General features: G+C 39.4%; 1 protein-coding gene across 1 annotated transcript; it reads right to left on the bottom strand.

Annotated features, from left to right (window-relative positions):
- Nucleotides 1–72,054: 72,054 nt before the first annotated feature.
- LHFPL1 (LHFPL tetraspan subfamily member 1) lies at nucleotides 72,055–121,318 on the bottom strand. The gene is made up of 4 exons (XM_053579831.1): nucleotides 121,225–121,318; nucleotides 112,971–113,609; nucleotides 102,717–102,815; nucleotides 72,055–77,223 (listed from the first exon to the last, which is right to left on the bottom strand). The coding sequence occupies exons 2-4, from the start codon at nucleotides 113,419–113,421 to the stop codon at nucleotides 77,042–77,044; spliced, it is 732 nt and encodes a 243-aa protein (XP_053435806.1). The 5' UTR covers nucleotides 113,422–113,609; nucleotides 121,225–121,318; the 3' UTR covers nucleotides 72,055–77,041.
- Nucleotides 121,319–144,179: the final 22,861 nt, after the last annotated feature.

The following is a 144,179-nucleotide window of genomic DNA, read 5'->3' as shown; positions in this document are numbered from 1 at the left end:
ACAAAAGACGGGAAATCACCATCTTTTCATGGCTGAATAGTATTCCATGGTGTGCATGTACCACAATTTATTTGAGGATGTAGAAAGAGGGGAACACTCTTACACTGTTGGTTGGACTGAAAACTGATACAGCCTCTTTGGAAAGAAGTAGGGAGAATCCTCAAAGATCTGAAATTAGAGCTCCCATTTGACCCTGCAATCCTACTACTAGGCATCTACCCCGAAGGAATAAAAAAAAAACAAAAAAACATAGCACCCTCTCAGTCTACTATTTTATATACCAGGATTGACTTTATAACATAGTCTCTAGTTTACAGAATAGCAGATGGAATTGTGATAGAACTAGAAGATAAATGCATGTCATTTGAAGATCTTTTTTATGTTTTTGTTTATATTGGGAAAAGTTGTATTATGTTATGTGGAGGCATTTGTTCTTGTATAGTTAAAGCATGAAAAAAACATGTTAGATACCAATCAATCATCCAAAGGCATGGACTAAATAACATATTAGACATTTTTTTTGGCCACTGTTTTAGGATTGGTTCACCAGAAGGGATTCATTTATTTTTAATTACTAATTAGTTTAATTAACAAATACAAATTATATATATTTATTGTGTACAACATGTTTTGAAATATGTATACATTGTGGAATGGCTAAATCAAGCTAATTAACATATGTGTTATGACACAGTAATAATAGTTATTTGTGGTGAGAATATTTTAAATATCTACTCTCCGTAGAGTGCAAGCTGTGAGGTGGCAGGGCCCATGCAGCTTGAGAGAATGTCCAGGGGATGAACCCCGCTCAACTGACCTTCCTTAGCAGATAACAAATTTTATGTAAGCTTCAACTTTTAACCCAGCAGAAGAAAAACATGTTTTCCTTAAAACTGTAGCTTTTGACTTCACAGCTGTACTTCAAAGCAGTTACGTACATTTTCCAGCTAATCCTCTAGATATGTAGTATTCCCCATATTTTAGAGATCAAACAGTAATAATAGATTGTGTTTGCCTGGGAATTTGTGCCTGTTCCTCTTCTCATAATTAAATTAAAAATGTGTCTTACTTCCTTGAAAAATAACTTTGTACTGCCTCCTTAAAAATAAAGCTGTTCGTGCACTCAGGTGCCGGTGAGAGAGAAAACTATCCCAGACCTCCCAATCCCATCTCTGTCTCTCATGTCTTTTGTGTTTTATTTTGCCACTTCCCACCCTCCCCACTCTAGTTCTTTTATTTTGCACGTGGGTTTGTGAGAACTCTCTTAGCAATTTTTTTTTCCAGTTTTTTTGGCAGGGGCTGGGTTTGAACCCGCCACCTCTGGTGTATGGGGCTGGCGCCCTACTCCTTTAAGCCACAGGGGCCTCCCCTCTCTTAGCAACTCAAGTGTATGGTGCCCCATGAGCATATTAATGTACACAGCTATGATTTAATAAAAGAAAAGAATACATGTACCAAAAATTGTTAGAGGAAAAGCTACTATGTTATACCATAGAATGCTTGAACCTACACCTCTTATCTAACTGAAATTTTGTATCCTTTGACCAACATCTTCCCCAACCCACTCATGACTATCATTCCACTTTCTACTTCTGTAAGTTCAACTTTTTAAGATTCTATCTATAGGGAATATAATGTAGTATTTGTCTTTCTGTGCCTGTCTTATTTTACTTAACATAATGTCCAACAGGTTCATCCATGTTGTCACAAATAGGAGGAGTTCCTTCTTTCCTTTTTTTTTTTTTTTTTTTTGAGACAAAGTCTAACTCAGTTGCCCTTAGGTTGAGTGTGTGGCATCATTGCTCAGAGAAACCTCAAACTCTTGGGCTCAAGTGATTGTCTTGTCTCAGCCTCCTGAGTAGCTGGGATGATAAGCACCTGCCACAACTCCTGGCTAGTTTTTCTATTTTAAGTAGAGACAGGTCTCACTCTTGCTCAGGCTAGTCTCAAACTCCTGAACTCAGGTGATTCACCCACCTTGGCCTCCCAGAGTGCTAGGATTACAGGCATGTTCCACTGGGCCCAGCCCAGGAGTTCCTTCTTTTTAAAGGCTGAATAATATTCCACTGTGTATATGTAGCACATTTGCCTTAGATAGATTCCATATCTTAGCTATTGTGAATAGTGCTGCAATAAATATGGGAGTGCTGATAACTCTTTGATATACTGACTTGATTTCCTTTGGACATATACCAAGTACTGGGATTTCTGGATCAGTAGTAGTCCTATTTTTAATTTTTTGAGGAACTTCCATGTTTTCCATAACCAGCATGCAAGGGCTCCCTTTTCTCCACATCCTCTCAAAAACTTACCTTTCAGTTTATGACAATGGCAATAGCCATTATAACAAGTGTGAATAGATATCTCATTGTGATTTTAATTTGCATTTTTCTGATGATTAGTGATTTTGAGCATTTTTTCATATGCCTATTGGCTATTTTTGTGTCTTCTTTTGAGAAATGTATATTTAGAACTTCTGCTCATTTTTTCCCCCAGTACATCAGTTCCTTTATTTCTATTAGCATTCATTGTTTCAATTTCTTTCTTTTTTTTATTAAGTGATAGCTCTGTACATTAATGCAATCATGGGGAACCATACACTGGCTTTATAGACCGTTTGACACATTTTCATCACACTGGTTAACACAGCCTTCTGCTAATTTTTAATTGGGTTGTTTTCTTACTATTGAGCTGTTTTATTTTCTTATTTATTTTGGATATTAATCCCTTATCTGATATGTATTTTTCAAATACTTTTTCTCATTCTGTAAGTTGTCTTTTCAATACTTTGATTGGTTCCTTAACTATACGGAAGCTTTTTAGTTTGATGTAATCTCACTCGTCCATTTTTGCTTTTGTTATCTATGCTCTGAAGTTCATATCCAAAAAAATAATTGCCGAGACTAATGTAATGGAGCTTTCTCTCTCTGTTTTCTGCTAGTAATTTTATAGTTTCAAGTCTTACATTTATCTTGAATGTAGATTTGATTTTTACATAGTATGAAATAGGCTCTAATTTCATTATTCTACATGTCAATATTCAGTTTTACCAACATCATTTATTGAAAATGCCATCATTTCCCCATCGTGTGTCTTTGTCACCTTTGTAAAAATCAATTGGCCATAAATACATGAATTTGTTCCCGAGCTCTTCATTCTATTCTATTGATCTGTGTGTCTGTTTTTATGTCAGTACTGTGCTGTTTTCATTATTATAGATTTGTAGTATATTTTGAAGTCAGGGAAGGTGAGGCCTCTAGCTTTAGTCTACTGTGGTTCTATACAAATTTTAGGATGGCTTTTTCTATTTCTGTAAAAAACATCACTGAAATGTTGATAGGGATTACATTGAATCTGTAGATTTGGAGAGGACAGTATGAATATTTTAATAATATTAATTATTTAATCCATGAATACAAGATAGCTTGTCATTTATTTGTGTTGTCTTTAATTTCTTTCATCAATGTTTTATAGTTTTCAGGGTACAGGTCTCCACTAGGAGAGATTCTTGTGTGATTTATTAGGAGAATAATCTCAGGAAAATCCTGTGAGTGAATAAGGAAAACAGAATAGAGAAGTAGGATAACAAAGGCAAAGAAGCTAAGTAAGAAAATATTTCATTGGTGGGATTACACCAACGGTGCATCTTACAAGGGTATATGTGAAACTTGGTAAATGGTCTGTGAAGCTAGTGAATGATGCCCCATGAATATATCAATGTACACAGCTATGATTTAATAAAAAAAAAAACAAAATTTAAAAAAAAAAAAGAAAAGAAAGTATTTCAGATGAAGTCTTGCCTTAACCTGATCCCACAGGTATCATTTTGTGTATAAATTGCTCTGAAGAGTCTGATTTACCTTGAGACAAAGGATTGGGGATTGGTACCTCTGCCCTAATTAGTCATTGGCTATGGACCATTTCAGGGGATAGCCATAACTCCCAAACACCTTCAAGTGAGGTAGTTTCAGTTTCCCAAAGATAGTCAGATAGAAAATATTATGAATGTGAGTCTTTAGCAACAGCACCCATATCATACCAATGGAAGGATGGGCACACAAGACCATTAAAGCGCTCCCTGGGAATGTGGATGGAGAACGTACCTACAGTGCCTGCTAGAACTGCTCAGGCCTTTTGAACACTTGTCCTACATTTGAAAACTCCTCAACATAGAAGTCCCAGATTCTTCAGCAAAACCAGACAATTGCTTTACAAGGCTTGTACCTACATACTTACTCAGAGCTTGAATTGCAAGTTAATGATATAGAGGAGCAGATTCTATGTGGACTCTAGTCTGTCCAAGGCAGAATGGAATGATAGTTCCATTTAATTTGCAGAGGCAGCAGTTTCATATATTCTAGTGGCAGCATCTGGTGCTCACAGTAAGAGATATTGGCAGTTGTCAATGCCCTCTAGCCAAAGAATACCAAGAAGACATCTGAGTGATTGAACTAGTCATTGAACACTCATTGCTGGAAGGGAAAATGTACACTGCAGAGAGAATGTTAGAGGGGACTTATTACAGGACTTGAGCCTGTGCTAAGTGACTTGGGGGAGGACTGAAAGAAACAGGGATTTGCTCTAGATTGTATGCTGTCAGGAAGTAGGGATAATTCTATGATTGAGTATCTCAATGAATCTTACTTGGGAGTGAAAAAGCCTTATCCTGGTTAAGATGAAGTCTATAGTTAGTAAAGAAGCAACAGTCACTTATATCAGCCAGGGTTGGGAGATGTCTGGCCATTTTTATGGTTTGAGGCAATGTTTATGCTTTTGCATTAATCCATCACCCTCACAAGAGTACCCCTGTCCGATGATGGTAACCTGAGAAATTTTTATATGTTCAAAAAAGAACGAGACCTACCTATGAGTTCTAGACCAGTTCCTAAGAACACCAAGGCCTAGGTCATAGCTCTATCAAGACCACCGCCCTCAAGACAGGATCTGCCTTTCTATTTCTCACAGTTCGAACTGTGGCCTAGCTGTACTATCAGTGGTATCTCCATTTCTGGCTTGTGATTTTAAGTGCTATTTTTCATTGCACTATCTCTATGTTTGGCATGCTGGCTTTCTCAGAGATTGTATAAGCTTCTAAAGAGCCTCAAATAATTTATTTTCAATAACTTATTTTCTCTTTAAAGTAGTCATGTTTGGGTTTTGGTTCTTTACAGCTAAGAACCCTGATGGATAAACATCATCTCATCCCCTAATCCCCAGCTCCCAGGACAACGTAGATTAACACTTCCCATTAGGATATAAAAACATGAGATTGGTTAAGGAATTCCTGGATCTTTTGGAAGGGTGAATTGTCTTTGGGACTCCTTGGATGTGCACTGCCATATTCAAGATGTCAGGATGGGTTAGTATCTGCAAGGAGTGTGGTAGAGTCAGATCCTGAGGGATCTTAGATCCGTATGGGTAAGAATCAGATTTATTCTGTCTTTATTTTAACAGCTACAACTCCCCCCCACCAACAATGTAAGAATATATGTTAAAAAAGGGTGGAAAAAATGACTGAGAAATGAAACCTTTGCAAAATCAAGTACAAGACTACAGACTTGGAAAGTAGGAGAAAGAGATTCTATTGCACTCTGTCATCATACAGAAGGCTTTATGGAGTAATTGCAGTAGAAGGTAGACTTTGAGAGACAAGTAGGCTTTGACCCAGAAGCAAACAAGGGAGACGAACATCCAAATGAGGATTGTTAGCTCAGCCACCTAGCTTTGACCTTAGAGCAACCTTAGGACACTAGTGATCCTAGGCTTATTGCTTGTGATGACCTCAATTGATTGATAAACCATGATCCTCATCTATGTTACTGACTCCAAATCACCAGATTCTACTCCAAATATTCCTGGATAGAATTCTAGCTCCATAAAAGCCAGAACTTCTTTTTCATGTTTATATCACTAGCTCCTTAAATAGTGGTCAATGGGCAAAAAGCAAGCACTTAAGATCTTCAGCTCCAGTCTTCTCTTTGTTTCTTATTACTGGAATTTCATATTCATTTGTTCTTGTTGGATGACTAAACTAGAGTGTGCTAGAGATGGTAAGCGGCATTTACTCAACTCTGCCCTGCTCAGCTTTGGGAGCAGACAAATTCTTAGCTGGTGGATTGGCTGTTTTTGTCTCTGCCACCTTGAGGTTTAGGGTTTTCTGGGCATTTGCGTTGGTGGATAAAGTTGCGAGGGTACTGACGTTGAGGCGGCTGCTGACCTTGGGTCTCATCTCCTTGATTTCACTTTATTGTTTTCTTTGCCATCCTCTCTGGGCTGTCTTTGGCAAGGAGGCCCTCTGCAGAATTGTGGTCTATAAGCCGAATGCATATCCCCTCTTACTGGGGATGCATCCTCCCTCACTCTCCCTGCACAGGAGGGTCGGAATCTTGTGGTCGATGCCCAGAGGGTCTCCTCTTGTAGTCTGTTGGGAAACTTTGCCTGCGGTAGGGCCAGCTGTTGTCCTGGCCTTCAGAGCACTCTGCAATCCCGTGTTCTTCTTCACTATCGTAATTCCGGTGGTAATTGCATGGAGGATCGCTGCGACTCTGATAGCGCCTATCATGGTTTCGGTCTGCCGCGTATTTACAGCCTTGAGCCGGAATCCCACCAGGACCTGTAACATTTGCTGCCTCCGCACCCTTTTCTCCTTCAGCAACATCAAACTCCACAGACTCTCCATCTCCTACGCTGCAAAGGGACTTCCTGGGGTTGTTCTCCTTTATGGCAGTTTGGTAGACAATCTTCCTTGGTTGTCATTCCTGTAGATAAAATCATAGCCATTTCTTACGCTGAACCACTTTACGGTTCCCAAAACCTTTGATGCAATGATCGTCTTGTCCCCGCCAGCAGGCGGCGCCGCTGCCTCCGGTGGTACCGGGCTTGGGGGTGGCAGCGCGGAGGGCGAGCGTGGCGTGAGGGCGACAGAGGTGGCTGGATCTCGGCCTCCCTGCTCAGGGTTGCGGTAAGGGTGACTGGGGCCAGCTGTGGCAGCTGCGGCTCCTACCAAGGTATGACAGTAACTAGGCCAGCGGTGGCGGTCCTGCTGCTCTGGGCTCCCTGAGGTCTGCTCTCCACGCCTGCAACCCGTCAAACTATTGTTTGTTGCCACCATCCTGAGAACAAGAAGGACCTTATTACTAACTGGCCGTGGGGTTTGTAGTGACGATTGGAGAAGCTAGAGAACTGAGTTAGATTTGGAGACATGAGGAAATTAGAGAATATAGAAAAATGATTGGGAACTGGAGGAGGGTGGCTAGTAGGGAGGTGGAGGCTTCTAAGAAAAACAAACTTCCCATTTTACAATTCTATATAGGGCCATTACTGGATCCTGCCCTCCAAGGATTTGATTTAAGGTCAATGTAAATAGATCAAATTGCCCGGATATGCCACTCACTTGCCGTGTGACCTCCGGCAAGTAACTTAAAATCTCTGTACTTTAGTTTCTTCATCTTCAAAGGGGGATAATAATAGCATCTGCCTTACTGGGTTGTTGTGAGGATTAAAGGAGATAACGTGTAAAACACAACAGTGCCTCGCACAAAGTTAGTGCTGTACAAGTCATAGCTATCTATCATCGTCATCATGATCATCCATTAGTTGAGAGTATTTTATTTTATTTTATTTATTAAATCATAGCTGTGCACATTAATGCCTTTATGGGGTACAATGTGCTGGTTTTATATACAATTTGAAATACTTTCATCAAACTGGTAAACATAGCCTTCACCGCACTTTCTTAACTATTGCGTTAAGACATTTATACTCTACATTTAGTAGATTTGACATGAACCCTTGTAAAATGCACCATAGGTGTGGTCCCACCAATTACCCTCTCTCTACCCATCTTCCGTCTCCTTTCCCCTCCCCCTCCTCAAATCATTCATCCTATTTCCCTTTACTCCCTGGAGCTATGAGGCTTGGGAAACAACTTTTCTGTACTGAATTATTTCCTTGTGTAGACAGACAGGAGCTTCGAATTGGAGCACAGTCCAGGCACAAGGCTGTGATTCTAAGAAAGGACTCCAGCTCCTAGAAATAGCAGGGAACAGGGGCTGCAAATAGATTTCTGTAAAGTGTATTCTTCAGCTATCTGTCTCAATGTACCTGTTAACAATTCTCTACATGTACATTCAACATGTACATTAAAATTCTGGGAGTGGGACCCAGAAATGTGCATTTTTCACAAAGTGTCAAGGTTGGGTTGCCAGATTTAGAAATCAAAATACATGATGTCCAATTAAATTTGATGTTCAGATGAACAATAAATCATATTTTATTATACATAAATTCCAACTGTTGAAAGTGACATATTTACACTAAAAATTATTATTCTTGTCTGAAATTCAAAGTTAACTGGGTGTGCTATAGTTTATCTAGCAGTGTACACCTGGTTTCAATAGATTGTGAAGTCAGAGGACAGCTTCTTTACAGGAACTGAAGTTCTGGGCAGACTGTCTTTCCAAGAACTTGTGTCAGGGAAATTAGAGATGGATGCAGTTATTAAAACAGGAGTGGGTAGGGAAACTTGGTCAAAGGGAAAGAACAGAGTGCCTCAATCAGTAGCCCTGGACAGAATCAAGGTAGTACATGAGGCAACCAAGATCCTTTCAGGGGTCCTTCAAACTGCAGCCCATGGGCCACATGAGGCGGTGTGATTATATTTGTTTCCATTTTGTTTTTTTACTTCAAAATAAGATATGTGCAGTGTGCATAGGAATTTGTTCATAGTTTTTTTTTTTTTTTTAAACTATAGTCTGGCCCTCCAACTGTCTGAGGGACAGTGAATTGGCCCCATGTTTAAAAAGTTTGAAGACGCCTGCTTTAAATTGACCCCAAGATCTGAATTTTTTCCAGGCCTAGAGCAAGGATTCTCAATGCATAAATACACATTAGAGGGCCTCACCTATTGAATCATAAAATGAGGGTTTAGGAGTCAGTTTTTCAAAAAGCATCTCATAGATTTCTGATACTGCTCCCCTGTCCCCTTTTTGAGAACCACTATTGTTAAGCTTTAGTTAGATACCTATACAATGTGCCTATTGTCTCTACCCTGATTTAGCAGGGATTGGTTTCGTTAATACAACCCAGACAGCCTTCTTCTACCCCTACCCCACAGATTCTTCTCTTTGTTTGTACTAATAACAAGCTACTCTATGAGCCCTACAGCCCTGTGGCAATTCCCTTTCCTCCTGGCTACTGCCAAGGCCTTAGCAGGCACTAGTCAGTGTTCCTGCTTACTAGCTTGAGGAGACTGGCTAGAAAGCTGGATCCATTTTCCTGACGGGGTTACATTCTGAAAGTTCCCCTGCTGTCATCATGTCAAATGTGGGCTGTATTTCCATAGGTCTTATTTTCCAGAGCCACTCACCATCTATTATGTGGCTCTGTTATCAACCCGGCACAGCCAGTTGTGCCTCCTGCCTGCTGTCTTATCACCTTTTCATTATTACCCAAAAGTCAGCACAGAAGAGTCCACCTTCTGATGGATTAAGAAACTACTTACTCGGATGAGACTTCAATTCTCAGTCCTGCAAGGATGAAAGAAACGCCTTTGCATGGGAAGACCCACAAAACACTGGTGCCAATGGACCAGTTTAATTGATGTTTCCCACCAATTGGGCTCCCCATCAATCCCAGGCATGAAGGAAAGCTTTGTCTTAGCTGCTGTCCAACCCCAGCACCACCAGAGCCCTTTGGAGAATGGTCTAGAGTCTATGGCATAAGTTTGTTATGAAATGACATTCTCAGGCATTTCAGAGACTAATTAGCTACTGATAGGAGATAAGGGGAGCCATGCAATATAGCCAGGCAGGGAAAACACACACAGATGGACAGACAGATACAAACACGGACAATTTTTTTTTTTTATTACAAAACAGGTGGCAGAATGCCAAACACCCAACTGAGGAACATTTCTCAGTGTTTTAGCATCTCCTGTAGCTCTGGTCAGTTTGTCTTGTATGACAGCTATTGGTGTCATCTTATCTGTTCCCGTCCTCTTCTGGACTATAGATTCCTTGAGGGTAGGTAAGAAAGCAACAATGGAGAAGCATGAATCCTATGTACTCAATTTTGATATGAGGACAATTAATGATAATTATGGTTATGGGGGGGAAGCAGAAAGAGGGACGGAGGGAGGGGGGTGGGGCCTTGGTGTGTGTCACACTTTATGGGGGCAAGACATGATTGCAAGAGGGACTTTACCTAACAATTGCAATCAGTGTAACCAGGCTTATTGTACCCTCAGTGAATCCCCAACAATAAAAAAAAAAAAAAACAATGGAGATGCTATTATCATCCCCCTTTTAAGGTGAAGAAACTAAAGTACTCATAGCACTTAGCATTAGGCTTTGTTTAGAGTAAGTACTTTATAAATATTTATAAAATAAATACAGAAAGGCAGGCAATAGAAGAGAAAGTTGGGGGCAACTTTAAAATCAAGACCAAGTGTCCGCAGTTGAATCCAGAGCAGACAAAGACAGTTCTAGACCAGAGGAAATAGCAACTGCATACTATGGGCAGACCTCACTTTGGGCAGTATTTGAGCTGTAAGTGGTATTTCCTAGCCAGTAAGACTCACAGAAAAATTTAAGCTGTTTATGTGATCTGTTGCTGAGAAGATTTTTGAAAATGAGGAGACATTACTGAAGGTAAAGAAAGTGAAAAGGCAAATACACGTATCATCTCACGCCTTGCTTGGTTCCACACTTGCACTTGTGTTATTCTGCTCTCCTTCTTCCCCCTACCTATGGAATCCTCTCTATATTTTAAGGCACAGTTCCACAGAACCAGAGTCTCCACAAAGTTGCAATTCATGTCTTACATCTGATCTCGATCCAAATAACCCCTACCTTGGGGGATCCGTAGACTTTTAGGTCTGTGATGACAATCACCGTGTCTTGTATTTCTTTCTGGATACTCCAAGCACCTAACATAGTAGCACCTAAAATGAGCCCACTATAAGGGCTTCATAAGTGTTTGTTGATTGCTTGATTTATGGTGAATAAAAAAATTCATCTTTCAGAATGCTGGAGGTGATCCCTGTCCTGTGGAAATACTTTCTTTTTTTCTTATTATTGTTTGGGATTCATTGAGGGTATGAAGAATTAGGTCAAACGGATTGCATTTGTTAGATAAAGTCCCTCTTGTAATTGTGTCCCACCCCCAAGAAGTGTGCCATACACCGTGACCCCCAAACCCTCTTCCTCCTCCCTTCCTCACTTGCTCATCCCCTTATCCCCCCTTGTATTAGCTAATCCACTGCCTTCATATTAGAATTGAGTACATTGGATTCTTGCTTCTCCATTCTTGTGATGCTTTACTAAGAAGAATGTGTTCCAGCTCCATCCAGGTTAATGCAAAAGATATGAAGTCTCCATCTTTTTACTGTGGAAATAGTTTTAATTTGACTTAATTAAATATAAATCTAGGCCTATCTCATAGGCTAAATAGGCCTGTAATTCTTTGGGGATTATTTTTCCTTGCCTAGTGGAACAGCAAGTCTGTTATGATTAAAGAATACAAATATATCTACCTCTGGTGCAGCTGGTACAGGAAGTTGGAATGAGTGACATAAAACCTTTCAGTGAGATGAATGATGGTTTATGTTTTCTTTTTAATCAAGAAGAAAGGACTAGAAACTATGGTAGAAACTTTAGATCCTATGCTCCTTGATTGTTAAACAACAGGAATCTGGCTTATTTCAAAGAACAGTCAGAGGCCACATAGGGATGACCTCCTAAGAGATGGCAAGAGAAGTAAAGGGAATAGGAAATACTCAGTGCACAACAGATCAAAAGCTGGGATAAAGAATCCTGCAAGGAAATCAGAACCCAAAAGATAAAAATTGTAGGGAGAAGGATAAGAAATCCTGCCAGGATAAGAACCTGGAATACCTGGGGATAAGAAGAATTAAGTTGTCACATTATTAATCTAAATTTCTGGTGAAAGAAATAAGAGTCTTTGAGCAGAAATTACCCTGAATTTGAGATGTTTCAGGAAAAAGAGCTCAAATCCCAGAATTTTCCACATAATGCAGAAGTGTAGTAGATAGCCGTCTAAGATTCCCCACACCCTGCAATGATATCTGTCTTCCAGGATTCACATCTTTGTGTAATCCTCTTCTGTTGTATAGACCACTCCCCTAGTGTATAGAATGGATCCAGTGACTTGCTTCTAACTAATAGAAAACAATAAAAATGAAGGGATGTCATTCCTGTGATTTGGTTATAAGAGATAAAATATTGTGACTTTCATTGTTTTTGCATGTGCCTTTTCTCTTGTTCTCTTTCGCTCGCTCACATTAATGAAGCCAGCATCCATATTGCAAACTGCTCTTGGGAGAAGTTCATGTGGCAAGAACACAGGGCATCCTCTAGCCAATAGCCAATGAGGAACTAAGGCCTCCCTCCATCAGCCTTCGAGGAGCTGAATCCTGCCAACATCCACTAAATATGCTTAAAAGTGCATCCTGTCCCAGTACAACCTGGAGGTGATTGTGGCCCTGGCCATCACCTTATGTATGGACATGAGAGACTACGAACCAGAGAACAAAGCTAAGATATCCTCAGATTCCTTACTCACATACAACAATAAATGCATGATGCTATACACCAGTAACATTTCGGGTACTTTGTTATGCACGATGGATAACTAATATAATAGTGAATGTAGCCTCTGCATTCAGGCAAAGCGAGGGTAAAAGTGATGTGGGCTATATAACTTTGTAAGGATACACGTGACAGCAAATATTAGATTTGAGTGCTGACGATTACAAGGCATCAGGGAAGTGGACTATTTTAGAGACAAGATCCTTACAAAGGCCCTTGTCCTGTTCCTAGCAAGGACACATAATGAAACGGAATCAAGGACACAGAGAAAGAAGTTTCAACGAAGGACTTGAGGTCAGAAACTAAAAAGAATTGGCAGTCTCAGTCTAGTCAACGCAGACATCTATCTTTACCAGAAACAGGGAGGAATGAAATTTTCAATATTCTAGGGTTGTGAGGCTGCATTCGTTGCTCTAACACTGGTCTGTCTCTCGGTTTAAATATTCTGTATGACCTCCTTTTCAAATCTTCACTAGAACAGTGAGGACTTGGATGAGAAGGAAAAATAGAAGTTCCCAGTTCTGTTTGTAGCTTCCTAGTGTAAATCATAGAGGTGGTCAATCGGGATGAATGGGGAATATTAACCTAAGCAGGGTGATGACAGGAAGGCACAGTGCCTATAAATAGCCACTGAACCTACTTGTTGTTTTCTGGGGCAGGGGTTGAGGGGTGATATGGGACTTGAAGGTCAGAGCTCAGGCAATATGCATGCCCTTCACGTTTTCCAGTTTTCCTTAGCCCTGAGTTTTTTGGTGTATCAAAGTGGGAGGGGGTGAAAGAGACACAGTAATCAAGTAAATGAGGCGAAAGCTATATTAATTAGTTTGATATAAGCACTCCAAATTGTATTAAAAAATCAACACATTGTACCCCACATATGCACAAATGTGTTCATGATCTATGTGTACACGACTTAATAAAAAAATAAATAAATAAAATTGGGATCTAAGTGACTGATTTCTTCAGCTTTGTTTTCGATTCTCCATCTTTTTAGAGCCCTGATGACACAGCCTTGTATGTCCATCATCACAGATACTGCTACTTCTTTCCTGGTCCCAGGTCTCACCTAAGAAGCCCTGCTCTGCTGTCATTTGTGCCTTTTCACGATGCCAGAAAATGATTACCTGCATATTTCACTGTTTGAGTTTCACAACAATCCTGTGGAATGGATAAGGCAGGCATTGTTATTTCGACTTTACGGATCAAGAAAACTGATATCTAGGGAAGTTGATCAACTGGTCTAAAGGCACATAGCTGGTTAGTGCTAGAGCTGGTGCAGAAGCCAGATCCTGGGACTCCTAATGCAGCACCCTTTAAAAAAATTATCCCATGCTGCTTAAGAAATACCTTGGAAGAAGGTATTATTGGCCCTTTCAAAAATGGATGGTTTGTTTTTACTTTCTGACCTGGGTAATTACAGAAAGAGTTTCACATACGCAATACAAACAAGCCCTAAATGCATGTTTTATGTAGCATTGGATAACTTCCAGAAGCTCCTTCACTAATGTCTCTTAGTCTTTAAAAGCCTTTCCCAATAGTGATCCGCAGTATACCAAAATGTGCTCCTTCAAGGAAGGGTACCATGCTGATGTGATGGGGACCTGATGAGTGTAACAAAGATAAATGGGTTTCATTATTATAGGCCTGCTCAGAGCCTTTAATACATAGTACTATGTAAGGTTATATGCAAAGTAAATCTACATGATTGAATTTAAAATATGCAGCTTAACCAAATTTATTTTACAATAGAATTCATTTTTCTCAGAACATCTTGAGGAACTGGCATACACCAGAATATAGTTTGGGAAATGTTGGTCTATAAACTATATAAAATGTGCTTTATAAGTTTATTATATTAATACATATATCTTCAGTCCTGGAAATCATGAATGAAAAAGATTTCACTAAACACACTTAAAAATATCCTAAGATGCTTCTTTCTGTGACTGGTGGAAGGAATTGAACACTGGAACTGTGTTAGAAACTTGTTTTCCTTCCAATAAAAAGGCAAAGCCCTTCTCCCCTCACTACCGATGACATGGAGTGGAGATTGGGAAAGTGAGCCAAACACTTAAACTCTCCACTGAGCTGGCTCTAACCCAGCATGTGTTCTAAGCCCTCTGTGCAGCCCTTAAACAATTATTGGTTATGTTCCATTATTCAGCCAAATAGCCCAGGAAATTTCAGAGCACGGCTAAGGTTCTGAACTTGATGTGTTTGAAAAGACACAGCCCTGAAGGGGGAAAAAGGGAGAGACAGACAGACAGACAAATACTAGACCAATACATGTAGCCTTACAACTCTAGAATCATAGAGTTAATTTTGTCATATTGAGATAAACGCACACATAAACTGTCTTGGTAGACTTCTGAAGGGGCTCTGTGTGATTTTCTGGAACCCTCGGCTCATCTGAGATTGGAAACAAACATAATCACTCAGAGTTTTCCAACACAGCCTGCTTTATCGCTGCTCTTAGTCCCATCATTTTGAGACGATAGTGTATTAATAATTCCTGAGAGTAATTGCCCCAGTTGTTTTCCTTAACTTGGGAGTGAAGCTGGGGCTTAAAAGTGTAAGCTGCCAGAATATTAGAGCTCAAGAAGACCAAAAAGCATCTGGTCTTATTAGGACTCAATTTAATTAAAGAGGGAATTCTTTGAGAACTTTAAGTAGGACTACCTATTTTATTTAAAAGCATGCTGTGTGATAGAAATATAATGTGAGTCACATATATAAAAGGTATTCTGGTTGCTCTTGGCAGAATAAAAAGACTATAGCAGGACAAGACTGATCACAGTACATCAAGGTTAAGTAATCCAGGCACTCAGATCAAGAAAAGATGGTAGGTCAAGAGTAAGAATGTTTTCTCTTTGCAGAAGATAGGCGTGGCCCTTTATCCCCTCTATCTACACCCCAAAACTAACTAAATTCCTCCTCTGAATTGTTTTCTAGGGCATAAACACTACTCCAAATGTAAAAATGAAAGGTTTAGTATAGAATAGTGATTTTAAAATGCCTGTCTATAGGCCAAAGCAATAACTAAATGGCCATATCAAAATCACAGGAGGGGCTTGTTTAAAAATACACATAACGCCTACGGTGCATCTTATAAGGGTACATGTGAAATTTACTAAATGTAGAAAATAAAGGTCTTAACACAATAACTAAGAGGAAGTCATGAAGGCTATTTAACCAGTTTGATGAAAATATTTCAGATTGTATATAAAACCAGCACATTGTATCCCATGATTGTATTAATGTACGCAGCTAGGATTTAACAACAAAAAAAAAATACACATTACACATTCATAGTTTCTTCTGTCAAATGTATTGAATCAGGATCTAAAGTGGACATTAAGAATATGAATTTTTAACAGTTTTTCAAGGGATTCTGATGTATAGCCAAGGTTGAGAACCATTAGATTTAGAGAATCTACAAGATCCCTTCTAGACCTAATATTTATAGTTTTCTTTATTACAAAAAGGAAAAACAAGAGAGAGACATATATAGATCCACCACCTACCATGTGTTAGGAACTCTTCTAGACTAGCACCCTTGCTCAACCAAGTTTCTACATCTAACCACAGAGTACAGAAAATGATTCATGTAACTATTAGGATGGTCTATAATGATTACTATTAGAGATGCATGGGAAAGAAGCAAATGTGCTATATGTAACAGTTACCTTAGGGCATTAGGGCTTAGTTTTCTCAGGATAGATAAAAGCTACTAGCAGAGAAATAGTTTGTGAAGAACAGAGGGAAGAAGTCTCTGAAATACAAACTGTCTACACTGCAGATGGTTCATCTACAAAATAGTCCCGTAAGTGATTCCCTTCTTTTGATCCTTCACCTACATCAGAAGCATACAGTGTCCAATAAATAAATCACTGTTGATATTTGAGGGTTGATTTGTTACTACAACGCAACTTAGTCTATCCTGAGGAAAACAGTTATATTAAGAAATCTGAACTTTGTTCAAACATAAAGCTATGAAGGGTTTGTAGCAGGATGATTCACAGGATCAACTATACATTTTTCAAAAATCACTCTGCAGAGTTACTAATGGATTGGAGGAGGGCAAGAGTTGATGTAGGGAGATTGACTTATTAATGAAATAATAATTTCATTATTTTTTGAGTTAATGTGTTCAGTCAACACATAATTATTTTCAAACTCCTGTATGACAGACACGGTGCTAAGTGTTGGACATAGAAGAACAAATGATATAATTATAGGTGGTATTAAATACTAGGAATAAAAAAGCCTGGGTGCTATGAAAGAGAAAAAGGAGGGACTATTTATTCTATATAAAATCATGCTGTCTGATAGTAATAAAATGTGAACCGCATATATAATTTTTTAAAAGCATTCTGGTTGCTATGGGCAGAATAAAAAGACTGTAGCAGACAGGCACACAGCCTACAGACATATGAAAAAATGCTCATCATCCTTAATCATCAGAGAAATGGAAATCAAAACTACTTTGAGATATCATCTAACTCCAGTAAGATTAGCCCATATCACAAAATTCCAAGACCAGAGATGTTGGCATGGATGTGGAGAAAAGGGAACACTTCTATACTGCTGGTGGGAATGCAAATTAATACATTCCTTTTGGAAAGATGTTTGGTGAACACTTAGAGATCTAAAAATAGATCTGCCATTCAATCCTATAATTCCTCTACTAGGTATATCCCCAGAAGACCAAAAATCACATTATAACAAAGATATTTGTACCAGAATGTTTATTGCAGCCAAATTCATAATCGCTAAGTCATGGAAGAAGCCCAAGTGCCCATCGATCCACGAATGGATTAATAAATTGTGGTATATGTACACCATGGAATATTATGCAGCCTTAAAGAAAGATGGAGACTTTACCTCTTTCATGTTTACATGGATGGAGCTGGAACATATTCTTCTTAGTAAAGTATCTCAAGAATGGAAGAAAAAGTATCCAGTGTACTCAGCCCTACTATGAAACTAATTTATAGTTTTCATATGAAAATTATAACCCAGTTATAACCTAAGAATATGGGGAAAGGGGAAAGGGAGGGGAGGGGGGAGAATGGGTGGAGGGAGGGTAATTGGTGGGACCACACCTACAGTGCATCTTAGAAGGGTACATGTGAAAGTTACTAAGTATAGAATATAAATGTCTTAACGCAATAACTAAGAAAATGCCACAAAGGCTATGTTAACCAGTGTGATGAAAATATTTCAAATTATATATAAAACCAGTACATTGTATCCCATGATTGAATTAATGTACATATCTATGATTTAATAAAATTAAAAAAAGACTGTAGCAGAAAAAGACTGATGACACCCCATCAAGTTAGGTAATCCAGGCACACCAATCAAGAAAAGAAGGTGGGTCAAGTAACAGGCGTACCCTGACTTAGGCATTTTGGAAAGTTGATTGAAAGCCTTGAGTCATAAGAATGGTCTTGGGAGCCCTGTGCAAAGATACCCAGAGAAAATGGGAGCAGCTGATAAACTTGATTCAACTTGGGTGAACACAATTTTCAAAACGTTATGTAACTGCACACTTAAGGGTCTGCATTTTATTGTGTATGAATTATATTGTAACACATTAAAACAACTGCATTCAGACTATTTGTGCTCACAGGATGTGAACACTAACATGTTCTACTGAAATTATGGTGGAAAAAAATTTGACTTGGATAAGGCCCAAGTTTGCTAGAGATATCAATTATTCAGAGAAAGAATGGTAATGCATGAAATGCGTGATGTGATTCTATCATATTTGATTGTTTACATGTTCACTAAAGGTTTTGCAAGTAAAACCTATGTAATGAAGCCTGCAGATGATTCAAATGTTTTTCCTCTATGCATCCAGATGGTTGCCATGCTGTCAATCCCTTAATAAAGAATAGGCAAGATCTCCAACTGATGTTCAGAAAGAGAAATAGCCTTTTCAAATGTGCCCTAAACATATAGCGACACACACACACACACACACACACACACACACACGAGAGGCCTATGTTCTTTTTCTTTCTTTCTTTCTTTTTTTTTTTTTTGAGACAGAGTCTCAAGCTGTCACCCTGGGTAGACTTCTGTGGCATCACAGCTCACAGCAACCTCAAACCCTTGGGCTTAAGCGATTCTCTTGCCTCAGCCTCCCAAGTAGCCCAACCGTAGGCACCCACCGCAACACCTGGATATTTTTTTGGTTGCAGTTGTCATTGTTGCTTAGCAGGCCCGGGCTGGGTTCAAACCTGCCACCCTAGGTGTATGTGGCCAGCGCCCTGAGCTACGGGCACCACCGAGAGGCCTACATTCTAACACACATGAAAAGAAAGCTACACTTTTGGTTGTGACCACAAGGCCACTTGATCTATATGCCAAGTCATTTGTGCTTGAACCTCCCACCCACCTCCATCTCTCTTCCACCATACTCATGGTTTCCTTTTCACATCATCACTCTTGGAGATTTCTTTTCCAACGGGAAACAACATTTGTGTCAGAAAAAAAATCATCAGAAGACTGCTTGGTGCTGATCCCTCAGTTCAAGGAGTCTCCCCATGATAGTCATGCATACTGAAGACTCACAGTCAACAATGGCAGACCTATGAGGTAGGAGTGAAGTATCTGGGTATAGTCACACACAACCAGCAGGCTGAATCCCAAGTTGAACAGAGTCACTGGCTCCCATAAAGTACTATAATATCTCTTTCTCCAGAGGGAAAGAATAGTTTTTGTAAAGAGGGTCACATATGGAGGTCTTACTTAGAGTGTTTCACTGCTTCGCCCTTTTGTTTTCTTTAGCATTTATTTATTGCTATTTCCTCAAGTTTTCTCCTCATGCTACATAAGCTCCTTGGGTTGTTATCTGATCCACTCCTCCTGCTTTAACTATTGCAGGGAACCTAAAGATTCCGGAATCCTTATCCCTAGCTCAGATGTTATCTCTATTGCCACAGATACTGCAAACCTTAGCATCAGACTCAAATATCTAAAAGCTTATTGAATATCTGTGCCTACATTTCTTAGAAAAACATCAAACTCAACATAATTGAACCCTTAATATTATCTTAACTCCTGTTCCCAATTTGCTTTTCCTTTTGAAGTCTTGCTCTGTATGTTAAGGACAGTATCTAATCACCAAAATTAGAAACCTATGATTCATTCATCCTCAACTTTCAGTTTTCCTTTTCACTGTCCCCTCCCACTACTCTAATTACTACATACTATTAATTCTGTGTTTGAACTACCCAGATGATCTTTCCCTTATACTCATTCTTGCTGTTACTGCCTCAGTTTAGGACATTTAGGATCTTTCATCTGTTGCAATCATCCCCAGGGTTACCCCTACAATTCATCATCCACGATGCTGCCTCATGGATCTGTCTAAATGTTTATTTGTTCATTCTTTTTCCTTCCTCATTATACTACGAGCTCTTCAAAGGCAGACATATTATCTTATTTGATTTTGTATCACCAGCACTTTACATAGTGTTCATCACAGAATAGACCAGCTGGATGGATGAATGAACGAATTAAAAGAAAAAAAGGAGAGGAGTGATCCTCTTTTCAATTTTATTTCTGAAAGATTCTAGAGGTAAAATGGCAAATAAAACCGAATGGGACTTCTTCCTTTACCTGGCAGAGCCAAATTGCCACAACACTTGGTCAGTTAATTTTCCCAATATTTCTTATCTTTATGCTCTTTCCCCCACTCCTATTGCCACTGTACCTTGAACTTTTGGTACATTGTATTGCAATGATGTGTTTAAGTGACTGTCTCCCCAGGTTCGTCTGCAATTTTCACAAGGATAGGTACCATGTCTTATTTTGTTACTGTAGCACCTAGAGCAGGGGTTGGCATATTAAGAGATGATCAATTGATGTGGAATGAATGAATAAAGTAATATAGCTCAGCTGCAACCCTCTTGTGGCTAGGTAGGGCCATGGACATTCCTTTTGCTGTCACCACTCTTACTTCCACAGATACTGCAAACCTTAGGAGAGCTCCATCCCCTCAGCAGTAGTTAGAGTCATTCATCTGGTGGAATCCTGCAGAGAGGATCTTGGTGTGGACACCCATGTATACTGACAATCCTTCTGAAATGTTATAGTACATTTCCCACATCCAGCTGACTGGATGCATGTTAACTGTGGGGATATGGCAAACAGTAGCTTCCGACTGACCTATCGAGAGTTTGTATTGTCAAGCATAGATCACAAATAGGAACCTTCCAAATGAACCTTGCATACAGTCTGTCTGTACTGCAGATGAGTCAACTACAAGATGGCCTCCTAAGTGACTCCCTTCTTTTGATCCTCCACCTACATCAGAACCACACAGTGGCCAATAAATCAATCACTGTTGATATTTGAGGGTTGATTTGTTACCCCAATGCTACTTAGTCTATCCCGAGGAAAACAGTTACATTTGTTACTGTCAATAACAAATGTAACTATTTACAAATGTAACTGGGATGATTGCATGGATTGAAGGGGTAACTCTGGGGATGATTACAACAGATGAAAGATACTAAAGTTCTGTTTGAACTTTGTTCTAACATAAAGCTATGAAGGGCGCAAATGATGTGTCGCTTTTTATTTAGCTACATTAATCACTTGCTAGTACCACTTTTCTCTCTCAATAAGTAAATGTTTCTTCTGCTGATACAAATCCCATCTGCCTTTTGCAAGATGAAGACCCCAGAGCATGGGGTCAATGAAGGTTTGAGGGGGAGGGAATGTTCAGAAGGAATTTGCACCTCTACCTCATCATTTGCTGTCTCGTTTCTTCTCAAAAACATAAAGGATTGAGAAGGGGCTAGCATGGAGCCTCCTCTTCCACAAACTCCCTTTTACCTCCTTTTTTCTACCTTCCCCCCATACGGCAACAGCAAACCACAAATACCACATTTTTGGATTCCTATTTTGGGAGCACAGCTAACAGATTGCAATTCAAGTGAAGGCCTTTGTAAGTTGGAAGAACTCCTGAATTTTAAAGCAAGAGCTTTTTTTCTTTCTTTCTTCTTCTTCTTCTTCTTTTTTTTTTAGAAGTACCTATGTGTAAATGACAACATGGAGAAATGTGTCGGCATCTCATTTCCAGGTTAACGGAAAATTCGGTGTTTTCCTTCAAATAGGGTTTAGAAAATAGCCCTAGCCAGAGATATAAAAAAAGAGTTAAAGCTGCAATTTAGAAGACGACATAGCTTCGGCTGCGCCTGAGAAACTGCATAATCCATTTTCTAATTTCATGTAGGCATCAGCTAAGAGCTATGGCAGGGAACTGGCCTACCTGTTTCCCTGTGTCCTAACCAGAACTGAATTTCCCTGCATCGAGGGAAACGGTGCCTTTTCTGGATTATTTGCAAGGTCTTACCTGTGCTTAATGTACTTTTTCAAGGGACTGACTCTAAGGGGCCCCTGCCAATTGGGCTACTCAAACTAGTGGGACAGTGTTCAAACCTGTTATCCCAGGACAACCCAACCCTGCTCACTAGTTCTATGCTCTGCCTTAAATGCTTCCCTTGATATTTTTAAAATTACTACATTCTTTCTTGTGTGACGATGGCAATGGCTGCTTCTTAACAATCAAAAAGCCAATGATAGTTTGTCTTTATCAAAGACTTTTATTTTTAATGATCTTGACCTCAGCCTAAGAGCAAAAGAGAATCCACAAGAGATATGATATCCTGGCTGGGGGGAGCTTCGGAAGACTCAAGAGAAGGGAGGCCATGATATAAAAATCAACTGCAAAGTAGCTTCCTCACAGATAAGAGCCAAATTAAATTACTGGAAGCTTTTCTTGCTCAAAGATGTTGCAATAATTGAAAACACAGCTCTAGATTAACCTCCACACACACAGATAGGGGCTCTGAGTTAGAGAGAGAAACAAGACATCATCCTACTCTTAAGAAGTTTGCAGACAAGTGGACTTCTTATGGTTGATATGGCTCTACATTAGCTGGGCTGCCTTTTCCAACACCTTCTGGACCACTCCTCTCATTGTGCACCAGACACTCCTATCATCCTTCTGTTCACTGAACACACTAAACTAGCTCTTTCCTTAGTGCCTTTGTGTTTTCTCTTTCCTTTGCCTGGAATGCCATTGCCCCCAATCTTTCCCTAAAAGGCTCTTCTTTATTATCACCAGCTCATCCTACCCCAAGCAACCTATGTAAAGCAAGGTTTTCTCATTATTTTTTCCTCAACATCCTATTGTTTTCTTCAAAACCCTTATTATAACAAGTCATTTTATTTATTAACTCTTTTTGTTTATCTTCTCCACTATAATATATATACTATAAAGGAGGGTACTGAGTCTGGCTCACTATGAATCCTCAATAATTAGCACTATGCCTGGCACACAGTAGTTGCTTAAAAGTATATGTTGAATGGGGCGTCACCTGTGGCTCAAAGGGGTAGGGCGCCAGCCCCATATGCTGGAGGTGGCAGGTTCAAACCCAGCCCCAGCCAGAAACTGAAAAAAAAGAAAGCATATGTTGAATGAATGATATCATAAGGCACACGGACACAGTATACAATGCAGTATGGACCAAATATAATTGGACGATGCTGTGGACATTTGCCTCGCCAGGATCTGCCCCCCTTTCTTTTGGCAGTGGTCCTGATTTTCCCTTTTCAAATAGTTCATGCCTAGCTTTGTGAGGAGAAATATGTAATCCAGACCTAAGTTAAGCAGTGTAGCACATTCCTTTGGCCATAGTTATTTAGTAGTTGATATAATCAGAGCAAATCTCAGGACTTTACAATGAATACTGAGACTTAAGACTTTACTTTTTTTCCTTTGGCAGAGTAAATGAGACTGGAGCTAAATCAGCTATCTTGTAATCGTGAGGGTGTGTGTGTGTGTGTGTGTGTGTGTGTGTGTATAGATGTAAATATGTGTATATGAACAGAGGCTATTACAGTAAGTCCCCAAGTTCCATATATCCAGCTAAAGTTTGACTCCATTTACCTCCATTTACAAATGGAAGCTATTACAGATAATGGATAAATGCACCTGTTCCAACTTATATACAAATTCAACTTCAGAAAAAACCTACAGAACCTATCTCATTTATAACCTGATGACTGCCTGTACATATACGAGGTTGGACAATTAAGTTCATGAACTCATCTTAGAAAAGGTACTACATACCTCATTGCTGAACATCACTAAGGTCCCCTCTGAGATACTCCTTTTGGGAAGCTATGCACTGATACCAGTGCCTAGTCCACCCTTCAATGCACTTTTTCTAGGATGATTTCACAAACTTAATTCTCAAACCCTGTATGATAACAGATCTGATGACCATTCCAAAATTGTTTTGAAGGGTAGGCTAGGTGCTGACATTGATGCATGGCTTTCAAAAGTGAGTACTTTGAAGGTGACTATAGTGATATTCATCAATGAGATATGTAGTACTTTTTCTATAAGTTCATGAACTTTTCTGACCGTGTGTGTGTATATGTACACACTCAGATTCAGAATAGAAGAATCACTGTGGGAGCTCACAACATAATGAGCACTTAATGTACTTTTTCAAGGGCCTACTACTAAGGGATCTCTCCATGAGCTTGTGGGTTAGGCTAGGCCTTGAAAACAGGTAGCATTATTTTTGTTATCCAATAATTTTTCTTTTTACTTTTCAAATTGGGCAGAACATTGGAGATTGAGAAAGTTGAGTTTCAGAGAAGTGATTTGACTTGATTATAGTCACATGGAAAGTTAATGGCAGAGCCACAACCAGTATTCAGACCTACTGTCTCCTGTCCCAGTATTCTTTCAACTCTTATAGGTAGGGGGCAGATACATCTTGCAAAATTTGCCATAAAATAAAAATATGTTCGTAAGATAATAATCTGTCCATGTGGCTATAGGAAAGTGTACCAATGGGGGGTAGAAAGAGATCAGGTTGGAAAGAAACATCAGTTGGTGTTAGATTTTAGAAGCGAAAGGGAAGCCATTCTAGTCTTTGGTAGAAGAGTATTTTGATTTAGCTACCATGGAAGATGGGGAGAATGGAGGCAAAGAGACCAGCTGGGTGGTGGTTATAATAGCCTAGGTATACCATAATATAGTGCCAAACAATGGTGAGTTGTTTTTTCTAAAAAGCTGATGTCAGAAATACTTGTATAACTGTCCAAAAGCAATTCCAATTATGTTCTTTCCTGTCAATGGCTTCATATATGTGCCTACTTATGGAACAGCAGTATAACAACTATCTATCATTAAACAGGGTCAGATTAATTGTTAAATTTTATTTCACATTAATCAATGAATTTTTTCAAGTATGTTCACTCAGCCTTCCAGATTTGGTGCTCATGATAAAGAGAAAGGGAGAGCAGAAACTAAGCCAGCTATATGGCCTTTGGCTTTATCATTTCTCACCCATTTCCATTTGAGGGTAGCCTTCTCAGTCCCCCAAAATTTGGCTACTCCTTCTGTCCTGGGGATAAAGTTTGGGTAAACCCATCAGAAAATGAAAATTCACCCACTAAAGCTGAGAGCCTGAGCAAGGTTGTTCACCTGCTTATTCTCCTGGAAGAACCAAAATCAACTACTTCTCTGCTTCTCCACAACATACCCCACCCAAGGTATGCCCCAGACCTCTGTCTCTGGCTGTTCAGCTGGGGTAGGGGGCATCTGTCCAGACCACCCCTGATGATTATACCTGGCACTCTACTTAGCAACATGTCAGAGATGGAACAACTGTAGAATTAGAGAGGAGGGAACAAAAAACATTCAAGTAATCAATCACCATCTAAACCTGAGCATAGGAGCTATTTATTTGGAATCTTTAGGTCATAATAGCAACATGTTTATTCATAGCCCAACTTTTTCTAGGTCAAATATTTCAAAGAACACACACACAATCACACACATACATTTTCCTATTCTCCCTGGACAGGATACCCGGTGTAAAAAAATAAAGCAGGGCATTTCAGAGTGCAGCCAAGTGAAGAGGTAGGCAAGATACATGGAATGGAATAAAAATTAATGCAAGGGTGACTACAGCCTGAATTCATCTAGGGCAGTCCCATTTTATGCCTATTGTACATCACTTAAAAACTGCTAATAATTATTTAACTTCAAAATTTATTCTGATTTGGAAGTAACTTATATGATCATTCTATTCAGTTCATTATTTTAAAGAGAAATAAACACTTTGGATGTTTACAGCTTGTCATAATTTTCAGCAGGCATTGTCACATATTATCTTTATTAATCCCTTTAACAATTTTATGGGGCAGTTATAGCAGGAGTTATTATGCCTTTTCAACAAATGAGAAAGCCTAAGCCAAAATAGGCTATTTTTCCTGAGGCTAATAAACAAAAGAATTGGGATTCCTATTTTCTATCACACACTTTTCCCAACTGTACTGCTTTGCTATTGCCATTACTGTTTAAGATATGTGTTTGACTTTTATACTGTTGGTGGGACTACAAACTAATACAGCTTCTTTGGAAAGAAGTATGAGAATCATCAAAGAACTCAAATTAGATCTCCCATTTGATCCCTGAATCCCATTACTATGCATCTACCTAGAAGAAAAAAAAATCATTTTATCATAAGGACATTTGTACTAGATTGTTTACTGCAATTCAAATTACAATTGCCAAGATAGCTTACATCTTTCATATTAACCTGGATGGGGTTGAAGTACATTCTTCTTAGTAAAGTATCACAAGAATGGAAAAGCAAATATTCAATGTACTCAATACTAATATGTAGCCAGTAGATGATCTAATACATGCCCACATAAGAAAAAAACTCAATTCAATTTAAGTTGGGGGGATGAGGGAGGGGGGAGAATGGAGAAGGCAGGGGAGGGAGGGGAGGGAGGGGAGAGAGGGGAGGAGTGGGAGGAGAAGGGATGAGGAGAGGGGAGGGGGGAGAGATAAGGAGGAAGAAGGGAGGAGGAGGAGAGGAGAGGGGAGGGGAGGGGAAGAGAAAAGGGGAGAGGTGAAGAGGGAGGGGGTATAGGGGAGGAGTGAGGAGCAAGAAGGGAGAGGGAGAGAGGAGAAGGGAGGGGGAGGGTAAGGAGGGAGAAGGGGAAGCAGAGAGGTGAGGGGAGGAAGGAGGGGGAGAAGGGAGGGGAAGGAGATGGATGTACTCCAACTTAATGGGCACAATGTAAGGGTACATGGCACACCTCTTGGATGCAGGACACTACTACAAGAGGGTACCTAACAAACACAAACATTGTAACCTAGTTCTTTGTATCCTCACATCAACCTGAAATTAAACAAAAGATATGTATTCAACTCTAATGTCCCCAGAAATCTGCATGAAGTTCCCAGGGCTGACAATGCTTAGCTCTTTGATTCCTAACCTAAAGAGAAGGCTGATATGAAGAGTGGAAAATCCCTATTAGTTAAAATTATGAGTAAGGATAGGGTTAATAGAGTCATGACTTATGGAAGCCCCAATCAGGACAGCCAAATCTTGGATGACAAAGTTGGTGCTGGGATATTTATCCTGACATGCTGGTTTATTGACTGAGTCCAAACAGACTGTAGGTACAATATGAAGTATAAGAGGCTTGGTATCAGGGCTGGGACCCTTCCTACTAATGCCCTACCAAATCCACGCTGCAGCTGGACCTTCACTCTACTCATGTTGCTCATTGTCCTCCAGGTGCCCAACCTACTTCCGCAACAAATGGCCAGGATCTATACTGTCCTCTCATGAAAGCCTGGGTCTCCAATGAGAGCAAGTTAAAGACAGGTAGCAGATAAAAGGGACCTGTTATCTAATTTAAGTTACACACCGTGAGTAGATAAATGGCAATTTGTGACTTTATCAAGCCAGTGGCATTTGCATCTGGAGAGAAGGCACAGAGCCCTTTCTAGTGTCTTTTTCAAGTTCCAGCTACGAACAAGCTCCTTTGACTGTTTGCTAAGGAGGAAGTAGTAGCCCACTACACTCTTCTGTATATATGGCAACCAAGCCTGCCAAGGAGATAGGACAGGCAATGATGATGTCACAGTGGTACTGACCAGTTTCCAAACACCAAAAATGTCCCAGTGTGACCATCCCCAAGCACCAAAAATGTCTCATTCTTTTTAAAGGGGATCTTAGAGTTTATACAATAAGTATAAGATTATAAAACAATGACTTTCAGTTGTTTCTGTATTTACTATACTTACCCTACATTGCCATGGGCAAGATTTTATACCTGCTTCATATTCATTCATTAACTCAACATACATTAAGTGTCACTGTGCATCAAATCATGTGGAAGGTCCTGATTATACAGTACAGTAATATATAAGACATGGTTTCTGCTCTTGATGAACTGAGAGTCTAATATAGAAAGCAAATAAGTAAATGAATAATTAGAACACAGTATAATTAGTGCTATTCATTCATTTGTTCAACAAAACCTTTTTATATGCCAAACATTGCATTAGGTGATTGGGGATACAATGGTAAAAAAGATGAGACATCTTCCATATTCATGACCCCCCTAGCACCTTATTCTAAACACAGTGGCACAAAGATATTTCTTTGAAAATAAATGGAAGAATTCACTCTGAAAGTTTTCAAATTAATTTTTTTCTAAATATTGGAACATTAGCCCAAGAACTCTGCTCCAACATCATATTCAACCCCCGATCCCCAACAAAAAATTCCTCTCCTATCTCCAAAGCACCTATGAGGCATTTTAGCAATATGAAGAAATTAATGAATCAGTTTGCTTCTCACATTATGGGTCTCAATCTAAAAATAAAAGAATCATCTGAAAAGTTTATTAGATAGACTTATTTCTGAGATCCATTCCAGACACACTGAATCAAACTCTTTGGTGTGGAGCCCGGGAATATATATTTTTAACAAGCCCTTCCAGGTAATTCTGGTACCTACTTGATTTTGGAAAACACTACTTAAGAAGCTTTGTTCATAAAAGTATGTATTCATTTTCTATTGCTGTATAACAAGTTACCACTTAGTTTATTCTAAGTGACTTTAAATATTACCCATTTATTGGCTCATAGTTCTCTCTGTAGGTTAGAAGTCCAGGTACAGTTTGGCTGAGTTCTCTCCTCAGAGTCTTCCAAGGACAAGATCCAGGTGTCAATTGGGCTTCATTCTCACTCGGAGTTCAGGATCCTCTTCCATGTTTGTATGGTTATACAGCAACCTTTCTTATGACTAAGGTCCCAATTTCCTTGCTGAGGCTGGTCTTAGCTACTACTGGAGGCCACCCATGCCCCTTGCCACATGGCCCCTCCATGTGTGATTGCTAATATTCTGATTAACACACCAGGCATCTCTATCATCTTTTTGAAAACCATAAATATTCTCAGTTTCTCATTGAGGTTTTATACTAGAGTAGTGAACCCCAAATAATATAATCTATAGGGAATCTCTGGGGCCTTGTATTTTTCAGAATACTGAATTCCAATAACACAGCAATTACTTCTAGGGAGTAAGATTAATCATAATGCCATAATAGAGGGCTTGGAGAAAAAGGAAGAAAAACAGAATCCTAGGTATTAAGTTTTTACAGGGGTGACCTTAGTATTAACTCTGAATAGCAACCAGAATTTATGAACTGTGTTTTTGATGTTGAGAAGTTTGGGAACTCCTGTCTTAAAGTCATGATTCTAAACCCTGTCCTTCCTCAGAAATACTTAAAACCACAATTTAAACCTTCTGAATCAGAACTTAAAAACCAAGGCCAAAATATCTGTATTTTATTTTGTTCCTTCACTGATGAATTTAATAATATACACCAATGGTTCAAAAACTAATGTGCCTGGCATATTATAGATGCTTAATAAATATTTTTACATGAATAGAAAACTCTAGATAATTTCCATTGTTTTTTTTAAGTTGCATCTTATAATCATTGAAAATGTTGTGTTTTGCAGGTAGACTCGAAGTCTTATGCATCTATGAGTGATGTCCATCCAAGGATATACCAGAAAGTTAGGAGCTATTTAGTTTCTGTTGTCTGACTTGGGCCCCAGAAAGAACTTGAAGCGTGTTGTTTCTTGTGTTTTGACAAGCAGCATCTCACATATGAGGTCACAAGATCCAAATTATTGATCCTACTATTCTCACAGTTCTGTGTGTGGTTGGCCTTGTCCTCAGGAACCTTAACTTGGTTAAGGATTTCTGCCTGAAACTCATATGACCTTCATGTGATCTCCCTCTGCATCATTTAAAGGAATATTTTTGAAATAAGTTTGAAGAACAACATGAAGCAAAATATGCATTTCAAATGGGCTCATCAAACAGGGGACTATTAGTGAGAAAGAGGGGCAAAAGTAAGGAGAAATGAGAGGGGTGGGTGTCATGAGCCGGCATCTAAAAGGCCAACATAGAAGACAGGGAGAAGTGAGAAGGGTCAAATCATGAGGGAGGTGGGTACCATGAGGAGATGTAGTAAGAGGCGGTAAAGCTGGTCTTTGAACCCTGGTCTGTTGGAGTCTCAAAATATATACTCTTCATCTGTATAATGCTGAAAGTACAGTCTGAAGACCTATGGCTTCGTGAGCCCCCAGGGAGCTTGTTAAAATGCAAATTTGTAACTGGATCATGGTGATGATTGCACAACTCTGCAAGTTTACTAAAAATCATTAAACTGTGCACTTGACAACAGCTCATTTTGTGGTATCTTTATCTTTCAATAAAGTTGTCTAAAATGCAGATCTCTAAGTCATAGCTCAGACCTACTGAACAAAAATCTCTTGGAGTGAAACACAAAAAATTTATATTTTTATAACCTCCCTTGGTGATTCTGATGCTCACTGGAGTTAGGGGTGCACCTGACCAAGTAGATGAATAATGAAATCTTCCAGCTGAGTGAGAAAAGAAATAGTGTGAGATTGATAACACCATTTATGTAAATTAAAAATGGATGCATTTTTTTAAGAACACACAAATAAAAAGATACACAGGGGCTATCTTAGAACGTTGGCTGCAGTAAAGATAAGAGAGAAAGAGAGACAGAGAGGGAGTGCCTGTGGGGAGGTTCTTGACCAGTTCTCTAGAGCAAGATCCTACCTCTAAACTCATCAAGAAGAAAAGGCAATCATTTTGCCACTTTCCTATCCTAGTTTGCCCATTCTGATTTTAGAGCTGGCCTGGTCTTGCTGTTTAACAGCGTTCATTTACAATGCCATAAAGCCCAGCCCTTACTGATCTATCATGGGAACTTCCAACCTTCAGCAACAAAACCAGAGAACAGAGTTGTTTATAACTGACTACAAGAGGGATTCCCCAGAGAGAAATGAAGGACTCAGGTCTCAAGTTTAATTGAATCAATGCTCCACTGATTCCTTTTGTGCCTCCCCCCGCAAAAAAAAAAAAACCTCCACAATTAAGTTATTTCAACTCCTGAGTGGTTTGCAGAAAAAAGAAGCTCAGAATAATTAGCAACAGGAAGAAAGTATTAAGAACATGCAGTTAAATCTATTGGTTTATAATTTATATCTGACCCTCCTGATCATAAGTCATGAATACAGTACCCAGCGAGTTATCCTTTTTCACCAGTGGTTGAGAACTTCACCATTGTCTCACTGTGGTCTCTAGACTAGCAGCACTGGCAGCACCTGGGAAATTATTAGAAATGCAAATCTGGGGGCGCTACTTCAGACTTACTGAATGGAAACTCTGGAGGTGGGGCCCAGCAATCTTGGTTTCAACATGCCTTCTCTGTGCTTTTGATGAACTGAACTACCAAATCCCCGCTCAACACTTAAGAAAGTTAAGCTCAGTCACTGCTGTTACCTCACCCAGCTAACTTCCCAGTCAGCTAAGGAAGTGAGTCACCCTCAACTGGGTCAAGAAAGGGATGAAACCCTTTGAGAGTCCTCAAAATAAAATCTTGCTAAAAAGATTGTCCTTTTGAAAAAAGATTCACTCCTCCCCTGCCAGAAGCATCCACTGTTTCCCTATTTATAAGATCTCACACAAAACTCTGTGTCACAATGCACTGCTGTCCCCTAATTGGAAAGGGACCTCTTTGAGCTTTCTAAAGTTTCTAAAGGTAGTTTGGCATATTTGATTCATGTAAAATTTTATAGAAGGGCATTTGCAACTTCAGGGTACTAAGGAGCTGATAGGAAAGCGATCCATCTGAGGACTTTATTCTCTCTCTCCTGTTCATGTAAATTATTAATAAATAATAGTCTGAAAATTTTGAGTCTTGTCTTTTCTCCACAGTGTTTTACTTCAGGCTATAAACTCAATTACCTATAGGAACAGGATGGGCATCATAAATGAATAATGTGGATTTGGCATCAGAATCCCTGACACCACGCCTTCTCTGTATCAGAGAGCAAAAGGCAATAGTGAGGCCTGTGGAGGCAGCTGCTACTCACTCCAGTTGGTTATAGATAGATGTGAATGATTTGTATGTGAAATTCTTGAGTTTTTAATCAGTGGCCTCAAAACTACAACACTATGAAAGGCAGACAAAGTACTTTAGCTTGTGAACCAACTGGTTTGGATTTCTGCTCTATACTGAGCCGGTCAGTTCCTACCAAGCAGGTTTGGGTGTCCTCAGGCAATGTTCCTGATCTCTAAACCAGTGCAGGTATTTTCAACTAAGCTCCATAAACTACACGTAGAAGCCACCTACCATCAAAGGCCCAGTAAGAAGTCTGGGTTTAGAAAATTCAGATTTTATTGTGCCTTGTATGGATTCAAGCATCGTGGGTTAATTTGAGCTCTTAATGACTAGTGATTAGGTTTTTGTGATGGAAACTATGAAAAATGGGGATAGACAGTCCCCATTTTCCTTTTTCCTCTGGATATGTATTCAGATTTTTCTGACCCTTTCACAACCTATTTTTTTCTCACGAGGAAAAAAATGCCACTAACTCCTAAATGAGGCCATCTCATAAGAGAAACTATTAATCAAAAGTCAAAAAATAAACAGATAAATTAAAACCACAATGAGTGACCACTATATATCAACCGAAAGATGAAACTTAATTATAAATTGACAAGATCAAGTAGTGGGAAGGATGTGGAACAACTAGAATTCTGTGTTACTGCTGAGAGTATAAACTTGTTCAACTGATTTGGAAAACAATTTGCTGAAGGTGAACATATTCCTATTCTGTGGCCCAGTGCTTCCAGTTCTGTATATTTACCCAAGAAAATTGAGCAGGTATATCTACCCCAGATTTTGTATTAGATGTTGATAGCCTTTTTATTCATAAGAGCCAAACACTGGAAACACCTCAAATATACATGAATGATAGAATGGATAAATAAATAAATTATAATATATATCGCAATGGATTATATCAGTATTCTTCTTTAAAAAACAGACTACGGATATATCATAAAACATGAATAAATGTCCAAAACATCATGTTAAGTAAAAGCAGTGACACAAAAGAGTACACACTGAATGATTACATTTATACGAAGTTCAAGAACGTGTTAAATTGAATTTCTGGTGGTAGAAGTGAGACTCACTTCTATGGTTATATGTCTTGGGCAGTATTGGCCTATGGAAACTTTCTGGGATGCTGTTAATGTCCTATATTGTGATCAGGGCAGTGGTTGCAAAAATGTACTCAGTTGTCAAAATTCATAGTAAGATTTGTTCATTTTACTGTATTTAGATTATACTTCATGGTTGGTGCCTGTAGCTAGGGCGCCAGCCACATACACTGGAGCTGGCAGGTTCAAACCCAGCCCAGGCCTGCCAAACCACAATGACAACTACAACCAAAAAAATAGCCGGGCATTGTGGAGGGCGCCTGTAGTCCCAACTACTTGGGAGGCTGAGGCAAGAGAATCGCTTAAGCCCAAGAGTTGGAGGTTGCTGTGAGCTGTGACGCCACAGCACTCTACCCAGGGCTACATAGTGAGACTCTGTCTCAAAAAAAATAAAAAATAAACAAATAAATTATACTTCAAAAAACAACGGAATGTGGAAAAAGTCAACTGAGAAAAAATTTCAATACATATACAAGATAAATGAATTATATGTGGGACCTATAAAGAGCTCCAGGAAAAAAAAAAAAAGATAAAATGTCAAATGAAAAACTGGGCAGAAGTAAAATTCCATCACCCATATAAAATTTGAAATTGTGTATCACCAATGAACCTATACACAAAAGTAAATAAATAAATAAATAAAATAGCTCCTATTGATCAGAGAACTGTCTTGTAAAAACAGAAAACTACAATATACTATTTTTAAACTCAAACTGGAAACTTTTTTGGGATGGGACAGTAGAGAAGTACACACTGTTTTAATATGCATCTGTTTTTTTGTATTTGCTTTATTGCAATACAAAGCACAAATTACTTTTTTAGATTCAAAAAAGTAGTAAAATAAAAAAAAATCTGCTTCAAATTAAACTAAGAAGCAAAGAGCAAATAAACAAGGTCATTTGATTTTTTATGGGATTTCCAGCTGCTTGAAGTGGAACAGCCTAGATTCTTCCTACGCTAGAGTAATAGCACACTGGACTAGTGGTAGCATAGTCAAGGGCAGAATAGTAATGACAAAACGACACATAGATCAATGGAACAACAACAACAACAACAACAAAGAGTCCTGAAATAGAACCACACTTACCTAGCTGATTCGTTTTACACAGATGCAAATCCATGCAATACGAATGGGTATTTTTTTTTTGCACTATCATGTGTCCATGATTTTTCCTATTGTATTTATTTATTTTTATTTTATTTATTTATTTTTTTATTGTTGGGGAGTCATTGAGGGTACAAGAAACCAGGTTACACTAATTGCATTTGTTAGGTAAAGTCCCTCTTACAATTGTGTCTTGCCCCCAAAAGGTGTGGCACACACCAAGGCCACACCCCCCTCCCTTCTTCCCTCTCTCTGCTCAGGAATGGGTATTTTTAAACAATATTCATCAGTGTAAAGGAATAAACTGATACTTGCAACAACTTAGAGGAACCTGAAACACATTATTTTATGCTGAGTAAAATGAACCCTTCTCAAAATATTACATACTATAAGATTCTATTTTTTATGGCATTCTCAAGCAGATAATAAATATTGTGATAAAGAATAGATTAGTGGTTGGCATAGGTTAGGCATGAGAAAATTGTGTGACTATAAATGGATGCATAAAGGAGGTTTGGGGGCTTATGCACCTGGTTTATATCATCATTACAGTAGTGGTTCCATCAATTTATGCATATGTTAAATAAAGTAGACCTGTGCAACAAAAAACCCCTCAACTTTATGCTATCATAATTTTTAAAAACAAAGTTTTAAAATAAAAGATCGTTTGATTTTATTCAGCCAACTTTTTTCCAATTAATCTCATAATATTAAGGGGGCACAAATGTTTTTAGTTAGATGGATCATTTTTGTATAATGCTTGAGTCTTGGCTATAGGTGTGCCCAAAAGATTGTTTCAATAGAAAAAATAAAAATATGTGGATACAATTTTTTCTTGTATTTGTTTTACTTCCCTTGCAGAATATTACAATGGTGTATATCAATATGATTATTAGTATTTTATTAATCACCTTCACCTGCTTTTATTTATGTATTGAATTTTATTTTTCTTTCTTCTGGCCGTGAATCTCTAATTCCTACTTTCTCTTGATGTAAGCTACCATTTCAATTATGAGTAGCATGTAATTGATAAAGCTATATGAATATATTACACATTCTAAAAATGGCTGAATATGCAAAACCATAATATTATTTGGTTTGTTTTAAAAACCAGTAAATTTAGATAAGTTTCAGGATCAATTCAATTTCTTTCTTTTAATTTTTATCTTTTATATAAAAAGTACTAAGAAATTTTGTTCACATGAATAAGTACATAGGAATGGAATTTTCATATTACAATGTCATTTAATTCTTTGAATGTCTTCTTTATTTCACATAAAAAGTTAGATTCTAGAACATGGGTTCTAGAATCAATATGATTCTTTATGATCACTCATCTGAAAATTCAACTAGTTCTTCAATTTTGTTAAAAGCAAATAATTTAAACCATCTGACTTTTAAAGATATATCTCACAATTGTTAGAGATCTCAATGGTCAATTTGAGCAACAAAATAAATAACAGTATAGGATTAAAATCCATGGAATAAAAGAGTCCATGTTGATATAAATACATAATTGAATACATAAATAAAACAAATAAATTGTGAAGGGACAGCTCTTCCCTACAGAAAAATTCCAATTAATAGACATAGAAAGAATTAGGGAAATAGAAATCATCATTAGAACATTTTACAACAAAGATATTTGCATAAGAATGTTTACTGCAGCCCAATTCATAACTGTCAAGTTATGGAAAAAACCCAAATGCCCATTGACCCATGAATGGATTAACAAATTATAGTATATGTACACCATGAAATATTATGCAGCCATAAGAAGATGGAGACTTTACCTCTTTTACGTTTACATGGATGGAGCTGGAATATATTCTGCTTAGTAAAGTATCTCAAGAATGGAATAAAAAGTATCCAGTATACTCAGTACTATTATGAAACCAATATATAATCACCCACACTTTCATACAAATGATAAAGCACAACTATAGCCCAGAATGAAGGAGGGAAGAGGAGGGTGAGGGGAGGGGAGACGGGATGGGTTAAGGGAGGGCGACGGGTGGGACCACACCTACGGTGCATTTTACCAGGGTACATTTCAAATGTATTAAGTGTAGAGTATAAATGTCTTAACACAATAATTAAGAAATTGCGGTGAAGGCTATGTTAACCAGTTTGTTGTAAGTATTTCAAATTGTATATAAAATCAGCACATTGTACCCGATAAATGCATTAATGTACACAGCTATGATTTAATAAAAAAAATCACTACAAGATTTAGCATGATCTATTTTTTGAAATTATCTATTACTTTTATTTATAAATATTAGTTGTGTATTTTTTGAGACTTAAAAAAAATACTAAGAAGTTAACTGATGACTCCATACTGAATCTCAGAGTCAAAGCATTCTATAATAGACATACTCTTATTGGACAATGTGAATGTTACTTTCTTTGCATTATTATTATTATTGCTTAATATTTCGATGCAGCAAATCTCTGATTTCTTTTCTGAATGCATTTATATTCGTTCATTCTTTATGAGGTTTTGTTTCTAGTCCTTATCTTAAACATTGTTATTGTTATTAAATTTTAAGCCTTTTTAATTTTGTGAAGGCAAAAATGGAAACCTAATAACACATGTATATGTAAAAATTAAAAATTAAAAAATAATAAAATAAAATAAATCATCTAAGGCAGTGATTATGGGACTTCTCAACCTCCATAATCATAAAAAAAAATCCCTTTCAATAGATTTATATATATCCTGTTAATTCTATTTCTCTGGAGAACATTGACTAATATAAGACATATTAACTACAAAGGGAAAATACAAAATTACTTTGAAATAAGAACTTAAAAACAAACTAAAAGATTGGAAATTGTGCACTATAGGGTTTGTCTTATGAGCTAGAGACGCACAGAGAGATGTATACTCACAGCCACATGTCAATTTTCTAACCAAAACCTTCTAGAAGTGCCTTTAAAATTTGTGGAATATAGAGGGAAAGACAGTTCGTGTTAATTATTTTTATTATTATTATTAGTTTTATTATTGAAAATCATTGCTTCTAATTATTAATTTGACTTAATTAGACAGAATGTCAGCTGAAAAGAACTTTTTTTTTTGAATTAAATAAAACTGGGTTTCTAAGGTTCTGAACATCACCTTCTAGAAAGCATTTTAGAAATATTTTGTCCTACATTTGTATGTAAGTAGATAATCTGCTTTTATGAAAGAATTTTTAATATCTGTGTGGAAACGTGTAGAGAAGCTATAGAGCCATTAGTAAGTGAGAGGTTCACTAAAGGCATTTCCTATCGGTTTTTTCTCTTTCTCTTATAGGACTCTTTATCAGGAATGTTACTATTATTTTTAATTGACTGTCGGGGGATGGAATACAATAGATTCAGGATGAGCATTCTACCTTTCTTGTGTGTAGTAGAATGGGGACTGGGAAAGAAGAGGAGGGAAAGGAGAACGGTGTTGGTGGGACTCCTTGATTGCAGATGTGTTCTCAGGCAGATCAACTTTAAGAACTGATAAATATTTTATGAGAAAAATTTTTTTGGTCCTTTGGGTATACACCTAGAAGAGGAATTGCAGGATCAAACGGCAGATACACACTTGCATATGAAAAATGAAACACAACTATAGCCTAGGATGAAAGAGGGAAGGGAAGGGAGAGGGGAGAGGAGGGGGTAGGTCGATAGAGGGAAGGTTAGTAGGGAGACCACACCTATGGAGCATATTGCAAGTACAAGTTGGATCTATCAGGTGTAGAGCACAAATGTCTTAATGCTGTAATTGGGTAAAGGAGGTGAAGCTATGTTGATTAGTAGGACGTAAGCACTCCAATTGGTACAAATAATCAACACATTGAGCCCCATAATGACATAAATATATTTATGATCTATGTACAAATGACTTAATTAAAAAAAAATAATTTTTTTAATCTTCTCTATACATATACATGTGTTTATCTGGTTTTCACTTTTTGCCTTCACACACACACACACAAATTTCTCATAAATATTACCTGTAATGGCTGCGTAATATTTCAATATGTGAGTATACCACAATATACTTGAGAAGTCTTTTCTTGTCACATAGATTAGGGGGTTCCATTTTTTATTATAAATAATCCTGGAGTTAAAAAAATTGTCTCATTTTATGTTCTTAGGATACAGTTCTAAAAGAAATGTCACAGAATATTTTAAGGCTCCCGATATGTATTCCCAAACTGCTTTCCAAGAGGGATCAGTCAGTTTATACTCCTGTCTAAATTCTTGCAAATATTCTCTACCGTCATTTTCTTAGCAGGTTTAATTAGCAACTAGTAAACGTCCCATCTTTGAAGTGTACAATTTAGTAACTTTTTCATATATATAAGCCCCTGAAGCCATCATCACAGCCGAGATAATGAACAAATCTATCACTCTCAGAAGTTTCCTCATTCCCTTCTGTAATCCTCCTTTCTGCCCCTTCCCACCGCACGCTCCAACCCGCAGGTGACTGTGGTTTTGCCTTCTGTCTCTTAGATGAGTTTGCATTGCCTAGAATTTTACATAAATGAAACTATACAACATAAAACAAGAGTTGATGAATAGAAGTTGAAGTAATGCTAGAAATTGATTCTTAATTCTCCCTTTGCCTGAGTATCTCTTGGCAATCTCATGTTCCTTCAGGGAAAGGAACACTGAAGAATTATGGAGGCTCCAGGGTTTTGGAAAGATCTGCCAATTTGTTTCAATCCTCTAATAGCTTCATTACGAGTGTTAATTATGATGGTTATAACTGGTAGGAATACTCCTCATGTTATTTGCATTGCATAGCTTTTCTGGGTTTTCAAGTTGTCTCATATGTTATCTCACTGTGTTGATCTTAGTTATCCTGAAAGCAGAGCCTGAAGGAAAGGCTTGGATGCTGGTAGTGTATTGAGGAAGTGATTCCAAGAAGGAGGAGGGAGTGACAGGGAAATGACACAGGGAAAGAGGAAAGGAAAATGCATGTAGGAATTTTTTAATTTTAATTTTAATGTTTTTGAGACAGAATCTCACTCTGTCATCCTGAATAGAGTGCCATGGTGTCATAGCTCAAAGCAACCTCAAACTCTCTGGCTTGAACAATCCTCAGCCTCCTAAGTAGCTGGGATTTGTTTCAGTCCTCTAATAGCTTCATTACGAGTGTTAATGACGATGGTTATAATTGGTAGGAATACTTCTCATATTATTTGCATTGCATAGCTTTTCTGGGTATGCTATGCCTCAGCCTCCTAAGTAGCTAAATAGCTGGGATTACAGATGTATGCCCCCACTCCTGGCTTGGTTTTCTATTTTTGGTAGAGATGGGGTCTCACTCTTGCTCAGGATGGTTTTGGACTACTGAGTTCAAGCAATCCACCTGCCCTGGCCTCCCAGACTGCTAGAATTATAGGCATGAGCTACTGCACCCGGCCCCTGTAGGAATTTTAGACATGGGTATCTCTGTGGTCAGCTGTGATCTTCTGAGGAACCCTAAAGCAGCCCAGGGAAAACATTGGTCAAGGGTAGCTTCAAGAACATCCAATGCCACATGTCCTCAAAACAGCAAGGTAAGGAGCAAGAGATAGCAGCAGTGGGTTCAAGGTGAAGTGCTGGCAGGTAGGACACAGCAGAGGTGGTGGAAGTCTTCAAGGAAATAATTAATGCAGTATTGGCTGGATAGGATGTAAGTAGACAGTTTGAACTCACACAAGAGTGTCCTGGAAATGCCCTTGTAGCAACACTATGAGATAGGGCAGACATTATTACTAATCCCATTTTAAAAAGATAAATGTATAAATAATCTATTGCACTATTGTTAGTAAATGAGTTAGCCTTTCTGCCCCTCAGTTGTCATATCTGGGAAAAAAGCAAGGATTAAAGCCACTTACATCCTCCATTATGAAAATAACTAAGAACACACACAAAATACTTTGAGCTCCCAGAAGAATGCAACTGTGTAAATAAATTATTGTTACTGTGCTTTATAGTCCATTTGAAAACAAAATGAGTCTTTTGTCATTTTGAAATATTGAATTCTACATCAAGCAAAATTGAAAAATAGATAAGGAACAATTTTATCTCACGTTCTTCCTGCATATCTCCCACTAGCTTTTTAAGGGGAGTTTGGCTCTCCTTGTCTATACATAATTATACCAAGTATTCATATAATTCCATATTTTAGTCCTGTATAATGAGCCTCAAAAGTCAATAATGAACTTCAAATATTCAAAGAAAAATATTCCTTTCTAATTTTAGGATTGATAATTCACTGCTGCTTCTATTTTGTACACCCAGAATGACTACTGCTACGATACTTCTCAGAATGTATGCCCTCATTCGGGAGCCAAGTGACTTCTTTCAATTGTACTGCATTTGTGGCATTCTTTGAAGTCATACTGAAGCCTTTCCTAGCCCCTGAGCCATCTGCAACTCCATGCTACATCAAGATATCTCTACTTTAAACTATGATAAGTGGAGGTTTCTTTTTTTTTATTGTTGGGGATTCATTGAGGGTACAAGAAACCAGGTTACACTGCATTTGTTAGGTGAAGACCCTCTTACAATCGTGTCTTGCCCCCAAAAGGTGTGGCACACACCAAGGCCCCACCCCCTCCTTCCTTCCCTCTCTCTACTCTTCCTTTCCTCCACCCCACTCCCTCCTTCTCTCTCTCTCTGCTCTCCCCTTCCCCCGTCCCCCACTATGTCATTGTCATTAATTGTCCTCATATCAAAATTGAATACATAGGAGTCATGCTTCTCCATTCTTGTGATGCTTTACTAAGAATAATGTCTTCCACTTCCATCCAGGTTAATACAAAGGTTGTAAAGTCAAGTGGGGGTTTCTTATTGGTCTAGTGACCCATATGGATACGGATGGCATGGAATTGCTGGGCTGCTAAGCCACTGCTGGCCCACTAAGCCACTGCTGGCCCATGATCTGGGCTCTGGGACATATAATTAGCTTGAATGATTCTATTTTCTCCTAATGAATCAACTGACTTTTAGTGTGATCATGGAACTGTGGCCATAGTTTGGGAATGTGACCCATTCCATCATAACCAGGTCAACATGTTCAACTTCCTGAGAAGGCAGGCCAAGGAAATGACACATGCAGAGGGAATCCTAGAAACATACAAACTTGTGAGAGCACATGTCTTCCTCTATTTTTCCCTCTCCTTCTCCTTCCTCTTCCTCTTATTACTCACTGGTGCATATTATGTGCTAGACTTTATTAGAGGCCCTCCACATTTTTAACTTACTTAGTCCTTAGAATAACCCTGTGCAATAGGTAGTATTATCATGTCTGTTTTACTGCTAAAAAACTGGTACTTAAGTAGCTGAAGTAAATTTTCCAAAGTCACCAAGCTTGTCAGTGGCTGAGCTGGTATTCAAAGCCAGGTCTGTCTGATGCTAGAGTATTTATTCCTTCTCTTTAGATAGCATTCGGGCTCTGAAAGAAGAAAGCTATGTGTCCTAGGGTTACCAAAGCCAGCTTCACTCTGAACTTAAATTTGTTCTTTCAGTCTTTTCCCACTGACATAACACAGATACAATCACTGCTCTGGCCTTCACACCATGTTTTCTAGCCACAAAATTCTCTAGCTCTAACCATATTCTGGAATCTTGTGCCTAACCTAATAGTCCTTGACGTGGAGGTCTGAGGCTCAGAATTTTCATAGCTTGAGTCTCTTCAAAATCTGCATGATGCCCATATTCAAGTTACAGAATTCTTCCCCACACATCTATGTATTTGCAACATTTTTACCAAGCAGCTAATATACTGGTATCTAAAAATACAACGGTGAATAAGTTTGATATGGACATTGCCCCTGTGTTCATGGAGCGTGCAGCCTAATGGGACAGAAATGCACACAAAGCAAGACACACACGCATACAATGCAAGGGCCAGACACAGCATGTACTTTGATGGGGGAACCAACAAGATTTGCTGACAGATTGAAGGCCGGGAGTGAGTCAAAGAGAGGAATCAAGAAGGATTCTTAGGTCTCACTGAGGAATGATGCAGCCATTTATCAGGATGAGGCTGTGGGAGGAACAATGTAAAGAGTTTCATTTGGGGCTGAAATGAAAACTAGAAAAAATAAACTAGAGGGGCTAATAAGACCTACATGGAGGTGCTGAATTGTCAATTAGCTAAATGAGTCTAACATCCTGGGGAGACTGCCAGGCTGAAAATATAAATTTAGGAGTCAGAATAGAGATGATAAGTTAAACCATGGGGCTGAATGAGATCATTCGGGGGAGAGAAGCTATGTGTCTCGTTTCTTGCCTGTCTCCTGCCCCAAACTAGAACATAAGCTCCGTGAGAGTGGGTGTTTCTAGTCACTGGTGATTCTCTGGTGCCTGTAATAGGTCACTTATTAAAAATTTGTTGACTATGTAGATCGAATGATTTTATATGTTTCATTACATACCTCCTATTGGCCCCAATAGTCACATTTGATGCCACCTTAGCCTCCTACATTTTATTTCTTTACTTTTTCTTGTTTCTTCTTGTAAAGAGTAATATTCACTCATAATAATGGACATCACATTTCTAAGAGCCAGAGAAAGTTCTTAGCTGGTCATATCTGCTTTTTTGATGTGTTCTCTCTGAGCTTTTTTTGCCTCAGCCTTTTGACCTCTTTACTTGTGACCAGTCCTACCTCTTTGCCCTAATAGCACACCCCAGACAGAATACCCCAAATTGGACCCACTTGTGGGTATCTAAATCATAGTCAAGTTGAGATTTGGCAAAGGCTTCATGAAGCTCTAGAGAAAGAGACAAGAAGAAATAAATGCACTGAGATAGGATTTAATCACACTCCTTGAGGCCAGTGCAACTCACTGCTTGTGCACAGTCGGGGCTGCTTATAGCTATTGTCTAGAGCTTGTAACTCCAGCAAATGTTCCCAAGATCCTTGTAATCCAATTGTAATGTGTAATTTCCTTCAGATATTTTAAAACAAATTTTCGTGGCGCAGGCAATCTGAGCATCACCAAACTTGATCCCATCGAGGTGCTAAAGCAGGCCTGTGTTGGCTCAAGCCAGTATTTGGTGACAATCTATTAGAAATTACTCCCCACCCCTTGGCTGTTTCCTTTGATAAGAAACACACTGAGCTGCCTGGAATAGTCAGATGGCTGGTTTTTCTGTGTAGTAAGGGTATTACTTGGTTTAAAAATGGATTACAGTTCAGTGGCCCATATGGCTTGCAATGGAACACAAATAGGCAATGTTCTAGATTGGTTTGACCTAACCCAACTGAACAGGGACTGTCTTAGTCCATTTTGAATTACAATCAATAAATCTGAGTCTAGGTAATTTATAAATAAAAGTGGTTTATTTGGCTCAGGGTTCTGCAAGCTGTACAAGAAGCACGGTGCCAGCATCTGCTTCTGGTGAGGGCCTCAGGAAAATTTTATTCACGCATAAAGTGAAGGGGAGCAGGCATATCACCTGGCAAGAAAGGGAGCAAATAGAGAGAGAGGAGGAGGGGCCAGGCTCTTTTAAACAACTAGTTCTCTCAGGAACTAATAGAGCAAGAACTCAAGAAAAGAGTAAATAATCCCATCAAAACTGGGCAAGAGACATGAACAGAGTCTTTTCTCATGAAGACAGTTGAATGGTCAATAAACTTATATAAAAAAAAAAAAGTTCATTGTGGCGGGCGCCTGTAGTCCCAGCTACTCGGGAGGCTGAGGCAAGAGAATTGCTTAAACCCAGGAGTTGGAGGTTGCTGTGAGCTGTGTGAGGCCACGGCACTCTACCGAGGGCGATAAAATGAAACTCTGTCTCTACAAAAAAAAAAAAAAAAAGTTCATCATCTTTGATTATTAGAGAAATGCAAATCAAAACCACTTTGAGATATCACCTAGCCTCCATGAGAATGGCCCCCATCACAAGATCCCAAACCAACAGATACTGGCGTGGACACAAGAGAAGGGAACACTCATGCACTGTTGGTGGGACTGCAAACTAGTACAGTCTTTATGGAAAGAAGTATGGAGAGTCCTCAAAGAACTAAAAGCGGACCTTCACTTTGATCCTGCAATCCCATTACTAGGTATCTACCCAAAAGAAAAAAATCATTTTACCATAAGGGCATATGCATGTGAATATTTATAGCCACCGAATACACAATTGTAAAGATGTGGAAACAACCCAAGAGCCCTTCAACACATGAATGGATTAATAAACTGTGGTATATGTATCCCATGGAATACTATTCAGCCATAAAGAACTATGGAGGTTTTGTATCCTTTGTTGCAGCTTGGACAGATTTGGAGAACACGCTCCTAAGTAAAGTATCAAAAGAATGGAAAAACAAGCATCCCACGTACTCAATACTAATTTGAAATATGTGGATTAATAACATGTTCACATGAAGTAAAAACTCAATTAAACTGAAGAAAGAGAGGAGGAGGAAGAGGAGCTGGTGGGTTTCTTCCCAGTGGGAACAACATGTGAGTGTGTGGCCCACTTCCTAGGTGAAGGACACAACTACAACTTAGCCTTCAACTTACTAATGCAAACAATGTAACCTAATCATAGGTACCCTCATATTAATGGGGAAAAAACTCACTCGGGAATCTGCTCCCATGACCCAAACAACTCCCACTAGGCCCCACCTCCAATACTGGAGATCAAATTTCACCATAAGGCTTGGAGGGGATAAGTATTGAAACTATATCAGGGATGGAGTCACATTAAACACAAAAATAGAGAGTAGCCTCCCACCTTCATTAATTCGGTAACTTCTTACATGAACTCATTGACTCTCATCCCTTCCATGCATGTGTTTTCTAGGTTACTGCTGGAGAGATTTCTCACTGGGCTAGTCACATACTTAAAAGCTTCTAGTAGCTCCTCCATAGGCTATCAGCTCCTAAATTCTTTTGGAAGCCTTTTAAGGCCACCATCATCTGACTTCAGCTTGCTGCCTAGTAAATCCCACCCCTCCTGACATAGCACAAGCACGCGCACACGTGTGTACACACACGCGCGTGTACACACACACACACACACACGCTCACATTCCTTCTTACATAGTTAGATTTTCCACCTTCACTCCTCTTCCTCCATACCAATGCCAATACTTTGCTCATTCCCACTTCTGTGCCTTCGCTTACACTATAGCTTCAACCTGGAGTAATGCCTGCTCTTCCTACAAACTAAAATATTGCACTTCTTTTAAATCCTAGATTAAAGCTAACCTTTTTTGTGTGTGGAATCCAGCCCATGGCAACATCTCCCTTCCTCATTATTGCCTGGCTCTGTTGTATATCTTTAATGCGTACACTTTCTTAGTCATCTTAAAAAATCTATCCCCCTCATGATAAACCTTTCATCTCCTTTTAAAACCTCCAAAATGCTCATGGTGCTGGGCGAATGATAGATATTAATGAGCTCTTGCTCAGGGAATCTTAGAACACTTGAGTACTTTCTCACAGGAGATAGTCAGAGGCAGAATGGGAGGCTCTTCCTCTCTGCCTTTCCCAAATCCAGAGAGTGCCAAAAAAAGTATACACATTTTAGGAAAGGCAAAAAACCATATTAAGATTGTAATACTCTAATTCTCCATAAATTGGATTTAATTTTGACCCAAGTACATTATTTGAACAATAGTTTTTAATTCAACTTGTTAATATGTTGTTTAGGATATTGCATTCTCATTTATAAGTGAAATATGTTTGTAATTTCCATTTATAGTAATATATTTTTTCCAACTTAATATAAGGTATATCCAGATGAAGTAGAATGATTTTGAAGTATTTCTTCTTTTTCTATTGTCTATAAGATTGGGCATGATCTGTTTTTTGAAATTATCTTCTATTTTTATTTATAAATATTAGTTGTCTAGTTTTTGAGACTTTGGAAAAATAAAAAGAAGAAGAAGTTAACTGATGACTCCATACTGAACCTCAGAGTCAAAGCATTCTATGATAGACACACTTTTATCTGACAATGCGAGTGTTACTTTTTTGAATTATTATTATTATTATTGCTCCGTATTTCATTGCAGTAATCATCTGATTTCTTTTCCGAATGTATTTATCTTCATTCGTTCTTCATGAGGTTTTTGTTTCTACTCCTTATCTTAAACATTGTTATTGTTATTAAATTTTAAGTCTTTTAAATTTTGTGAAGGCAAAAAGTGGAAACCAAATAAACACATGCATATGTATAGAGAAAATAAAAAGAAAGAGAGATTGTAATACTCAAAAGTCAAATGTGCAATTACAAGAGGTGCTCCATGTGACTTGTATTCATATTTTGTTATCTGAATATGCATGTATTATTACTATTTTAACATAGTCTTTCCCTTTCTTAAGATGTGTATACATTTTTGGTACTCTCTGTATAATGAGAGCATTCTACTTTGATCCATCCTATGTGTTGCATTTCATATGAAGATTATATTTGAAAGACAGGGGTCTGTTGAGTGTTTAAGTATGAAAGCCCAATATAGACCATTCATCCATTCATTCAACGTTTATTGAACATTTACTGTGTGGCCAGCACTGCATTAATCATTCCTGTGGGCAATTACGAAAGAGAAATAGCTGGGGATTAGAGTTCTTGATGAATTCTACACACATAAAGGATTTGGAAGTGTAGAGACATTGTGGAAGGCATTTCTGGGAACCAGAATAACTCATAACCTAGTGTTCAATCCAGTGAGAAGGTGCAGGTATTGGCTTTCCATCACTATTCTCTCAGAGGGGTGAGTACAAAGAGTAGGGCATCCCTTCCCCAGTTCTCTCTACCAGCCCCTCTCCCTTTACCCTTTCCCTTGCCCGTCTTCCCTCACTGGCTGGAGTTCAAAATAATAGGGCTTTGTCTTCATCTCAAAATCACACGAAACATATGGCGGTGCCAGGTTGGTTGTTTCCCTTTTTAAGCACCGGGCTCCCTCGTGGGCACTGGCATTTCTGCGTCTGCTCACATAGCAGGCTGTCTACACGAAATCTTTCTCCTGACCCTTCAGTAGTCTGCTGGGAGACTGACTTGGCATCAGGAAACTGCTTTTTCCTGTATTTTTCATGTCTGTATTGCTGAATGCCAAGCACCTGAAGCAAAGTGTCCTGCTGCCATCACCACCAGGCAAAACTGAATCATGTGCAGATACCAATGCCCCAGGCAGCTGGCTGAGAATAAGATAAGCTCAAAATAAACCGCACTATCCCCAGTGGACCTTATTGCCTGCTAGCCCCCCTTTACCTCTGCCTGTGATTGGCTGAAGAGCCAGGTAGATAACTGGTCCCTGAGCCCCGAAATAACACTGACAACAGAAATAAATCTCCTCCCTGGGTTAGAGGCTCATCAGAGCAGAAGAAAGAGGTGCTCGATCATTCTGCCACTTACTCAGCTGCACTCAGGATTTCTAGGACGGGCTTCAGGGGGAGCCTGGGCCACCCCACTTCAGGTGGATGGTGCATTGCACTTCAGGAAGATTGTGCCCATGAACTGGAAAATTCATTCCTATACTCAGGCCCCTGGTTCCTATTACACATACCCACATTCAGACTGTCTGAATAGACATCTACAGCCAAGATGTGCATGCCTAGCTAAGGAGGGGGACTCCTCTCTGAGCATGAGAAGTTGTGAGACTCCATATTGCCTCCTCCAGAGCTGGGGTCATCTTTCCTAAGAGTAAGTGCAAAGCAGGGGGTGAAAGAATTGGCGTTTCTTAGACTGTGGATCAACTATTTTTTTTTTTAATTGTTAAATCATAGCTGTGTACATTAGTGCAATCAAGGGGTACTAGTTTCATATACAATCTGAAATATTCTCATCAAACTGTTCAACATAGCCTTCATGGCATTTTCTTAGTTATTGTATGTAGACTTTTGTATTCTGCATTTAGTAAGTTTAGCCTGTACCCATTCTAAAATGCACCGTAGGTGTGGCCCCACCCATTACCCTCCCTCCACCCTAACCTCCCCCCTCCCTTCCCCTTCCTTGGCACTTTGCTTATAGTCTTGTGCTATAGTTGGGTTATAGCCTTCATGTGAAAGCTATAATTTAGCTTCATAGTAGGGCTGAGTACATTGGATACTTTTTCTTCCATTCCTGAGATACTAAGAATATGTTCCAGCTCCATCCATGTAAACATGAAAGAGGTAAAGTCTCCATCTTTCTTTAAGGCTGCATAATATTCCATGGTATACATGTACCACAATTTGCTAGTCCATTTGTGGGTTGATGGGCACTTGGGCTTCTTCCATGACTTAGCCATTATGAATTGGGCTACAATAAACATTCTGGTACAGATGTCTTTGTTATATTGTGATTTTTGGTCTTCTGAGTATAAACCTAGTATTAAATAATCTCTGAGAAGGCCAACTCACCACTCTCATGGTTTCCCTCAACTCTCACCTTAGAACAGACATTTACCTCTCACCTAGCACCTAATGGTAGTAGCATAGGATGGGTTAAATTCTTGACTCTACTCAGGCAAAAGATACAAAGTACTAGTCCTTTTAGGACTAGAATACTTATTGATAACAACAGGAAGTGAGAGTGCGTGTGTAAGCAAGACCACAAGACTTACTGGCCTTAGATGACCTGCAATCTGAAAGCCAGATTTCTAGAGCCTATTTATCTTCCCTAACTGAAACTTCATGCCTGTTGATTAATAACTCCCCCTCAGCCCCTCCCAACAGCCTTCTAATTGTATGCACTGATTATTTTAGATGTCACATATAAGTGGAGTGATGTAGTACTTGTCTCTCTGTGTCTGGCTTATTCTACTTAGTTTAAAATTTTGTAAGAGGCTAGATCTCCTGTGAAGTGTTCTTATCACAATAAAATCAAATAACAAAAGCCAAGAGTTCTCAACAGCACCAGGGAGAAAAGCAGGAGAGCATGAGTGTTTTGAAGTCTACAAAAGTTAGCATAAACCCCATCTTGAACCATGCAGCCACTCATTAGCCAGTCACTCTCATTAATTTCCTAGTTTACTGAAGAGACAAAAATGTCCCAGATAAGTAACATAACCTACAGAAGGTCCCCTTGCTGAGAGTCCTGACAGAATTATCTTGTCTCCTCCAGTGTTGACATACCCATCACTGTTAGTCCACTTGAGGCTTTAGCTTTGAGAACAAGCGACTTACAGCACCCCCTTCCCACCCCCACCAGCACTAAGAAACAGGGCTTGAGAATAATTTTTCTTCACATGTGTATTAGTCAGCTCAGGCTGCCATGATGTAATGCCACAGATTGGGGTGGCGGTGGTGCATAAACAACTAAAATTTATTTTCTCATAATTTTGGAGACTAGAAGCCCAAGATCAAGGTGTCGGCATATTTCTTCTCCTGAGGCCTCTCTCTCTGGCTTGCGGATGGCTGTCTTCTCACTGTGACCTCACTTGGCCTTTCCACTGTGTGCCCACATGCCTGGTGTTTCTTCCTCTTGTTATGGGGACATCAGATATATTCGATCAGGGTCCCACCTGTCTGATCTCATTTAACCTTACTTACCTTGTTCAAGGCCTTATCTCCAAATACATGCACATTCTGAGAAACTGTAAGTTAGGGTTTCCACAGATGAATTTCCAGGGGACATAGTTCTACCCATCACACATGCAAACTGTGACAAGTAGTCATAAAGAATGTTCGTTCCCACCTCACCCTGTACCCATGAAACTATATGTCATTTCTTCCCCACTCCCTGCTTCACAAAACCTTTTCCCCCCACCCCTATACACATCACTGCTGCTTCCATTAAGTCACATCTCTTTTGCTCTTTTCCTTCAATCCTCTAATACCCCATCCTCTCAGTTCTGTGTGATCCTGTCTCCTGTATGCCACCTCTGTCGTCTGTATGTCACCTCAGTCCCCTGCATGCCACCTCTGTTTCTGCACATCTTTTTCTTTTTTTTTTCTTTTTTATTGTTGGGGATTCATTGAGGGTACAATAAGCCAGGTTACACTGATTGCAATTGTTAGGTAAAGTCCCTCTTGCAATCATGTCTTGCCCCCATAGAGTTGCTGGGGGTGGGGATAAAGCCCACATATGAAAAAGATGTGCACTATGTTCCTTAAGGACAAAGACTGAATCTTGGCTCCCAATAACAAACAGCAAATGTCTGGGCACAATGGACTCTTATGCTGACACCACTTTACACCCTGTTTAATGACATGAAATGACAGCAAATGTCACAGCACTTGAGAAATGTTGACTCAGTGACTGCCAAGGGACAGGAACAGGGTCATCTCATCCTTCTTTCTGCCACCTTTTTTAGTCTTTTTCAAACACCATGGAAAAGGTCTTGCTCTCTGCTTCTGTTAAACTGTTCTATTTTCTACCCTTACACTCTAGGCAGTGAGAAACTCAAACAAGAATAAAGGGCATTTATTTCACTCGGAAAGGCTGAGGGTTTTGTGTGTGTGTGTGTGTGTGTGTGTGTGCGCGTGCGCTTGCACTGCTCCAGGGCTCACTCTCCCAGCTAAACAGCTCAACAGCATAAAATGAAACTAGGAATAGGGAATAGGGGAAGGGAAGGAACGAGAATAAAAGGAGTGAACAGAAGTGAAAAATGAGCAAACATTATAGCTGCCTCTGATGTTACCCCTGCCAAGAACAGGAAGGAAGCTGTATTTTGCAAAATACCTGTAAATATAGCCGTTTTCTGGACAATGCTCCCAATGGGAGCTGAAAGAAAGAGTGAGGAGCCCTTTTATTTTTTCATGATCACGTTAAAAGTGTAACTTCATCATCTGGCTCCTTATCAGCCCAAGAATGAGGGCAGCAAGTGCCTAGTAGTTTATTTTTATTTCTGTATCATCTCCCCGATCCCAAAGGGAGCCCAGCTGGCTTATTTAAGACCACACCATGAGGCTGTTAAACTCGTGTGCGCCCAAGGAACCCTTCCTGTCTTTTGTAGGGTAGAGAGAAAACCCAAGGTGAACCCCTTAGCTCAATGGCCCTCATCTTCCAGCTGGTAAGCAGTTTAATGGTAGCCATGAACAGAGAAGCAGCTCAATTACATCCTTAAATTCAATGAGCAAATTCAGTAATTTCACCTGGCTCAGTGAGCTTATCTGTTACCAAATAACAGTTTCTGATATATTCCCTGAACACGAGACTTCGCATGAGGGACAGTGGGCCTTTTCCATGGAAAAAATATTATTTATGGTTTCAGGAGCGCCAAGATCCAGGGACAAGACTAATTCAGTAATATGTCAGTATTTTATTGCCACCTCGGAAATTACTACAAACTTAGTGACTTAAAATAGCAGTCACTTATGAGCTCATAGTTGTTTTTCAAAAGTGCAGCGTGGTGCCACTGGCATCTCTGTTCAGGGTCTTACAGGGCTAAAATCAAGCTGTCAGCTGAGCTGCATTCTTGTCTGGAGGCCCAGAGTTCTCTTCCAAGTTCCTGTGGTTGTGGAAGAATTCAGTTCCTTGTAGTTACAGGACTGAGATCCCTACTTCCTTGGTGGCTATCAGACAGGAGGCCGCTCTGTGCTCCCAGAGACCAGTCATATTATATCTTACATGGTGTCCTCCATATTCCAGCCTGCAATGGCACTTGAATTCCTTTGCATGCTTCAAATTTCTCAGATTTCCCCTTCTGCTGTCCCTTTCTACTACCAGCCAGAGAAAAGTGTTCTTCTTTTAAGGTCTTGGGTGATTAAATCAGGTCCACGAGGATAATCTCCAACTGTGTCATATGCTGCAACCACCACAGGAGTAATATCCCAACATATTAAGAGAGTGGAACTTGACTGGGGGTGGGGTGAACATTTTTAGATTCTGCCTACCACAAGTAATAAAAAGAAACTTGTATACGTGTGCACCCCCACGCACTCTTTACCACTCCCTCATCTCCACACACAGATTTGCAGACCTGTGAGTCCGTGAATCAATACATACCCAGGAGCTCGCAATAGTCCCAATCTTTTCTTTTCTTTTCATCATTCTGGAAGGATCACAACATTCCCATTATTTCAGAAACCTGTATAGTCCTTGAGCTTAAAATATAAAAGAGTGACTGAATTTATAGTTGTGGTAGAACACTACTTGGAGAAAAAATTTTCCTTTATGATTTTCTGAAAGACTAGAAATCATTTTCTTTGGTTGGTTTTCGCAAAAGTGCTCAACAGAGTGTAGCAGTGTGTGATGGCCATTGACATTTCCTACGCTACCTGGAATCCCAAATATCTTTCAGTTGCTGATTTTGAAAATACTTCTGTTTATCCATTGTTTAGAAATAAAAGGAGTTTCTGACTCCAGTTCCATCTGACAGTCTATAAAAATAGATGCAAATTTAGCATTTCCTTTTTTTTTTTTTTTTGAGACAGAGTCTCACTTTGTCTCCCTCAGTAGAGCACTGTGGCATCATAGCTCACAGCAACCTCAAACTCTTGGGCTTAAGCGATTCTCTTGCCTCAGCCTCCCAAGTAGGTAGGACTACAGGTGCCTGCCACAGTGCCTGGCTATTTTAGAGATGAGGTCTTGCTCTGGCTCAGGCTGGTCTTGAACCTGTAAGCTTGGGCAATCCACCCGCCTTGGCCTCCTAGACTGCTAGGATTGCAGGCGTGAATTTGCAGCCAATAGATGCAAATTCAAAGAGAAGATAGTGCATGTGATTGAAGACACGGAAGCAAGACTGGTTAGAGGTAGTGGTGCAGGTGAGGATGAGGTCAGGTAAGGGGTTAATATCTATGCATTGCTATAAAGATTTACAGAAGAGGGTGGCGCCCGTAGCTCAGTGGGTAGGGCTCCAGCCACATACACGAAGGATGGCGGGTTCGAACCCAGCACAGGCCAGCTAAAATCAACAATGACAACTACGAATAAAAAAAAAAAAAAAAACAAAAAAACAGCCATTGGGGGGGTGCCTGTAGTTCCAGCTACTCAGGAGGCTGAGGCAAGACAATCACTTAAGCCAAAGAGTTGGAGGTTGCTGTGTGCTATGATGCTACAGCACTCTACTGAGGGTGACATAGTGAGACTCTATCTCAAAAAAAAAAAAAAAAAAGATTTACAGAAGAAAAGAGAAATGCATTCTTTTTAAGAACTAAATAGGAATGGAAAATAAACATGATTATATTTGGGTGGTAGCATGTCAACAATGTGAATTATAAAAGTCCTCAAAGTTCAAGTTGTATGAGAATTTTAGGTTTTTACTTTCTAAAAGCAAAGGGGGAGGGGAGGAAGATAAATTATAAAGGATGACCCCTATTTATACTTCTGCCACACATCAAAGTTATGCTTTACATCAATCATAGTGTGTATTTACATAGACTCCTTTGAGCTTCCCATACCCTGTAAACAGAATAGCAATGAAATAAAGAAAACACCCTTTCCAAATTTGCTAATTGAAAACGACCCTACTCTGGCAAGAGTTCAGAGTAAGGAAAGACAATTGTGTTGTTAATGAGTTAATGTTCTAAAAGACCGCTGACTCAGACCTAAAAGTATAGTGTGGAGATAGATGTACTCCCTTTGGCTGAGAGAACGGAAGTGTGAAAGAGTTTAGAGAGCTGTGGGGAAGTTGAGTGTCAGAGAGGAGGCAAGCTTGCATAACAATGAGAAAGGACCTTTTTTCCTAAATTGTGTGCTAAAGAGTTCAGAATTTGGTTCAGGATCCTGGAATGCTTCTGAGTCAGAATTTTGTATAAATAGTGATAACATGTCTAACTAAAAAAGAAAAGTGAAGTGCATAAAATTCAGACAAAACGAACTTTGCATTTTGGGGGACAAGGGAGCTGAGACAGAGTGGTGCCATTAAACTGGGGCTATGGAAGTATTATATGGAAATTTAATGAACCCATGAAAGCTGTGAGAGCATAATTTACCTTTAAAATTACAATAAGCTGAATTCACAATAGAGATCATGTACCTTAAATTTCCTTAATTGGTGTTTACCTTGAACCCTGAGATTCTTTTTTTTTCCTTTGAGAATAAGATGGAGTCATTCAGGCTAGGGCTGAGAATAGCAAGATTCTTATTCAGATTAGAAGTAAAGCTTACTTTCCACATCCTTGGGTTCTTCATCCATCGATTAAACTAATTACAGATCAAAAATATTTGGGGAAGGGTGGCGCCTGTGGCTTATAGGAGTAGAGTGCCGGCCCCATATACTGGAGGTGGCAGGTTCAAACCCAGCCCTAGCAAAAAACTGCAAAAAAATAAAAAAATAAAAATAATAAAAAAATAATAGAAATAAAAAATATATTTGGGGAAAAAAGCCCATCTGTAACTAACATGTCTAAATTTTTTTCTTGTCATTATTCCCTTAACAATACAGTATAACAACCATTTATACACCAGTTATTTTGTATTAGGTATTATACATAATCTAGAGATGATTTGAACTATACAGGAGGATTTAAGTAGGTTATGCAAATAATGTGCCATAAGGGACTTGAACGTCCATGGATTTTGGTATCTGTGGAGGTTCCTGGAAACAGTCCCTTGCAGTTACTGAGGGACAACTGTGCAGCCTGGGCTCTCTGAATAGTGGAATGTGATAATCTAGTGGTGATGCCTGGCCAATCAATAATCCAAAATTCTTCAGGAGTTTATTGCAATACAAATTCCTAAGCTGTGACATAGACCTATTGAGCCAAAATCTCCACAAACACTGTTGAAGAAAGCGCCACAGAGGCTATAAGGCTGTTCTTTGAAGGCCTGACCATTCATTTTAGTTTGCAGGTCCAGTATTGTAATTGTTCTTTTCAGATAAGGAAGAAGAGACTCAGGTTAAGAGGTTTGCCCCAAATCACACAGTTAATTAGCAGCAGAGCCAGGTGGGAACCTGTGTCTCCTGGCCTTTTTGTCAGCTTTCATTTCTAGGTTCTTGACTGTATGTTATTGTAAGATATTATTGAATATGGCAAGGATTGAAGAAAATGGGATTAGAGGAAAGGCAAAGAGAGCTCCTCAGCACACTTATCACAAGCACTAAATAGGGATGATCAAATAATGGTCAAAGTCATTGGTGATTTATTGTGTCAAGTAATGGATGAAAATCTAAAGATTCATAAAACTGTGGCTATTTATAGTTACAGGTATGTTAATTTTACAGAGTTAATCTCACTAGATTGATGAACTAGATTGATTGATTGTTCTTTATTAGATAGAACACACAGTCTTAGATGAGGATTTTTCTGGCTGAAAAGCAAGTACATTCACTGGTGTCACCTCTTAGTGAAAGTGCACATTTTATTTTTTGTGTTTTTATTTCAGATTAATCCAAGGTTACAAATGATTAGCTTGCATTGTTTGTGTTTATCAGGCAAAGTTGAAGTTGTAGTTGCGTCCTTCACTCAGGGGGTGTGCCGTATAAGCTTACATTGAACAGTATTCCTGATCTACATATACTATAGTTTATTAATAATTTCGTGTGTTGATGGCACGTGGATTATCTCCACATCTTGGCAATTGTAAATTGAGCAGCAATAAATATTCTAATGCAAATGTCCTTATGGTAAAATAATTTTTCTCCCTCTAGGTAGATACCTAGTAATGGGATTGCGGGATCAAATGGAAGGTCTACTTTTAACTCTTTGAAGATTATCCATACTTCTTTCCAAAGAGGCTATATTAGATGGCAATCCCACTGAAAGTATATAAGTGTTCCCTTCTCTCCACATCCACCTGCAGCTTTGGGAATTTATAATGTGGGCTATTCTCACTGGGGTTAGGTGATATCTCAAAGCAGTTTTGATTTGCCTTTCTCTGATGATTGGAAACAATGAACATTTTTTCATGTTTGTTGGCCATTTGTCTTCTTCAGAAAAGATTCTGTTCATGTTTCTTGCTCATTTATAAATGGGATTCTTTGCCTTTCTCTTGTGGATTAGCTTGAGTTCTCCGTAGATTCTAGTTATCAGACCTTTGTCAGAATCATAGCATGCAAATATCTTCTTTCGTTCTGAAGATTATCTGTTTTAGTTGTTGTGGCCTTAGCTGTGCAGAAGCATTTTAGCTTGATCGTGTCCTGTTTATTTATTTTTGGTGTTGCTGCAATTGCCAAGGGGGTCTTCTTCATAAAAGCTTTTGCCAGACTAATATTGTCAAGAGTTTTTCCCACATTCTTCTAGAATTTTTATTGCTTCATGTCTTAAATTTAAATAATTTATCCAGTGAGAGTCAATTTTTATGAAGTAGTGAGAGGTGCAGGTCTAATTTCAGTCTTCTACATATGGATAACCAGTTCTTCCAGCACCATTTATTAAATAGGAATTATTTTCCCAAGGGCATGCTTTTATTTGGTTTATCAAAGATCGGATGGCAACATGCTTCTGGTTTCATCTCTAAGTCCTCTATTCTGGTCCATAAATGTATGTCTCTATTTTTGTGCCAGTACTATGCTGTTTTGATCACTGTAGACTTGTAGTATAGCCCGAAGTCTGGTAACGTGATGCGTCCAGATTTGTTTATATTTATTAAGAATTGCATTGGCTATTTGGGGTTTCTTCTGATTCCATATGTAACAAAGTACTATTTCTTCAAGTTCTTCAATATATGATGTTGGTACTTTGATGGGGATTGCATTAAATCTGTAGATTGCTTTGGGCAGTATGGACATTTTAACAATGTTGATTCTTCCTAACCATGAGCATAGTGTGTTCTTCCATTTGTTAACATCTTCTGCTATTCCTTTTCTTAGGGTTTCATAGTTCTCTCTGTAGAGATCCTTCAAGTCATTTGTTAGATATATTCCCAGGTATTTCATTTTCTTTAAAGCTACTGGGAAGGGTATTGTGTCTTTGATTTTATTCTAAGCATGACTGTTCTTGGCATATATGAAGGCTGCTGTTTATGGACATTTATTTTTTATGCCCAAACCTTATCGTATTCCCTGATCACTTCCAGGAGCCTCATGGTTGAGTCCTTTGGGTTTTCTAAATATAGATACATGTTATCAGCAAAGACCAAGAGTTTGACCTCCCTGTCTCTGTTCAAATACTCTGATATCCTTCTTTTGCCTAATTGTATTGGCTAAAACTTTAGCACTATGTCGAATAGTAGTGACTATTCAATCATACTCATCCTTGTCTGGTTCCAGTTCTAAGTGCAAATTCTTTCAGTTTTATTCCATTCAGTAAGATATTGACTGTGGATCTGTTATAAATAGATTCTATTAGTTTAAGAAAATGTCCCATCTATGCCTATTTTCTTAACTGTTCTTCTCAAAAAAGGAGATTGAATTTTGTTGAATACTTTTTGTGTGTCTATTGAGAGGCCTTTGTTTTTGCTTCTATTTATGTGGTGAATTACATTTGTGGATTTACACATGTTGAACCAGTCTTGCATCCCTGGGATAAAGCCCACCTGATCATGATGTATAAATTTTGCTAATGTGTGACTGTATTCTGTTTGCTAGGATTTTCTTAAATATTTTTGCATCACTATTCTTTTTTTTTTGTTTGTTTTTAATTTTTTTATTAAATCATAACTGTATACAATGATATGATTATGGGGCATCATACACTCACTTCATAAACCATTTGACACATTTTTATCACAGTGGTTAACATAGCCTTTCCGGCGTTATCTCAGTTACTGTGCCAAAACATTTACATTCTACATTTACCAAGTTTTGCAAATACCCCTGTAATATGCACCACAGGTGTGATCCCACCGATTCCCCTCCCTCTACCCACCCCCCCCCTTTCCCACTTCCCCCTATTGTTAAGTTGTAGCTGGGTTATAGCTTTTATGTGAGAGTCCCAAATTAGTTTCATAGTAGGGCTGTGTACATTGGGTATTTTTTCTTCCATTCTTGGGATACTTTACTAAGAAGAATATGTTCCAGCTCCATCCATGTAAACATGAAAGAGGTAAAGTCTCCATCTTTCTTTAAGGCTGCATAGTATTCCATGGTATACATATACCACAATTTATTAATCCATTCGTGGATCGATGGGCACTTGGGCTTTTTCCATGACTTAGCTATTATGAATTGGGCTGCAATAAACATTCTGGTACAAATATCTTTGTTATGTTGTGATTTTTGGTCTTCTGGGTATATGCCCAGCAGAGGAATTACAGGATTGAATGGCAGATCTATTTTTAGATCTCTGAGTGTTCTCCATATATCTTTCCAAAAGGAATGTATTAATTTGCATTCCCACCAGCAGTGCAGAAGTGTTCCCTTTTCTCCGCATCCACGCCAACATCTCTGGTCTTGAGATTTTGTGATATAGGCTAGTCTCATTGGAGTTAGATGATATCTCAAAGTAGTTTTGATTTGCATTTCTCTGATGATTAAAGATGATGAGCATTTTTTCATATGTCTGAAGGCCGTGCGCCTGTCTTCTTCAGAGAAGTTTCTCTTCAAATCCCTTGCCCAGCCTGCGATGGGATCCCTTGTTTTTTTCTTGCTGATGCGTTTGAGTTCTCTGTGGATTCTGGTTATTAAACCTTTGTCAGAGTTATACCCTGCAAATATCTTCTCCCATTCTGAGGGCTGTCTGCTTGCTCTGCTTACTGTGTTCTTAGCTGTGCAGAAGCTTTTTAGTTTGATCAAGTCCCAGTAGTGTATTTTTGAAGCTATTCTTTAATGATACTGGTTGGTAGTTTTCCTTTTTTGTTGGGTCCTTTCATGGTTTTGGTGTCAGGGTAATATTTGCTTTGTAGAAGGATTTGGGGAGGTTATCATCTTTATCAATGTTTTGGAATAGGTTTTACAATATAAGTATGAGCTCCTCTTTGAAGATTTAGTAGAATTCTGGTATAAAGCTATTTGGTCCACGACTTTTCTTTGTTGGAAGATTTTTTATTGTTATTGCAATTTTGGTGCTTGATATTTGTCTGTTCAAAATTTCTAGTTCTTTCTGGTTGAGTTTAGGGAGGTGGTGGGATTCCAGGTATTGGCCCATCTCCTCCACATTTTCAAATTTCTGGAAATAGAATTTTCTGTAGTGGTCAGTGATGATCTTTTGTATCTCTGTGGTATCTGTTGTATTTTCCCTTTTTAAATTCTGATTGAGGTTATTAGAGATCTTAGTTTTCTGTTTGTAGTCAATCTGGTCAAGGTTTTATCTATTTCATTAATCTTTCAAAGAACCAACTTTTTGTTTTGCTGATCTTCTGAATGATTCTTACATTCTCAATTTCATTTAATTCTGCTCTAATTTTGGTTCTTTCTTTTCTTTTTTTAATTTCAGATTAATATTAGGGTACAAATGATACGTTATAATGTTTGCATTTTTTAAATAAGGTCCCTATTATAATTGTGTCTCACCTCCCAGGAGGTGTGCCATATACCCTTACATTGTTAACATTAGGTCAGAGCACACCAATCTCCCTCTCTCCTTCCTTCTCCCCCTTTCCTATCCTCCCAACTTGAATTGAATTGATATTTTCTGTTGTGTGGGCATTTATTAGTTTATCTACTAGCTTTATATTAGTATTGGGTACACTGGATACTTACTTTTCTATTCTTGTGATACTTCAGTAAGATAAATGTGTTTCAACTCCATCCAGGTTAATACAAAAGATGTAAATCCTCCGTCTTTTTTAATGGCTGAATAGTATACTATGATATACATATACCACAGTTTATTAATCCATTCATGGGTTGATGGACACTTGGGTTGCTTCCACATCTTGGTGATTGTAAATTGAACTGCAATAAACAATTTAGTATAAATGTTCTTATTATAAAATGATTTTTTTCTTCTGGGCAAATGCCTAGTAATGGGATTATGGGATCAAATTGGTGGTCTAATTTGAGTTCTTTGAGGATTTTTCATACTTCCTTTCACAGAGGCTGTATTAGTTTCTAATCACACTAGAAATGTAAAAGTGCACCTTCTCTCCATATCCACATCAGCATCTGCAGCTTTCAGACTTTCTGATGTGGGCTATTCTCACTGGGGTTAGGTGGTATCTCAGAGTGGTTTTGATTTGTATTTCCGTGACTATTAGGGCCAATGAGCATTTTTGCATATGCTTGGTTATTTCTTTTATTTCTAGATTTGGGATTGGAATGCTCTTCTTTTCCTGTTTCTTTGAGAGATGACTCATTGTTGATTTGCACTTCGTCTGTTTTTTAAATGTGTGTGTTTAATGCAATAAAGTTCCCTCGTAGGATTACCTAGGTAGTATCCCTTCAGTTTTGAAAGCTTGTGGTTTCATTCTCATTTTGTTCAAGAAACCTAATGATTTACTTCTTCTCATCCTTGAACAAGCTGTCATTCGGCATAAGGTTGTTTAGTTTTCATGGCTTTGTGTGGGGATGATGATTTTTATTGGAGTTGAGATCTACTTTTATTCCATGGTGGTCAAAAAAGATACAAGTTATAATTTCTATTCTTGTAAATTTGTTGGGATTTGATTTTTGCCCTAAATATGTTGAATTTAAGGAATGATCCATGGGCTGACAAGAAGAACTTACATTCAATTTTATTGGGGTGGAGTATTCTGTGTATGTCTGTTAAGACCATTTGTTCTAAAATCTTCTTTATGTCTATCGCGTCTTTGTTTAGTTTCTGCTTGGAGGATCTGAGCAGTTCTGCAATGAGGCAGTCCCAGTTACTTTATTGTTTTAGGATATCATACAGTTCACATCAGTTAGGGTTCGTTTTACATATCTGGGAGCATTTTAGTTAGGTGCATAGATATTTAGAACTGAAATATCTTCTTGTTATATTGTTCCCTTGGCCAGTGTATAATGTCCACATTGTTTACTTGTATTGTTTTAAAGCCCAAAGAAACTGCAAATAAGATGGTGATTCCTGCTTTTTTCTCTTTTCCATTTGTCTGAAATATGGTTTTCCAACCCTTCACCCTGAGTCGTGTTTTGTCCTCAGAGGTTAGATGAAGATGGCATGTACTTGGCTTGTATAAAACTGCACATTTGAAATGACCAAGAATGAATCTAATTTCTAGAATTGAAGAATGTAAAGTCATAAGATTACAAGATAGTAGAGAAATTCTAAGGGCTTGAGGAAGGTGCAGAAGAACAAAAAGCTCCTTAGATTAAGCAGAAGAACAAAAATAAAGCTCCTCAGATTTGGACATTGTTGGGGCTCATAAAACAATAGCACAAAATATGGTGCTTTGACCTACTGAACCACATAAGCAGCCTCATAGTCTCTCTGAGCTCCTCCCACCATCCCTTTCTCTCAATCTTCTACCTTTTCCAAAGCATAGGATAAAGCTGTTCTTTGAAGTTCCCTTATCTATCTAGAAACAAGACTCCAAAAAAGAAACACAATTGCCTTCAATCCCTTCCCTGAAATCTTATTAACCAGAAGATTAAAACTTGTATCACAGAGGAAGAAACTGAAAATTAAGTACCATACCTATAACCCAGATAAACTTGGTTCCAAACTACTATCTGTTCTCAGGTCTGTTTCAATCCCCAAGGAGAATTGCTATTTTTATTTAGGATTAATATGAGGGTACAATTTGGTTACATTGTGTTTGTTAGCTAAAGCTCAAGTTGTAGTTGAGCCCTTCACCCAGGAGGTGTGCTATATACGTACATTGTGCTCATTAGGTGAGAGCTTACCAATGTCCCTCCCTCCTTCCCTCTCCCATTTCCCTCTTCCCTCCTTCCCCCACTTAAATTTAATTGTTTTTCTCATCAGTGGGCATCTAGTTGTTTCTCTATTGGTTTCAGTATTGAGTACACTGGATACTTGCTTTTCTATTCTGGTGATACTTTAGTAAGGAGAATATTCTTCAACTCTATCCAGAGTAATACAAAAGATGTAAAGAATCCATATTTTTTATGTGTATATACTATTCCATGGTATACATGTACTCCAGTTTATTACTTCATTAGTAGGTTGATGGGCACTTGGTTTGAATCCACATTTGGTATTCTCAATAATAATTATTTATTAACCATTGTCAGAACACTGAGTCCTTTCATTCCCTATAAAAAAATCAGTTATGCCTACACCTCCCATCTTCCCTTTTCTTATAAAGAAAGGTATATAAACATCTGTATCCCATTGGGTTACTGGATAATCTCATTCTGTGATTCTGCTGTGATACACATATTAAGTAAATCAGTATCCCTTTTCTCATATTAATCTGTTACTTTCAGTTCATTTTTAATGAACCTTCAGAAGGTGAAAGTTAAAGCTTTGCCTCTTCCCCATACCATCGTAGCTATGGTAATCCTCACTAAATGATCTATGGATTAACCTATATTCTCAAATCCTCTTGCAGTTAGGGTGGAGCCATGAAGCTGGTTGTGACCAATGAAAGGTGTGGACCACTTCTAGGTCCTGAAGGTTAAAAGCTAGTGTCCTTCCTCCGTCTTTTTCTTCTCTTGTGGTCTTAGAAGCTATATATGGAGATGGTGTCACAAAATGAAGGAAGCCTTGATCTCTAAGTCACTGCTTGGAGAATCCCCACCCACCTCCATTAGACTCGGTGAAATAAACTTTTGTTGTGTTGAGATTACTGAAATATTTGCCTTTTGTGGCAGTTAACAGTTACCAAACCTCATGAAAATGTCCAATTCAGTCTTTTGCATTATTCCCACACTCCTCCCATTGATGTCATTAAATAATTTTCAAATTATATGTAAAGTTTGGTGGTAAAAGATATTAATTCTACAGGAATTCATTTTATACCATTTTGTTGGATGGCACTTATTCCATAAAACTATGTAGCTAATGCTTATATATTTCCTAAGATCCCCAACATGACTGCTGATCATTGGTATAAGAAATACATTAAGAAGGCAACCATAAATGTTTGTAAACTAGACTGTGGTAATGGATTCCCAACTCTATAAATTTACTGAGAACAAAGTAAACATATAATTAAAGCAGGTAAGTTTTATAATGTTTAAAGTATATTTTGATAAGGTTTTTTTTTTTTTTTTAAAGAAGTCAACCGGGCATGGACATTTTCACAATCTTTTGTACATGTTTCCATATCAATTACAATTATTCTCAAATTTACTTCAAGGAGGCCTAATCACATGTTCATAAAGTAAGATATGAACTAAATAATGCAGCCTTACCATCATTAAAGCTAAGGGTAACATGCCCTGGTTCAGGAAGAAGTCTTACCAGTAACACCTATAGAGTGAGTTTGGGTTAATTTCTCTTGGCAGGTCCCTGGTAAGGGAGAGAGATGATGGGGGCATAAAACAGCAAGAGATAGTCCTCAAAATGGAACACTTGGGAACTCTAGCAGAAAACACTTCTTACTGACTTCCAACCTCTCACCCACACCTTAAGTAGCAGAAGCTGGAGAGCTGGTTCCTGTTGAGACAGAGTGATGATTAGAAGCAATTCTGAACAAGGGCATCCTTAAGGGAAACAGCCCAAAGGTTGCCCTTGGAATTCGTTTCTTCATTTCTTTAACCAAACCTGTGCTTGGGGTGCTCACATGGCCCATCTGTCCAGGAATATGAAAAAATAAGATATCACATAAAATTAAGCACAACCAACTCTTGGGAGCATATTTCCAATGATGTTTATAAGAGGCATTTGGAATGGAGAAGACATAAACCAAAAGAATAACTCCATAATGATGAAATGGGAAATGGAAATGACAAGTTGGTGTAGATGACATTATCTCGCTAAAGCAGCCTTCCACATGCTGTGGAACTGATACCATGCAGGCAACTGTCTATTTTGTCATAGTAATAATAAACAATTAAAATTTATTGAGCATTTACTATGTTTCAGGCCCTGTGCTACGTGCTTTATATCATTTTTTAATTTAATACTCTCAACTAATCTATCAGGTGGGTATTAATGTTCCCACTCTACAGATTAGGAAACTTAGAGATAGATAGGTAAAATAATTTGTTCAAGATTGCACAGCTACAAAGCAGTGATTTGTCTATATACCTTATATATTAAGTGCTATATATATTATTGAGGTAGTTCAACAGAGAAACTACATATTCAGAATAAGAAAAAGAAGAGAAAGACAGCTTACATAAGGTGCCCACATGTCAGGTTCAACACCATGCATGCTTTTAGGCATACTGTCATCTAACCCTCAGTATAATCCTACAAGACTATTAGTATTGTACCTACTTGTAGATGAGTAAATAGTCTCATTCTTACAACTCTTAACTGAGCGTCTATTTATGCAAAGGAGTACATTGCGTGCTTAGGTCATACCAGACTACAGATAAGCCTCAATGCCTGGTTTTGTAGAATTTACATTTTTAGTGGGAGGGGGGAGAGGAGAAACCATAAAAAATGTGATGTGAAGAAAAATAAAATATGGATAAGGATAAAAACAGAAATGAAAATAAAGAGAGATAAGGATTCCTTATTCTCTTCCTTAAAAATAACCTAAATTTACTGTTTGTTTTCTTACACACACATACACATATACATGTACATACTATGTATATATGTATATAAATGAACATCATCATATCCTTCAGTTGTTGCAATATCTCAAACCTAGTATCACACCACAACAACAAGCATTTATTCTCATTTTTCCAGGTTTGTGTGTCAGCAGGGGAAGCATTTCTCCATAAATTTTCTGTTCAGTCTCAGAATGGGGATAGTCTCAGGAGATACATCTTTCTCATTGTGGAGATCAGACGATCCCAGAGGAACAAAATGAAATTGTGATGTCTCTTATACCTTGGCTCAGAGGACTCACACTATCAGTTCTATCCACACATTCTACTGGACAGAGCAAATCCCATGGCCAAGCTATCGATGGACAGGGAAATTATATTCCTCCAGTAGAGGTGGGGGAGGAGGAAGCATGAATATTTGCACAACAAAAATCTATTGCATAAAAAATACATAAATTGTTCTATGTTTTTAAACTTTATGTAAAAATTATACTCTGAAGTCATTCTGCAATTTGCTTTACTCACTCAACCTGATTTTTATAGGTACTCACACATTTGGATCCAAGTCACTAATTTTAATTTCATTGACTAAATTCATTGTTCTATTCCTCTACTGGTACATACTTGATGTTTTCTATTCCCGACTTCAATGACATTGAGAGTCATCACTGTATATGTCTTCTTCTGCTGTCATGCTAGAGTTTTTCCACAGCATATTCATGGAAGTGTAATTACTAAATCTAAGTATACACACACATCTTCAACCTGTAGACAAATTCATCTCCAAAGGGTTTATATCAATTTATGTTTCAATAAGCAAGAATGATGATTCCTATTTTTCACCAACATTTTCTATAATTGGACATTTATATTTTGACCAAACTGATAGATACAAAATTATATCTTACTTTTGCTTTGATATGTATTTTACTAAGTTCTAGGCAGTCAAGCATCCTATCAGGCTTTCTCTTTGATAAGTTACTCATACAATTCCTCTGTGTTTTTCTAGTGAATTCTTTGTTTTTCTCATTGATTTGTAGTTCTTTAAGTATTCTAGATAGCAATCTCTGTTAGTTATACCTTTAAAAATATCTCCTCCCAATCCAAGGCTTTGCCTTTTCATTTTGTTTATGACAGAATTCATTGTTGACATTTAAAAAGCACAGAAAAGGTATACTTTTAGAGCACTAATGCATCTCTAGTTGGCTGGGATTGCTGCCTCACTCTAGGATCCAACTAGAATATTGTCTGTCACCATGGGGAGAGGACAAAGAGAGCTCTGGAAGGGCTCATACTGACAAACACTAAAACATGGAAATGGTACACACCACTACTGATCACAAGCCAAGATCGAATCATATGACCACTTCCAATACAAGGAGCCCAGGAAAGTCAATCAGGCATTTTCACTGAATAGAAGTTTTTTTAAATTGCAATGTAGCAAAGCATATTATTCTTTTGATTTAGGAACTATGCCTTTTATGTCCTTTTTAGAAATCTTTTTCACCCTAAAGTCATAAAAACATTTTCCTCAATTATTTATTCAATGTTAATTTTTTTTTACATTTAGGTCATTGCTCCCTCTGGAATTGAGATTTTGTTTTTAATCAAAATGTTAGGAATAAAATTTAATTTTATTTCTTAAATAGAAATCTCTCAGTACAATTTGTTAAATTGTCTATGCTTCCCTCACTGATTTACAATTCTATTTCTGTCTATGTCAAGTTTCCTTATAATTATGGGTCTGTTTCTTGATCTTCTATTCTGTTTTAGTCATCTGTTTATCCCTGTGTCAGTATCACTTATTAATCGTTATAGCTTTAAGTCTTGATATCTGAATACAAAGATAAATATCAGCCTGTAGAATCACACTAAAAAAGATAGGATATTTGTTGGAATGGTGATGAATTTTTAAATTTATTTGGAGAAAACAGACATGCTTTAAGATATCAAGTCTTTCCATTCATGAAACCTATTTCTCTCTCCCTTTTGTCTTTTCCTGTGCCCTTAAATGATGCTTTATCATTTTCTCTGCCCCTTTTATAATATTGAGCCTTAAGTAGCTAATATTGCTGTTTGCAATTGTACACTATAATATTTTTCTTGCCTTTTTTTCCTGATTTAAACTGGAATGCTTCTAACATTTTAATATTTAGGATGGCATTTGCTAAAGGCTTGATAGATAAGTTATCAGAGTAGAATGTTCCCTTTTAGTAGCAGCGTGCTAAGACTTCTTTTTATCATTAATGTCTTAGGGTGGAGTAGTAGAGATAATAGAAGTGGGCAGATAAAGAATATATTTTAAAACTAGAATCGATGGGATTGGCACATCAGTTGGGGTTAGGAGCCCAAAGAATGAAAAGAAATTACCAGCTTTTTTCCAGAAGCAATGGGTTGGGGGAGTAGGAGAGAAAACTAGTTGTTTCTTTAGGCACAGGTTAAATTTGAGCCAGCTGATCATGTTTAAATTAGAGCATCATGAGCATGCAAGTAAGATAACCTGGGGAGAGTCTGTCTGCCGAAATGAGCAATGTACTGGCAACATCTCAATATAAAGACATTGAACAGAGGCAGAAGAGCCAGAAAGGATCAGCAGGGCCACCTGTGGAGATAGGGGGTAAAATCGGGAAAGTATGGTGCCATTTATTTACTAAGATAGGCATGATTACAAGGAGCAGATTTAGGGAGGAAGATTCTAATCTTGGCTGGGAATTTGCACAATTTGTCAAGTCTACTACTAGACATCCAAGTAGAGATATGGCATAGATAATTGAATGCATGAGCCTGGAGTTCAGGGAAGTTTGGGCTGGAAATATTATTTGGGAGTTATAAATATGTAAGGCAGTAGTTTTCAATCATGGCTGCACGTTAAAAATCACATGGTGACTTATAAAATGTATGTATGTCCAGGCCATATCCTAGCCCAATTAAATTAGGGCTTCTGAAAATGAGCATTAGCATTAGCAAAATTTTAACTCTCCAGTTAATTCTGATTTGTGATCAGAGCTGAGAGCCATTGGTATACAGCAGTGCCTCTCAAATTTTAATGCAAACCAATCACTTGCAGATCTTGTTAAAATGTAGATTCTGATTCAGTGGGACTGGAGTGATTCTAAATTTCTAATATGCTCCCATGGGATGCTGATGCATTTAGACCACCCTAGGGTAGTAGCAATGAGTACAGCTAATAGTTAAAGCCATGAGATTGGATGAACTCACCAAGGGAGTGGGTATAGGAAAAGAAAAGGTGCAAAGATAGTTAGTTTTTCTCTCTCAATGGTTGGGAAACTGATCAGGCAAATTATTAAATTTAACAAGATTTTGGGTTTTTTTGGATAAATATATGGCAGGATGATCAAGGGGCAAAAGAATAGAACATTTGTGCAATCAGTGATTATTATGGTAAACTATGGACTCTAGATTGGGTAAGTAGGGTGGGATCAAAAAGTTGGCAGAGTGGCAATATTAAAGAACATGAAAGGATAAGAAGTTTTGGTGAGGAATGGAGACTTGAAATCATAATTTCGGTGATGGTTTATTTCTTGTTGGTGTCAAGGACAGGATCTGCAGAGGTTGGGTAGAGGAAAAAATATTAACAGAGCTAAGGAAGTCAAAGAACTTAGGGGCCAAGAAGTTGAAAAAGTGGTTCACCTGGATGTTCAGTTTTCCAAAAGGATGATAGAAATAAAAATAGAAGAGACGAGAGTGGGCCAGGTACTAAAGTCTTCAATGACTGAGGTATAACTAGGAACTCAGCAGATGATAGTAACAATAAAGGTAGGGATAGTAAGGTCTAGCAGCCTCCACAGATTCTGACTTGGTAGAACTGGGATAGGACAAAGGCATCAAACATTTTTTTTTTTTTTGAGACAGTTTCACTATGTCACCCTCGGTAGAGTGCATGGCATCACAGCTCACAGCAACCTCAAACTCTTGGGTTTAAGCTATTGTCTTGCCTCAGCCTCCCAAGTAGCTGGGACTACAGGTGCCTGCCACAATGCCCGGCTATTTTTTTTGTTGTAGTTGTCATTGTTGTTTGACAGACCCAGGCGGGTTCTAATCTGCCAGCTCCCGTGTATGTGGCTGGCGCCCTAGCAGCTGAGCTACAGGTGTCAAGCTGGCATCAAACATTTTTAAAAGCTTCCCAACAGATTCTAACATCAATCAATATTAGATATTATGTCAATATAATATGATGTCAATATAATGTCAATCAATATTAAAACCGACTTAGAATAAGGTTGGTAATCAATTGCAAACTAAAAGGAATGGGGCTATTGGATGACTAACATCATCTATATTGCTAGAGGTTGTTGAGGCCAACAGCAGACAGCAGATGTTGTCTACAAAAGTTTAGTAGACTCAGAAAAGTTAAGAAACTTGCCCAAGGACACACATCTAAGAAATGTTTGAGCCAGGACTCACACCTTGATTTGTCCAACTCCAAAGCCTGATCTGTCTTCATTTTACCATATTGCCTAGAAAGGCAGTATTTTAACACAGAAGATACTAAGAGCTACTTTGGAAAGAGAATCAAAGTCCACAAATGAGTTTCTGAGAAGCCACACTGGAAAAAGACACTTTCTCTGGAGTGTTCTGATATTTGCCTCTTTAGTTACACTTCTCAATTCCCCTTGAACTTCCTCCCAACTTTGTTTTTCTTATCCATAGTTGCCACCATGTCTCCAGGAAGCAGAGGCACTACATGAAAGCAAGCCAAAATTGGGATTCTGCCCACATGCATGCTGACCAGCCTCAATGGCCTCTCTCCCAAGTCCTGTTCTCTGGGGACTCCTTTCTGGCAAGGGAGGAAGGATCAGGGTACAGTGCTGCCATGAAAACCTAGCATTTTATCTTCCCCTACTTTTGTCCCCTAACATATCAGTAGCTCAGTATAATGAAAATCTACATCATTTGTGTGCATAGAAACAAAGGTTTATTTGCTGTTTGCTTTGAGGGATCAGTGGGGGTTCCACATGTTTAGAGATCAACCCTGAGAGAGCCAAATCTCAGAAGTAAATGGAAAAAAATAATTGAAGCTGAAAATACATTTCTCTCCACCTAAGGGAGAGGCCAGTAATAAGTCTCCTTCAACTCAAGCCCCCCTCCAGCTCAGACAATGCTCTTAAAACAAGGGCACAAAGAGGAGATGACTCTTTGGAATGGTCCTGCCTCCTATCTACTAAGCAGATACTGGGCCTTGGTGGAGATTGATTGTAAGTTCTAGAAATAGCACACCTTTCCCCTCGAGCCACCAAGTGGGATGCCCTTCATATTTTACAAAATGCATTCACTATTAGTTTTCTTGAAACATCCATTGTTTCCCATTACCAGGCTCCCTAAATACAATTCGGAAACTACTCCATGTTAGTACTTCTACAGGGAGTGAATGCCAGACTCTGAATAAAGTATCCCTAGCACATTTTTGAAGGGGCCAAAACCCCTTCTAATACAGCTTGTTTGACAGTTTATAAAGCCTCTGCTTCCAGAAGCTTCCTTGTTCCCCGATCCTCTCAGGGCTTTCCCTCATGCAACCAAAACCTTGTATTGCTACCTACTCTTTTTTTTTTGAAAATTTTTTAATTGAATCATAGCTGTGTACATTAATGCAATCATGGGGTACCATGCGCTGGTTTTATATACAATTGGAAATATTTTCATCCCAAAGTGCCCATTGACCCACAAATGGATCAATAAATTGTGGTATATGTACACCATGGAATATTATGCAGCTTTAAAGAAAGATGGAGACTTTACCTCTTTCATGTTTACATGGATGGAGCTGGAACATATTCTTCTTAGCAAAGTATCTCAAGAATGGAAGAGAAAGTATCCAATGTACTCAGCCCTACTATGAAACTAATTTATGGCTTTCATATGATATTTGCCTCTTTAGTTACATTTTCATATGAAAGCTATAACCCAATTATTGCCACCTACTCTTGCAGAAGCCAGAACTCTTTTCCCAGAGGCCAGAGCCTTTCCCCCTCAGTTTGGGGCATTTGCTCCTGTAAGGCAGAAGACATTGCATGGAAGTCACTAGCAGCTATAAGTGAATAGACGGGGCTACTTGCCTGGGGAACAGGGATGATGAGGGTTGACATTAGAGAGAGATGCGAGAGACTTAACACTTTCCACCAAGTGTAGAAGTTTAAACCTTCTAGACACAAAGACATGCCATTGGGCAATTTCTGCCCATCTGAAACTCTTTTCTGAAAGGAGTGTCCCACTAAATGGACCCTTGAGAAACACACCATTGACTGTGAGCTCAAATGAATTGCCTCCCCAATCACACACCACCCCTAAGATCTAAGTGATCCCAGAGTCAGAAAGGACTCAGGGTTAAGCACTAAAGTAATCCCAGAGTCAGAAAGGACTCAGGATAGCTGAAAATATTAACAAATGGAAAAACATACCATGCTCATGGCTGGGAAGAATCAACATTGTTAAAATGTCCATACTACCCAAAGCAATATATAATTTAAATGCAATCCCTATTAAAGCTCCACTGTCATACTTTAAAGATCTGGAAAAAATAATACTTCGTTTTATATGGAATCAGAAAAAACCTCGAATAGCCAAGACATTACTCAGAAATAAAAACAAAGCAGGAGGAATCACGCTACCAGACCTCAGACTATACTACAAATCAATAGTGATCAAAACAGCATGGTAGTGGCACAAAAACAGAGAAGTAGATGTCTGGAACAGAATAGAGAACCAAGAGATGAATCCAGCTACTTACCGTTATTTAATCTTTGACAAGCCAATTAAAAACATTCAGTGGGGAAAAGATTCCCTATTTAACAAATGGTGCTGGGTGAACTGGCTGGCGACCTGTAGAAGACTGAAACTGGACCCACACCTTTCACCATTAACTAAGATAGACTCTCACTGGATCAAAGATTTAAACTTAAGACATGAAACTATAAAAATACTAGAGGAGAGTGCAGGGAAAACCCTTGAAGAAATCAGTCTGGGCGAGTATTTTATGAGGAGGACCTCCCCAGGCAATTGAAGCAGCTTCAAAAATACACTACTGGGACTTGATCAAACGAAAAAGCTTCTGCACAGCCAAGAACACAGTAAGTAAAGCAAGCAAACAGCCCTCAGAATGGGAGAAGATATTTGCAGGTTATGTCTCCGACAAAGGTTTAATAACCAGAATCCACAGAGAACTCAAACGCATTAGCAAGAAAAGAACAAGGGATCCCATCGCAGGCTGGGCAAGGGATTTGAAGAGAAACTTCTCTGAAGAAGACAGGCGCGTGGCCTTCAGACATATGAAAAAATGCTCATCATCTTTAATCATCAGAGAAATGCAAATCAAAACTACTTTGAGATACCATCTAACTCCAGTGAGACTAGCCTATATCACAAAATCCCAAGACCAGAGATGTTGGCGCGGATGTGGAGAAAAGGGAACACTTTTGCACTGCTGGTGGGAATGCAAATCATTACATTCCTTTTGGAAAGAGATATGGAGAACACTTAGAGATCTAAAAATAGATCTGCCATTCAATCCTGTAATCCCTCTACTGGGCATATACCCAGAAGACCAAAAATCACATCATAACAAAGATATTTGTACCAGAATGTTTATTGCAGCCCAATTCATAATTGCTAAGTCATGGAAGAAGCCCAAGTGCCCATCGATCCACGAATGGATTAATAAATGGTGGTATATGTACACCATGGAATATTATGCAACCTTAAAGAAAGATGGAGACTTTACCTCTTTGATGTTTACATGGATGGAGCTGGAACATATTCTTCTTAGTAAAGTATCTCAAGAATGGAAGAAAAAGTATCCAATGTACTCAGCCCTACTATGAAACTAATTTAGGGTTTTCACATGAAAGCTATAACCCAGTTACAACCTAAGAATAGGGGGAAGGGGGAAAGGGAGGGGAGGGAGGTGGGAGATGGGTAGAGGGAAGGGGATTGGTGGGATTACACCAGCGGTGCATCTTACAAGGATATATGTGAAACTTGGTAAACGGTCTGTGAAGCTAGTGAATGATTATATGATTATATGATTATAATCATTATTCACTATTATTCATTATTCACTACTATTCATCATTATTCACTATATATGATTATATATAGTGAATGATTATATCAATGTACACAGCTATGATTTAATAAAAAAAAAAAGAAAAGAAAATACGAAATTGTCACCAAAAAAAAAAAAAAAAAAAAAAGAAAGAAAGGACTCAGGGTTAAGCACTAAACCTGCATCCACAGGCAGGGAGCAAGACAGCCAGCCAGGCATGGGACAAACTGCAGAGCCTCTGAGGTCCTTGCTTCACTCCTTCAGCCCTCTGCCTGACAACAGCAGTTAGAGAGGTATACTCAGCTTCCCGGAGTCTGCTCCAGGCTCCAGGCAGTGGTGGAAAGAACCTGACATCGCTGCAAAAATAAGGCTTGGCAGGAAAGTAACCAGACACAGGCAGAGAGGAATTGGAATTCAAATTGAACTTGGGGATAGATTCCACTTTGACTAGAAGCCCCTGCAGACCTGGTTTCTTGACAAGGAGAGAAATCCCTTGTAAATCTGGTCCCCTTTCCATAGAAAAGTGAAGGAAACATTCTAATTCCTGCCTACGATTTCTACAAGGTGACAATTTTCAATGTTTTCTTGAATTAACCCTTTCCTTCTCAGTCCCTTTTCTGGGGTCCATCTACTTCACAGCGTGTTTAGGAAACTGGGCCACGCAGGGCAGCAAAGCCTGTGCTTCCTGGGAGAGCATAATGTGATGGTAGTGCTGGTGGCTAAGAACATGCGCTGAGCTGTTATTTTCCATTTAATCCTCACACTGCCAAGCTCCATTCTCTGCCCTGCCCTGTCACGCTCTGTGCCAAAGGCAGCTGACTTCAACGGACTGTGGCAACAGGCTTCTGTACCAGCTGGTGTCTGGCTGGGTCTGGCAAATGGTGGTTATAGAAAGCAGGAAGAGAATGAAATATGGAGATTTATTCTGTCTCCCTTCATACAGTGTTGTATGCGGGCAGAGACCACATTGTGCTACCTAAAGCCACAGCTCCGGTCATGCAGCCCCTCTCACACAGCCACAGTTCCTTCTGGGTTCCACTAATGTCATTTCTTCCCCTGGTCCCTTCAGTCTCAAGAGTGGCAACAGATCCTCACGGCTCACAGGCTTTCTATGCCTCATCATTACTTGCGAGCTCCCTTAACCCTGCACACACCACCACAAATAATCTCTACATTAAGCTTGCTGCAGTTAAACTTGCGTATGCCATCTGCTTCCTACCAGGACTCGGACTTACATATTCATTTCCACAAATTCTACCCCATAGAATTTCAGAAGGTTCCATAGCCTGAGAAGAGTGATCACCTGATCCAACTGTCTTCTAAAGAGGGACCTGCCTTTTCCTAAATATTTACACTAATACATACCCGGGGCTCTTCTAAATTAAGGTTGCGTTACTAAGTTTACACAATAAAAATGAGGTTTAAGCCAGTTCCATTTTTGTTTTAGCTGTTCTTAGTCATCTTTCGTAAAGGGGATGAAAACGCACAACATCCCTCTCTTCCCAGTGAGATATGTTCACCTTGCCTCACCTGAAATACTTAATTCAGTTCCCCAAGAGAGATAATACTTGATATTAATTCAGTCACTAGTTCCCTACTATCTGTTATTCCACTTATATTTGTCATCTTGGTGGGAGGAATCACCCACGTACTTGCCATCACCTAAACATATACATTAGACCAGTGGTCCCAACCTTTCTGGCACCAGGGGCTGGTTTCATGGAAGAAAATTTTTCTACAGACCTGAGGGGGTGGTTTTGATAGGAATCTGCAAGCACTTGATTTATTAGGGTCTCTGTGCAGTCAAACCTCTAGCTAATGATGATCTGTTATTTGTGGCCACTTCCCAGTGCTATAGCATCAGTGCCTCAGCTCCACTGAGATCATCAGGCATTGGATTCTCATAAGGAATGTGCAACCTAGAGCCCTCATGTGCACCGTTTATAGAGGGTTCACGCTCCTACTAGACTCTAACACCACTGCTGATCTGACAGGAAGTGGAGCTCAGGTGGTGATGCAAGCAATGGGGAGTGACAGATGAAGCTTCCCTTGCTCACTGCTGCTCACTTCCTGCTGTGTGAGGTTCCTAACAGGCCACGAACTGGTACTGGTCTGCCGCCGGGGAATTGGGGATCACAGCATTAGATGTTAGATCCTGTGGAATCTGGCCAGGGGTGGAGGGCTCATGCCTGTAATCCTAGCATTTGGGGGAGGGGGGCAAGGTGAGGATTACTTGAGTTCAGCAGTTCGAGACCAGTGTGAGCAAGTACAAGACTCCTGTCTCTACAAAAAAAAGTAGAAAAATTAGGTGGGCATGTGGCATGTAGTCCAAGCTACTTGGGAGGCTGAGGTAGGAGGATGGCCTGAACCCTGGAGTTTGAGCCTGCTGTGATCTATGATGACACCACAGCACTCTAGCTGAGTGACAGAATGAGATGCTGTCTCAACAAAACCCCCAAAGTCCTGTGGAATCTACTCCCTAAATATCTTCTTTGAAATTCATCTATCTGCTCCAGTCTCACAGTTAGTACCTCACTTTAGTACCTGATCCTTTTGTACCTAGATTATCAAAATCTCTCTTATTTTCTTCCTCTTCTCTTTCATTCTCTGCACATTAGCCAAACTGATCTTTGAAAAAACACAAATCTGTTCGTGTCACCTTTCTTTCAATGGCCCTCCTTTAGAATGAAATCCAAATTCCTTATTGTGGCATAGACCATCCCACAGGATTTGGCCGTTGCTTTCCTTTTCAGCTTCAGCTTTTGCCACTTCCCTTTATACACCTGTTTGTCATTGTCATGTTGGCTCCATGCCTCAGCTGGCACCTCTCCTTGTCTAGTGCACTCTTTACCTTCACTGACTACACTCTGCTATCTTTGTTAAGAAGTTTCCCATGAGCTGCTTCATTCTCAAGTCAGTTTAATGGCTTTTCTATCATCCCTTCATCCCCCTTCTTCACTTTTCTAGCAGTTAAAGCAGTGGCCATTATTTATCAACTCGCCTCTCAATACCTCTCCACTGTCCCTTTTAGGGTGAGAAACTGTGCCCTTATCCTTCTATCCCCTCGATTTAGCATAGATGGGGCATATAGGAAGATCCTCAAGAAGTGTTGTCTAAATGAGTGACTAAATGAATGAACTATGAATGGAATATGTGCTTAAATTCATTTGCCTACATTAAAATCAAGAACCTGACCCTTCCTAGGATGGCATGTAACTCAAACCTATTTTTTTTTTCATTTCTCTCCCTCCAGGTAGGACTATAACTAAACCACGTCAAAAGGATTAAGAATAGAAACAGATGAGCTTGCCTTTTAAGGCACAGACCCTCTCCAGTCCCTAAAGCTATAGTGATGGAATAATAGAGCTGGCCTGAACTAACTGGGTGGGGGAGGAGTAATACAAATTGTGCCCCAGGAGACATCATGTTCTTCTACACCACCCGTCAGCCTTGAGCACAGATGGGATGGAGGCCAGGCCTAAAAATACATCAGCCCTCAGTCACATCAGGACTGTGCTCTTTCACGTCTAACTCACCCCAGATGGAGGAGAGATCATTTGATGAGCACTCTTTGAAACAGGCAGAAAAATTTGTATCACACTAGGAGTTACTAGAGGGGCAAAAGGGCACCGTGGAGTTCCTACTCAATAAAAGTGAACTCTGTTAGAAATTTTAATAAGGATCCAGCAGAATATCCCTGTCATCATGGTTATGAATTCATATTTATTGAGTGCCCAACAAATGCTAGTCTCTTCTCAGGACATTTGATAAACATCATTTATGTATCTCTAAAGGTCTAGGAGGAAAAAAAATATTGATATAGCCAATAGCTGTCAGATTGATACAGCCAATCAGCCTGTCAGAACAGAAAATGAACTCCTATGAATATTCTTAAGCGTAATGAGGAGGGGATCTAGGCTGTATGTAAGCATCCTTGATTAATGTTTTCCCCAATGGGAGTCACCCTCCCCTCAATCTTCTCTATAACTGGGAAGGAAAAAAAGTAGGAGGAGAAAAAAGGAAGAGTCAAGGTATAGTCCTAAGAAAGTCACAAAAATTTAAGCAGTGGTATTTCAGAGATGTTTGGGAGCAACAGTAAATAAACACCAGGGGGAGACCTGTATGAATGGAAAAGTAGGAGCCAGCCTTGTCCACGTCCTGGTCTCTCCCTGCACAACTGTTCTTATCTAGGCCTCAAGCTTTGGGGTGAGTGGTAGACAGGAACTGTAGCACTCTGAAGAGCTGCGTGGTTGTGCAGTACCCTTTTAAGCAAGGATCTTCCTATTTTGCATGAAGGAGTGCTTTGGGACTTGAAGGTTTAGTGAGTACTTGCCAGTTGGGTAAATGTTTGAGAGAATCATTGCTCTAGATGAATTTTGTAAATAGCCACTGACCCACTGGCTTAAGGGAAAGTGAAAGTGAATGACAGGTGAGTTAAACTCATGCAGTGCCAGCAGTTGGGTAATAACTGGTCTAGTATTTGTACCTCTTTTGGGGGCTTCCATCCCTCCCCTTTCCCACCCTCTGTGATCTTCTTTCAAAGCTCAAGGTTTGTAGCAGCGGTCAAGCTCCATGGCATAAGAATTGGTGTTCCTCATAATGTTCTCCACCAACATGACAGGCTTGGGGTTTCTTCCAGCAAAGCAAGACAGCCAGGTGCAGATCAACATGGCTACAGCTGCCCCACCTCCAGCACAGTAGTAGGCCCAGCCAAGCCGACAGGTACCTGTGAAAATAGGGACAATGGAGACATAAAGGTGGGGTTGTTTCTGATACATTCTCCTTAGTAATGAACTACAGACATGATTTCTGAAAGTATAGTCTTCATAACATTCTCTTTGGGATATTATGGCTAGGGTGAGAATAGGAGACAGTGAGTGTCACTTGGATTTCCATCGCCTATTCTAATCCTTCGCTGATGGCTAGTCTTTCCTTTCATAAAAGGTTATAAAATTTTGTTCTTTTTATTTTTATTTTTTTATTTATTATTAAATCATAGCTGTGTACATTAATGCAATCATGGGGCACCATACAATGGTTTTATAGACCATTTGACATATTTTCATCACACTGGTTAACATAGCCTTCCTGGCATTTTCTTAGTTATTGAGTTAAGACATTTATATTCTACATTTACTAAGTTTCACATGTACCCTTTTAAGATGCACCACAGGTGTAAGCCCACCAATCACCGTCCCTCTCCCCATCCTCCCCCCTCTCTCTCCCCCTTCCCCGTATTCTTAGGTTATAACTGGGTTATAGCTTTCATATGAAAGCCATAAATTAGTTTCATAGTAGGGCTGAGTACATTGGATACTTTTTCTTCCATTCTTGAGATACTTTACTAAGAAGAGATCACTAATGGATTAATAAATTGTGGTATATGTACACCCTGGAATATTATGCAGCCTTAAAGAAAGATGGAGACTTTACCTCTTTCATGTTTACATGGATGGAGCAAAGCTCCAACTTTTAACCACATTGGTGTACTACTATACACCTGTTGCTTTCAAAGAGTCATATCCTGCATCCTCAGGAGCTTTGACAGGCAAAATTAAATCCCTTTCTCCCTTATGATATGTCTGTATGCTAACTTAGTCTTTCAACACCTGAGGAGGAAATATTGCATGAAAATCAAAGCCAAGCTGCTAAAGGGATAGTTTCCCTTTGAAAGGTAATGGGTAAGGTCACCTGCTCAGAAACATTTACCCCACCACCTGCCAGTCTATCAGAGGTAGATTTCTTTGTTTGAAGGGTTTGTGGTTTCTCAGAGATCCATCAGAAAATGTCAATGCCCAGCGAAAGAAGAAGAGTTTTTATTTTACCAGGTATCAGAATAAATAACTGCTAAAATTAGAAGGGTACAGGTGAAACTTACTAAATGTAGAATATAAAAGTCTGAACAGAATAACTAAGAAAATGCCATGAAGGCTGTGTTAACCAGTTCGATGAAAATATTTCAAACTATATATAAAACCAGCACATTGTACCTCATGATTGCACTATTGTACACAGCTATGATTCACTAATAGAAAAAAAAAAAAAAGACGTAAGCAAACAGGACTCCATAAATTGTGGTAGATGCCAGGTTATACAAAATCGGAAAATGTCCTGAGAATAAGGGTAGGCAGCAAAGTCTTGCAGAAAGCTGGTCCTGACTACAGGAAGTGGAGGAAGTCATGATTGATCTTCATGACAATTTACTTTTTTAGAAGGCTAAATTTAGTCAAATAATCAATTATTTCTGTTCACATGGTGCCCAGGGAACCTTCATTTTCCTCCTTTTAATTGATGAGTTGTGCCATAGAAAGAGTCTAAGATGATCTGAGTTAGGCTGCTTTTTTTTTTTTTTTTTCCATTTAGGAAAGTCTAATTGATCCCAAGTTTCCCACCTCAGAAATAGTCTTTCTACCATGAAGTCATCACTCATGCTGTCTGTCCTGCCAGAAACACCTTCTCTTGTCTTCTTTACCGATTCATATCTTCCTTGGAACACTATTCAGAACTCAGCACCTGCTGGAAGCCTTCTCTGATTTATTCCAGTGGACTCAAGTCGCCTCAACCAAGTAGCCTGCAGGAATTCATCTGTACACTCCATACAGCTGTTGGGCAAAACCTTGAGAGGAATACTTGCACTTCACATATTTTTTATCTGCCCTCTCACCCCATCCAGACTGTTGGCTCAATAGTACAGATGCTTTTCTTGATAATGCTTCACATGCTCTATCCACAGTGGGTCCAATTAAAGCATGTGTGATTTAGCCTAACTACTTCAAAGCTGGGGACACTTTCAACCCTCGACACCCAAAACTGTGTCTTAAATTTGAAAATTTTGAATTAAAGCTCTCTGTTTTTGGAATGGGCCTTTTTTTTTTTTTTTTTTTTTTTTTAATCGTAGGCCTATGCACATTGTTCCTTCCGCCTAAAATGCTTACTGCATGTGCCTGGGTACACATACACTTCCCAGCATTCTCTTTGTTTAGTCAATGCTCAATTATTAATTCCTTAGAGAAGCATTTTCCGATCTCCATAAGTCAAATTTCCTCATCAGAGGCTCTCATGGTACTATGCATTCTTCTTTCTATACTTGAATGGATGAATAGATCCCTTATCTCCTCTCATGGCAAGTGCCAAGTGTTAGTCCTTCAGAAGACTAACAAGTAGACCTGGGAAGTCATAGGATTTCCCAAGCCCCTCTGTGGCCCTACCCAAAATCATGGTTAAAGCCACACTACAAGAGCTATGAAAATAGTGCAAAGCTCAGAGAGAGGGGTAGATGTGAAAGAGAATTCTCCTTAAAGAAAGGAATCCAACTACCTCCAACATGGACTCAATGTGAACAACAGTGGTGGATTCCGGGAAGAGTAAAATGAAGAATACCATAGCAAGGCAAGTTGCCAATAGATCTGTATCCTCCATGGGGTACCTAAACCTAGAAACACACGCACACATACAAAATTTACTCAAAGTAGGAGGTTTTGTATAATGCTTTGGGCTTCACAAAGTAAAAATTCTGAAGACTGGCAAACCTTCAGATTCTGCTACCGTTGGAAGGAAGACTACAGACCTTATTGCACCCACTTCACAGACTGGAATGTGAAGCTCAGGTCATAATCCTAGACACTCTCTCAGAAGCAGAGAAGTAGAGGCAAGGGTCCAGACCCAACCCCTTAACTCCCAATCCATTGCTCTCCCCTCTACTGGTTTTCTCATCCCCCCATAAAATCATTTTCCTCTTATAGAACTCCTAATTTGTAAACCCTAAAAAGTGGGCTTCTAGATCAATTTGTAATTGGTTCTCGTGAGTTTCTCCTGTACCCCCTTCCAGGGGGCGGGCCCACTGTTGAGCAACTTCGTTTTCCTCAGCTTATTCCCATTCTACCCTAAACAAGGCACCAGAAGTCTCATTTTATTTCTCCAGTTGCCTGTCAGGTCATATCCTCATTCAAGTAGCAGAGATATTTCTATTAGGTACACGCACCCTGGGACCAGGGAATGACTTGTTTCTCTAAATGAAAGGAACAAATGCACAGTATGCCATTATCCCCAAAGCACTAGGTAGAAAGAAAGCCGACAGGGTGGGCAGATTCAGAGTGAAGAGCTGTCTAAAAAAGTCTCAATAAACCTTGCTAAAGTCAGAACAAGGTATTACTGGGCTACGAGCCAACAGCAAAGTGCTCTTCTTGCTACCTTGAATGTATGGTGAATTTCCTCTCACAGATAGTCCAGTTAGACCACTGAACAGCATCTAAGCCCCAGGCTACCGCTATACAGGAAACTAAATGGAAGAAATATATCTTTTATCTAACCCCCTACCCACAGCCCTACCTCTTATCTGCTTGAAAGAACAGAGAGATTTTATCATTGCCATTACAAAAAAAAAAAAAAAATCTTGTAAGAACTACCTTTCTGCTTGGACAGACACTGCCGGCACTGATAGCCTACAGAGGGAACCTTCTATGAAAGAGTGCAAACGTAGGGAGCAGTGGCAATGAGCTGCCACCCTGTTCCCCCAGCCACTTTTTAGTGAAGTCCCATTGCCCATCAGCAATCCCTAAATCCTATTCTTTTTTTTTTTTTCTTTTTTTGCAGCTTTGCCTGGGGTTGAACCCATCACCTCCGGTATATGGGGCCGGCGCCCTACTCCTTTGAGCCATAGGTGCTGCCCCCTAAATCCTGTTATATTCATCTAACATATATGTATTGAATACCTACTCCATGCTAGCATTTTGAATACACACTCTCATTTGATTTTCATAACAGTCATGATTATTTATATTTAGAGCTGGAGGAAACGAGTTTCAGAAAGGTAAATGACTTGGCTAACTTATAAGTGTCGGAGCTGAAAGTTGACTGCCAAGCCTAATTCAAAGTCCATGATCATCTACTTCGATCGTGCCAGGAGAATGAAGCCTGGGACACAAATTACTATGGTCCAAGTTTTGTACAAATCTACAATGCCTTTCACCCATCACTTCAACTTTCCGGACCTCAGTTTCCTTTTATTTAAGAGAAAAGAATTTTCCTAAAGAAACATGTAAAATTCCCTTCCAATTTAAAATTTTCCATTGTACTGTGAATGGGATAAGTGCTTTAAGAGATATATGAGTAAAATACTCTAGGAACATCCAGGGAAAGAGAAATTGTTTATAGCTGGGAGAATTCAGGCTCAGGTAAGCCTTTATAGATGAGACAACATTTCAACTTGGCTTTAATAGTGAGAAGTGGGCAATCCAGGCAGAGGAGTGGAGCAAAATTATAAGAGTGAGAAAGCAGATGACATGTGTCAGAGACAGCATAACATTCAGAGTTATTTCAAAAAAGGATCTGTGGTGGCAAAATAATAAGCTGAATCTACATCCAAAGAGGCAATGAAATCTGTCATTTTTCCCCAAAAGTCCTGGGGAACAATGAAAGTTTCGGGCCAGGGAATGACATGCAAGATTTCTCACCGTTGGCACTAAAGACATTTTGGGCCAGAAAATCCTTTGTTGTATATGTGTGAAAGGCTTGTCCTGTCTGTGATAGCACCCCGGCTTCTACCCGCTAGATGTCCACAGCAACTTATTCCTCCTCCCTACCAAGTTGTGAAAACCAAAAATGTCAGCAGACACTGCCAAATGTCCCCAGGGGTGGGGAGAGGCTGTTTCTCATTGAGAACCACTATGTTAGAAGTCTGGCTTGAAAATATTAATGTAAAAGGTCTGTGTAAAGGGGATTGGAGGCCCATGGAGGATACAGGCAGAGAGATTGGACCAGAGGGCAGGGATGCTGTTACACATTCAGTAATACATAAAGCAGTCCCCTACACCAAGAAACGATCTGGCCAAAAATATCAACATTGTCAAAGTTGAGAAACCCTCATCGAGAAAAACACCAGATACTTACACTTTAAATTCCCTGCAAAATCAAAACAACCCTGAGATATCATCTAATGCCAGTGAGAATGGCCCACATCACAAAATCTCAAAACTGCAGATGCTGGTGTGGATGTGGAGAGAAGGGAACACTTTTATACTGCTGGTGGGACTGCAAACTAGCACAACCTTTCTGGAAGGAAGTATGGAGAAACCTCAAAGCACTCAAGCTAGACCTCCCATTTGATCCTGCAATCCCATTACTGGGCATCTACCCAGAAGGAAAGAAATCCTTTTATCATAAGGACACTTGTACTAGACTGTTTATTGCAGCTCAATTTACAATCGCCAAAATGTGGAAACAGCCTAAATGCCCACCAACCCAGGAATGGATTAACAAGCTGTGGTATACGTATACCATGGAATACTATTCAGCCATTAAAAAAAATGGAGACTTTACATCCTTCGTATTAACCTGGATGGACGTGGAAGACATTATTCTTAGTAAAGCATCACAAGAATGGAGAAGCATGAATCCTATGTACTCAATTTTGATATGAGGACAATTAATGACAATTAAGGTTATGGGGGGAGGAAAAGCAGAAAGAGGGACGGGGGAGGGTGGGGCCTTGGTGTGTGTCACACTTTACGGGGGCAAGACATGATTGCAAGAGGGACTTTATCTAACAATTGCAATCAGTATAACCTGGTTTATTGTACCATCAATGAATCCCCAACAACAACAAAAAATAAATAAATAAATAAATAAATTCCCTGCAAAATGAATCCTGATGGCTGAAAGATTAGCCCAACAGAACGGAATTTCCTCTCTTATAAAGGCCATGCATACTTTCTTCTTGGCCTGGGGAGCAGACTGAGACTGTCATGAGCAGCTGTGAGCATTCTGATATGTTACCCCTGGAAAGCTGGGGAGGGTCAAGGAGAGACATCTCACGAGGGATAGAGGAAGAAGCACTGATCCTCTGGGCATCAGGAGGCTGTAGTTCTTGGAGAAATCTTTTTACCTCTCTGGGTCCCTCATTCCAAAAATGGGGGGAAATAAATACCTGCCTAAAGACAGGACACTAGGACCAAGTGAGTTCTAGAAGCGCCTTGAGAAACATGCAGGCTCGCTGCTGCCTTGCCTTCAGATTAAATGCACTGACTCTGAACCTCCACACTAGAGCTGTTTAGGAGCCTGTGTACTCAGAAAATACTCTGGGGAGCTGACACTACACTTAGAAATTTGCTCCATATCCATACATGGGTGTCTGTGAAGATAAAGATCGGGTGGCAGGGATGGGGGAGAAAAGAGGTTCTAACGGCAAATTAGCTTTGTGCAAAGCTTCTGGATGAGCCTAGAGATAAGTCTGGTTTCTCTGTGTGCTCTTCTGTAGCACTTCTAACACCCTATCTGTGAGTCACTCTATTCCAGTGTTGAATTTGCTGTGACAGAATCTCTCATAAAAGTTATTAAATCATCACTCAGCCATGGGCCTGACATTTAAATCAAGGCACGTCACTTTTATTCCGAGTTGCAAATCAAATTGGTTTAGAGTTTGACTCTGTTTCCTTTGATTCAGCATTAAGTAATGTTTTACAGCACTACTGTTTAGAGAAAAATTGTGACTGGCTGCCACTTAAACTGACTAGCCTCCCTGCAGTCTCAGTCCTATGCCTATAAGGGATGTGAGGTCTGGCCACCTACCAGTGGGTCATGATGAGCTACTGGGAACAGTTAGCCCCAAACCAATGCTTGTGGTGGGGCCTAGCAGTGCTGTGGGCATCAAAATTATAAATCAAACTAGGACAGAATCTTAGAGAGACTTCCTTTTCAGGAGAGAATGTTCAGTATACCAGCTTGGAACTAATCCAGAGAAAAGAATCCTCCTTGGAGGGAAAAATAAAAGAGAGTTAAGTAAGTCTGTTCTTTGAGTTTCTTGAGTCCTCTCTTTTGGAGAATCATCTAATGGAATTCTAGGCCCCTAAAATATTAGAGGAAAAGTCAGGGAAGCAGAGATATAGCAAGCACATAACAACAACAACTAACACCTCCAAAACTCACTAGGGTCAGATGAAACATAATGGAACTTTCAGATATATGAAGTTTGAATTTGACACAAGTATTACCAATAGCCAAGTTCTAAGAGTTACTACTCCAGAACAAAAATGCGCTTGTGATTCAGGGTTGGTGGTAAAGTGGTGAAAAGCTATGGCAATTGGTGTGGTTTGGGAGAGGCTGATGGAGTAAGAGGTGGTGAAATAAAAATTGTGAAGTATCTTGGAGCTTTGGGTGGGGCAGGAAGGGATAAAGCTGTTTGGAGAATGTGACTAGTTCAAGGATGTAGAGAGGGGGCTGTATTCCTCTACAAAGATGAGATTCAAATTCTAGGAATTCTTGGAGTCAAAAGATTGGGGGGGGTGGAGATTTCAGGTATGGCACAAAGAAAATATTGACATCTGTTTTTTATCTAATGTACTCCAAGAATCAGGAGTTGGACAAACATTGCTATGGCCTTAGATAAGAAAAACAAGGGAAAAAGTGACCCCCACAGATGAAGAGATACCTACGATGGTCTCCACATCATCTTCAACCTCACCCCCCTCTCACTGCAGGACAGGACAGATAGCAGGAAAATCTATTTGGTAGCCATCTGGGGGACTTCACGGCCTTTTCTGTTTCAAGCCAGCCTCCTTATACTGGCCCCAAGGATAAGACTCTCAGCTACAGAGAGATAACCTAAGAATTCTTTGGAATTTGCTGGAGAGTGAGGTGAAGGGGTAGAGTGAGATCAGAGAAGAAACAGAGACTAAAGGAAGGTCAGTAGGGTAGATGAAGAGTAAGTTACTAGAGATCATGGCACGTGGGGACTGAGGGATGGGGTGAATTGAGCCCTTTACAAGACTTCTTCCTACTGAGGGTATTATTTTTTCCAAGGCAGACCTAGCCAGCTATTCTTTCTATCAATGTGACACCATCTAAACTCATGAAACCAGGCAACAACTCATCTCCCAATCTGCTGTTAGATGTGCATGGCTGGGTAAAGTTCAAGGTTGCTATTTGCTGACTCAGCATATTTTGGCCCCGGGGATGTGAATTTGTGTTGGCAGGAGCAGCAGGGTTTTAGAAGGAGCCTGTGGTCTCATCTGTTCAGAGAGATACTGCTGACTATAGGGACTCCATAGGTAACAAAATAAAAAAACATTTTCAATGCAGCCAAGCTAAAGGAGCAGAGAACTTTCTCTGCCAGGTTCAGCAAACACAGATGAATAATCTTCAAAGATAAAGCAAAGCCAACACATTAGAGAGCAATTGCCAAATACCCTACAACCGCCGCCACACCCCCCTCTAGTAAAAAGACAGCCAGAGCTATAATAAAAGCTCTCTTCTCACTCTCTCACCTGGGGGTGAGTCAACAGCAGCCCAGATTGGAGAACCCATCCAGAACCTATTAAAGATTCCAGAAGATTCCATAACATGTTATGACTAGTAGCCACTGACTGACCCAATGAGGTCTGCTTTGGGTAGGTAGGACATTCTGGGTTTTCACCTTCACCTTGTGCCAAGCCAGTATTCTAATGGGTAAAGGAAGACCAGGGCACTTGCTAGAAAGTCAGGATAGTACCCAATGAAGAGCCAAGTCATTCTCATGATGACAGAATTTCCTGATTTAGCTAATTATTTTTCTTCTCTCTCACCTACTTCTGCCAAGCCAATTGAGTTCTTCTACTGTAATCTTCTTCATCACTATTAAGCATTAGCTTCTGATGTTTCCCTCATGTTTTGTCAGCCTCTATTTCTTAGCTACTTGGCTCATCTTTTTCTTCAATGGGGGAACCATGTCTCAGGCCAAGTTTAATTGTTCTTCTGGATCTTTCTTCAGATTTACCCAGGTATGCCTCTGAAAAAAACACTTCTGTGTTACCTCGTGTTGCCTTTTGTATAATCCATCAGCTACACTTGGAGTTTTGGGCACTTCCCTCAGGGACACAGATCAAACCCCAGCTAACCAAATATTTGGCCTCTCTTATTCACCATGAGCTCTCTAGGACACTTGGCCTCTAAGAAATTGGTACCTCTCCTCTACCATCTGCTCAATAGCCCTCTGCTTGCTTCCACTGGAACTTTCTCAGCTACTTCAGTCAGGAACTAGAATAGTAATAGCAAATATTAGTCAAATGCTTCCACATGCCAAGCACTGTAGTAAACTCTTGAAGCATGTATTCTCAGATAAGATCAACCAACTAGATGAATGAAAGGGAGCCAGAGGTAGAAGCAGAACAAATAAACCATTAGTGTGAGAAGTACTATGGTATAGAATGCTACAAATACAGATGAGGGGCATCAAACCCAGTTGAAAGGGGGCAGGATATTTTCACGTAAGAATAAGAAGTTAGCTAGAGAAGAAAGGGGGAAGGGTATTTCTGGCAAAGGTAATAACAAACGCGAAGCTGCAAAGGAACATGTTATTTTCAGAGCTAGGCAGGAGAAAATAGAGTGATAACTGAAAGGAGGGCTAGAGTTCTTGTTAGGCTTTGCTAATGAATCTGGACTTTATTTTGAAGGCAATGGAGAATGATTGCTAAAGATAAAGAAGGAGAATGACATCAGATTTGCATCTTAGAAATGTCACTTAGGTCACATGGTAGAAGACAGATCAAGGGTGTGGTGTGCAGTGTCTTCAATGAATAGAGAGAGAGAAAGTCAGGGGCTGTTTTCAGTAATCTGGATGAGAACCTATATTAAGGGAAAGAAGATAGATTCTAGGTTTTTCATTGTGTGCCTTAGCATCGCAACAGTATTTACCTCTGATGATACCACATATTTGGAATTGACATCAGTATGGCTCTATTTGTCAGACATGTCTCCTCAAATAAACAACAAGATCCTTGAAGACCATTTCCTTGAATTATTCAAATTTTTGCAGTGCCTTATTGAGCATCTTGTATATGGTAACTGTCTAGAATATGTTTATTGAAAGACTGTTAATCCATTTTTGACATAATCCTCAAATATTCAAGAATTTTGAAAGGCCAGACCCAGCAAACTAACCTAGTTCAGAACTCAAAAGCAATGGTCCTTTGTATCAGCCCCATACCAGCAATGCCAGCTTTGAGCATTTGGCTGTTTCCATCCATACTCCACCAGCCAATAGACATACTCCATAGAGACCTTTCCAGGATGCAAAGTTTCTGGATAATAACAGATGCCACAGTTAACACTACCTGATACGAGGTATAGCACTTTACAATGTATAAGGTACTTTTTTCATCCATTATCTCATTTATTCTTGTTTATTCATTCATCAAGTCCTAGCCAGGGGAAGAAATATTATTGTAGATGCAGGAACTGAGCCAGGTGAAGTGTCTAAGGTCTCCACTTAGAGGGTACAAAGACTGGGCCCAGGCCCATGTGTGTTTGGGGAGTCAGTGCGATGCAGGGAGAAGGGTCTGGGATAAGAGTTTCAGGGAACCATGGGTGGCACCTGTGGCTCAGTGAGTAGGGTGCTGGCCCCATATACTGAGGGTGGTGGGTTCAAACCCAACCCCGGCCAAACTGCAACAACAACAAAAAAATAGCTGGGCGTTGTGGTGGGGGCCTGTAGTCCCAGCTACTCAGGAGGCTGAATGAAGCAAGAGAATTGCCTAAGCCCAAGAGCTGGAGGTTGCTCTGAGCTGTGATGTCACTGCACTCTACAGAGGGCGACAAAGTGAAACTGTCTCAAAAAGAAAAAAAAAGAGTTTCAGGGAACCATGTTTGACATCATATCCTGTCACAAACTGAAGCTGTGGGGCAAATCATTTAACCTTTCTGAGTTTCAGCTCCCTCCATGAGTAAAATACCACCTACCTCACACAGCAGCTGTGAGAGTCAAATGAGACAACATGTATGAGACTCACTTCTTGGCTCTTCCTTCTCTCAGCTAAACTCTCTGTCAACTGGTCTACTCATTCCCCAAAATGTCTGGGGATGCTTTAAAATAAAGATTCCTAGGCTCCGAGAGGGCCCAGATGATTCTGATGCACTGCCCTGTGGGGAACCACCTAACCCAGAATATACAGGGTGGCCATAAAGTTCATGTGCAATTTCAAATAGTATGCCATTTCAAGTAGCACATGAACTTTATGGTCACCCTGTGTATGATTAGCCCCCCACCCCCACCCCAGGTCTAGCTTTTAGAGGAAAAACAAAGCAAATCAACTCTTACCTACACGGTCCTTGATGCAGTGCTAGGTGTTTTCACTTGAAAGATACATTTGCCTCTTTCGAGGGTTTCTCAAGATTCACCTGGGTGGGGCTTGGTGATGATGATTTGAAAAAGTCATGACAGAGAACACAGATATATGTTTTCACCTCTGTACCTCTAGCCTCATCAGGGAATGGTTCCTAGAATCGGAGCCTCTATTGTGGGTTTTCCTCCTGGGTCCTTCCTTTGAAACCATTTTCACTTTATTAAAAAGCCTTTATTAAAGGCTTTATTAAAAAGCCTTCTAGGTTGTCTAAACTATAATAATAGCAATATTAATAATATTGTTACGGTTCACATTGATGGAGGGCAGGCCCTGCACCAAATGACATCATTTCACGAGGATGTGCCCTGTGAAATGGGCGCTGTACATTAGCATCCTCTTTTAAAAACGGGCTCTGCTTTTAAACAAAAGCTTAGGATACAGTATTATTCTACAGTAGACAGAGAAAGACAAATAATAAAAGCTAAGGAAGAAAAGGAAGCTGATGTCAAGGTTTAGAGAAGGAATTCCAGCGGAAGAAATGGAAGCAAGGAAATTCACATTGTTTGATCTAAGGACCGGAGGCAAAACTGAGAAAGAGAACAGAATGAATTCGTCTGACTTTACTGCCATCTTGTGTTCATTTGATGTATAGACAATCAGTTCACAATTTGCATTTTTTTTTTTTTTTTTTTCGTCCCGAGCCCCCAAGGACTTCTGTAAGGTACCAAGGAAATAAAATCAAGTAAAGCAGAGGACCTGCTGTTGAGGGCTTTATAACAGCCTTTGTGAAGTCACAAAGCTAGAAGTCACCTTAGTGATCAACTACTTAAGAGGTGAGTTCTCCTTTCTCATGTGGATATTTCAGGAAAAGCAGACATATTTTAATCACCATCATTATTTTTTTCTACTCAAAATGAAAATAGCTTAGTGCCCCATGGAAGGTATAGAGTCTCATTACTTTAGGCACCTCACTATTTTAAATAGAAGATGATCAGTGAGGAAAACTAATGGTAGATTAGCTTGCTAATCTTTTATGGCTTATACCTGTGGAGCATTGTTTCCAGAAACCACATTTATGTGCACTGTGTCAATTTATGGCCAAAACAATTCCTGAAAGTAATTAAGATCACCTTTACTTTAGTCATGAGAAAATAGGCTTAAGGAAGGGAAATGACTTGTCTACAGTCACAGAGTCAGATAGCAACATAGCTGCCCTACAATTTGTTCATTCCATTCACATTAGAGATATTCAAGAATGTTCCAGGGACTGAGGATATGCATTTAAATTAAGTTTTTTCTGACCCACTGATTTCCTGCTGCTTCCTCCAGCTTAGCCCAGCTCCTTCTCTGTATGGAGACTCCTCTCTGCATGGGTTAGATAAGCAACTAAAAAACTTGAAGGCATTCTAGCTAATGCTGCCATGGTAGATGAGTTGCTGTGGACAATCTTCTTAGCCAATCCCTTTCATGGATTAGTGATCCTAAAAAGCTTCTCTCCTCTGGAGGGGATGCCTTAGGTAGGTTGGTTTATTTTTCATTGTATATATTTAAGATATACCAGATGTTTTTGATATAGTGAAATGATTACTATAGTCAAGCAAGTTAAAACACCTGTCTACTAATATGGTCATTGTGTGTGTGTACCTGAAATCTACTCTTCTGCTTTTTAAGAACAAAATAGATAAATATGAAATTAAATCAAAGGCCTCACCATAAAGGTAGGTATGTCACAACAGGGACCTAAGTGAGTGTCTGGAGCCCCTGGTTACTTCTCTGCCTAGTCCAATTCTATGTAAAAACAGGAAAACCAAGTCTTAGAAAGTGACATGCCCAAGCAAGCTTAGGAAAATTAAAACCTGGATGTCCCAATACCCTGTCCAGAGCTGTTTCTACCGTACTCTGATGCCCCTCTGTGAGTATGGGAGTATAATAAGCTGTTTCATTGTGTTTATTAGGAGGACACAGAAAACAAATTGTCTATAAAGAAGGAAACTTACAGAAAGGAAAGGTAACAGGAAATGCCTGAAAACTGAACCCACAAAGGCCAAACCCCAAGTTATCATAAAAGGCTTTGAACTGGCAAGAACGAGAGGAAATGATGGGAGAGCAAAGGAAATGAGCCTCCAGGAGAGGAAACACAGGGAGCACACACCACACAGGCCCTTGGGTAGCCTCTACTGCAAGGTCTTTGGCAAGGTGCGGGGGTGGGTAGGGGGTTATCCCTCACGGGAGCCAAGCCTGGAGCATGCCCTCCAAAATGGCTCTTGGGAACTGGGCTGCTACTAATACTAAGTTACATGGAATGCAGACTATTGTGCTTTGTATGTATCTATTATTATATTTCACTTAATCTTTTCAGTAATGCTATGGACAGAAATATTACTACCAATCCCCATGAATGGAGTCAGCGAGAGGTTAAAGTAACATGACCAGGGTTGAACAACTTGTAAGAAGAAGGGCTCATATTTGAACCCAGGTCTTTGTGTCATTAACTTGTACTTTCTTTTATCTTTTGTGCTTAAAGATACTGGATCCTTGCTATAACAGATCCTTTTTTTTTCTTTTTTAAACTAAAGTGCTGGGAACATTTTTAATTTCAACAATTGGTATCAGTATAATGATGATGGTATCAGAGAGCAATTATTGACTGGTTACTCTAAGTTAAACACTTTACAAAGTGTATTGCATTCACAATCTCATTTAATCCTCACAAAACCCTGTGAGGGAGCAACAATCTCACACATGCTGAATAATTTGCTCAAGGTCACAGAGCTAAGGCTATGGTTACTGCTAAAACCGAGTCTTAACAACTAGACCAGCTCTCCTCCCCTGGGTTCTTCCTTGTTCCCTGGCTCCCACTGCTTTTGGTGCCAATTAGAAGCTTTGTGAAGAATAGCTAGGAGATAGAGTTAAATGCACCAATTCAGTATTAGAGTTCTCAAGGATTCATTTGTGTGGGATGAAGTCCACAAAATCTTCATTTGGTGGCTAGAGTCTAATTAACAATCAGCAAAGCTTTTCATTTATTTGAATAAAGTTAAGGTGTGAAAAAGGCATTGTATTGTGTGACAGGGCTGTTGCTGGGAGCCTTTGCTGGACTTATCCCTTCTGATGAACGGTTGATTCATTCAACAGACAGGTGTTGGGTTGCCACTGAGCAGCATCTACAGTGCACCTGGGAGTCAGGAAGCTACTTCCAGGTTACTACGCAGTTGTGGGGCTATGAGAAAGTCACCTGCCCTTATTGATCCTCAGTATCTACAAATGAGCTCACTGATTAACCTGCAAGGTCCATCCATTATAGGTTTCAGTTAAAAGCTTGATTTTTAATGTATATTGATTTTCCGTTTTAAATATTTGATTGTTGGGTTCTTAAGTGAACAAAAGCTGTCAACTTCTAAACTCAGCTGAAGACTCTGGTGGATGACTGTTGGGAAAGTAATTTTCTGGGGGTAGGGGAGAACAGGTACCAGGCAAATACTAGGACAGCAGAGTATCTGGTAGGTGGACTGGAAGACATGAGAGAAGACCCTAGAAACAGGAAAAGCAGTGAAGGAAAGGGGGCCAAACTTTTGAGGGGCTGCGGTTTTGAAATTCCTTTTGCAATTATATGTTCTTGTCTTCAGGGCTGTGTCTTCTCCACATAATCCCCTTCTCTCAAAAAGAAAGAATGAGATAAGGAGTACATAAGAACTAGACATCCCAGAAGATCACAGAGGGGCCCCATATAGGCTGTATATGATCTAAGAACTTGTGGAACATGAAAACTTTGTATACTTTTCTTCTATGATTGAATTTAGCAGGATAACTTACGTGCCTTTATTAGTGCAAGGCAAATTTAGAGACACTCTAAAATTTCCCATATATATCCATGCCCCTGGGGACCTCTTTCAGAATCCAGGTCTAGCCACTTCCTAATTTATTTTTACTCTGATTATCTTACAAGATTGACAGGAGACAGAGGCTGAGGGTTGGGGTGAGGAGACAGGATGCCATACTGGGTACTCCCCATGATATTTCAGACATTTGTTTCTGAAAACAATAGAGCAAATTGTATCTTAAAGAAAGAATTTCTCAAATGACTCAAGACACACCCTCACCAATGGAGAGGGGAAAAGGTCATTGTAGCACACACAGGATAGTAAATTAGGAGATAGGCTCCATTTACATTGATGTGTAACCTCTTACATAAATCACTTAGCTTTCCCCTCTCAGGGTTTCCTTATTATAAAAATGGCACATGACCATCAGCTATTCATGAGTTTTTGAGGATCATGTTCGATTCTATTCATGAGAACATGTTGCAAATGTGATCTACTAATAGACTATACATTCATTCAACAGATGTTGAATGAATTTTACCTTAGAATTAAGTGCTATTGATAACACAATGGTTTCCCTAAGCTTGCTTTAAAACAGCTATGTCTCACTAAAAGTATTTAACTTTTCTAATTCTCTTTGGGGCCTGTTTGGGGGTCCCTTGTCTATGAGCCATTGGGTATGAAGGAATTCCCTAGTAGTCAGTCTGTGGATTTAAGGAGTTTTTTTAAAACTCAGTAAAGTTGAAATATATGTATTAGGAAATCAGTTGAAATCTCTCTTCAAGGCTCTTTCTTAGATTTCTTTATAACAGAAGGAAAATTCCTCCTCATTGCACATTCACTTTCCCAAGGACCTTGCTTTTCTATACCAAGCGCCACTCCACAATAGGATCATTCCCATCAACATTTAAGCATTTGGCCATATTATATTTTGGCCGTATTCCTCATCTCCCAATACCTCTGAGACATATAGCTCCAAATTTACTCTTCTAGGTCACCTTTGTCTGGCTGAATCCAACGATCACTTCTCAATCCTCATCTGGTAACTTGAAACAGCATTAAACACATTTGATTACAAACTCTTCTTTGATTACAAACTCTTCTTTGATATGCTTTCTTTCTCTTGGCTTCTGTGACTCCTGCATTCTTGATTTGCTTTTTATGTCTCCCTGGATACTCTTTCTGAGTCTCCTTAGAAGGCTCCTAATAGGAGCATAGCAGCTAAGAGCATAGACTCCTAAGTCATGCTGTCCAATATGGTAGCCACTAGTCACATTGTGGCTCTTATATTTAAGTTAATAAATTAAATCAGATGAATTAACAAAATTATATATTTATTTAATACAAGTAAAAGCCATAATTTAGTCATTCAGCAAATTATAATAATAATTGCTATCACTAACTGAATGTTTTCTATGTGTCAGGCACTATTCCAAGTGTTCTGCATATATCATCTCATTTAATCTTCACAGCAATTTAGTGAAATAGGCACTGTTATCAGTTTCTTTCCTTTTTTTTTTTTTTTTACAGTTTTTGGCCAGGCTGGGTTTGAACCTGTTACCTCCGGTATATGGGGCCAGCACCATACTCCTTTGACCACAGGTGCTGCCCTATCAGCTTCATCTTATGATGAGGAAGATGAGTTTCAGAGAGGTGAAGTGGCTTCATCTGGGGAGAAGAAGTTGAGTGAAAAGAAAGCCTAGTTCAAATCATGGGAAATTTAAAATGTCAATGATCCCCCAAACCCAGGGGGCTATGGAACATCAGACAAACTCATGCTATTCCTTGGAGAATAGCTTAGTACAACCTCTTTAAAAGGCATTTATCAGTAACTTTTGAAAATTTAAAATGCAAATAACTATTAATCTAATCATTCTACTACTAGGAATTTGTCCTACAGATAGACTAGTATGCTAGGACATATACTTAAGGTTGTTCAGTGAAAGAAATATGTTTTGGGAAAGCCAAAATCTGGAACCAACTAAATGTACCTAAATAGAGGGGTGATAAATTAGTATATGATTCAATCATTCAACAAATGTCCAGTGCCTACTACCTGGTACTGTTTAACCAGGTCCTGGGGAAACAGGAAGGAACAACACAGACAAGAATCCTGCCCTCATGGAGCATATGATATCCCCACAGTGGAAAAGCATGGCATACATAAATTTAAGAGGAAGATCTGTAAACATTAATAGCTCTCCAAGAGACATGAGCATGTGAAAAACTCAAGGTGCAGAACAGTACAGCAAACTAACTAGCTAGTTTGATAGATAATGTGATTTCAGCTGGAAACATACATTTTATATTTATTAAAAATTCTGGAGAATACCAAAGCAATTTTATGTTCCTTTTGGGGAATGGGATTGAGGTCAGAAAAAAAGATGGACTTTACATTTTAATTTTAAACCTTCATGTTTGTATTGTTTTATTTTGTCACATACATAGATTTTTTTTTTTTTTTTACAAATAACCATCTTAAATTATATATATAGGATTTGGCATTTTTCTGCCTATTCATTGCCTGCCCGGGGCAGAGCAGCTTAAAACAACAACCATTTGATTATATCTCATGGTTCTGTGGCTCAGTTTGGTCAGGGTTCGGCTGGGCAATTCCTCTATTCCAAATGGCATTAACTGGGGTCATTTAGTGGTATTCAGATGGCTGGTTTGGAGGGTTCAGGCTAGCTTCACTCATATGACTGGTGCCATGGCAGAAATGGCTTAATGGTTGGACTCAGCTAAGCCTCTCTCTGTCGCCAAGAATCTCTAGGACTTTCCATGTGGTCTCTCTACTAGAGTAGCCAGACTTGTTATATGATGGCTCAGATCTCCAAGAAACCAAGATGGAAACAGCAAATGCTTTAGAGACTACAGTCAGGTGACAAGAAAAAAAAAAAAAGTTCTTTCGAGACTAGACCTAGAACAAGCTTGACGTCACTTCTTCCATACTCTAAGCTAATTAGAGTATTAAGTCTAAGGCTTTAATTAGATTTCAGTAGATTAGGTTAAAGCAGCTATAAGCCAGCAGAGACGTAGGGAATAAGGATTGCAGGTAAAGTCAGCTTCTTTATGGGAAGGGTGTCAAATAATTTGTGCCTATCTTTAATGCAATATGGACATGAAGATCAGTGCTTTAAAACAACTTATACCTTTGATAATTCATGTTAGGACTAAAAAATAACCTAGGGGAAAAGGACTTGAAGATATGATTGTGGCCCCTTCATACTGTAGTCTGCAAGAGGCCTGCTAGAGTGCCAGAGTGAGAAATCTTCCTGCCCCTTTCATCTCTCTCAAGCAGGTCAAGATAAAAGCTTTCTCTTCCAGTAGGGGCTGTGTCTTTTCTTGGCTCTGTGCATCTCCCTTTCCACATTACAAAACACATGGTAGAGTATACAGCCTTCAACAGAGTCAGAGTAAATGCCATCAATTGATAGTTCACCCATAGAACATTACTGGGCTACCTTTTAAAGAAGGCCATCATTGACTTTGAGCCAAACATTGAATTAGGTACTTGGTTATAATTTTGATTATTTCATCCTAACAACAACACTGGAACAGATATGATTATTATCTGTATTTTGCAAAGCAGAAAAGTGAAGCACACACATGAAGCAACTTTACCTCATACCATTTGCTTAGATGGCAGAACCTGGGTAACAACTGAGAACTTGGACTTTGCAGCCTATGATCTTTCAGTGTACCATGTTGTTTCCTAAAGGAAAAGAAACAAAAGCCTACTCGCTGAACACCCAAGATACTTTTCTCCTATTTCACTCATCCATCCACACAATCACCCAAGGCATGCCAAGGATGTGTCCACACTGCCAGAATCTCCAGAGTACTAAAGAAAGGGCTGAGGAGAAAGGCTATGTTTCTTGCCTTGGAATTCCCAAGCTCTGGCAGTCCCAACTGTGGTACTCCCAGCACATCATAAAATATTCTTTTTAATTATACTAGATGTGTTGTTGCTGATCCTGGCACATCCGCTTTTCAAGAGAATGACTATTAATATGTTTGGACATATCTTGTAGGTTTGGACAACCAAACAGGAAAGGATCAAGGATGGTACAGGTGTTTACTCCTTTGTGGTGTTAACCAGAAAGGCACCAATATGGAGACGTGAAAATAGAGAATCTAGGCAGGAAATGTGGGCCTCAGCAGGATGAGAGACATTTAAATAGTTGAAGGAAAGGAAAAGTAGTTCAAAAAAAGGACCTATGGGGTGTGACTCAAACAGGATTGAGCAATCCTTTTATCCCTTGAGGATTCACAGTATGATATAGTATCCACTGAGGACAGGGGAGCTACAGCCCTCAGGAAGACGCAGGCACAGCAGAGAAGTGTAACTGAAGGATAATGTAATGGGGAAAGAAATGATGCCCCCCCCCACTAATGAGTAAAAGGAAAAAGACAAGAATAATGATCCTGTGATAAAAATAATTGAAGGCCATTAACTTGGAACAGGGGCAGCCACACAATAGAACTGCCCATTTGCGAACTAAGTCCTTAGGGATGGTGATTAGGGCAGAAAATAAAGTTGGAAAACTCCACGCAAATCACATATCCAATTTTTTACTTTGACTTTTTACATGAATCAAAGTAGAATCATAGGAACTTATTCTATGGAGGCAGTATTACCTTAATACCAAAATCCAGCAAATGCATCATCACAAAGAGAGAAATCTACAGACTAATATCCTTAATGAATACAGAAGCAAAAACCCTCAACAACATACTGGCAAACTGAATCCAGCAGCAAATAAAATGGATTATATACTATGGATGTGATTTATCCCGGAAATGCAAAGTTGGTCTGACATAAGAAAATTAATCAATGAAATGTATTATATTAAAAGGATAAAAGACAAAAACTACACGATCATCTCTGTAGATGCAAACAAAGCATTTGACAAAATCCAATACCCTTTCATGATGAACACATTGAATGAACTAGAAATACAAGGGAACTTCGACTTGATAAAGTCACCCACCTATTGAACAAAATAGTTTTATCAGTACTTAATGGTGAAAAGCTGGCATTTTACCACTAACTTTAGGAATAAAACAAGGATTTCCACTCTCACTAGTTCTATTCATCATTGTCCTGGAGGTTCTTTTCAGGGAAATTAGGCAAGAAAAAGAAGTAAAAGACATCCAGATAGGAAAAAGAGAAGTAAAACTTCATCAGATAATGTGTTCTTCTATATAGAAAATCCTAAGAAATTCACTTAAAAAATCATTAGAATTAATAGAAGAGTTCAGCAATTTTGCAGGATACAAGGTCAACATACAAAAATCATTTGTACAGATGCTCCTCAACTTACGATGGGGTTATGTCCCGATAAACACATCATAATTTGAAAATATCGTAAGTCAAAAATGCATTTAATACACCTAACATACTGAACATCATAGTTTAGCCTAGCCTATCTTAAAGGTGCTCAGAACATTTACATTAGCCTACAGTTGAGCAAAACCATCTGGCAACACAGTACACTGTAGAGTATGGGTTGTTTACACCAGTGATTATGTACTGACTGGGAGCTGTAGCTCACTGCTGCTTCCCAGCATCACAAGAGCAGATCAAAATTCAAAATATGAAGTATAATTTCTACTGGATGTGCATCACTTTGACACCATCATAAAGTTAAAAATCTTAAGTCAAACCATTGTAAGTCGGGGGCCATCTGTATTTATGCACACTGAAAATAAGCAATCTGAAAATTAAATTAAATTAAAAACATAGAAAATAATTTTGTGTTAATTAACCTGATTTAATCATTCCACAATGCATACATGCCTCATAAATTTACATTGTACCCTGCGAATATATACAATTATTATTTTTAAGTAAAAATAAAAATTAAAAAAAATAGAATACCTAGAATTAAATTTAACCAAATAAGAGAAAACTACAAAACATCATTGAAAGGAATTAAAGCTGACCTAACTAAATGAAAAGTCATCTCATGTTCATGGATTGAAAAACCTTAATATTTTAAGTTAACAATCCTCACCAAACTAATCTACAGATTCAGCAAAATCCCAATCAGCTGGCTTTTGGGTAGAAATTGACAAGGTGAATCTTAAATTGACATGGAAATGTGAGGATCTTAGAATAGCTAAAATGGTCTTTAAAAAAGGAGGACTCACATGATTTCAGAACTTACTACAAAGCTACCAAAATCAAGACACTGTAGTACTGGTAAAAGGATACAAGAAGGATACAAGTATGTATCAATAGAATAGAATTAAGAGACTCTTCTGTTTATGGGAAATTGATTTTCAATAAGGGTATCAAGACCATGCAATGGTGGGGGGAAATAAAGGTTTCTCAATGGTGCTAGAACAACTGGATATTCACATGCAAAAGAATGAATATAGACTTCTAACTCATGCCATACACAAAATTAACTCAAAATGGAACAAATAACTAAACATAAGAACTAAAACTATAGAATTCTTAGAAGAAAACATAAGGGCAAATCCTCATGATTTTGGATTTGTTGATGTATTTTTTTTTTTTTTTTTTTTTTGGAGACAGAGTCCCACTATGTCACCCTTGGTAGAGTGCTGTAGCATCACAGCTCACAGCAACCTCAAACTCGTGGGCTTAAGAGATTCTCTTGCCACAAAGAGGGACTTTACCTAACAAATGCAATCAGTGTAACCTGGCTTATTGTACCCTCAATGAATCCCCAACAATAAAAAAAAAAAAGAAGATTAAAAAAAAAAAAGAGAGATTCTCTTGCCTCCGCCTCCCAAGTAGCTGGGACTACAGGAACCCGCCATAATGCCCAGCTATTTTTTGTTGCAATTGTCATTGTTGTTTTTAGCTGGCCCAGGCTGGGTCTGAACCTGCCAACTTTGGTGTATGTGGCTGGCACCGTAACCACTGTGCTATGAGTGCCAAGCCTGTTGATGTATTTTTGGATATGATACATAAAGCACAAGCAAAAATACATATTAAAAATATAAACTGGATTTCATCAAAATCAAATACATTTATACTTCAAAGGATGTTATCAAGAAAGTGAAATGACAACCCCCAGAATGTGAGAAAATGTTTTCAAATCATATATCTAGGGTCTCATACCCAGAATACATAAGAACTCTTACAACTCAATCAACAAAGGTAGACAACCCAGTTAAAAATAGGCAAAAGATTTGAATGAACATTTCTGCAAAGAAGGTATGCAAATGACATTTGCATGGTCTTAAGAATTTTTTCTGTATATATAAATTTAGCTGCTATAAACAGAGGAGAGAACTCTGTGAGTAACATTTTAGTATGTTAATTAGATATAATTTTTCCGAGATCTTCAATTAATCTCACTTTAAAAATGACCAAAACCAAATGTATTTCTTGAATTACCTTTGAATAAAAGTTTATATATTAAAAAAAATTGTATATTACTTATTTACAAAAAAGAGAAATAGACATTAAGTACATGAAAAGATGCTCAAAATCCTCAGTTATCAGAGAAATGCAAGTCAAAACCACAATGAGATAGCACTTTATACCCCTTAGAATGGCTATAATAACAATGCAAAAAAAGTATTCGTAAAGATGTTGAGAAATTGAAACCCTTGTACATTGCTGGTAGGAACGTAAAATGGTGCAAGCACTTTAGAAAACAGCATAGCAGTTCCTCAAAAGGCTTAAACATAAAGCTAATATTTGACCTAACAATTTCTCTCTTAGATATATATACCAAAAGAAATTTAAAAAGTATGAACAGACAAAAACATGTGCACACAAATTTATAGCAACATTACTTATAATGGCCACAAGGTGGAAACAACTCAAGTATTCGTCCATTGATAAATAGATAAATAAAATGTGTTATATCTATACCACGGAATATTATTCAACCATGCAAAGGAATAAAGTATCAAAACAGGGTACAACATGGATAAATCTTGAAAACTTCCTGCTAAATGAGCAAATCCATACACAAAACCCCACGTATTACATGATTCCATTTAGATGAAATGGCAAGAATAGGTCAGTCCATATTGACGGTGGTTTACCGGGGGCCTGGAGCAGAGAGAGACAGGCACTGACTGCTAATGGATAAGGGCTTTCCTTTGGGGCTGATGGAAAAGTTCTGTCATTGAGTAGTGGTGATGGTTGCACAACCTTGTGAATATACTAAAAACCACTGATTATGTACACTAAAATAGTCAATATTTTGGTATGTGGGTTATTTATCAATAAAGCTGTTATTTTTAAAAAGCTGAATCAGTCCTACAACCATGTAGGAGAAACCCACTACATGTTCAGCTTTTATTCCAGCTGGCAAGGCCAGCGGCTTGCTTCCCTGTTCTTCAGTATTTGCCCCCAATATTTACTCAGCCCTTTGCCTATAGTAGAATTGTTATGCAGGCAGTCTCTGAGTTACAAACATCCAACTTGTATGCAACTCACACTTATGAGCAGGGGCTATAACAAGGAATAGGTAAATGTACTTGTTCCAATTTACACACAAATTCAACTTAAAAAGAAACCCTTAGAAACTATCTTGTTTGTAACCTGGGGATTCCCTGTATTAACCAGCCAGTTTGCTCTGAGTTAAGAACACTTTACACCCGAGGGCCATGCTTGTCATACCTTCCCTCATGTTGTAGTTTGTACAGAGAACAACTTCTTCTTCTAAAAATGGGTCAGGTGGGACTCACAAAACATAAATAAATGTTTTAACACAGTAAGAAAATGCCATGAAGGCTATGTTAACCAGTTTGATGAAAATATTTCAAATTGTTCAGCACATTGAACCCCATGATTGCATTAATGTACACAGCTGTGATTTAATAAAAAAAACATAAAAGGAAGTATTGGAGCATATGCTGTATGTGTAGAGGTGGCTTCATCGTTACCAAATTCTTTTTTTTTTAATTTCCTTAACGAAATTTATATTTATTTATTTTTTATTATTAAATCATAGCTGTGTACATTAATGCGATCATGGGGCACCATACACTGGTTTTATAGACCGTTTGACACATTTTCATCACACTGGTTAACATGGCCTTCCTGGCATTTTCTTAGTTATTGCATTAAGACATTTATATTCTACATTTACTAAGTTTCACATGTACCCTTGTAAGATGCACCACAGGTGTAATCCCACCTATCACGCTCCTAAATTATTTTGTACAATTGAGAAGACTCAAGACAACCTAGACATTTTCAGTCGTACTCCGTTCCATCATGATAGACTTGGGAAATATTTTGAAATCTCCCAACTGAAGTCTCATCTATTACCAATCCATGATAGTGAACCTAAGCCAATTCATAGTGAGAATGGTCTAGGGGTACTTAGGTCATCCAATCTAATAGTTCATAGTTCTTGCCATTAGAAAAAAATTCTAATATTTAATCTAGGTTCAAATTACTTCTTGATACATCCTCATTAGAGACTGATAAGAAATACTTTTGATTTACATTTGGAAAACAATGCCTAGAAAAAAAAAAACAGTACTAGGAACTACGATGTATTCAGAAGATGGTAAATCATTAGGCCCCAAGTATTTTTAAATCCCTCTGAAGATAAGGTTGCCCCCAAATGGTTAAAAGTCTCTTGGGTGGCACCTGTGGCTCAGTGAGTAGGGCGCCAGCCCCATGTACCGAGGGCAGCGGGTTCAAACCCGGCCGAACTACAACAAAAACTAGCCGGGTGTTGTGGGTGCCTGTGGTCCCAGCTACTCGGGAGGCTGAGACAAGAGAATCACTTAAGCCCAAGAGCTGGAGGTTGCTGTGAGCTGTGACGCCACAGCACTCTACCGAGGGTGATAAAGTGAGACTTTGTCTCAAAAAAAATCTCTGGTCTCCAACTAATAGGTCAAAACTACATGTCCACATGACAGAAAAACACAATTTAATTCAAGAAGGGGGGAGGAAAGACAAGGCTTGGAAAGTTCTTACCTATCGGGTACAATGTAGGGGTATAGGGCACACTTCCTGTGTGAAGGGCTTAACTATAGAACTTAGACTTTGGACTTCAATTTATACATGGAAATGCTATAGCTTAATCATATGCACCCTCATATTAACCCCCAGCCCCAAAGTCTCTGGGCACAAGTGTATGAATGGTATGAAGAGATAATAAAAGATGTGGAATCGACAGCCAACCTTGGTGAATTAACAAACCCAAAAGAGTCCGGCCAAGTGACCACTTCCCACAAGCTAACAGAGTGAGAGAGATTCAGGCAAGTACCATTTGGAAGCAGAGGCATCTCCAAGAGGAAGAAAAACAAATTTCCCATGAACCATTACTGCCATCCTGCCCAGGCCACCTTACCTAACTGAAATTGATTGGAGACATTCCCACATGTTTGCATTATCTCCGGGCTATTCCATCCTAAGGGGTATAAGGCACAGCCTGAGCTTATCAGCAGTCCTGGAAAGAAAAGCACACACATAGGTAGAGAAAAATGCAGCACCTTCTCTCACCCCAACATTCCTTCTGGATTAGCTCGGATCAAGTTCTGCCTCCTCCACTCAGAGCTTATGCTTCCCCTCGACACTAAAATTCCACAATACTGTCAACTCAATAGGATATGTCTATCATGCCATAGGTGGTGGGGTGCAGTAGAGAGCAGAGGGGACAACAACAACAAAAAAGGTAATTCTGGAAGTTGAGACAGGCTGATAAACTTTTTATACTCAAAATAATTTTGACAATGACTTACAAAGCTAAATTGGCTTCTCCAACCTCTTTTACCTTGGTCTGGTTTATAGATAATAATAATGTAGAAACATCTCTACCTTCCTAAAACTCAATTCTTAGTTTCTAAGTGTCAAGTAGGTCTAGTTTCTGGACTAAGATCTCCAGAAAGCATATATGCTGAGTAAGCTTCTCCTAGTGAGCAGGGCACCACAGCTAGTCTGTCCATGGCAACCAGAACTTCTCAATACTCAGTGAGGCCTTAGGAGAAGAGAAAGACCTTAAACCAGTGGTTCTTAACCTTTCTAATGCTGTGACCCTTTAATACAGTTCCTGTGGGTCGCGACCCATAGGTTGAGAACCGCTGCCTTAAACAGTAAGAAGGGTTTAAATAAGATAATGTGCACAATGCCAGGGTGTTCAGCACGCCCCCCCCCCAGGGTGAGGGGCTATCCTACAACTTGAACTTTATCCTGGAAGTGAGAACAATGTCACCTAAACATTTGTTCCCTCATATTAATTTGAAATAAAAAAGAATAAAAACTAAAACTAATAAAACAATGGGGAAAAAAGAAAACAGGGCAAACTACTAACAGTGAGAAAGGTTTTAGAAACTAAAAGAATGACCAATGAAGGTTACAAATCCCTCTTCCTGCTGCCAGTATATACCTTTTGAGGGAAGCTTTACTAAAGACAGAGCTTTCCCACACAGACTAGAAAGAAAAGAGTGCAAGTTTATGAAAGTATATATATCAGCTCTATTTTCCAACCCCCACATTCAGCTCGCTGGGATTGGCATGAACTCTGACTTCTCAAGCAGGAATTCCCAGAGCTAGCCAAGTGCCCTTCCCAGAACAGCATGGGGAACCTTCCTCTCTGCCAGTTTCTCAGATCTTTCCAGGCTGAGAAGCTCAGGCCAGGGATTAATTACTTCCTCCAGGAAGCCACCTCTCACCATCTCCAACTCCCAGGTTAAGTTACAAGCTCCTCTTCTCTGTTTTCATAGCACCTTGTGCTTACTCTTGTGACTAAAACAGCCTGTAAATGACAAGGTTAGACAATTAAATTCCCAAACTCATCTTAGAAAAAGTGCTGAATAACTCTACGTTCCCTTTTGAATACTCCTCTTGGCCATCTAGTGACCGTAGTGATGACACTTCTCATGGCAATTCCAGAAAAAGAGTTCCAAAATTGCTTCGAAGGGTGGCATTGGTACATAGCTCCCAAGGGGAGTGCCTCGAAGGTGACCATAATGATATTCAGCAATGAGGTATGAAGCAGTTTTTCTAGGGTGAGTTCATGAACTTGATTGTGACTCCTTTGAGTGTGACCGTCATTCTATGATGACAGCTCTGATGGTCATTCCAGAAGTAGAGTTCAAAAATTGCTTTGAAGGGTGGATTAGGTGCTGACATTGGTACTTTGCTTCCCAGGATTACTTCAAAGATGACCATAGTGATATTCAGCGATGAAGTATATGGTGCTTTTTCTAGGATAGGTTTGCTCGTGAACTTAATTGTCTGACCTCGTGTATTTTTTTTTTTTTTTTGAGATCGAGTCTCACTTTGTTGCTTTTGGTAGAGTGCCATGGCATCATAGCTCACAGCAACCTCAAACTCTTGGGTTCAAGTGATTCTCTTGCCTCAGCCTCCCAAGTAGCGCTACAGGCACGTGCCACAGCCCCTGGATCTTTTTAGACTCAAGGTCTTGCTCTGTCTCAGGCTTGTCTCGAACCTGTGAGCTCAAGCAATCCACCCACCTCAGCTTCCCAGAGTGCTGAGATTACAGGCATGAGCCCCGTGCCCCGCTGATCTCATGTACTCTTCACAACAGTTTGGCATCTGCTTCCCTCACTAGTGGGTGTGTTCCTTAAAGGCAGGGACCATATTCATCTTCAACTCTGTATCCTTAGCGCCTCGTACATAACAAGTGTTCAATAAACACATCTGTGTCCAACTATGCACAGGCTATGGAACAGACAGCTTCCTTTGCCCACACTGCCCAAATGGAAAGCCTTCTGAAGGGACTTCCATGGCAGGCTTGGGAGATATAGTCAAAGCACCTGGGAGAGGAAATGGCCTTTGGAGATTACTACTCTAATCCCTTGTTATTACAGATGTAATTACAGATGTGGATGTCAAGAACCGAAGAGAAAAGGTGATCTACTCAAGGCCACATAGCTAGTTACTGGCAATGCTTTTTTTCTCACTGATCAGAGGGATGATTAACCCCTAAAGGCTCTGTCCTTCTGAAGACATGTGTCAAGGAACAACTATCTTCTTGTGGCAACAATATCTCTAGAAGTAATTTTGTAGGCATTAGGTTGGAAAGACAGTATAACATGATGGCCTAAGATAATGGGTTCTGTAGTCAGCCTACACCTAAATTCCAGCTCTGTCATCTAGATGCTGTGTGACTTCAGGCAAGTTACTTAATCTCTCTGTTTCAGTTACCTCATCTTTAAAATAGGAATAATAATACATTTATCCCTTGATAACCACAGTGGATTGGTTCCAGGAGTGCCATGGATACCAAAACCTGCAGATGTTCAAGTCCCTTGAAACATGGGTATAGTTTTTATGTATGACCTATGACCATCCTCTCATATACTTTAAATTGTCTCTAGATTGCTTATAATATCTAAGGCAATGTAAATTCTGTGTAAATTGTTGTTATGCTGTATTTTTTATTCGCATTGTTTTTATTTTTTTCCATATTTTTCATCTGTGGTCTGTTGAATCCACAGGTGAAGAACCTCCATATACAGAAGGATCACTATTTTACAGAGCTGTTCTGAGAATTAACAGGATTAATTTCTATAAAGTGCCTGGGACACAGAAAGTGCTCAACAAAGATTTATTATTATTAAACAGCTGTCCCTTTCTGTGGCTCTTCTTCCAGTTTCTACCTGTATTCCCTATGCTAATTTTTTCCTTACTTCTTTGTCCCCCATAATAAATAGCTAAAAAAAAAGTCAGAATATGAACAAGGCTTGATCCAAAAGCTACCTGGTTGGAGTTATCTTGCAATTTTGCAGAGATACCTGCTCAGAGACCAGGAATCTCATGAAAAGAACGTGTTCTCTTCCAGTGAACATAGCTCCATGCTGTGCCCAACCCTCCCCTCCCAACCTTCCTCCTCCCTCAGCCCCCATCCTGCCTCTTAGATAGATGGGCACTTCAGGTGGTAAACATACTTCATGGAGATATTTGACTTTTAATTGGTAGCTGATTCCATTCCATTTGATAGTGGCTGGAGAACAATGCCCTTGGGGACACAGTCAAAGTAAAAATGAAGTCATAGGGTCATTTATCCTCAATTATATTTGTCCCAACAGTTCTTCTCATCAACTGAGGGTTGTAAAGATGTGTTTCATATAGCAACAGGGAAGTCCTTTGCCCGTGCCACCTTCTGGAAGAGTGGAGGCTTATTAAAATTGTAGATTCTTGTGCGTCAGCCCCAGGGATTTGATTCAGTAATTGCAGCCCAGGAATATGCATTTTAAAAGCAGCCTGTGATGCTGAGGCATCTGGTCCTGATACCAACACTGAAGAAAAATGCCACCAAAAATATTAAGAGCAGGAGTTCTGTTGGCAGAACAAAACTCGTTTGAATTCCAGCTCTGCCACATATGAGCTGCAGCCCAGGCTCCTGCTTCCTTTCTGTGTCATTGCTAACTCCCAATTATACTGCCTCTCCAACCACATATGCCCCTTAGAGAAGTCTGTTTCTACTGCATATGCTCAGCTGGGAACTTTCCTATTCTCTCCTGCCTCAAGGAAGGAAAAGAAAGCCCTTTACAGTGTGCTACCATCTGTGTTACCATCTTTACTTCCCTACTGCACATAGGCAGATGTCCAATAGGCTGCCATCTTGTTTCCCAACCTCGATTGCTCCCCTCCATATGAATCCCCCATCACGAAATGTACCATATCTCCTCCGTAAACATGATTGCTGTGGTTTGGATTTGCTGAGCTGACCAAGAAGAGGAATGGAGTTGCACACTTTACTCAGCTTCAGCCTTGTGGAAATAATACAGATCCTCAGTACAAACCCTCGGGTACAAAATCTCAGACAGATTTAGAACCTTCCCTCTGGCTACATCCCAGCTTCCCCCAACTTTCTCCTGCTCCCAGGATTACTATTTTCCCAAAGCTGACACCGGTACAACCCTCTCCCAACTACACATTCTCAATTAGATAGATGTCTAATCTTTGTCTCTGGGTAAGGGTAGCCTCCTTACTGCGCGTTATCAACCCCCTTCTCATGCCCTTACCCCATTCACAGCGCAAATGTTGAATAGGCAGCCATTTTGTTACATTCCCTACTTTCATTCCTAAACCCTTTGTCTTTGCATAGCTGTCCATTCTCTTTTCCAAACATGATTATTAGGTAGGCTGGATTTACTGCTCTAAGAAGAAGCCCAGCATGAGTTCATTTGTTATGAATTTGCTCATTTTATATCTCTTGTAGCAACTTCAACTCAAATATAACGTACTGGAACATTTACACTCCTGCCCTTCAGCTATATCTCAGCTTTTCCTTCCTAGGGAAGTCTTTCACTCATTTGCCCAATTTATTCAACCCAATATTCTGAGTTACACGATAGCTCACATCTGCCAGCAATGTCAAAAGCAGATCATGGAAAGGCTGCATTGGACCTAGGCTTTAAAAGATTGATAGATATTTACGGGCAGAAATGAAAGAAAAGGGAATTTCAGAAAGCAGCAACACCAAAATCAAAGCTAAGCAGGGCTTCTCAAATTTTTACATATATTAGAATAATGCTGGGGAATGGTTAGTAACAAATCCACGACCTTTGCAGTGGGGGCAAGGTAATGTGATCAGGCTCTGAAGGTGGCTTTAAGTGTATTGGCAATATTCTATGTAGTATTTCATATGCTAAGTGGAGAGTATGTGTGAAATATTTCATAATATATTTTCAAAAATATATGAGCCTGAGAGACTGTGTAAAATGTACTTTAGCAGGACTTGGTTCAGTCCATAGCACTAAGGAATCTACACTAACACCCCAGTTAATGCTTTTGCAAATGGTTCATGCACCTCTCTAAAAAACACTGTGATAGCATTTCTTTCCCAAAGGAAAAAGGAAAAATCAAGAACACCAGAGAATGCATAAAGTACACGACTGGGAGTCAAAATCCCTGGATCAAATTCTCAGCTCTGCTCCAATTTGCTACATGAGTCTCTGCTAGTAGGTTAATTTCTTTCAGTACAACTATTTACCTTTCCCAAACAGAAACTCACTTTTATAATCCTTGTTCAGCACAGTAAGGATAAATGAAATGATGTCTGGTGAAACTTTGGAGGACTTTGCAGGAAATGCACACAGAAAAGACAATGGTTTTTTTTAGAATAAAGCACCCTTCCTGGAATCAAGTTCTTGGTGATATGTCTCTAATGGCAACTTTAATTCAGCTTGAAACATGGAGCATTAGGACCTTACATGGTGAAAAGCACTAGTTCCTGTCTGGGTATGTTGAATTCTGTCCCCTTGATGACAACAAAACCTCCAATGTTCAGGGGAGTGGTTCTCCTTGGGCTGCAGAGGGGGAACACACAAGCACATCAGCGTCCCTGGGGAGATTTTTCTACACTTGCTGCCTTACACCTGTCACTGTGTATATTAGAGTGAACAGGAGACTAGAGAGTTGGGGAGCTCACAGTTTTTAAGCACCCCAAGTGATTTTGATACATTCCCTACTCTAGGAAGATTCTTGGCCTCCCTCAAGTAACCTGATCCAAGATCTTACACTTTTTTCCTGCCAAGAAGTTCCTCATATTTATTTCTCACCTGTTTGTTCTTTGTTTAGCTCTCACTGAACACAGAGGATAATTCACAAACATCTTGCATATTGTATTCACAAGGGAATGTGAATAATGACCATGAGCCAGCTGGTTGGAAACCTCAGCATCCCCAGCGTTGAAATAATCTCTTGGCCAGATGTTCCCTTCAGAGATTGGAGCAAGGTACGAGGGCCCCAATGGAAGGCTCTCTGGACCCTAGGCTTGTCCAGCTGGATCAGCTGCAGGTGGAGCAAATGGGACCCCAGGGCCCCATCAAGTCACCTTGTTGAGTATGAGTCAGGCCAGCAGCTCTTTATTTCTTCCTGTCTCTCCCACTTCCCACCACTCATCTCTATGGGCAGCCGCCAGACTGGGGAACAAGAGTCAGGCAGGGGGAGGGGATAGATCTTAATGGATACTCCATCTTGTCAGTGGTTTGGGGTCTGGCAGAGAGAAACCCAACCTGAAACAAATTGGCTCCTCCCCTGATGTATTTCAGTTAATGCACTAGCTGCCGAGAAGCAGCCAGGCCTGGAGCAACAAAATCAATTCCCCTGCTGAACAACAGGCCTGAACTTAACCCCCACACTCTTTCTTTTGTGTCTTTTATTCAAGGAGCTCAAAATGTTGCCCTGGCTTAGATTATTGCCATTGGCAAAGCCCTTTGTAGAGGGTCAGACCAAAGGGGCTTAGGCAATAATGGTCATGCAGCTGAGGGGCTTCTAGAGAATACCCTACATCCAAGCACTCTTCACCATTCTTTCATAGCTGATATAACCTTGAAAGCCATGAATCTCTAAAAAGGAGGCAGGAATGGCCCTTAGTTGGCTGGTGTTATACATGGGGAAGCTGTCAAGGTCTAGTAATCTGTGCCCATATCACTCCCCTGCCCAGGGATAAACCTGGTAGCAAACTCCAGGTCCTAACTCTTTCTTGGACTACTAACAAATAGTACTTTATTCTTGAACTTTAACTACTTCCATCTAGATGTAAACACTGTGACCATATTCTATGAGCAAGGGTCATGAGGAATACAGAATGATAGAATCCTATGAAACTAACATGGTAGTCATGTTATGACTTCCTCTATATGACACTTGCCTTTCAGCCAAAGTATGTCCCACTTAGCCCTTGACTGTCCAAATCTCTATTACCTGCCCCCATTCTTCCTCTACAACTTCTTTTGAGTTTCTCGACTTAGTATGTGAGATCAACTAAAATGTATCATATGGAAAACTGAGGGTTTTGCAAAAGTCTTAGTCTAGCCCAAAAGAAGAAGCAAGCTAAAGTAAGAGCCACTATTCATGCTTGAAATCTAATGGAGGCAGGTGCTAGTGGCCTTTTGATTCCTGCCAGTTATACCCTCCTTATTTTCTGCTGGAAACTCTTAGAAATGCAAGTGAGGGTAAGTTTTAATGGAAAGGAAGCTCTGCATGGAAACCTGGAAGTAAAAGATATGAACAAAAGCAACTCTCACATGTTCAACTTATCCCTATATCCCCTAGGTATTATTACGTTAACCATGCATACATTCTTTCTACAAGTTACTACATCTGCTTGGTGCCAGGCACTGAGCTAGGCTGGTCCAAGAGATATAAATATGAATTGCATGGGCCATCCTTCTCTCTTACCAGCCAAGTGTGACTTCCTGAAATAGTGTGTTCCTGGATGTGCTCAGTTAACTATACCATAGTAAAAGGCGAGGCTAAGGAAGACTCATTTCTGATACCCACAGAGCTCCCAAAGACAGATAACATCATATGCTTAGATCAGTCTTAGCGTCTGGTTTGGTACCATGGTTTTTATTTTTTTATTTATTTATTTTTTCAAATCAAATAGTATTTTAATGTGATATTTTAAAAAATCAATATTTTGATATTTTGTTTACCATGGAGTTTTGCCTTCATTATTTTTTTTTCCTTTTTAATTAAATCATAGCTGTGTACATTAGTGTGATCATGGGGCACCATATACTGGTTTGATAGACCATTTGACACATTTTCATCACACTGGTTGACATAGCCTTCCTGGCATTTTCTTAGTTATTGTGTTAAGACATTTACATTCTACATTTACTAAGTTTCACATATACCCTTGTAAGATGCACTGCAGGTGTAATCCCACCAATTACCCTCCCTCCGCCTACCTCTCCCCTCTCTCCCCCCCCTTTCACCTTTCCCCCTGTTCTTGGTATAACTGGGTTATAGCTTTCATGTGAAAGCCATAAATTAGTTTCATAGTAGGGCTGAGTACATTGGATACTTTTTCTTCCATTCTTGAGATACTTTACTAAGAAGAATATGTTCCAGCTCCATCCATGTAAACATGAAAGAGGTAAAGTCTCCATCTTTCTTTAAGGCTGCATAATACCCAGAAGACCAAAAATCACATCATAACAAAGATATTTGTACCAGAATGTTTACTGCAGCCCAATTCATAATTGCTAAGTCATGGAAAAAGCCCAAGTGCCCATCGATCCATGAATGGATTAATAAATTGTGGTATATGTACACCATGGTACCATGGTTTTTAAATGGAAAAAACAAACTAACCTAATTCCACTCTCCAATGTGGCCAGAAAACCAGTGGCTAAAGAGTGGGAAAATTCAGAGAGGAGGAAAACCAGAATAGTAATTCAGATGTAAAACTTTTACAAGGATCCTGAGGCAAGAGAGAACCAGGAAGCCTTACCTTAACTGCCACTACATAAAGAATCTGATGCTTTTCATAAGCGGGCCAGAAAACCATGATACCCCAGCCCAGAATTTCTCAAATTTGACACACTTGACATTTTGGGTCACTCTGGATACTCCTTTAAGTTGTGATGGGCCTATCATCTTCTTGTGCAATGTAAGATACTTAGCATCACCCCTCACCTTTACCCACTGGATGTTAGTTGCACCCTCCCCAAGTTGGGATAAGTGAAAAATGTCTCTAGACATTACCTCATGTTTTCTGTGGGTAGGAAGGGGCAAATGCGGCCCCAGTTGAGAACCGCTGCTTTAGCTCATCACTACCATCTCAGCACAAGGCCACCTGAATGCAGTCACTGAAGACAAGGAGAAAAATTGGGGCTATATTGGCAGGGAATAAATTCAAAAGACATAAAGCACAGGAGGGATCATTTCATTTACCTACTATGGCCACAGAAGAGCTTGGTGAAAGATCCAGAAGAGGAATCCAAGTTTCCTGGCTCTAGTCACCCCCAATGTGATGCTAATGGAAATACTCATGATAATGAATTGGATAAGGATTCTATAACTCTGTAACAACAAACTTCAGCAGTAGGTTCTACTTTTTTGAGTGCGCCATCCAGGTTTTGCCAAGTAGCTCAAACATTCATGCACATAATTACCTGTCTTTCTAAACTTGTCTTTTTTCTTTTCAGACACAGTTCAAATGAAAGTTCTTTTATGGCCTTCCTGCTGTCTGTTCTTTTTGCATTTTGTTCTTTCCTAGTGCATCCACACACTGCCAGCATCCCAGGTTCCCTGCACTAAAATTAGGGGGAACTTGAACGATAAGGTGAAGCAGGGTAAGGTGAGGCAGGGTCATAAGAAATCTGGGTAGGCTGTTAATCTCTGCTACACAGGGCTAGCCTTGGATAAGCTGTCACCTATAGCTTGGTACCTAGCATTTCATTAGTAAAGATGTATTTCTTTGGTAAGAACTGTTAGTAATTTGTACTTGTGTGTATGTGTTTATCAGATCACTGTTCTCTGAGATAACTATCAGAGAGCAGGGCTCTTACACAGCAAGTTTGTATTGGAGCAGTAATACTAGAGTATATGTTACTACCCCTGGAAGGCAGACGTGGATAATATTCTTAAATGGGTGTCCAGCAGGGAGAAGGTGACCAAAATAAAGCTAAACAATAGATATCAACTCTACCTAGTAGCCAAGGTTGCTGTGAATAAAACCTGATACAGACTGCACTGTGGGAAATCCTAGACCAGATATTTTAAAAGAGACTCGATTCATAACCTGAGAGTTGGGCAAAGTTCAGGGCAGTGAAAACAGATTTCCCATAGGGCTAAACTCCCCCATCTCCTCTACCAAATCTCAGAAACACAGTCTTACCTCCCACGAACTGCGCTGCTCCCATGCAACGTCCCATCATTCTGGAGATAAGCTCCTCCATGCAGCAGCCCAGGACAGCAGCCAGTGCCACCAGAAGCAGCAGAGCACAGCCAGCACCTGTCACCACTGTGCACATTTGCCAGGCCAGGCTTGGAATGGCACTGAAGCTGGCATAGCGCCCACACTCCTCCACCATGATCAGACTGTGTCCCTCTCCCCGCACAGGGTAGTTGCACCTCCGGAAGGTGCTGAATGACACCGGCTTCCCCAGTTGGGATCCAAAGAGCCAGTAAGGCAGGAAGTAACTGGTAGAACTGGCCACAGCAGTAACAAGAGACAGGAAGGCCCAGAGGGTTCCCACCAGGGTCAGGCTGCTCCTCATGGTCTCAGGTTTCTCTGTAAGGATGGGGAGATGAGTTGGATCACAGCACCAAAGGTAGAAAGTTACCATGTAGGCTCCACCAGGCTATTTTTCATCTGGCTGGCCAATCCTGGGGCTCAGATATGTGCCACTTGGTCTTTGCTTCTGGGTAACATTATTCTCTCAAGGACCATTTACATCCCCGTGGGATTCTGCTGTCCAGTACGTTTCCCATCTTCCCTTCCTTCTTCCCGATTCAGAGTTCTATAGTCGCTAGGCTGCAATGGAGGAACCATAGAATTGAATGAGTGACTGCTCTGCCAACTCCAATACAGCCTGATCAGAGAGCTTTTAACTCTTGATACACAGCATGGAACAAGTGGCAGGAAGGGAGCCAGAAGGAAAATAAGTTTATTCCCCAGACTCTCAGCCAAATGGCCCTGCTGGCCTGGAGGCCTAGAAGGAGATAATATCTCAAGAGGGTCAGGAAGAAAGTTGTTTTCTGCAAATGGAGAAGGAAGGAAGACAACCTACAGGGCCTTCCCCTTCCATAAACGAGTAAGAGGGAACGGGAGCTCATTCTGTAACCTTGGAGTTACAGGATGGGGCATTAGTTTCCAGTTGACTTTGGTAGGATGTTCAACAGTGTGTTTGAGGCTTTTCAACTGGGATACATCAGCTAAGTTGAAATGGGTAAAATAAAATGAGAGGTGCCTAGTCTCACATCCTATACCTGTCACTGAAAGAGTGCTAATAATTCACTTTTCCCCACACTAAAAATGGGTGGCAACCTTCTAACCAGTAGGAGTTAACTCTAGACTGGCCACTAAGAAAACTTCCTCGTCCTTTGCTGGATACAGTCAAGAAAGCTTTTCATCTCTCTGAAACAGATCAGGATCAGGCACTCTCTGCAGCCATATGTTTCTGCTGCAAGGACTTGTCTGGGTCCCTTTGGCAACCAGTTATCTCAGATTCAAGATGCTGAGAGTCTTTCCAGATCTAGTCTCTTCACGCAGTTCACAAATGGCTTTCACAGATCCCTCTGTCAAAAATCAACCACTTCCCTCCCAACTCCATTAATCTGCCATTGTCTTTTGGCCTGTTTCTCTATTGGGGTGGCTAAGAGACCACACTGCAGCTTGATGACAGCGCTGTGAATGTCTCCAATAGGCAGATGGTTGCAGTATGTTTCAGAAATTTCTCCATGATTCATCACCAATGCTTCAAGTTATAGGTGGTGGAGTGGGGGAGGGGATGAGAGATGGAGGGGGAGGGCTTGAAGAAGAGGAAGGGCAAGAACTGATTCTATGGGGCTGCCACATTGCCAATCTGGGACACTGACAGGACCAAGTATTAGCTGTACTGGGGCGGGGGTCTCAGGGTCTCAGCCATGAGCCCTTTCAGAACTGTCACACACAGTGCCTGGCACAGAGTAGACACTCCAATCAAATTTGTTAAATGAAATCCCTTTCACAGAATCATCCAATTTCCATACTGGCAGGGACCTTAATGAATCACCTAATCCAATCCTCTTGTTTTACTTCTGGGGGAGTTTGGCCAGGAAAGGGGGAAGTGATTTTCCCCAAGTCACAGTGAAAGTTAGCAAGCGCCAACACTGAGACCAGAAACCTGATCTGCAGATCCCTGGGCCAGCACTTTTCTACCACACAATGTTAACTCCCTCCCCCATCGCTTCACAGATGAGAATATGGGGAGGAAGTCATTTACCCAGGGGTAAAAAGGCTGGCGAGGTACACTGGCCAGACCACAGCCCAGTTATTTGATTCTTACTATAATGCTTTTTTTTTTTTTTAACTCCACTGCAATTCCCCTCTTGATACATATGGATTTTGTGCTGTGTGTTTTGTGAAGGAAGGGAGCAGAGATCGTAAATTGCAGGTGCTTACTTTGGAATGTTAGGGCTTGGGAAGAAAGTGCCCTAACTTTCTTGAGCTGGGCCCCTGGGAATGAGGCTTTGTGCCTGAGAAGGAGGGGAAGGAGAGAAAGATATGATGGGCGATGAGCGATTGAAGGCCAACAGGGGGAGAAGTGGAATTAGGTTTAAGTAATTGCTGCTAGAAAGCAGGTATGCTTGGCCAGAATGAGGTAATGCCTCTGCTTGTTACATTAGAGTTTGTAAGATTACGAAAAGTGCAAGCAGCCTTTGGTTACGGCCTCATTTCCGGATGAAGAAACCCAGGCCAGAGGAGCAGAGGAAACAAGCTGATAAACAGCTGCTGGCTTCGTCATCATAATCACTTCCAAATTTGTTATCTCATGTGCTCTGCCCAGCAATCTTCTTTGGTAGGTAAGGAAAGTGTTATCCCCAATTTACGAGTGAGCAAATTGAGTTTCACAAAGCCAAGTGGCTTGCCCAAGGGTACACAGTAATTCCGTGCCAAAGCCATCCCTTCCCACTTCTTCACCTGCCCCATGGTATTACCCCAATAGCATTACAACTAAAAGCCTCTATGGCTTCCACACAGACTTTCAAAAAATGTTTAATGATGAGAATGGAACTCCATGGAAGACAGGGAAGTAGGAGGAAGGCTGACTTCTCCAGACATAGTGCGTAAATCATCAGAACAAGAGCATTAGCTGTTTTGGACTCAGCACTCATAGTTAGAAGTAATCATGTATTTGCCCCGTGGAAATAATCATCACCTTGAGATCAGGAATCACAGTATGTGTGGAAGGCTAGGGAGGGAGGATTGCTTGAGGTAAGGAGTTCTTCTAGACCAGTCTGAGCAAGAGCTAGACTCAGCTCTACTAAAAATAGAAAAATTAGGTGAACCCAGTGGTGTACTCCTATAGTCCCAAGATCTTGGGAGGCTGAGGCAGGAGGATCACTTGAGTCCAGGAGTTTAAGGTTGCTGTGAGCTAGGATGCCATAGCACTCTATCCAGGGTGACAGAGTGAGACTGTCTCAAAAAAAAAAAGTCACAATATGACAACCAGTAGGAGGGACAGAGAACTTTGAAGCATAGGAAGAGACTATATCAGTAATTGGTGCCTTAGACCACAGTAGAAATAAGAGGAGGGATTCTAACATAAGGCTGTCCTCATCTGTGACAAATAAAGCTATTAAATAAAGTATAATACTACTAATCATTGTGACTATGATTCCATTTTTCATTTTAAAAGTGACATTTTAAAGCCACAATATAGGGAAGACAGATTCTCAAAATTCAGTTCAAATTAAATGCAGTTAGCTCTTGAATTTCAATGAAGTACTTTCAATTTTAGAAAAAGTTCACGATCTTAATTTCATTTAGGACTAGAGTATACCAACCATGCCAGTTTTTCTGGAACCCAGGGGTTTCCTGGGATGCGAAACTTTTGGTGGTAAAACCAAGAAAGTCCCAAATAATCTTGGATGGAATGGTCACCATACTCAGGATTAGAGATGCTGTGAGTGAGTGTTACCCATGGACAGCAGGTCAAAAATTCAGATCATTCTCTAATATTTTCTCTAGGTCTCAAATAATATAAAATTAAAAGTGATCATGCAATTGAGTATTGGGAGAATACAGCACTTGGAATATAAACCTTTCTAAATCATAGACTTGACTTTACGCAGTCAAGGAAGAGATTGCAAAGATCCACTTGCTCAAAAGTTTCTGAAACACAAAATGAGTCTCAGCCCACTTTCTCCCATGGCTGGAGAAAGAGGCAGCAGGGTAGGTGGAGTGCACACACGCTGCTTCATGTTCCTGTGTGCTGGAAAGGCCACTGGGTCCTAGGAAAAGCTTTTAGTTCCATTGTCTACAATGGTATACTCTCCTTCATGGCAGCCCTCCAAAGCTATCCAAGTTCACTCCCAGAGACTGGCTAAGTGACTTTTTGTATTCACGGAAATATAAATCACACATAATACTATACTTCATTCTATCTTAATTCCTCTTGTATGTTTCATGTATACAACAGCTTTGTTTTCCTGCCTTGGAATGGCCAGCTACATAACTACCCTGGACTTCAGGATCCAAAAATTCAACCTGGTGCCCCTGCTGAGTGATCCGGTAACCAGGCATTGATAGCATTGCAGTTGACATACTCTATCGGTGTCATATTGTCCCTCATGCCTTAGTTTCTGTATCTGTTAGATGAATAATTTTTCTGTTTTTCTAATTTTTCTATTTTTCTATTCAGCTAATCTTTCTATTTTTAGTAGAGCTGAGTTTACTTGCTCAGACTGGTCTACAAGAACTCCTTATGCCTTAGTTTCTATATCTGTTAGATGGATAATTTTTCTGTTTTTCTAATTTTTCTATGTTTCTAATTTTTCTATTTTTCTATTCAGCTAATTTTTCTATTTTTAGTAGAGCTGAGTCTAGCTCTTGCTCAGACTGGAACTCCTTACCTCAAGCGATCCTCCCTCCTTAGATCCTACCAGTTGCCCTGTGCAAGGTATTGTTAAACCCTGTCACATGTCTGTTTCTGAGAGTGGCTCTTGAAATGTATTCAATGTAGCCAGAAAGTTGTAAGAGCTAGGGTGGAAGCATGAGGTCTGTTCTGAATTTTTTTTCTGACCTTACTAAAGCCTGTTTGCCAATGTTTAGAGATATACTGGTCCTCCTAGTTCAGCCTCATGAGTAGAGGTCACCTTAACATATACAACACAGGAACCCCACCTAAGCCATATATGGGACATGCTTATCTCTAGTACTTTTTTTTTTTTTTTGGCAGTTTATGGCCAGGGCCGGGTTTGAACCTGCCACCTCCAGCATATGGGGCTGGCACCCCACTCCTTTGAGCCACCCTATCTCTAGTACTTTTAAGGAACTCTGGGGAAGGGGAGTCTATAATTTTTTCACAGTAGTTTAACAACTCTCATCATCAACACATCATTTATGATATGTCTTTATAAACTTTCTCTGCTGCAACCAGGGGGGGCAATTCCTTTTGTTGAGTCCTCAGAAGAATGGAGAACAGCTGGCCGTGGTCCAGATGAGAGCCCTGGAAGATTTTTAGCCTCCCTCCCCCCAAATTAGCATTCTCTCTCTCCCTGTGGTGTCCCATTGCCAAGCCTTTAATCTTTTGATTTGACTTTTCCACTGCTCACATGTGGGCACTTACAATGAAGTGCCGATGAAACTGGAAGCCTTGCTCTTATATTTTTCTTGGTGGAGAAAAACAAATCAATTCTTCCTCCATCACCTCCTCCCTAGTTCCCACTGAAAAAGACACAAATCCTTTGGTTCCCACTTGAGTTTGTCATGCAACTTCTGAGTTAAAGAAAGTGCCACCTTCCCAAAGATAACAGGGTCCAGGCAAAACAGCCAGCGAGTTAAGGAAATGTGGCTGCAAGGCGGCTGGTGTAGGGCTGGTCTGTGAAGAGCGGCTTTCTTGGCACTGATGTTGGCAAAGGAATGTGAACAGTTCTTTCTCCTCACGCCCCCAGTGTGCATTGCCTTCTTGCCAATCCTGTTACAAATACATCTTACTCAGTGTTTGGACTGCCCTAGGAAATGAGTGAGACGTGCAGACATATGTTTCCAGTGGGTAAATAAAGTCCTGCTCCAGGGAAATGCCTTGAGTCAATATAATCCCTTGTATTAAGTTGGGTACATCAGCAGTCTAACCACTCTAGAGCTTTCTGCTTCAGACACAACCTAAAAAGAAAAGCTACTACCACGCCCCACACATTTCTCTCCTCACGTTCTGCCACCTATTTCGCTCAGAGGTTTCCTCTCCTCTAGATATCTCCTTCATGAGAGTTGCTCTAGGGCCTCCCGTGCCTGAAATTGTCTCACGATGTAGTTGCTCAAAGCAACTATTGTATACAAATGAAAATAAAACTGTAGTTGCTTTGAGCAACTACATCGTGAGACAATTTCAGGCACAGGAGGACCTAGAGCAACTCTCATGAAAGACCTCATTTTCTGCATACGTCTTTTCTTTGAAATTCCTCAGCTATCGTGTTTGCTGAACCACTTTCTAGGCATTCTCCCTCCTTCCCTCCTCTTCTACTCTGGGGCAGAAATGCTAGCAAAAACCTGTGTTGGATGAGATTATGTACTTCTTTGCATCTCTCCATCCTGAGACAGAGATCCTCATAAGCAGGTAAGTCATTCAGAGGCAGAAAAACAGAGACCAAGTGGAGGGAGAGGACCAATCAAGCCATTGATACACTAGAGGGTCAGTTCAAAGTAATAGAGTTGGCCATACAGAGACGGAGGGAGCTCATAAGAAGAACCTCCACATCAGGCCCTGGGCTATTCCCTTTCTCTAGAGTTTGAGGTTGGAAAGATGGGAACTGGCATGATTTCCCCAAATTTTGTATGAGAGTCTCCCTCATGCCCCCAGAATGTTGCTCACTGAGCTCCCCATCTGTCCTAGGCTTTGGGAAGTGGCATGCGAACTAGAGATTTCCATTCGAGTCCTTACTCTGGCGGGACAGGTGCCACCACCTTCAATAATTGATTAGTTGGCTAGGAGTCTTATCACATACCCCCAGCTGGTTAGAAACTACTCTGACCAGCTGCCCTGTGCAGGATCCTGTTAAACCCTGTCAACAATGGACTAACTGGCAAAGCAGCCCCCACACCCTTAGTTTCATAGCACCAGCCCTGCTCTTGTTGCCCAGTAACCCTCTACCCTATGGTCTCAGCAGGGAATAAATGTCACCACAGCTGACAATCCCACTGAGTGAATCTGGCCATCATGGGAAGATGGAGAGCTAAAGGTTTCTCTAATGACTTCAGAGAAGATGGGAGGCAGCATGGCCTATCAGGAGTGTTTCTCGAAGTGGGGGCTGGAACCCTCTGCATCAGAATCAGCTTCCATGCTCATTCAAAATGCAGTTATGATACCCCCTCCCGGGTTCACTGAATTCAAATTTAGGGTAATTTACATTTTTTAAAAAATCGTCTGTTAGTTCTGATGGGAACTAATGACTCAGGAATACTACTTTAGTGGGACAGAGCTAAGATTTTGAAATCACATCTTAAGAGTCCTGAGCTGTGCGCCTTCTAGGCTATGTGAACTTGAGATTACTTAAAACTTCTGAGTTTCTGTTTCACTTATAAAATGAAGATGATGGAGCATAAAGTTCAAAATAAATAACATCTGTGGTATATTTAACACTAGAGTGGATGGCAATTCCCCTCTTCCCTACCAGAGAAGAACCAATTCTTTGTAAATACTAGAGAAGACTTAAAGTCACCCAGTAGCAGAACATCACTCCTTTCTCTCCCCACAACCCCTCTATTGGTGATTTCTCCTCACCCCTAGGCTTCATTCCGCTTTCAGTTTCCCACAACAAAATGAAACCACTTGGCTGAGTGTTCTTTGTAAGAATAGGTTTATAGTTAAACTATTTCAGGTCCTTCTGGAAATCATCATGCTTTGGCACATAATAGGAACTCGAAAATATTTACTGAATGGATGCAGTCTTTTATTTCCAGCCCGACTGGCCTCAACATCTGCATCTCAGTTTAACTTTGTCACTCTGTTTTAGTCCTGTAACCCCAATAGAGGCATGCCTCAGAGATCAACCTATCACATCAGCAAACCGGATCCATTTCTACTTGTACAGACAGGTCAGAACAAAATCCCTCCCTCCACTCCCAGAGACAGGCACTTCCTCTCCTCAGATTACTGATTCTTCTGGGAAAACCAACTAGCACTTAACCCTTAGGTCCTCAAACCTTGTCAATATAAAATAGGAATCCAGTCCTGATTCCTCTTAGCCTCTGTGCAAACATCAGACTGTGAGGAAGTAAAAACGCACCAGGCTGCCCTTGGGAAGCAAACAGCTTCTCTGAGCTGTGAGCTGAAAGGACAGGAAGCCTGAAAAAGGAAGGGGAGAAGGGGGCTGAGCAAGGGGGTGGGGAGCAAAGCAGTTTCTTAACCAGCTGGTTCAATTGCATTTGGCCCAAGTTGCATATTTACCTTCTGACCACGGAAGCTGACTGACTGTTCCCTCTCTTCAGGCTCAGATCTGAGAAACAACTTCTCCTCACAGCTTGTCAGATGGGGGTGGGAATCCCAGCTGCTCTTTGCAGTGATGCCTGAAAATCTTGCTTTACCTTTGGGAGAGAGGGGCGGAGTCCAACCTAATGGGAATTAACTCCAAACACGCTGGTGGCTTCAAACTCAGCCTCAGACATGCAGGCGCTGGAAGTACAAACTAGGTTAGTGGGCACGCAGTCCCCAACCTCCAACCTCACAGCTGACAAGTCAGCACTCTGCGTGTGCAGGCACACGCACTCTTGAACCGTGAATCAATCTCACTTCCTTACCTGCTTTCCAAATGCCTGCTGAGGAATAGAGATTCTCCTTAACTGTTCTTCAAAGCCCTAAATAATCTCCACCCTGTTTTAGGTCTCAGACCTCTATGGCTGGCAACTTCTGAGAGAACTCGCGCCTGAATGGAGTAAGACAGAACAACCTCTTTTCTCCAAACTGCCTTCCCCTGTCAGCTGGGAAGGAACCTCCAGCTGAGCAATCTTTGGCTCAAGATGTAACAAGCTTACATTTAAGAAAATGTTGAAATCACACGTTGAAAGGGATATGGCACACTTTTTTTATTTGTTTGTTGTTGTTTTTTTGTTGTTGTTGCAGTTTTTGGCCGGGGCTGGGTTTGAACCCACCACCTCCGGCATATGGGGCTGGTACCCTAATCGTTGAGCCACAGGCACCACCCGGCACACTTTTTTTATAATAACAGAAATCAGTGTCTACTAATTTATCCCAGAGCACCAATAACTGCTTTTCTGTTTGGGAAGGAGCTAAGAGGTCTGGAGATGAATGGAGCTTTGTCTGAGTCTCTGCTCCAACCTCATGTCATCTGTCCCACCTATGTCCCTGGAATTCCATATTTATTTTGGGAAACCTATCACCCGTGTATTAGTTCCTTTCTGCCTATGTGTTTCATTTCCCCTTCTAAGTGCATCGTGAACAGGGAACCTTGCTGAACAAATCAAAATGAGTTGGAAGGAAGAATGCTAAATAGCTTAACAGAGTGTTGGACTGATCCAAAGTATCTGTGCTGCTGTAATGGCCTGATTGACTTTCCAGAGCTATAAAGGATATTAGGTCTTTGTTTTAGCACTTGTGGCAATAATTCGAAATATGAAAGTAAATTAACACATTAATTGTACCTTGATTCTTTTTCCTTAGAATATTCTTTTTTATTTCAGATTGATCTGAACATGTTACATTGTTTATATGTCTTGGGTATAGTTCAAGTTGTGGCTGAGACCTTCCCCCAAGGGATGTGCTGTATACCCTTATATCGTGCCCATTACATGAAAGTTTATAATTTTCCCTCCCTCCTCTCATTTCTCTTTTCTCCCCTCCCCCAATTTGAGTTTAATAGTGTTTTTCTTTCCTGTGGACATGTAGTTGTTTATCTGTTGGTTTCATATTAGTACTGAGTACATTGGATGCTTCCTTTTCCATTCTTTTTTTTTTTTTTTTTTTTTTGCAGTTTTTGGCTGGGGCTGGGTTTGAACCTGCCACCTCTGGCAAATGGGGCCGGCGCCCTACTCCTTTGAGCCACAGGCGCTGCCTCATTTCTTTTTCTTTCTTTCTTTTTTTTATTTATTTTTGATTTCAGGTTAATGTGAGGGTACAAACAACTAGGTTATAATATTTGCACTTGTTAGGTAGAGTCTCTCTTTGCTTTTCCATTCTCATGATACTTTACTAAAAGGAATGTGTTTCAACTCCATCCAGGTAAATACAAAAGATGTAAAACTTCCATCTTTTATGGCAGAATAATATTCCATGGTGTATATATACAACAGTTTATTAATCCATTCATGTGTTGATGGGCATTTGGGTTGATTGTACATTTTGGCAATTGTGAATTGAGCTGTGATAAACATTCTAGTGCAAATGTCCTTATGGTAAAATGATTTTTTTTCTTCTGGGTAGATACCTAGTAATGGGATTGTGGAATTAAATGGAAGGTCTACTTTTTGCTCTTTGAGGATTCTCCATACTTCTCTTTCATGGAGGCTGTATTAGTTTGCAATCACACTAGCAGTGTAAAACTATTTCCTTCTCTGCACGTCTGTGCCAGCGTCCACAGCTTTGGGACTTTGTGATGTGGGCTATTCTCACTGTGGTTAGGTTATATGTCAGGGTGGTTTTGATTTGCATTTCTCTGATGATCAGGGACAATGAGCATGTTTTCCATGTGTTCGTTGGCCATTCATCTGTCTTCATCAGAGAAGGTTCTGTTCAACTCTCTTGCCCACTTATAAATGGGATTGTTTGCTTTTTTCTCATTGATTAGCTTTTCTCTGTAGATTCTAGTTATCAGCCTTTTGTCAGTATAGAAATATCTTCTCCCATTCTGAAGGCTGTCTGTTTGCTCGAGTTGTACTTTTAGCTGCTCAGAAGCTTTTTCGTTTGATCACAACCCATTTAGTTATTTTTGGTGTTGCTGCAATTGCCAAGAAAATCTTCTTCATAAAATCCTTTCCCAGGCCCAAATTGTCAAGAGTTTTCCCCACACTTTCTTCTAGAATTTTTATCATTTCGTGTCTTAAAGTACTCTGATTCTTTAATAAAGTCAGTAAAGTTTTCCTTGCCTTCTTTGGACACAAGTGTGTGTCTTATTCTCTACCAGGGGCATAGCCTTATACTCACGCACCTGTTTGTCTGCCTCCTTTCCCTTAGTAGTTTTTAAACATTTTGTTCTGTCTCAATGTGCTGATCAATAACATTTCCATCTGTAGTCAGAGCTTACTGAGGAAGTTCCTGGAGTGAGGGAAAGATGACCCTTTAGGTGAAATGATAAATTTTTGGTAGCATAAACTCCCCAAATAATTTTTAAAATCTCTGACTTGTTACCCCCATAAGAATCACTGATTCCGATATAGAACTGTATAAAAAAAAGGCCAGACCCTCCTTCACTAAAAATAAGTCAATATTAATATATGCATAGTAACTGTGTATGAGATATGGCTGAAAATTTTGACATTTGAAAATGGTTGATTCCACTCTATGCACCAGCAAATAGTGCCCTGTGCTTAGTGGCAACACCTGTCATTTGGAGAACCTATCACTATTTGAAATTTGAGTGTATTTTTACTTTCTTTTTTTAATTTTCTTTTTCCTATGCCTCTAATTCCCTAAAGTGGAATAATATGGACACTAACATGTATACTAAATAAAAATCTAATTTATATTTTTGTTCTTTTTTTTTTTTTTTTTTTTGGAGACAGAGCCTCACACTGTCACCCTGGGTAGAGTGCCATGGCATCACAGCTCACAGCAATCTCAAACTCCTGGGCTCAAGTGATTCTCTTGCCTCAGCCTCCCAAGTAGCTGGGACTACAGGTGCCCACCACAATGCCCGGCCATTTTTTGATTGTAGCTATCATTGTTGTTTGGCAGGCCTGGGCTGGATTCGAACCTGCCAGCTCTGGTGTATGTGGCTGGTACCCTAGCTGCTTGAGCTAGAGCTACAGGCACTGAGCCTTTTGCTCTTTTTTTTTTTTTTTTTTTTGAGATAGAGTCACTCTGAGTAGAGTGCCATGGCATCATAGCTCACAATAACTGCAAACTCTTGGGGTTAAGAAATCTTCATGTGTAAGCCTCCCCCAGTAGCTGGGACTACAGGTACACACCACAACACCCCCGGGTTTTTCTAGTTTTGGTAGAGACAGGGTCTCTCTCTTGCTCAGGCTTGTCTTGAACTCCTGAACTCAAGCAATTAGCCTGCCTCAGCCCCCCAGAGTGCTAGGATTACAGGCATGAGCCACTGTGCCCGGCTTATTTTCTGTTCTTAATTTAACTGTTGAAATTTTTTTTCAGGAAAACTTTTGCATCTTCTGGCTCCTGATATGTTTTTAGTTGGCAATGTTCTTCAGCCATGCTTTCATAAGATCAAGTAGGAAGGCCTGAGAAGGGAACACTTCTTGCAATGTATTTAGGGAGTAGGGACGATACATCATATTTCCAGTAATACTAAAATTGGTATTGGCCAGGAAACTAGGAAATGCATCAATTCTCCCTTTGATCAGTCTGAAATAAGAGATTCCATGAAGACAAGATATGGGTGACAGGTTATTCTGATACATCCCCCATATCCATTCCTAGTTTGCCAAACACTGCTCTAAACAATAGCATTTCCCAAGCAAAATCGACACTCCCACAACATTTTGCAGACTAGACAAGTGGTCAACAAGCCACAGCCTGTGCATGTCAAATCCAGTAGGCTGTCTGTTTTTGTAAAGTTTTTTTGGCACACAGCCACAACTTATTCATTTGTGTATCATTTATGGCTGCTTTCATGCTACAACTGCGGAGTTAAGTAGCTGCAACTCTACAGCTAGTTTTTATGGTCCATAAGCCTAAAATATTTACTATTTGGCTCTTTACAGAGAAAATAGACCCCTGGTTTAGACCCATACCAATAGATTATAGTAGAGTCATTATGTTAATTGTTAGGAGGAAGAGGTTGAAAGGGAAGTTTAAAAGGGAAATAAAGAAGAGATAAATAGAACTTTCTCTAAAGAAGACAGATGAATGGCTAACAAACATTTGAAAAAATGCTCATTGTCCCTAATTATTAGAGAAATGCAAATCAAAACCACCCTGAGATATCATCTAACCCCAGCGAAAATGGCCCACATCACGAAGTCTCAAAACTGCAGATGCTGGCATGGATGTGGAGAGAAGGGAACACTTTTACACTGCTGGTGGGACTGCAAACTAACACAACCTTTTTGGAAGACAGTATGGAGAAACCTCAAAGAACTCAAGTTAGACCTCCCATTTGATCCTGCAATCCCATTGCTGGGCATCTCCCCAGAAGAAAAAAAATCCTTTTACCACAGGGACACTTGCACTAGACCAGCGGATCTCAACCTGTGGGTCGCGACCGCTTTGGGGGGTCAAACAACCCTTTCACAGTGGTCGCCTAATATCAGATATTTACCTTACGATTCACAACAGTAGCAAAAATTACAGTTATGAAGTAGCAATGAAAATAATTTTATGGTCGGGGGTCACCACACCATGAGGAACTGTAGAAAGGGTTGCGGCATTAGGAAGGTTGAGAACCACTGCACTAGACTATTTATTGCAGCTCAATTTACAATCGCCAAAATGTGGAAACAGCCTAAATGCCCACCAACCCAGGAATGGATTAAAAAGCTGTGGTATATGCATACCATGGAATACTATTCAGCCACTAAAGAAGATGGAGACTTTACATCTTTTGTATTAACCTGGATGGATGTGAAACACATTATTCTTAGTGAAGCATCACAAGAATGGAGAAGCAAGATTCTTATGTACTCAATTCTGATATGAGGACAATTAAGGTCCTCGTACATGGGGGGGGATGGAGAGAGCTGAGAAAGGGAAGTGGGGAGGGAATGGGGGGACAAGGGGTGTGGTACACCTTTTGGGGACAGGATACAATTATAAGTGGGTCCTTATCTAACAAAAGCAGTCAATGTAACCTGGTTCTGTGTACCCTCAATGAATCCCCAACAATTAAAAAAAAATGAAAAAAAAAAGTGAAATAAAGAGAAATGCTGCTTGTTTTCAGCTTTGTTAAGGTGCAGGTTAACCCTCACCAGTTGTTTAAACTCTGCCTGTAAATTAACAACACACTAGAGTTCAGTGTAAGCCAAATATTTGGCAGTTTTGTGAAAATGTATTTCTCCATTAACTATCCTTTGAACTCTTGTTACTGTTGTTTTCCAATTCAGTTTAAGTTATTTTTTCCCCTTTTGTCAAAGCTTCTTCTTCAGGAACTAATTGTTTTTGTTTTTTACAAAGTATCTTATTATTGTGGCTGTATGTCCTTATTTAATCTTCCAAGAAGGGCTCATTCATTTTATTTTATTTTTTCTTTCTTTCTTTTTCTTTTTTTAAATTTTTTAGTTTTTTTCTTTATTTCAAATTAGTATGAGAGGACAAATTTTTAGATTACATAGTTGTAACTTCCAGAATAAAGTTCCAGCTGTAATGGAACCCCTCACCCCGGGGGGGGGCACGTTGTACATGTACACCCTCACAATGTGCACACTAGGTGAGATCCTGCCTCATGCCCTGTCCCCTTCTGCCAATCATTCTCCTCCCTCCCTCCTTCCCCTTCACTTCTCCCTCTGCCCCTATAGTAGACTATATTTGTGTTTCATTGTTCATGTGAGCATCTAATTGTTTATATATTCATTTCATATGAGTATCGAGTACATTAGATATTTATTTCTGCATTCTTATGATACTTACTAAGGAGAATATGTTTTAGCTCCATACAGGTAAATGCAAAAAATGTAAAGTGTCCATCTTTTTAAATGGCTGAATAGTATTCCATGGTATACATATACCACAGTTTGTTGATCCATTCATGGGTCAATGGGCACTTGGGTTGCTTTCACGACTTGGCAATTGTGAATTGAGCTGCAATAAACATTCTGGTGCAAATGTCTTTGTGGTAAAATAATTTTTGTTCTTCTGAGTAGATACTTAGTAATGGGATTGTGGAATCAAATGGAAGGTCTACTTGTAATTCTTTGAGAAGTCTCCATACATCTTTCCATAAAAATTGTATTAGTTTGCGGGCAACACCTGTGGCTCAAAAGCATAGGGCGCCGGCCCCATATACCGGAAGTGGTGGATTCAAACCTGGCCCCGGCCAAAAACCGCAGAAAAAAAAATTATATTACTTTGCAATCCCATCAGCAGTGCAGCAGTGCTTCCTTTTCTCCACGTCCACGCCAGCATCTGCAGTTTTGGGACTTTGTGATGTGGATTAATATTACTGGAGATAAGTGATATCTCAAAGTGGCTTTGATTTGCACTTTTCTGATGATTAAAGACGATGAACATTTTTTTTCATGTGCTTGTTGGCCATTCATCTGTCATCTTTGGAGAAGTTTCTGTTCAAGTCTCTTGCCCATTTAAAGATGGGGTTGTTTTCTCTTTTCTTATTGCTTAATTTGAGTTCTATGTAGATTCTAGTTATCAGGACTTTGTCAGATTCATAACATGCAAAAATCTCCCCCCATTCTAAAGGCTGGCTGTCTGCTTTGTTTGTGGTACCCTTAGCTGTGCAAAAGCTTTTTAGCTTGATGAAATCCCAGTTATTTATTTTTGGAGTTGCTGAAATTGCCAGGCCGGGGGTGGGGGGGACGGTCTTTCTCATAAAGTTTTTTCCCAGGCCAAAATCATCAAACACTTTCTCCACACTCTTGTCTAGAATTTTTATTGTTTCGTGTCTTAAATTTAAGTCTTTTATGCAGAGAGAATCCATTTTTGTCAGCAGTGATAGTTATGAGTCCAGTTTCAGTCTTCTACACATGGATAACTAGTTCTCCCAGCACCATTTGTTAAATAAGTATTCTTTTCCCCACTGCATGTTTTTATTAGGCTTGTCAAAGATCAAATGACAACATATGGCTGGGTTCATCTCTAGATTCTCTATTCTATTGGCTCATTCATTTTAAAAGTCATTTCTAGAGTCCCATTGCTCTTGAACTCTGAGAAGTTTTGAAATAAATGCTTACAAATTAAAAAACCCCATAAACTCTATGACCCGTTACCCATGAAAGATGGATATGAAAGGTACTCCTTGCCTATTCTATAGTTTCAGTTCTAGACTGAAAACCTAGAGATGAAACTTATATTTCTTTAGTATATAACAATGAGAACTGACAAGTCTTGTGTTAAATTTCCTTATTGACTTCAGAGGAAGTCAATGACAACTGATAATGTCAACTGGTGATATACTGTGCTATTAAATGTTTAGTAACCAGCTTAGGTTGTGGGGGTATTGGGGCGGGAGGATACCAAAGAGTCTTAATTTGTAGCATTTTCTGATTCTCATAGTATAAATATGTCCATCATGGCCAATTTCAAGTTATTAACTTATATAAATAAAAGTGGAATCGGGAAGAGATGCACAACTGACTCTCACAAGCTGGTATAAGGAATCTCTGGCACACTGTTAGAATTCCAATTCAAGGAATTAATTTAGTCTTGGTCTGTGTATATTTATAAACTACATACAATATTAACCAAAATGGGATAGCCATCACAGTTGTTTCATATATTACACATGGGCTTCTCCCCACTATACAATATGTTTCAAAATACATCTTGAAATATATTTCAAAAATATTTTCCTGCACCAATTTTTAAGCTTTCACAGTACAATTTGTATATTATTCAGAAGTAAACCAAAAATAAATTGCTCCTGGATCTTGCTGCTTGCTTTAACAGCTTTTGAGAGAGGATTTTTGTTATATTTATAGTAGATAAAAGTAAGCCAGGTTGCATATCCTTTTTTATATAACTGAAATCATGTACCAATTTTTTGTACAAATTATATATGGTAAGTTAAAGTACATTGCATTATATTAACCACTATGCGTATCTTTCTGTAAGTATACTTATACTGAAGAAAACTTAAACAAAACAGATTTGGGAAGATAAAGAGTAGACTGGTAGTTACTAGAGACCATGAAGGGGAGAGGGGAGGACCAAGAAAGATTGATTAATGGGTAAAAGTATATAATTAGGTAGAAGAAATAAGACCTAGTGTTTGATAGATCAGTAGGGTGGCTGTACTTAACAATAATCTATTGTACATTTCAAAATAGATAGAAGACAATAATTCAAATGTCCATAGCATGAAGAAAAGATAAATATTTAAAATAGTGGATATTCCAATTGCTCTGCTTTGATCTTTACACATTAGATGAATGTGCCAAGTTATCATATGTACCCCAAGGATATACACATCTATTATGTATCAATTAAGGAAACAGATTTAGGGGAAAATGTTCAATGATGTTAAATGAAGATGTTAAATGAAATCTTTAGAAGTCCTGTATGCTGGAGCTCTGTATTTTTTCTTCTTTCTTTTTAAGACAGACCCTTACTCTGTGGCCCCAGGCTAATGTGTTGCAGTGTTATAGCAACCTCAAACTCCTGTGCTCAAGCAATCCTCTTGCCTCAGCATCCCAAGAGGCTGAGACTACAGGCACCTGCCACAGTGCCTGGCTAGTTTTATTTCCATTTTTAGTAGTGACAGGGTCTCAGGCTGATTTTGAACTCCTGAGCTTAAGCCATCCACCCGTTTCAGCCTCCCAGAATGCTGGCATTACAGGCATGAGCCACCACACCAGAATTCTATATACCTTTCCCCCCTGTGCATTCAGGGTATTCAATGATGAAATAATTATGAGAATGATTTGCCTGGGAACAGAAAGTCCACTCTTTTATGCTTCAGTTAATGAGGATTTGAGTAGAATTTGATTCGTAGAGCAGTGTCCTAAATGATAGTCTAGAGATCTGAGAGAACAAAAGGTCTCAATTTTCTCAGTAGTATTTTCTCTGTCATCCCACCTCTTTTACCACCAAGCCATTAGTGTCTTTTGAAGCCTTGTAACACAAACACCCTTCTCTTCTCAGTCAGCCAAACCATGTGGGGGAGTGGCCATTGGTAGCATAACTGATTTTTCAAACCACCCTGCTTCCTTTTCCAGAGGATTTTTTTCTAAAAGTGGATTTTAGAGAAGTCAATGAAACGAGAGAAGCAGAAGTCCAGAACCAAGACATGATTAATCTTGTCTCTGTCTCCTAAAGCACATCACGGAGCTTTGTCAATTAGGGGACCTCAATCAGGACTTTGGTTTTTAGGCATCTAGTTGGTTATTACAACATTACAACACAACCCTGACTTTGCTGATTGGTATAGCCAGCCAGGCTACTCTAAGGGACCTGGGCAACTGCACCACAGAAAGACACCCAAAGAGCTACAAGGATGAGCATGCCATCTACCATTTGGTGCTGGTTTAGAGGCTGAAATAAAAGTGAGAGTTCCTGGATAACCAAAAAATGCTCAGGAAATGAGATGTGGAGCTCAGGAAATATGTAACAACCTGTTCCACAGGAGTAATCCAAAAGGGCCAATGGCTGGCCAGTGGAGACAGTGCTATAAGCCAGACTACTTGCTCACAAAATCCCATGAATCAACAGCTGCAGGGATCAAAGACCCTACAATAAGAACAGCTCTCCTCCATGAATCTCAGCTTTGTTCTCTGGGTAAGTATTTGGGTGCTGGGTTAAGACCACCCTAGAGCACATTTGGGCATTTGCCTAGTGACCCACAGTATAAACCATGTCTCCTTGGCAACAGTGAGTAAAACAACTGACAGCCAAAAAAAATTGTTTCCACCTCTTCTTGGGACATAATTCTGCTTTCTGGGGATCTCATTGGCACATTGGTGATTCTAAAATGACTTGTGTATAGAAGACCTGCCCGGGAGGCTGAGAAGATATTTTCTGGAAATTGTAGGCAAACATTGCTTAATCTTTATAAGCTGGACTTACCTTTTAATGAGTAACCATCCCTTCAATTTGAATAGTAAAATTTATCCTCACAACAAACTTATTACATAGCCATTACTTCTATTTTCAGAGCAGGAAACTGAGGCTTACCAAAGTTAAATGACTTTCCCCAAACCACAGAGCTCTTAGGTCTACTACGTGATAAATTCAACAAGTACTTGAAGATGGAAGACAGGAGGGTGGGGAAAGAAGGCAGGGGCCAAAGGAGTATGAGGGGAAATGGGAAGTATGGTATGAATCCTAAACTTCTGCTTTGAGAAAATGGGTGCTTAGAGATATGTTTTGTTAAAATGAGAATACAGGCACAGAGGTGTGTTCCTGCCTTCCTACACCCCTTTTCCTTGATGGTAGACAGTGAGGATCTGTAATCATTGAGTTCTACTTGGCTATTAGGTTTGAAGCAGTTCTGTACCTTCTAGTGGAGATGATAAGTATATGGATCTAGAGCTCAGGGGAAAGTTCAGGGCTGCAAGTTCATGTGTGGAAGACACTAGCCCTAAGAACAGATGGTATGACTAAGGTGTTGGTTGAATATTAGGGCCAAGGACAGAAGCAACCTTGAGAATCATCCATACTCAAGGGATGGGTAAAGAGACAAGGACTCGTGAAGGAGACAAAGATTGGTCAGTCCCTACTCATTCATTATGTTCCCTACATGCCCTAGCTTCTCAAGGACAAGAGCTGGCTCAGGAAGAACTTGCTCAGGAAGTGTGTGGGGATGGGAGGCAGAGTGGTTAAATATCCTTCCAGTTTTAAGTGCTTTATCGACCAATCATTGTCTGGAGGTAACCAGGGATGAGCTGACAGAAACCAATCTTACTCAGAAATGCAACAGTATTTCCAGCTCGTTTAACAATTCTTTTTCATTTTTAATGAGTTTTAAGGGGCAACTTAATAGCTAATGCTTGCTGTGTTTGGCAAAGAGCCATCAATTCTGGTACCACCTGGTTATTTTCCTAGAATTTAGACAAGTTTTGAAGAACAACAGGGAGGATGAAAGTAAATGCAAGCACCTTGGATTTGACCTTGAGCAGCTATAAGGCATGTATCTCTTATATATTTCTCCTTCACTCTTGTGGGATACCACAGGCTAAATTAATGTTGTGGGAATTGTTCCACAAATCAAAGACACTCCGTTTGACCTTGGGCAGTCATTTTCACCCTTCCTAAATAGATTCTCCTATCCAGGGAAAAATTTTAGAAAATTAAAAACATCCTTATATACTGTAGAAAAAGATTATCCCCATTAAGTTACTGAGTGATTAGGAAGATATTATTATTTTTATTTATTTATTTATTTATTTATTAAATCATGGCTGTGTACATTAGTATGATCATGGGGCACCATACACTTGGTTCATAGACCGTTTGACACATTTTCATCACACTAGTTAACATCGCTTTCGTGGCATTTTCTTAGTTTTTTGCTAAGACCTTTACATTCCACTTTTACTAGGATTCACATATTCCCTTGTAAGATCCCATTAATCCCATTATTCCCCCTCCCTCCCCTCCCTTTCCCCCTTCTCCCTATTCTTAGGTTGTAACTGGGTTATAGCTTTCATGTGAAGGCCCTACATTGGTTTCTTAATAAGGGTGAGTACATTGGGTACTTTTTCTTCCATTCTTGAGACACTTTACTAAGAAGAATATGTTCCAGCTCCAGGAAGATATTATTATTAGCATTACTACTACTTATAGGACCTCTGCATTCATCTACAATGATTTGCTGACCACTTATTATGTGTCCAACACTGGAGATACAGTGGTAAGACAACTGACAAGGTCTCTGGTCTCCCAGAGCTTACATCTCAGGAGGAAACTAGCCAACACAATAAGTAAGCAATTAATGAAATATAGGGTATCCATAAAGTTCACATGCAATTTACAATGTTCAACTATTTTAAATTGCACACGAACTTTATGTCCACCCTGTAGAGTGATGAGTTCTAAAACAAAAATAAAATTCGGTCATAGGGAAGAGTGTTGAGGGGGAATAAGGACAACTTAGACTAGGTAGGGTAGGTAGGAGAGATTCCAATGTGATATTTGACATGAGGCATAAAATATCAGAAAGAGCCAACCACACAAAGAACAGAAAACAGCAAATGAGAAGGCTTCAAGTCATAAAAATGATCAGAATGTTTAAGCAACAAAAAGCAAGTTAAGGACAACTGGATATCCATATGCAAAAGAATAAATTTGGACCTCTACCTAACCTCATACCATATGCAAAAAGTAATTCAAGATCAAGATCAAAGAACTAAATATAAGAGCTACAACCTTAAAACTCATAGAAAACATAGGCCTAAATCTTCATGACCTTGGATTAGACAATGTGTTTTTTAGATATGACACCAAGCAACAAAAAAAAAGTATAAATTTGGATTTCTCAAAATTAAAAACTTTTGTGCATCCAAGGACGCTATCAAGAGAGTAAAAAGATAATCCACAGAAGAAAGAAAATATTTATAAATCATGTATCTGATAAGAGCCTACTGTCTGAACATATAAACAATAAAAAGATAACCCATTTTTTAAATGGGCAGAGGACTTGAGTAGATAGTTCTCCAAATAAGATATGGAAAAGGCCAAAAGTAATATGAACATCTCTTCAAAATATTTAGTCATCAAGGAAATGCAAATCAAAACCACAATGAGATACCACTTTATACTCATTAGGCTAGCAATAATAATAATAATAAGGACAGAAAATAACAAATGTTGGGAAGAGAGTAGAGAATTTGAAATCCTTGTACATTGCTGGTAGTGATATAAAATTATACAGCTTCTGTTGAAAATGGCTTGGCAATTCCTCAGGAAAAGTTAAACAGAGAGTTACCATATAACCTAGCAATTCTATTTCTGGGTACATAACACCCTCCCCATTGAAAACAGGTATTCAAACCAAAACCTGTACGTGAGTGTTTATAATAGCCGCTTTTCACAGTGGCCAAAACGTAGAAGCAGATTAGTGATTGCCAGGAGCTGGGAGGAGGGGAAATGGAGAGTGTAACGGGTGAAGAATAATGTTTTCCTCAATTCTAATAATACCAGTTAAAACAGATCCCTGTAACAAAAGACAGATTAACAACAGAAAAGCAAAAGGAAGTTTATTAACACGTGTATTTGTAGATACATAGGAAATACCCAAGGGATGACTAATTTTCAGAAAGGTGGCTTCAAATTCCAGCTTATAGAGCATCTTTAACAGAGAACAGTACTTTTGTAGAGATGTGACAAGACAAAGGAAAAGAACATTGAGTATCTGAGGGTGGCAAATTGGAGGAAGGCAAATAAATGGCAGATGAAGGCTAATTAAGTAAATCTTGTTACCATGGATCCCTCCTGTGCCATCTCCAGGCAAACAAAGGTCTAACGTTTTCTTCAGTGGTTAGCCTTTGTTTTCACAGGTAGAGAGGGGTGGAGGGATACCTTTTGTATTTGTAAGTTTATAGCTTGTTTTTAGACAAAATGAGGGAGGTTCCCTGCATCGGCTTCTTTCAATGGCCTTCACTTCAAAATAATCTTTATGCTAAAGAAGCATATTTTGGGGTAGTACGTTCTGATCTCCCACGGGAATGATTGCTTAACAGGTGCAGAGTTTCTTTTAGGAATAATGAAAATATTCTGAAACTAGATAATGGTGATGGTTGCACAACTCTGCGGTCAATCTGAAAACTACCCTAAATGGGTCAATGGTATGGTACATGTAAATGCAGAATATAAATGTCTGAACACAATAACTAAGAAAATGCCATGAAAGCTATGTTAACCAGTTCGATGAAAATATTTCAAATTGTATATGAATCAGCACATTGTACCCCATGATTGCATTAATGTACACAGCTATGATTTAATAATAAAAAAATAATAAACAACAAAGCTTTACCTCATCCAAGCAGGCTTATGTGATACAATAGAGTAAGAGGGACAGTGACAGAGGGGCAGAGATGAAAATTGCCTAAGGATGTCATCCACCTATGGCCCCGGGAAGGTCTGAGGCTCATAATGCTAAGCAGAAGCTCAGCAACTTCCTGAGTCTTTTTAAAATCTTTGCAGGCCTTTTTTTTTTTCCTTTTAGGGATTGGCACTCAAAAGCAAAGAACAGAACCCTATAACAATTTGGGGAGAAAGAGAATATTTGTCCCAATATCTAGAGCAGAGGTTGTCCAAGAAGTCTCTCAAATTCTATAAAGGCAGGTAGCTTCCTCCCTCTACATACACAAGAGGAATCAAGAAACAATGGAGAGTGGATGTTCCTTTGGCCACAAAGACATGGAGGTTTGCTTAATGGCTCCCTGCATCACATCCAAAGCTCTCCTCTCCAAAACTGTGGTCCAAGGATCACCTTGGCTAACAGTAACAGCTCCATTTTATTGAACACTTACTGTGTACCAGGATTTATGCTAGGTGAGTTTATATAGGTTATCGCATTTGATCCACACAACCATCCAGTGAGGATTTTGCACATTTTTATTCCTAATTTAATAGCTAAGGAAACTGAGGCACAGCTGAATCAAAACCTTGCTTACGATTTCATAGATAATAAGACCTACTATCCAAGCTCTGTCCGTTCAGACTTCTTTTTTTGTACCACATCACACTACAGTCTCTTCTGACCCCCAGGAGCTCTCCCTTTCTGTGGATTTAGGAAAGAGAGCTCTGACATCTTTCTGGAAGTTAGAGGTACGTTCCTAGCACCTCTTATTCTTAATTTAGTAAATTTAGGGCGCTACACAGACAAAGTTTTGGTCAACGAGGGATGTAGCTCTGTCACCTTAGAGGAAATAAGCAGAGGATCAGAAACACCCTGCCTATATTCTATACCTGTATAAGGCCACTTCTCTGACCCACCTAAGGTCTATGAGAGAAAAGAGGAAGAGTGAACTTCTGTTTGTTATCAGGGTTCCAGTTTAATTAATCGTTCCCCTCGTCACATGAAAACCATTACTCACCCTTATTATGAAACTAATGTAGGACCTTCACATGAAAGCTATAACCCAGTTACAACCTAAGAATAGGGAGAAAGGGGAAAAGGAGGGGAGGGAAGGGGGAGAGAGGGTGAAGGAGGGGGATTAATGGGATTACACCTGCGGTGCATCTTACAAGGGTATATGTGAATCCTAGTAAATGTGGAATGTAAAGGTCTTAGCAAAATAACTAAGAAAATGCTACAAAAGCTATGTAAACTAATGTGATGAAAATGTGTCAAACGATCTATGAACCAAGTGTATGGTGCCCCACGATCATACTAATGTACACAGCTATGGTTTAATAAAAATAAATAAAAAAAAAGAAAACCATTAGTCTGAAATTGTAGCCTGCAAAGTTCGTAGCTAGCAATCGTAGCTAACAAATACTAAGAACTTACTATCTAGGAAGAGCTGTGTAAATACATTTATATACATTATCTCATCTGATCTCCTGACAAGCCTGCGTAATAGACACTATTTTATCATCCTGTTTTTATGATTAGGAGAACTGAGGCATATCTAGAACAATAAACTTATCCTACAATACTCATAAAAATACTGAAGTGGATGTCCACTTTCAGTCAAATCCCAGAACTCTTAGTTTTTTTCCTTAATTTTTTTTTGCATAAAAAGACACATTACAAAAGGTTACCACTTTAACTATTTTGAAGACTACAATTGAATAGTGTTAAGTATATTCACATAGTTGCAAGACCGATCCTAGAAGTCTTTCATTTTGTAAATCTAAAGCTCTATGCCCGTTATACCAACCAACTGCTATTTCTCCCCTCACTCTAGCCTCTGGTAACCACTATTCCATTTTCTGTTTCTAGGAACTTAACTACTTTAGATACCTCATATGTGTGGAATCATGCAGAATTTGTCTTTTTGTTATTTCAACGTTCATTGCAATTTTATGACCATATAGACCCCTTCTTTAGCTCACAATTGTAATGTGTGGTATATTTTTGGTTCCTGAGATACTTCATCAAGATAAAGGTCTCCAGTTCTACTCAAGTTGCTGGAAAAAAAAAAAAAATATATATATATATGTATATATGTTTCATCCCCTTTTATGGCTGAGTAGTACTCCATGGCATATACCACATTTTTTTTTTTATCCACTCATCTATCGATGGGCACTTAGGTTGATTCCGTAGCTTTGCAATTATGAATTGTTCTGAAATAAACATTTGGGTGCAGATGTATTTTTTGTAAAATGACTGCTTTTCCTTTGGGTAGCTATCCAGTAGCTTCTCTTAGGCAAAAGAAGGATATAAAGGGCATCCAAATGGGGGTACAGGAAGTCAAACTCTCACTCTTTGCTGATGATGTGATCTTATACATAGAAAACCCCCAGAGACTCAACCACAAAACTCTTGGAAGTGATCAGGAAATACAGTAATGTCTCAGGGTAAAAAATCAATGTCCACAAATCAGTAACCTTTGTATATGCCAATAGCAGCCAAGTTGAGAAGCAAATCAAAGACACAATTCCCTTCACAGTAGCAGCAAAGAAAATGAAATACCTAGGAATATACCCAACAAAAGAGGTGAAGGATCTTTACAAAGAAAATTATGAAGCCCTAATAAAATAAATCGCAGAAAACATTAATAAATGGAAGAACACACCATTCTCTTGGGAAGAATCAACATTGTTACCAAAGCAATCTACAGATTCAATGTAATCTTCATTAAAATACCAACATCATATTTGGAAGAACTGGAAAAAATAGTACTTTGTTTTGTACGGAACCAGAAAAACAATCACAGATCGTTCCCCGTACAGTATGATGTTGGCTGTGGGATACTTGCACATGGCTTTTATTATTTTGAGGTATTTTCCTTGTATGCTTAGTTTGTTGAGGGTTTTTTATCATAACATGGCGATAGATTTTATTAAATGCTTTTTATGCATTTATTCAAATGATCTTATGGTCTCTGTATTTAACTCTGTTTATGGGATGAATCACATTTTTTGACATACATGTATTGAACCATCTTTGCATGCCTAGGAAAACTCCCTTGAACATGGCAAATTATTTTTTTGATGTGTTGTTGGATTTGGTTTTCTACTATTTTTTGAGAATTTTTGCGTCAATGTTCATGAGTGATATAGGTAGTTTCCTTTTTTGTGTATATTCTTTCCTGGCTTTGGTATCAGTGTGATACTAGCTCCATAGAATGAGTTAGGGAGGATTCTCTCCTTCTCAATGTTATAGAGAATAACTAAGAAAATGCCATGAAAGCTATGTTAACTAGTGTGATGAAAATGTGTCGAACGGTCTATGAACCAAGTGTATGGTGCCCCATGATCATACTAATGTACACAGCTATGATTTAATAAAAAAATAAATAAATAAATAAAAGAATTTTCAGCACAAAAAAAAAAAAAGAATTTTCAGCACACAAAAAATATATATATAAATCAGGCAGAATTCATCTGTGAATCTGTCTCCTTTGGGCATTTTTTGGTTGTATTAAGGAGTTTTTCATTATTGTTTCAGTCTTACTACTTGTTACTTGTCTTTATAGGATATCTATTTCTTCCTGATTCAAGCTTAGAAGGATGTGTGTTTCCACAAGTTTATTCATTTCCTCTAGATTTTCTAGTTTGTGTGCATAGCTGTGCTGTGAGTAGTCTCAGATGATATTTTCTATTTCTGTGGTATCAGTTTTAATGTCTCCTTTTTAATTTCTGATTGAGTTTATTTGAATCCTTACTCTTCTATTTCTCATTAATCTAGTTAGTAGTGTATCATTTTATCTTGTCATAGAGTGATCTGTTTTACTGATTCTTTGTATTTTTTATTTCCATTTTCTTTTTAATTCTGCTCTGAATTTTGTTATTACTTTTATTTTGCTCACTTTGGGTTTGGTTTATTATCCATTTTCTAGTTATTTGAGGTGTAACATTGGGTTGTTAATTTTGATCTTTTGGTCTTTTTGGTGTAGGCATTTAAGGCTATTAATTTCCCTTTTAGCATTGCTTTTAGTGTATACCAGAGATTTTGGAAGCTTGTGTTACCTTTATCATTCAGTTTGAGAAACTTATTCATTTCTATCTTGATTTTACCATTGACCCAAAGATCACTCACCAGCAGGTTGTTTAATTTACAAATATTTGTGTAGATTTTTTTGGTTTTTTGTTTGTTTGTTTTTGAGACAGAGTCTCACTTTATCACTTCTGGTAGAGTGGCTGCAGCATCACAGCTCACAGCAACCTCAGACTCTTGGGCTCAAGCAATTTTCTTGCCTCAGCCTCCCAAGTAGTTGGGACTACAGTCACCTGTCACAACACCCGGCTTATTTGTGTAGTTTTAAGAGTTCCTCTTGGAATTTATTTCTATTGTTAGTATGTTCTGAGAAGATATATGCTAAGACTCATATTTTTCTGAATTTGCTGAGACTTGTTTCATGTGCTAATATATGATCTATCTTGGAAAATGTCTCATATGCTAATGAGAAGAACATCTATTCTGCATTTTTAGAGTAGAATGTTGTGTAAATGTCTGTTAGGTCCATTTTTGTTAGAATCTTTTTTTTTTTTTTTTTTTATCTAAGTGCCATGTTGTCTTTTGGATTTTCTGCCTTGGTGACCTGTCCAGGTTAGTCAGTGGAGTGTTGAAGTCTGTGGCTATTATGATGTTGCTCTGTATTTCCTTGCTTAGATCTAGTTGAATTTCTTTATGAAGTTGGGAGCTTTTGTGTTAGGTATATATTATATTTAGGATTGTCATAGCTTCTTACTAAATTGTTCCCTTTATCATTATATAATGACTGTCTTTGCCTTTTTTTACCATTATTAATTTAAAGTTTATTTCATCTGCTATGAGGATAGGTATTCCTGTTTGCTTTTGGTTTCCATTTGCATGGAATATTTTTCCAACCCTTTGCCTTGAGTCTATGAGAATTCACAAGTTAAATAAGTTACTTGGAGGCAGCATTTATTAAGGCTGTGTTTTTTTGTTTGTTTGTTTGTTTATCCATTTAGCCAATCTATATATTTTAAGTGGGGCATTAAGACCATTTCCATTTGATGTTAGTATTGATATGTTGAGGCACTGTTCTGATCATGATGCTGATTGTTACCTTAGATGCTTTGTCCTCTACCTTACATTACTGTTTTTATAAGAGCTATGAGTTTTAACTTTCAGGTGTTTTTATACTGATGGGTATCGATTGTTCTGTTCTTACAAGTACATATAGAGTAGTTGTAGGCACTTCTTGTAAGGCAGTTCTAGTGATGACAATTTCCCTTAGTGTTTGCTTATCTGAGAAAAACTATTTCTCCTCCATTTAGGAAACTTAGTTTTTCAGGATACAAAATTCTTAGCTTGCAGTCATTTTATTGAAGAAGACTAAAAATGGGACCACAGTCTCTTCCGGCTTGTAAGGTTTCTTCTGAGATGTTTGCTGTTAGTCTTCTGGATTTTCATTTTTAAGTTACTTGGTGCTTTCATCTTGCAGCATCTGTGATTTTCTCCTTCTCTTTGACTTTGGCTGGACTGATGTCTATGTGTCCTTGTGATGGATGTCCTTTTTGCCTTGAATCTTCCAGTTGTTCACTGACTTTCTTAAATCTAGATATCTAAATTTCTAACAATACCAGGGAAGTTTTTCTCCAATATTCTCCAAAAAGATTTTCCATGCTTTTTGCTTTTTCTTCTTCTTCTGGGATACCTATAATTCTTTTACTTGTTCATTTTACATAGTCCCATATTTCTTAGAGAGATTGTGCCTTCCTTCTGATATTTTTTTCTTCCTTTTTTACTGACTGGCTTAATTTCAAAGCCTTGTATTCAAGCTCTGACATTCTTTCTTCTGCATAGTCTAGTCTGTAGTTGAAAGTTTCCACTGTATTTTGATATTCCCTAAATGACTCTTTAATTCCTAGAAATTATATTGCATTTTTCTTACATTGTCTATTTCTTTAGTGAATTTCTCATTCATATCCTGAATTATTTTTTGTTTTTTTGTGTGTGTTCGTTTTCAACTTTCTAATCAATCCCATTGATCTGACTTATGATCCACACTCTGAATTCCATGTCTAACATTTCAATAATTTCCTTTTGGTTTGAATCCATTGTTGGAGAGTTAGTGTGATCCTTTGGGGGTGACAGCCTGTTTATTCTTGCTGCCAGAGTTGTCATGCTGTTTCCTTCTTATCTGGAACTTCTTCTCTTAGCTCAAAACAGATAGCTTTGGAGTACATCTATTCTCCTTTGCTGAGAACTCTGTTGCTCAGTGAAGAGAGGGAGAAGTCCCTGGTTGGAGTACTTGAGTCCTACTCTGAAAGATTGACCAGGCAGGAGAGGAGCAGGTGCATTGTGAGCCTGTAACACTGCTGCTCTCTTGCATTTACCTGTTCACCTGTGGTTGTCACAGTCAGGTGGTTGTTGTGCAACAGGTGTGGAGAGGTTGAGTACACAGGGAATGGTTGCCACAGAATACCCAGGTTATTCTGTTGGTAGTGGTGGTACCCAGGTGGCAGCAGTAGGGTATGGAGGCCATGGATGTATGCTCCACCCAAGTCCCATGGCAGCTGTGGCTAGGTGGGTCTACGCAGGTAGTGGTAGTAGGAGCTGGATTCATGGGCTCTTCCTCTGCTTTCATTCACCAGTGGCAGTGGAGTACACACCCACAGGGTGTGTAAGGTGGCCCAGACTCCTCATTCCATCCCAACCTCAGCATGGACAATGGGGATGCAGCAACAACAGATTTGGCACCTGGATAAATGCAGCACCCTGGGTCTAGGACCTCACAATGGCACCAGATGCAGTGCCCAGGTTTTAGGATCCAGGGTAACCCATTGTGCCTTTACTCCAGAGCAGTGCTGTTGTGCAGTCTCCAGTCAGCTTCTTGTATCAGACCAGAAACTTGCTGCAGGGGAGAGGCCTTTAGATTGTAACACCTATGGGAGAAGTATGGAACCCTGGGGTTCCCTTCTCTACCTGCAGGTGCCTTCCCTGGGTATCTCCAGTCCTGTCCATCAAGTCATCCTATTTCTCTCTCCTTCACTTTGGGTGCCTCTCATGACCTCTCAGTTGATTCCCAATGTGGTCTCCCAGATGATCAAACTGAAGGTGAACACCTACTTGTCACTTTTGTTTGTCTCCACAAGAATGCTGTGTGCATACTGCTTCTGGTCTGTTGTCTTGGCCCGTCATCACTCAGTTTTGTTGATTTTTCTTTTGTTTTTTCTATTCTCCATTTCATTAATCTCTACTTTAATCCTTATTATTTTTTCTACTTGATTTACTTTTTTTTTTTTGTAGTTTTTTTTTTGCCGGGGCCTGGTATGAGCCTGCCACCTGCGGTATATGGGACTGGTGCCCTACACCTTTGAGCCACAGGCACTGCCCCCTTGCTTTACTTTTAGTTTGCTCTTTTTTTTTTTTCTAATTTCTTGAGGTGTAAAACTAGGTTGTTCATGTGAGATCTTCTTTTTATAAACTTCTCTCTTAGCATTACTTTCATTGTATTCCATAAGACTGGTATTTTATGTTTTTGTTTTATTTGTCATGAGATCTTTTGTAATATCCCTTGTGATTACTTCTTATTACTTCTTTGACTTATTGGTTGGTTGAGGTATTGTTTAATTTCCATGGAGTTATGGATCTTCCACTTTTCCTTTAGCTATTGATTTCTACTTTCATTTCTCCATGATCAGAAAAGACACTTCATATAATTTCAGTCTTTTTTTAATTTTTAAAGATATTTTATAGCTTAACGTGTGCTCTATCCTGGAGAATGTTCCATTTTGTAATTGAGAAGGATGTGCCTTCTGCTACTGTTGCGTGAAGTATTCTGTATATGTCTGTTAGGTCCAATTGGTCTATAGTGTTATTAAGTCCTTTGTTTCCTATTGATCTTCTGTCTTGCTCTGTCCATTATAGAAAGTGAGGTTGCTTTCTATTTCTCTCTTCAATTCTTTTAAAGGTTGCCTCATATATTTAGAAACTCTGAGGTTTAGTAAATAAATATTTATAATTGCTGTATCTTGGTGAATTGACACTTTTATCATTGTATTATTCCTTGTGTCTTGCAATGGTTTTTTATTAAAGTCTATTTTTCTGATATTAGTATATCCACCCCTACCCTCTTTTAGTTATAATTTATATCAGAGCTCTTACTATTATCCCCCCCACACTGTTATTGCCTTCCTTCAGCCCCTTTAGTGCTTCTCTCTTATGGAGTTAGGGGGCTTTGCGTTCCTTCTAGAAGTTAGATATGTGCTGCTAAGGTATTTTATCATTTACCTTATAAATTCAGTGGACAAATGAGCAAGGCTTATGGTAATCCAGGGGTGTGACTGGCCCCTTGAGGGGAGGAGATCTGTAGAATATCAGAGTCTTGCCTGTACATTCATGAGAACCAATTCTCTAAAAACTTCCCACTGGAACTAACCACCTGGAGCTAATGAGATGATATTTCATCTACTGAAAGCCTTTTCTAAGGGTATCTGATATTGCTTATCACTGAAATGTAGCAAGGGGCTTAAAGGATTCATGACCCTTTCAAAGTCTTTTTCATCTTACCTTT

Source organism: Nycticebus coucang, chromosome X (assembly GCF_027406575.1).
Source record: "Nycticebus coucang isolate mNycCou1 chromosome X, mNycCou1.pri, whole genome shotgun sequence".
In the NCBI taxonomy this organism is placed as follows: domain Eukaryota; kingdom Metazoa; phylum Chordata; class Mammalia; order Primates; family Lorisidae; genus Nycticebus; species Nycticebus coucang.
Note: the sequence above shows the minus strand (reverse complement) of the source record. Positions and strands in the feature narration are given on the sequence as shown.

Excerpts from the sequence above, each read along its gene's own strand:
- LHFPL1 (XM_053579831.1), bottom strand. The coding sequence starts at position 113,421 with ATGGTAACTTTCTACCTTTGGTGCTGTGATCCAACTCATCTCCCCATC. Across the intron at positions 102,816-112,970 it reads AGCAGCGCAGTTCGTGGGAG|GACTGCTGATAAGCTCAGGC; the intron begins GTAAGACTGTGT and ends TTTTCTTTCCAG. Across the intron at positions 77,224-102,716 it reads CTCCAATCAATTTCAGTTAG|GTACCTGTCGGCTTGGCTGG; the intron begins GTAAGGTGGCCT and ends CTATTTTCACAG.